We start from the raw sequence: 144,179 nt of genomic DNA, 5'->3' as shown, positions 1-144,179 counted from the left end.
GGAGGGTGATTGGGAGGGGAGAGAAGTTAGGAGACCAGGTGAAGAATATGTGAAGCAAGGAAGGTGTGAGCATGGGCAGGTAGCATGGGGAAGGTAAGTGCTCTAAATAACACCTGACTCTCTGCCTTTGGCAACAGGAAGAAAGGAAGAGGTGTGGGGAGAGGCTGGGCAAAGGACAGCATCATTCCTGAAAAGGACGGTGGCTGGAGAGAAAAAGCCCAGGAGAGAGCTGCCCAGGTGGCTGAGGAAAGCAGGTCAGGGATAACAATTGAGGAGTAACCCATGAGCTTAGCCATCAGGACGCCACTGGGACAAACCAGCCATGAGGGGTTGAAGAGTGGATGGTTGGTGAGGAACCAGAGACAGGAAGCAGAGACAACCGCTTCAGAAGTCAGTGGAGAAGACGAGAGGGACAGGTGTGTTGGGACTGAGGTGGTTTCCTGCCGTGGCCTGTGGAAGCCAGGAGAAGCTACCCTTGCCTACCAGAGGAACACAGTCCCATTGCCCTCTCAGAGCAGCTACAGGCAAGGAAAAGGGCAGAAGCTTCACAGGCAAGGAGGTCTGGGGCCCCTCCTCCAGGGGCTCTGCAGGGCTGAATGGGGTGAGTGAACCAGCTTTCCTCAGGGAGCCCCAGGAACGAGCCATTACCCAGCTGAGCCTGCCACACGTCTAGGCACGGGGCCGACAGAAGGTGAGCAGAGCTCCCAAGTTCTCATCTCCAGCCAGCCCAGAGACACTCCCTGTTGCAAACTAATCCAGCCCTCCTTTTCTTCAATCATTCCCAGAACCCCAAGGAAGGCAGGCAGGCATGCTGAGAATCTGGACTGGGAGAGAAGGGTTCTCAGAAGGAAGCAGTTACCTGAGCAGAGGGGCTTGACGGAGACGGAGCTGGAGCTCTGGCTGACAGGGTTCTTGACTGTACAGTGATAGCTGTCGCTGACCCCAGATCTCCAGGAGATGCTGAGAGTGGTGCCCCCGTGTGACACAACCGCCCCCTGGCCTCGGGGGTCCCAGCTGTACTGAACATCCTCTCCAGCCTGGTCCAGCAAACAGGCCAGAGTGATGAAGCAGGTCCCATCCTTCATGATCTGAGAGCTGGCTGTGATTTTGGGCTCCTGCGGTTTCTCTGTGCCAAGAAAGGAAGGTTCAAGCTATGAGAAGGCTCCAGCCTGGCCAAGCAGAGGAGAGGGAAGGTTAAGTCCAAACGTAAGCCCTCTAACCCCCTCACCATAGACATGCAGGATGAAATCCTTGGTGATGTTGATTGGGGGACTATACAGAGTTATCCAGGCTCTATAGGGGCCGGAGTCCTGCAGCCTCAGGGAGCTGATCTGAAGAGAGTAGCTGTGGCGGGGGATGCTCAGCCGCTGGCTGTAGGGTCCCTGAGTCCCAGCAACAAGGATTGGCTCCCCTGCTGGTCCTGGTTGCAAAATAGCAACAAGGCCTCAAGAGCTCCAGGTAACCTTTTCTACCTCCTGCCGCACTGGGACCTCCAGGGGCAGAGTGGCTGACTTCCCAAGGGTGCCGATCACTGTCTCCCCTACTGATTCCTCGCTGCCCAGGATTCCTGGCCCTGCAGATGGAGAGATAAAAACCACAGCTTCTGCATCAGGGCCTCCCTGCCCACTCAGCACAGCCACAGGTCTCAGCCATCCCCTCCTGCCCAGACCCCTCCAGGCTCCCCCTCAACTCCAGTGGGTCTCCCTCTCCCCGACCACTTGGACACACCCTGGCCCACCCACGCTCTCTCTAATGTTTGCCTTTCTCCTCGGGGCCTGAAGGAGACAGGACTCCTTCCTTCACCTTCCATTTCAGAGCTGTCAAGCAGGATACATGCTCGGATTCCAGGTACCTGAGCATGAAGGCGGCACCAAGATGGGAAGGGAGCTACTGTTACTGACTGGGTTCTTGACTGTGCAGGTAAAGTTCAGCGCGCTGTCCCCAGGCTGCAAGGTGACACTCAGGACAGACCCTCCATGGGACAGAGTGGTCTGGGGTCCCAGGGGTGTCCAGCTGTAGGTCACAGTGCCTCCTCTTCTTTCTGCCACGCATGTCAGGATGATGAGGCAGTGTCCATTCCCACTAATCCTGGTGCTCACTGTGACATGGGGCTGGGTCAACTGCTCTGTGTGTCAAAAAAAGAACCAGCTGAGGACTGGGAAACTACTCTGGGCCTTCCCTTCATGGGGCAAAAGTAGGAAGTGCTGCCACCAAGCCCCTGCACCACACTGAATACACATAAGAAACAACAGAGATAGAATTCTGCCCACATCTATTCTAGAGCTTTGGACTTTATAAGACATGTCACTTAATATCTCCTCTGATTCTTGGAACAATAGTTTGAAGTAGTAGCTTCATTGATGGGTTTGATCTCCTCACAGCCCAAGGGATCCTCAAGGGTCTTCAACACCACAATTCTTTGGCTCTCAGCTTTCTTTTATGGTCCAACTCTCACATCCATACATGACTACTGTTAAAACCATAGCGTTGACTAGAGGCACTTTTATCGGCAAAGTAATGTCTCTGATTTTTAATATGCTGTCTATCTCCTTAGCTTAGAAATAAAAACCCTTTTTCCTACCTGGGCTTCCCTTGTGGCTCAGCTGATAAAGAATCTGCCTGTAATGCAAGACCTGGATTCAATCCCTGGGTTGGGAGGATCCCCTGGAGAAGGGAAAGGCTACCCACTCCAGTATTCTGGCCTGGAGAATTCCATGTACTGTATAGTCCATGGAGTCATAAAGAGCTGGACACCACTGAGTGACCTGCACTTTCCTACCTGCCAGCAAAGCTGTCATGGGACAACCGTGACTTGGGAAATGCCCTGTGAAGCATGAAAATCTGGCCTTTTATCATAACTGTTGCCCCAGAAACCGTCTCTGGAAGACCCCAACTCTGATCAGTTAGCACAGCCTTATATCCTGTTCAGAATCCACACTGAGCTTGTCCTACCAGAACAGCCATCAGCACAGAGAGAGGGGCTCTCCCACCACCTCTGGGTGAACAGCCCTACCCCAGGTCCCAACAGCCCTCCACCCAGTGTTCCCTTGCTCTGTCTGAGGAATGGGCCACAGTCATTCCAAGCCAATTTATGACAGAAATGCTTTCACCCCAACCATGTGAACCTGACCAGGGCAATTCTGTCAACCCAAGTTAAAAAAAAAAAAAAAAAAAAACACCCTTCATCTATTAATAATAGGAATATTCCCTGTTCCATAACCCAGGAAATTGTATGAGAAGGTTCTCCACTTTTCTGCAATCACTCATCTTCCTGTGTTCATCCTCATGATTCATGATACCTTCCAGCCACAGCATCCTGGTGACCTTGCCATCCACGGCAACATTGCCTCTCAGGCAAAGACTGGAATCACAGCTAATCCAAGTCTTGCAAAGGCCTTGTGATCCTCCCAGAACATGAGAAGTGGGTGGCATGTGAGGCATTTCCTTGAAGCCATCTCCCACGGGCCTCCCACTGGTCCCTCCTGTCATGAGACTGTTTTTGTCTTGAGGTCCCAGACTTCCTGCTCCATCCCCACAGAACAGAGCTACTGACTATGAAACTTCTCTGCAGTCTAGAATTGGCTTCTCAGCAACTCCCATTATGGTCATCTGGCCCCTTTAGCCTCAGTGTCACCCTTTCTGGGCTGTGGGATGAGGACCCCGGGATCTGAGCCCTTCGGCCCCTCTCCCTCTCTACATAAGTAATAAACAGGCTAAATCTAAAAGTGCCTGACTGTGTCTCCACTGGCCAACATTGCTCCTGTGTGTGCCTGGCACCCCCACCCCACTGTATTCTTTATAGTTTCCCCTGCTAAAACAATCACTGACATTTCCTTGAGGAATGTGATAGTAGTGTTCTCCTACATCTGTACAGAGCTTTACAAAGCTCTTTCTCGTGAATTTTATTCTCACAAAAGGTAATGTTCTATTTTAGCAAGGAGGAGGCTTAAGACTTCACAAGTCGGTTGTGGCAGAAGCTGGTTCTCAGGGCCCAAAATCCCATTCTCTGCCCAAACGTAGGGATTCTACTGCAATTGGTCTGGGACACATCCCAGCCATCAACATTTTTTAGGATATTCTCCCAGGCAACTCTACTTTCCATGTTTTTCTCAGTTAAACACATGTTAGTCTCATAATTAGAAAGAAAACTATAATTGTTTCTAAAAGGGAAGTGGAAAAGGCTATAAAAGTAACTGAAAGACAGGCTCCACACATACCCACCTGTTGCCATACCCCAGACACTCACCGTAGACATGCAGGCTGTACTCCCTGGTGTAGGTGAGGCGGGAGCTCCGAAGATTAACATGGGCTCGGTAGGACCCCGCATCTGCCCAACTCAGGTGGCTGATCTGCAGGGAGCGGTCTGGGCCCACCACACTCAGACGACCCCAGTACCGCGAGTCTGCCTGGTGAAAGGTGTCTGGTCCTCCAGCTTCTACCAAGGTTACCGTGGCTATTGCCCCAGGGACCGAGAGACATACCCAGGAGATGCTCTCCACCTGCTGTCCATCCTGCAGCTGCAGGGGCAGAGTGACAGAGCCCCCCAGGGTCCCAGTTACCACCGTGGGGGCTCTGGAAGCCCCTGGTCCTGCAGACAGAGAACAGCCTGTTACATTGCAGGCTCACAGCAGGCCTGAGGGAGAGTCAGGGCCATGATTCAGTTCAGTTCAGTTCATTTCAGTCGCTCAGTCGTGTCCGACTCTTTGCGACCCCATGAATCGCAGCACACCAGGCCTCCCTGTCCATCACCATCTCCCGGAGTTCACTCAGATTCACATCCATCGAGTCCGTGATGCCATCCAGCCATCTCATCCTCTGTCGTCCCCTTCTCCTCCTGTCCCCAGTCCCTCCCAGCATCAGAGTCTTTTCCAACGAGTCAATTCTTCGCATGAGGTTGGAAAATAGAGACACACAGAATTTAGGTGCCTTGCTCAAGACAACATTGCTAGTAATAGACAGAACTAGAACTCAAGAGGGATTGATGCAGAAGCTGAAGCTCCAATACTTTGGCCACCTGATGCAAAGAGCCAGCTCACTGGAAAAGACCCTGATGGTGGGAAAGATTGGGGGCAAATGGTGAAGGGGATGTAAGAGGATGAGAGAGTCCATCACTGACTCAGTGGACATGAGTTTGAGCAAATTCTGGGAGGTAGTAGAAGACAGGGAAGCCTGGTGTGCTGCAGTCCTTGGGGTTGCAAAGAGTTGGACATGACAGTGACTGAAAAACGGCAACCTCCAGGCCACAATGGTTTCTTCCACATTTATATTAATTAATTAACATATAAGGAAATAATCAATGAAGGCTGTCCTAAAGGTTGCAGGTGCTAAGTGCCCTGGAGAGCAAGCAAAATCCTTGGGAGGGGCCCTGGTGTAGGGGGAAGGAGGTGGATAATCTCTAATGTTTCTGTGAGTCCATCTCTTGCCAATTCAGGGAAAAGGAACAGAAATCATCCAGCCCAGCCACATCCACACAAGAATTGCCTTGCAGCATCCCCCATGATTGCTTATTTGGCCATTTCTGAGACAAAAGCCAGCTCCTCTCGGGCACAGCCAGAATCTGGGAACATATCTTTCTAGAGTTGGGGGGCTAGTGTTGTGCTGGCCAGGCCACATTAAGCATGGTGAGAGGGACAAGCATTTGGATACCAGCCTATAATGCACTTGAAAGAAGAGTGTAACTCCAGGGCACTAGTCAGTTCAAGCCCTTGCTCTACCAAGTGCTAGCTGTGTGATCTTGGGCAAGTTACTTAACCTTTCTGAGTCCAGGTTTTCTAACCTGTGAAACAGGGTTGCCATCTTCCAGGATTTTATGTTAAATTAGACAATCACGTAAATACTTCACTATGGGTTTCCTTGGTGCTTCAGATGGTAAAGAATCTGCCTGCAATGCAGGAGACCTGAGCTCAATCTCTGGGTTGGGAAGATCCCCTGGAGAAGGGAATGGCAACCCACTCCAGTATTCTTGCCTAGAGAGTTCCCTGGGCAGAGGAACCTGGTGGTCTATAGTCCATGGGATCAAAAAGAATCAGACATGACTGAGCAACTAACACTCACTCACTCTTTCAATGTCACTGAAGTAAGTTGGTGCCTACATCTTTTTGCAGCCTCACCAAAACTAGTTAGCACTCTTAAAGAGAAATATATATATATTTAAAAAAAGAACCCACTCCAAGTAGTGCAACCCATCTCTATTTTTTATAACACCAACATGCAGTCCCAGGAGGCAGAAAGTCTGAAACTGACTCAGGTCTGCTGCATAGCTGTTTAAAAAGAAAACGATGCCTGGCCCAGTGAGGGATGCAGGTCCTGATTCAAACTGGAATCCAGAAGTACTGGCTACATCACCGATTCTGAGCCATGAGGTGAGGCTTTTCTGCTGAAAGTTTAACTGAGAAGTCCTGTGATAGTAGCTGTGGTGACGAGGAGTAGGAGAGAGCTTGCTATGTTGTGGGAGTGGGCACTGCACACTGGGGGACATGCAGTGTCCCATGTGCCCACCACAGAATCCACCCTATAACCTGGTATTCCTTCTTCCCCTGAAGCTCTTCTGGCTCCACTTGGAGGAATGTGCAAGTTGATTGGAAGCATGCCAAGGCAGTGCTGACACCAGATGGATCTTCCTGTCCCAAGGTGGCCCAGAACCTTCAGTCGAGCTTGGAAGAATTCCACCCTTGATCAAGGAGCTATGCTCACCCTTGAGTACAGTGATTCCTTAAGCTTAGTTCAAGTGCTGCTTCATTTCTGGGGCCTTAGCTGAGCTCCATACTTCTGGTCCAGCCATGCCTCCCTCCCAGTTTCCTTCAGCCTATGGAAGCATCATTAGGAATTCCAGCTGAGCTATTTCAAATCCTAAAAGATTATGCTGTTAAAGTGCTTCACTCGATATGCCAGCAAATTTGGAAAACTCAGCAGTGACCACAGGACTGGGAAAGGTCAGTTTTCATTCCAATCCCAAAGAAAGGCAATGCCTAAGAATGACACAATTGCAGTCATTTCATATGTTAGCAAAGTAATGCTCAAATTTCTCCAAGCCAGGCTTCAATAGTACATCAACCAAGAACTTCTAGATGTTCAAATTGGATTTAGAAAAGGCAGAGGAACCAGAGATCAAATTGCCAACATCCGCTGGATCATCAAAAAAGCTAGTAAGTTCCAGGAAAATATCTACTTCTGCTTTATTAACTACACCAAAGCCTTTGACTGTGTGGATCACAACAAACTGTGGAAAATTCTTCAAGTGATGGGAATACCAGACAGCCCGATTTGCCACCTGGGAAATCTGTATGCAGGTCAAGAAGCCACATTTAGAATGGGACATGGAACAACAGACTGGTTCCAAACTGGGAAAGGAGTACATCAAGGCTGTATATTGTCACCCTGCTTATTTAAGTTATATGCAGAGTACATCCAAGAAGGCAATGGCAACCCACTCCAGTACTCTTGCCTGGAAAACCCCAAGGAGAGAGGAGCCTGGTAGGCTGCAGTCCATGGGGTCGCTAAGAGTTGGACACGACTGAGCAACTTTACTCTCACTTTTCACTTTCATGCATTGGAGAAAGAAATGGCAACCCACTCCAGTGTTCTTGCCTGGAGAATCCCAGGGATGGCAGAGCCTGGTGGGCTGCTGTCTATGGGGTCGCACAGAGTCAGACACGACTGAAACGACTTAGCAGCAGCAGCAGAGTACATCATGTGAAATGCCAGGCTGCATGAAGCACATGCTGGAATCAAGATTGCCAGGAGAAATATCAATATCCCCAGATATGCAGATGACACCACCCTTATGGCAGAAAGCAAAGAAGAACTAAAGAGCCTCTTGTTGAAAGTGAAGAGGAAAGTGGAAAAACTGGTTAAAAACTCAACATTCAAAAAATTAAGATCATAGCATCCAGTACCATCGCTTCATGGCAAATAGATGGGGGAAAAATGGAAACAGTGACAGACTTTATTTTCTTGGGCTCCAAAAGCACTGCAGATGGTGACTGAAGCCATGAAATTAAAAGACACTTGCTCCTTGGAAGAAAAGCTATGACAAACCTAGACAGCATAGACATTACTTTGCTGACAGAAGTCCATCTAGTCAAAGCTATGGTTTTTTCAGTAGACGTGTATGGAAGTGAGAGTTGGACTATAAAGAAAGCTGAGCGCAGAAGAATTGATGCTTTTGAAGTGTGGTGTTGGAGAAGACTCTTGAGAGTCCTTTGGACTGCAAGGAGATCAAACCAGTCCATCCTAAAGGAGATCAGTCCTGAATATTCATTGGAAGCACTGATGCTGAAGCTGAAGCACCAATACTTAGGCCACCTGATGTGAAGAACTGACTCATTGCAAAAGACCCTGATGCTGAGAAAGATTGAAGATGGGAGGAGAAGGGGACAACAAAGAATGAGATGGTTGGATGGCATCGCGACTCGATGGACATGAGTTTGAATAGGCTCCAGGAGTTGGTGATGGACAGGGAAGCCTAGCATGCTGCCGTCCATGGGGTCGCAAAGAGTCAGACACAACTGAGCGACTGAACTGAACTAAACTGTGCTTTTTGTTGGCTTGTTTGTTGGCTTACTTCATTCTGCTTCATGCAAATAGCTATGTTGTTTGTCCTTCCCCATAGCTCAGGAGTTCCCCAAGGAGAGGAGAAGATAGAAGAGAATTAGTTAAGCAATAAAGTAGAGTAAGGCTGATGGTTTAGCCGAGTGGCTAGGTGCAGTGGGATGTGTGCAGAGCTTCCTTTTCTGAATCCTGTTTCTGGATTTAAGTGGGGGAAAGAGACAGAAAGGGATCAGCTCAGGACATGAATCCTTGGTGCCAGACACTGGGCCAAGTGCATTACGCACATTATTTTATTTAACCTTCACAGCAATCTAGTAATGTCCATATTCTTATTCCCACTTCACAGATGAAGACCATGACACTCAAAGAACTTAAAAAGCCTACTTGCCCAGAGTCACTGGCTATTGGAAGCAGCAGAGTCCACATGAAACCCAAGCTTGCCTGCCCCCAAAGCTGATGTTCTGTCGACTACCCTGTGCTGCCAACAGCAGGACTGTACCCCACCTCATTCCTCCCTGTGTACCACTCACCTCTACCCCATCACACACAGCACAGCACCAGAGGCCTCAATAGATATTTCTGGAACTGAACCCAAGAAATATGAACATTTTTTTAAGGCAAGATCTGTCTCACCCATTTCTTCATGTGCCCAAAAGATGGCCCCATGGACAATGATCTCCAAGGGCATGACCTGAACACCACGGAAGAAGGAAAGCTGACTGATTCATTTACTCTGTGGGAGGACAGGAACGTGTTGGCAAGGGGAACCTGAGAGGAATCCGTTCTCTGAGTTTCAATTCTGTGAATTTGGTTGGAGACAGTATGTTTCTGAGTTTCCTTGTTGCTTCTGCATTCCCACAGCTGCGCTGACTTCCATTCTCACAGGTCACCAGCTGTGTGCCAGAAGGTGTCACCTTATGTCTTAGTTCATCTTCTTTAAAGTGGGCTTAATACTCTCTGCCTTATCTATACCACAAGATTGTTGGGGGAATCAGACTATTTTAAATTTGAGTAAAATTTCTTTATAAACTGCCAAGTTTTAAACACCTCTAGGGGATTCTATGGCAGGCTTAGGGCACACCCTAAAAGCTAGAGTGGGGGCCACCAGGAAGTCAGGTAACCCTGATAACTAATGCAAGCTGCATTTTTCCCGAAGGAGGAGGAAAGCAAAAGAGTGAAACCTGACCCCTCACTGTGGGTTTCTCAGGAGCTCTGTTCCCCTGGCCTCCAGTTCCCCAGCCTGTCTTCTGCCACCCACCACTGAGGTCCTTGGGGCCAGGACCCTCACAAGGTGTTAGGTTCGAGATCACCTACATATGTCATTTGTGGGACAGGAAAGCCCAATTCACAATAAAGGTGACTCAGGGATGGAAGGGAAGAGATTATGCTTGAGATGGCAAGATGCAGAGGAGGTCCAGGATGACTGTGGCAGACCCTCTATCTCAAGTCCCCAGCTTCAGTCTGTCTGGGGATGTCCAGGCTCCTTGTGACTCACTAGCAGTGTGAGAGTGACAAGACACAATCAGGGTTTGCATGATCTGAGATGACAGTACACACACCTCACACACACTACTTCCCTCCCTGCCTCAAACACATATTCAAGCACTTACACACAGTCTGGCTCCCAGTGAAGCACCACCTCCAGTGAAAATGACCACCCAACGTGTAAGGAGGTAGAGGTGCCTGGGAGGTAGTGGCAGGGACAGACTCACCAGGGAGAAGAGCAAGGAGGAGCAAGGACCACAGGAGAGAAAAGGCCATTCTATACAGCAGACTGGCCCGCCTCAGGACGGCCGACGGACCGTGTGTGTATAAATGTCAGCCCACAGACCTTCATTTCCCACTTTCAGAGCTCAGTTTAACCACATGTAGCTTTGAGTCACAGGATGTAAAATAAAGGAACGTGAAAGAAAGAAGCATGAGAAGCAGCAGAGCGAGCTATAAGCCAAAGCTAACAATGTCTCAGCCTCACTTTAAACACTTCCAAGGTCCCCCACCGCTTATAAGCTAGTCTCACTAAGGTCACAGTCTTGGAGGACAAAATCCTTCAGGCTCTGCTGGCTTCCCGTCTTGAGCTTGGTCTCATGTTCTGTCACCACGTCTCCCATGCAGGACTCCCCACCCATGATTTCTTACTGCTGGAAATGGTTGCTGCAACCTGGTTTACCCTAGTCCCTGCCACCTAGTTCACCTTTCTCCACCACCCTCCCATTCTCCCATTAAAGTTGTGGCCACCTGGGGAAAGACTTCCTTGAAACCCCAGGCCAGAACAGGTGCCCTCTTCTGGGCCTCTCAGTTTCCTCCTATTCACCTCTATGGTTATACCCACCTTGCTTACTATAAAAGTCTGCTTACTCTCATACTCTTTCCCCAGTATACTCTCAGCTCCTTGATGGTAGGGTCTACCTTTTTCATCTTTTAGTTCCTAGTGACTAACTCAGTATCAGCATATGATATGAATTCAGTTCTTACATACTGTACTTTCTTTAGCATAGAAACAAGGCTGGAAAGACCCAGGAGAAAAGACTTTAGGGCCCACATCTACCTCCAACCACAAAGGACTACCAGATATTATTTTGCTCTCTTGGCCTGTTGGTGGTATGGTTGAGGGAGTTGTCTTAAAAGTCCTGATCCATGGGTGGATGGAGGGAAAAGGTAGAGCTGGGGCAGGTATAGAGATCCCTCCCTTCTTCTCCACACCTAAGAGTCCTGATGGCTTTGCGAGGCTATGCAAACTCCGCTGACATCTCTGTAGGATGTGATTTGACTAGTGTCCCCCGTTGGCTCCCTTACTTCTCAAATTTTGACAAGCATCTCCCTAGTCATTAGTGTATGGTGGCTATACATCCTGACAAAACTTGAAGAGAATCCATGCTGCTTTTAAGAAGGTCACAAGTGGCCTCCCATTGGTCACATGCTATAGACCCTTTGGCCCTTATCTTATGTGGCTGCTTGGTGGAATTTGATATTGCAACCCTCCCTGCTTGAAACCTTCTCTTGGGGGTGCTCCAGGATGCTATTCTCACTGGGTTCTCCTTACTCATTTATTCAAGGCATTGCGCTGAGACTGCTGATTCAAAGATGAAAAGAAGTCTCTGCAAGCATGTTGCTCATAGGCCAGTGGGGAAGAAACTCACATAAATAGAAAAATACAGTGATGTGGATGACTTAGCCTGGGGATTGGATGCAGTGGGATAGGTGGGAAACTTTTTGATCTGAATCCTGCCTCTGCTGCTTCCTAGCCTTGTGATCTTAGCAAACTACTTTCCAATCAATAAAACTCCCCCATTACCATTTATTTACCTAAAGATGGTTTTAGTGCATAGAAAATCATTCATAGGCTATATTTTTAAGAATTCATATTCAGTTTATTAAAAAATAAATTAAAAACCTTGGTCAGCCTTAAGGCCAGTTCAGCTTACAAATCATGTTGGTCTATTTACTAATCAAGAAACTTTAAACAAACCTTTTTAGGGACTTTTGATAATATTTGACTGATTTTACAAATGTATAAATTGATTCTCTTAAGGACTTCAACCTATTCACAGATCGCTGCCTTGTCATGGCAAAGGGGCTTGCATAACTCAATGAAGCTATGAGCCATGCCATGCAGGGCCACCCTAGATGGACGGGTCATAGTGGAGACTTCTGACAAAACATGATCCACTGGAGGAGGGAATGGCCAACCACTCCAGTATACTTGCCATGAGAACTTCATGGACTATATAAAAAGACAAAAGGATATTGAAAGGTTGTTGTTGAATTACGACACCAGGATTCTTGGCCCCCAGAGGAGAAGAATTCAATCTGGGGCCAGAGATGAGGCTTGATTGCTCAGAGCTCTTGTGTAACAAAGTTTTATTAAAGTATTAAGGAGATAGAGAAAGCTTCTGACATAGGCATCAGAAGGGGGCAGAAAGAGTACCCCCTTGCTAGTCTTTAGCTGGATATTATATAGTCACCAGCAGTCTGTTAATGAAAGAAAGGAATGTCTCAAAACTTAGAAAGGCACCAGGTCCCTCACCCATAGGATGTATTTTGGGATAATCTTGGCTCCAAATGGTTCATCTTGGGCCATAAAAGGATTAACTTGAATCTTGAAGAAGGGCAGAGCACCATACAAATAGTGTCGTTTACATAGATTAGAGGAACGATATCGGAGTATAGCATACTGGTTTATCAAGTAGGTTCTGAGCCCAAAAGGCAGAACCGACTTGAAGACAGAGTTTGGGGTAAATGCATAGTACATTAGCATAGCTTAAGATAAACATTTCCATAAGAAAAAGGCAATGGTTAACTTCAAGTGAAACCAGGTGTCATTATGGCAACACAGAATTTTAAGAGAAACCTCCTTTTAAATTTGTATAGAGAAGAAAAAAAAATATCGCTAGTTTGTTTCTTCCTGACGCTTAAGGGAGATAAAAATGTCTGACACTTGCAGGCTATTTTCTCCATTCGGAGACCCCTGGCCTTCCTGCCTGTTAGCCTCTCAATATGACACCAAAAGATGAGTCTCCCAGGTCTGAAGGTGTCCGAAATGCTAAAGGGGAAGAGCAGAGGACAGCTACTAAGCCCCAGAAAGAGTGAGGCAGCTGGGGCAAAGCAGAAATAATGCTCAATTGCGGATGTATCTGATGATGAAAGTAAAATCCAATGTTGCAAGGAACAGTATTGCATAGGAACCTGGAATGCTAGGTTCATGAATCAAGGTAAATTGGATGTGGTCAAACAGGAGATGATAAGAATAAACATCAACATCTTAGGAATCAGTGATCTAAAATGGACAGGAATGGGCAAATTTAATTCAGATGATCATTATATCTACTACTGGGGCAAGAAGCACAAGAAAAAATGGAGTAGCCCTCATAATAAACAAATGAATCTGAAATGCAGTACTAGGGTGCAGCCTCAAAAAAAAAAAGAATGATCTTGGTTTCTTTCCAATGCAAGCCATTCAACATCACAGTAATTCAAGTCTATGGCCCTAACACCAATGCTGAAGAAGCTAAAGTTGATCAGATCTATGAAGACCTAGAAGACCATCTAGAACTAACATCAAATGAAGATGTTCTATTCATAATTGGGGATTGGAATGCAAAAGTAGGAAGTCAAGAGATACCTGGAGTAACAGGCAAGTTTGACATTGGAGTACAAAAGGAAGCAGAGCAAAAGCTAACAAAATTGTGTCAAGAGAATTCACTGGTCATAGCAAACACCTTTTTTCAACAACACAAGAGACGACTTTATGTATGGACATCACCAAATGGTCAATACTGAAATCAAATTGATTACACTTTTTGTAGCCAAAGATGGAGAAGCTGTATATAGTCAACAAATACGAGACCTGGAACTGACTGTGGCTCAGACCATCAGCTTCTCATAGGAAAATTTCAGGTTTAAACAAAGTGGGGAAAACCGCTAGGCTAGCCAGGTAAAACCTAAATCAAATCCCCTATGAATATGCAGTGGAGGTGTAGGATAGATTCAAGGAATTAGACCTAGTAACCAATGTGCCTGAAGAACTATGGGTGGAGATCTATAATATTGTACAGAAGACAGTGACCAATCCATCCCAAAGAAAAAGAAATACAAGAAGGCAAAGTGGTTATCTGAGGAGGCTTTACAAATAGCTGAGGAAAGAAGAGAAACAAAAAGCAAGGGAGAAACGGAAAGGTACATCCAACTAAACACAGGCTTCCACAGAATGGCAAAGAGAGACAAGAAGGGCTTCTTCAATAAACAATGCAAAGAAACGGAGGAAAACAACAGAAGGGGAAAGACTAGAGTTCTCCTCAATAAAACTATATATATCAAGGGAACATTTCACCCAAAGATGGGATGAATAAAGGACAGCAATGATAGAGACCCAGAAGAAGCAGAGAGATCAAGAAGAGACAGAAAGAATACACAAAAGAACTGTACAAAAATATATCTCAATGACTCCAGTAACCATGACAGTGTGGTCAGTCACCCAGAGACAGTCATTCTAGTGCATGAAGTAAATTAGGCCTTAGGAAGCACTGCTGTCAATAAAGCTAGTGGAATTGCTTTAAAGTTATTTAAAACCCTAAAAGACAATACTATCAAAATGCTTCACTTAATATGTCAGCAAATCTGGAAGACCCAGCAGTGGCCACAGGACTGGAAAAAGTCAGTCCTCATTCCAGTTCCCAAGAAGGGCAGCACTAAATAAGGTTCAAATCGTGGGACAATTGCACTCATTTTCCATGCTAGTAAGCTCATGCTCAAAATCTTACAAGCTAGGCTTCAGGATTACATGAACCAAGAACTTCCAGATGTCTAAGCTGGGTTTAAAAAAGAAAGAAGAATTAGAGAAAAAATTACCAACATTTGCTAGATCATAGAGAAAGCAAGGGAATTCCAGAAAAACATCTACCTCTGTTTCATCGACTATGCTAAAGCCTTTGACTGTGTGGCTCATAACAAACTGTGGAACCCTCTTAAAGAGATGGGAATACCAGACCATCTTACCTGTATCCTGAGAAACCTGTATGCAGGTCAAGAAGTAAGTTAGAACCCTGTGGAATAACTGACTGGGTCAGGATTGAGAAAGGAGTACAAGGCTTTTTTTGGTCACACTGTTTATTAAACTTACACGCTGAGCACAGCATGAGAAATGCTGGGCTGGATGAGTTACAAGCTGGAATCAAGATAGATGGGAGAAACATCAGCAACCTTGTATATGCAAATGATACTCCTCTAATGATTGAGGGCTGGAGGAGAAGGGGTCAACAGAGGAAGAAATGATTGGGGTCCAATAAAATTCCAAGACAAGGAATTTGCACCATCTACGTTGGGCCACCGGCGCCACTTGAATATCGAAAGGTGCCCCTCCTTTGGCTCCTTCTCATGTGGAACTTAAAAGCCGGGGCAAGTGGGTAGATGTGGTGCACACCCACGCTCCAGATGGGAATTCAGCCAGAAAACCAGAGAGCAACAAAGAAACGACATGGGAGAATCAGTCTTTCCAGAAACTGATCCCATTTCTTTATTTTTTAGGTTTGCTTATATACCTTTTGTTACACATAGAGACAAATGGAAATTTTAAAGTCACGTGGGGGTCAGCAGTCCTGACCTTTATCAAAATCAGGTGCTTCCTGTTTATAATAGCCAGGACATGGAAACAACCTAGATGTCCATCAGCAGATGAATGGATAAGAAAGCTGCGGTACATATACACAATGGAGTATTACTCAGCCGTTAAAAAGAATTCATTTGAATCAGTTCTGATGAGATGGATGAAACTGGAGCCGATTATACAGAGTGAAGTAAGCCAGAAAGAAAAACACCAATACAGTATACTAACACATATATATGGAATTTAGAAAGATGGCAATGACGACCCTGTATGCAGGACAGCAAAGGAGACACAGATGTGTATAACGGACTTTTGGACTCTGAGGGAGAGGGAGAGGGTGGGATGATTTGGGAGAATGGCATTGTAACAGGTATACTATCATGTAAGAATCGAATCGCCAGTCTATGTCCGACGCAGGATACAGCATGCTTGGGGCTGGTGCACGGTGATGACCCAGAGAGATGTTATGGGGAGGGAGGTGGGAGGGGGGTTCCTGTTTGGGAACGCATGTACACCCGTGGTGGATTCATGCCTATGTATGGCAAAACCAATACAGTATTGTAAAGTAAAATAAAGTAAAAATAAAAATTAAAAATTAAAAAAAAAATCAGGTGCTTCACATAAATGTATTTTAAAAAGGTCTTTAGGGGTTTTACATCATCTTCTGGCCATGAGGCCTGCTGACATTTTATGATCCTTTCTTTCTAATAACCAAGAAACTTATTTCTTCCAAGGGTGTTTTTTCTTAAACCAGGCACCACCCTCTGAAGGTACCAGATAAAGTTGCATTCCTATAGGGTGAGGGTGTAGTGGGTTACAACTAAGAGAGGAATTTATTTAACCTAAGGTTAACATGATTATTCTTAAAGGTTAATACTTATTTCTCCTATATGCTAGTTATATTCATTATAAGGGCAGGGAATATGGAGATTTAGCAGCAAACATCAGCCCAACAAATGAAAACCCTTCACCAATGTTCCCCTTAAGATCTGTTTAGTCTTAAGATAGTGATAAAGTTACATTTTTACATAGCAAGGACACAATGATTTATAACAAAGTACAGTGATCTATAACAAAAGAGAAAATTCATTAACTCAAAAAGTCTAGTATTGCTAACATCAAAAACTACTATATTTCCTTTTCTTTATTCCAAATACATTAATATATTCCCAGGTGCCTAAGGATATGGAGGCCTGGCAGCAATCATTGACTCAACAATGAGAAAAGCCCCTATTCAAAATACTCCAAACTCTCTGTGCTGTTTATGGTTGAGAGGCAGTAAACAATCATGTGCATAGTGGCAGGAGTATGGATAATCCTGTCACACAAACTAGTCTGCCAGCAGAGAGGTTTGACCTGAGACACCCTTGTCATACCCAGGGCAGGAAATATGGAGACTTAGCAATATTGGCACCACAAATGAAAAACCCTTTACCAATATAATTCCTAACCAACCCACTATACTAATAATTTCTAACTTCCCAAAAGAATCTGCCTTTAGTAAGTCTAAAACATCTCATGCCTCTCACAGTTGGGAGGTTGTAAACAATCACATGTGGCCGGACAAACCTGTACAGGCAGGCTAGAGGACCTTCAGAGGAGTTCTTAAGTTGAAACACTCTTGTCATGCCCAGGAATTTTTATTGACTTGGAGCTGTAAGGTAACTCCTTCTCTGAGAGAGGTAATGGGGGTCAGCCCCCATAAAGTCAGAGGTGTAGGTGAGAGCATGAAACAGTAAAGTAGGTAGACTCTGGTTTGGGGGGTAGATGCTCAGGAACAGGGGGTTTCCTGAGGCTCAATCCCGCCTTTGCATAATGCCAAGCCTCCTTCCTCATGACCTTTGCCATGGGCGGAGTTCCTCACGCTGGCTCCCGGCGTGGCATTGCCGACTCAATGGTTATGAGTTTGAGTAAGCTCTGGGAGTTGGTAATGGACAGGGAGGCCTGGTGTGCTGCAGTCCTTGGGGTTGCAAAAAGTCAGACACTATTGAGCAACTGAACTGAACTGAACGGAAGAAAGCAAAGAGGAACTAAATCTCTTGATGAGGGTGAAGGAGAGTGAAAAACCCAGCTTAAAATTAAATATTAAAAAAAACTAAGATCATGGCATCCAGCTCCATCATATCATGGCAAATAGAAGGGGAAAAGGTGGAAGCAGTGACAGATTTCCTCTTCTTGGGCTCTAAAATCACTTTGGATAGTGACTGCAGCCATGAAATCAGAAGATGGTTGTTTCTTGGCAGGAAAGCTATGACAAACCTAGACAGTATATTGAAAAGCAAAGACATCACTTTGCCAACAAAGGTCTGTATAGTCAAGGCTATCGTCTCTTCAGTGGTCACATATAGTTATGAGAGCTGGACTATAAAGAAGGCAAAGCACCAAAGAATTGATGCCTTTGAAGTGTGGTGCTGGAGAAGATTCTTGAGAGTTCCTTGGAGAACAAAGAGATCAAATCAGTCAATCTTAAAGGAAATCAACCCTGAATTCTCATTGGAAGGACTGATGCTGAGGCTGAAGTTCTAATATTTTTGTCGCATGATGTGAACAGCTGACTCAATGGAAACGCTTGAGGGCAGAAGGAGAAGAGGGAGTCAGAGGATGAGATGGCTGGATGACATTGCTGATGCAATAGACATGAAGTTGGGCAAACTCCAGGAGAAGATGAAGGACAGGGAGGCCTGGTGTGCTACAATCCATGGGGTAGCAAAGAGTTGGACAAGACCGGGCAATTGAACAACAAGAACTTCAAATCTCACTATCAAGTGTTATATATTTAATTTCCTTTTAAAGATTTGATCAACAAATAAGCCCTCCCAAATACTTATAGAAGGCTTGTAAATCTAACCCATTAAAGTTTTAATTATGGTAATTCTTAATTTGTTTTAAAATATTCAATACCTCATATATACTTGGTAAGATTTCCAACTAAAATCCTAAATGTAAATCAATTACTCAACTACATAGTTCAAATCAGAACCACAAAGTTAACTATAACTTTAATAAGCTAAATTTCTCAAACAATACATATACTTAAACAAATGTATTAATTAACATCTTGAACATGTCTATTCTGAATTCTTTGTCTTTCCAGGACTGAAAGATTCATAACTACAAAGGAAATAATAGTCTCAAGACCAGTTATTCCTTGGGGAACCTTCTCAGCCAAGAAGTTTAGTCACTCAATCACATCCCACTCTTTGGAGTGGGACTGTGGCCTACTAGACTTGTCTGTCCTTGGGATTCTCCAGGCAAGAATACTGGAGTAGGTTGCCATTTCATCCTCCAGGGAATCTTCTTGACCCAGGGATCACAGCCGCATCTCCTGCATTGCAGGCAAATTCTTTTACCACTGAGCTATCAAGGAAGTCCTCTCAGCCAAAAGTAGTTGCTTAATGACCAAGCATCACTGAGACGTTAGCTGAGGTTCTATTTACTTGCTTTGTTGATGCCCTCTAAAACGCTGGTCTCATAGCTTGTGTCCTCTAGACTCAACTTGCTCACTGTGGTGTTATCTAATTCTTCCCCTCCCTGCAATTACAGAACTTGATTTTTCTTTTGCATTTCTTTTGTTCTTAAGATATTTAACTCTCTTTCCATTTAGGTGTAAAGGGTTTTGAACTTGTCAAAATTCTATACTCTTTTCATATTCTTCCAATCTTTAGAAGTTTATACATATTAAAACCCCACACATTAAAAGTAAAGTCCAAAAAAGTGCAGTTTTGTAAAATGCAGGGTCAGCTTAATTGCAGAATTCATGAAGAACTTACTAAGGGCTTATGGTGAGTCTATGCAACTAAATTTAGGACTGTGGCTTCAGGATCCAAATCATAGCCCAGGCTGGAGTTTGATGCTCTCTGAGGGCAATGCGCAGTAGATAAAAGCCTATGACTGGCTGGATTCCAGGACAGCAGCAGGGATTCAAGACATTTTCCAGGCATTTTTACCCTTTGCTGGTTTGGTTCAAGGACACTGAGAGACTGGAGATGCTGGGACCAACCTCCCTCCTCTCTGCCTCCCAGCATTAGGTGCCTTTGCATTAACAGCCAAATGAGAACATTAGCCTTCCCTGTATGTGCGCAGGGGCTAGGATAATACAAGACCCCATTTGCTGACTACATTATATCAAAATTCACATTACTTTAGATTTTTACTGTACTTATTTACTATACTTAAATGATACTTCATTTGGAGTCTGTGTATCACGAGACTCATCTATGTTCATAACTTCAAAGAAGGTCCTCCCAATGACATTTCCCTCAATAAGCCTCAGGTGGCTTCCCTGGTGGCTCAGATGGTAAAGCGTCTGCCTGCAATGCAGGAGACCTAGGTTTGATCCCTGGGTCAGGAAGATCCCCTGGAGAAGGAAATGGCGACCCACTCCAGTATTCTTCCCTGGGAAATTCCATGGATGGAGAAGCCCTGTAGGCTATAACCCATGGGATCGCAGAGTCGGACATGACTGAGCGACCTCACTTTCACTTTTCCTCATCTCTAAAATGGGGATAACAGGAGCATCAATGAAGTAGGGTTGATTTGAGAATTGGAAGAGAAAACATATTAAAATTTTGAGAGAAATTAAAGATAAAAAGAGAATTTAAAGAGAAAAGGAGAAAAAGCTCCAAGCACAAAGCCTTACCTATAGTATTTACTCAACAGATATTAGTGATTATTTTTATTATTATCAATACCTTTGTTCTCTCCTCCCACACAGGCTGTCATGCTCTTACCTGGGCTCCCTAAAAGCCCCTTACCTGTCTTCTCATACTGCAGTCTCATTCCTTCCATACACCTTTCACTACTGCTGTTGGAGTAAGCTTTCTACAAGTCCTTGAATCATGCCATTCTTCTGCTTAAAAACACGTGCTAGGGCATTCTCTTCTGACTCAGTGGTAAGGAATCCATCTGCCAATGCAGGAGACATGGGTTTGATTTCTGATCCAGGAAGATGCCACATGCTGTGGAGCAATGAAGCCCACGCACCATAACTACTGAACCCACATGCCACAACTACTAAAGACCAAGCACTGTAGAGCCTGTGCTCCACAACAAGAGAACCCAATGCAATAAGAAGTTTGTGCACCACAACTAGAGTAGCCTCCACTTGCCGCACTGAGACAAAAAGTCCAAGGAACAATGAAGACCCAGCAGAGCCAAAAATAAATAAAGTTGTCTTTTTTTTAAAAAAAGAAAAAACACCTGCTGGATCACCACTGCCTTTAACCTGTTGTCTTAGTCCATTTGGGCCTCTAAAACAAAAATACCATAGACTGGGTTCCTTATAAACAAGAAATTTACTTCTCACAGTTCTGGAAGCTAGGAAGTCAAGGTTTAAGTCACCAGCAGATGTGGTGTCTGGTGAGAGTCTACTTCCTGATTCATAGACAATCATCTTCTCATTGTGTCCTCACATGGCACAAACTCTGGGATCTCCTGTATAAGGATGCTAATTCCATTCTTGAGGGCTCCACTCTCTTGACCTCATCATCTCCCACTTCCTAATACCATCATATTTGGAGTTAGATTTCAACACGTAAATGTTAAGGAGACAAACATTCAGTCCCTAGCTCCTAGGTTGTAAGACCCTTTATATGGGCTTGGCAACCATTCTTGGCCCCACATCCTGCAGCTCCTCTCTAGACAGCTATGTTCTAGCCACAGGGCCAGTACTAGAGTGAAGTGATAGAGGCACCTAGAGCACGGGTTCCCCACCCCTGGGCCATGGACCAGTACCAGTCCATGGCCTGTTAGGAACTGGGCCATACAGCAGGAGGTGAGCAGTGGGCAAGTAAGCAAAGCTTCATCCGAATTTGCAGCAGCTCCCCATCGCTCTCATTAACACCTGAGCTCCACCCCCTGTCAGGTCAGCAGTGGCATTAGATTCTCAAAGGAGTGCAAACCCTACTGCACTTGAATCACCCCAAAACCATCCCCCAACCCCCACTTTGCAGAAAAATTGTCTTTCACAAAAAAGATTGGGGACAACTGATCCTCAAATTTAAGGAGACACAAATTTAAGGAGACATTTTCTCTCTCTGGATTGCACATCATCAGCATGACCAGCCTCTGGAGAAGCTCTCCATGGGCAGAGGCTGCTATTCTAATTGTCCTCCCCTTCCTCTCCTTCCTCTTAGACTTCCTAGGTTCAAATTCTCATTGACTACAAAACTCAGAGCGAGCTACTTAATCTGTTTGTACTTCAGTTTCCTGTTCTATTCAAGCTAAGTCACTTCAGTTGTGTGACTCTTTGCTACCCTATGGACTGTAGCCCACCAGGCTTCTCTGTCCATGGGACTCAGAGTGTTGACTCTGTCTATAGAGTAGAAATTATTTTTTAAAATATCCACCTAATAAAGCTGTTGTGAGGACTAATGAATTAATACATGTCAAATATTAGAAGAGAATTAGCACCCAAAAAGCACTCACTGAATGTTAACTAAAACTACACACTCCACCATCCTGAAGTTTTCAAGTCCTCTAATGTTACAGCCTAAGTAAATATATGAATCTCAAGGTACAAGAAGTTACAGCTATTACACTGTCAGTTAAAAAGAAGCCAGCATCCCAAGGTAAGATAAAAGGAATTATGTCACCCCCAACCACCAGGACCCAGTGACTCCACAGAGACTGAGCCAGATCTGACTTTGAGTGTTTGAGTGTTTCCTGTGGAGGCACAGGTCAGCAGTGGCCTGCCACAGGGACAGGGGCTCTGGCTGCAGCAGACCTGGGACATGAAGCATGTGGCATAAGCCCTCTTGGAAGAGGTCACCATTAGCCCCACCATAAAGCCGCCAAGCAGACGATGCACAAACTGCAGAACAATTATACCAAAGAAATTCTCGCACTGTTAAGAAAGTTCTTAAGGACTCACAACAGATTTCCCATCCTGGGAATCTGGCAAAGGGACTGAGAAATCCCAGGGAATTTGACCTTGGAGGCCAGTGAGATTTGATTACAGAACTCCCACAGGAATGGAGATACAGACTCTTGGAGAGCACAAGCAAAACCTTGTGTGTACCAGGAGCCAGGAGAAAGAAGCAGTGTCCCTATAAGAGACTGAGCCAGACTTGCCTGTGAGTGTCCGGTAGTCTCTAGCGAAGGCATGGGTTGACACTGGCCTGCTGTGGGGTCAGGGGCACTGAATACAACAGTGCAGGAGTAAGTCCTTTTGAAAGAGGTCGCCATTACCTCCACCATAGTTTGGTCTCAGGCTAAACAACAGGGAGGGAACACAGACCAACCCATCAACAGAAAATTGGATTAAAGGTTTACTGAACCCAGCCCATTAGAATAAGACACAGATTCTCCCACAGTCAGTCTCTCCAATCAGGAAGCTTCCATAAGCCTCTTATCCTTATCCATCAGAGGGCAGACAGAATGAAAACCACAATCACAGAAAACTAACCAAACTGATCACATGGATCACAGCCTTGTCTAACTCAATGAAACTATGAGCCATGCTGTGCAGGATCACTCAAGATGAACAGGTCATGGCAGAGACTTCTGACAAAACGTGATCCAGTGGAGAAGGGAATAGCAAGCCATTTCAATATTCTTGCCTTGAGAACCCCATGAACAGTATGAAAAGGCAAAAAGATGTGACACTGAAAGATGAACTCCCCAGGTTGGTAGGTGCCCAATATGCTACTGGAGAGCAGTGGAAAAATAACTCCAGAAAGAATGAAGAGATGGAGCCAAAGTGAAAACAACACCCAGTTGTGGATGTGACTGGCAATGAAAATAAAGTCTGATGCTGTAAAGGAAAATGATGCAGAGGCATCTGGAATGTCAGGTCCATGAATCAAGGCAAATTGGAAGTGGTCAAATAGGAGATGGCAAGAGTGAACATCGACATTTTAGGAATCAGTGAACTAAAATGGACTGGAGCGGGCAAATTTAATTCAGATGACCATTATGTATACTACTGTGGGAAAGAATCCCTCAGAAGAAATGGAGTAGCTCCTCATAGTCAGCAAGAGTCTGAAATGCAGTACTTGGGTGCAGTCTCAAAAATGGCAAAATGACCTCTGTTCATTTCCATTGTAAACCATTCAATATCACAGTAATCCAACTCTATGCCCCAACCACTAATGCTGAAGAAGCTGAAGCTGAACGGTCCTATGAAGACCTACAAGACCTTCTAGAACTAACACCAAAAAAAGATGTCCTTTTCATCATAGGGGCCTGGAATGCAAAAGTAGTAAGTCAAGAGATACCTGGAGTTACAGGCACGTTTGGCCTTGGAGTACAAAGTGAAGCAGCACAAAGGCTAACAGAGTTTTGCCAAGAGAATGCACTGGTCATAGCAAACACCCTCTTCCAAATACACAAGAAATGACTCTACACATGGACATCACAAGATGATCAACACTGAAATCAGATTGATTATATTCTTTGCAACCGAAAATGGAGAAGCTTTATATAGTCAGCAAAAAGAAGACCAGGAGCTGACTGTGGCTCAGATCATGAACTCCTTACTGCAAAATTCAGACTTAAATTGAAGAAAGTAAGGATAACCTCTAGATCATTTGGGTATGACCTAAATCAAATCCCTTTACGATTATACAATGGAAGTGATGAATTCAAGGATTAGATCTGACAAACAGAGTACCTGAAGAACTGTGGATAGAGATTTGTGACATTGTACAGGAGGCAACTGTACATAGTCAACAAAGTGATCAAAACCATCCATCCCCAAGAAAAAGAAACGCAAAAGGCAAAATGATTGCCTGAGGAGGCCTTACAAATAGTTGAGAAAAGAAGAGAAGCTAAAAGCAAAGGCAAAAAGAAAAGATATACCCATCTGAATATAAAGTTCCAAAGAATAGCAAGGAGAGATAAGAAAGCCTCCTAATGTGATCAATGCAAAGAAATAGAAGAAAATAATGGAATGGAAGACTAGAGATCTCTTCAAGAAAGTTAGAGATACCAAGGGAATATTTCATGCAAAGATGGGCACAATAAAGGACAAAAATGGTATGGACCTAATAGAAGCAGAAAATATTAAGAAGAGGTGGCAAGAATACACAGAAGAACTATACAAAAAAAAATCCTAATGACTCAAATAACCATGATGGTGTGATCACTCACCTATAGCCAGACATCCTGGAACTCAAAGTCAACTGGGCCTTAGAAAGCATCACTACGAACAAAGATAGTGGAGGTGATGGAATTCCAGGTGAGCTATTTCAAATCCTGAAAGATTATGCTATAAAGTGCTGTTGTAGCCACGCTTTCCGGGAAACAAACTCACTCAGAAGGACGATGCAGATAGTGAAGAGCAGTTTATTACACCAGCGGGCCCAAGACAGAGTCTCCTCTTAGCCAAGGACCCTGACCAGCTTCTGTGAAAATCTTTTATACCCTTTGTGTAGGTGTCCAAACCCATCTCCCCAAATTCCTTGAAACCTGCATAAACAAAGAGAGGTAGATCCAATCACAATAGCCCCATCACTCATGTGTCATGTGCTTAAACAGTTAAACAACTGGTCATTAATCGATAAGCCCAAGGTTGCTGCTAAGTCACTTCAGTCGTGTCCAACTCTGTGCGACCTAATGGACGGCAGCCCACCAGGCTCCCCTGTCCCTGGAATTCTCCAGGCAAGAACACTGGAGTGGGCTGCCATTTTCCTTCTCCAATGCATGAAAGTGAAACGTGAAAGTGAAGTCGCTCAGTTGTGTCCGACTCCATGCGACCCCATGGACTGCAGCCTACCAGGCTCCTCCATCCATGGGTTTTTCCAGGGAAGAGTACTGGAGTGGGGTGCCATTGCCTTTTCCAGGGAGAACATTATTCGGAGCCATCAAGTCCCTCAAATACTTTTAAAATCCCCTGTTAGTAGTTTAGTCAAATCTACTAAAATCACACAGCAATGAGCCCTTTACTTTTTCCTAATAGTAGGATCACAAAGCACTGAAGAAAAAGTTACTGTGATCAACACAAAGCAATGCAAAATGACTGAAGACAAATGTGTTCAGTTACTCTTTTAAAATCTAACAGTTGTTAATATTGTTTTAAAAACATCAGGTTTTAGATTTAAATCTCTTACACAAAATTGATGATTCTATTATGTCAGAGATGGATTAGAAAAATGCAAGAATTTAGTGCCTACATCCACTCTCATAGTCCTGTCTGGGAAACGATTCCCCTCCACCTTTTTTTTTTTTTTTTTTGGCCCTGCAGTAAGTTGTCCTGAGATTAATGATGAAACATTAGGTAAAATTAGCAAGCCTTTTTCTTCAATTATATAAAATCACCATTTAAAATATTCTTTAAAAATATTAACAGCTGTTTTCTATCTTGTGCTTGATTCAGAAACAGGTATAAATTTGCTCCTTATAGATCAGAAAAACCCAATGTTACACTCTGATAAGTACAGAAAAAAATTTATGACCTGTCTGGAGACAGGGATGATTAGTAGATGTTTTCTCTTAGGTGACGAGTAATCTAGGTATGACTCTCAGGGTTCCTTTGTCCGGAGTGGGTCTTATCCTTCTGCTGGTGTGTCATTTCCATAGGCACTAAGCACAGAGTTCAGAGTCCATGGAAAAGGCAGCTGCACATGGCCAGCACTGAACAGGCCTAGGACAGAATCCAGGCCCTATGGTCTCCTCCTTCAGCGCTGCACTCAATATGCCAGCAAATCTGAAAAACTCAGCAGTGGCCACAGGATTGGAAAAGGTCAGTTTTCATTCCAATCCCAAAGAAGGTTAATGCCAAAGAATGTTCAAACTACCACACAACTGCACTCATCTCACACGCTAGCAAAGTAATGCTCAAAATTCTCCAAGCCAGGCTTCAACAGTACATGAACTGAGAACTTCCAGATGTTCAAGTTGGATTTAGAAAATGCAGAGGAACCAGAGATCGTATTGTCAACATCCATTGAATCTTAAAAAAAAAAAAAAAAAAAAAAAGGCTGAGAGCTCCAGAAAAAATCTACTTCTGCTTTATTGACTATGTCAAAGCCTTTGACTGTGTGGATCACAACAAACTATGGAAAATTCTTCAACAGATGGGAATACCAGACCACCTGACCTGCCTCCTGAGAAATCTGTATGCAGGTCAAGAAGCAACAGTTAGCACTGGACATGGAACAACAGACTGGTTCCAAATTGGGAAAGGAGTATGTCAAGGCTGTATATTGTCACCCTGCTTATTTAACTTATATAAGTCCATCTTGCAGAGTCCATCATGAGAAATGCTGGACTGGATGAAGCACAAGCTGAAATCAAGATTGCCAGAAGAAATATCAATAATCTCAGATATGCAAATGACACCACTCTTATGGCAGAAATCAAAGAGGAACTAAAAAGCCTCCTGATGAAAGTGAAAGAGGAGAATGAAAAAGTTGGCTTAAAACTCAACATTCAAAAAACTAAGATCATGGCATCTGATCCCATGATTTCATGGCAAATAGATGGGGAAATAATGGAAACAGTGACAGACTTTATTTTCTTGGGCTCCAAAAGCACTGCAGATGGTGACTGCAGCCATGAAATTAAAAGAAGCTAGCACCTTGGAAGTAAAGCTATGACCAACCTAAACAGCATATTAAAAAGCAGAGAGACATCACTTTTCTGACAGAGGTCTGTCTAGTCAAAGCTATGGCTTTTCCAGTAGTCATGTTTGGATGGATGTGAGAGTTGGACCATAAAGAAAGCTGAGCACTGAAGACTTGATGCTTTTGAACTGTGCTGTTGGAGAAGACTCTTGAGAGTCCTTTGGACCACAAGGAGATTAAACCAGTCAATCCTAAAGGAAATCAGTCCTGAATGTTCAATGGAGGGACTGATGCTGAAGCTGAAACTCCAATCCTCTGGCCACCTGATGTGAAGAACTGACATCACTGACAGTATTGGAACAGACCCTGATGCTGGGAAAGATTGAAGGCAGGAGAAGGGAACAACAGAGGATGAGATAGTTGGATGGCATCACAGACTCGATGGACATTAGTTTGAGCAAGCTCTGGGAGTTGGTGATGGACGTGTCCATGGCGGTCACAAAACGTTGAACACGACTGAGTGATTGAACTTACAACCTACCTTCTCAACTCAATTATACAACTGTCACTTACAATATCCATCCTCAGTGCAGTTTCCCTGGTGCTTTTTCCAGATTAGTTAAGTCTTTCAGTTGCATTGCCAGAAATTCAACACAAACTGGCTTAAGTAAAGTAGGGAATTTGTTGGGTCATAGTATTATTTATCCATTGCTAGGTAACCAGTTATTACCAGGGACCAGCCCCAGTTGGATCCAGGGTATCAGAAGCGTGGACGACGTTGGCAATGAGAGAATTATTTATTTAGAGATATAGAAGGAGATAAGGAAAGAATGTTGCAGTTAAGAAAACAGAGGAGAGAAAGAGGCTGATATTCCTTGGTTTACACAGAAAGCCAATAAAGTCCCAAGACAAGGGACTTACACGGTTCACGTAGGCTACAGGGGCCCGCTTGAATAGCGGAGGGTGCCCCGCCTTGGGCTCCCTCTCGCATGGGTCTTAGAAGCCCGGGCAGAGAAGTGAACACAGCGAGCCCCTGCACTCCAAGGGATCAGCCTGAAAAAGAGAGTAAAAGAGAGAAAGAAAGAAAAAGAGAATTGACACGGGGAGCCAAGCAATGATGAGGCGAGGCCCAAAATTTTATTTTTTCCAGGGAGCTTATATACCTTAAGCTGTACATAGAGAATAATGGAAAATATAAAGTCATGCAGGGTCAGCAGTCCTGACCCTTATTGAGACCAGGCTTTCTCTCTGCATACCTATCTGTATACACAGGTCTTAGGTGATTTACATCATCTTCTGGCCAGGAGGCCTATTAGCATTTTATGACCCTTTTCTGATAAGGGTCCGTCAACCAGAAAACTTATTTGCCCTAAAAGTGTTGTTCTTTCCAAAGTCTGGTGCCACTCTCAGAACACTAAATAAAATTACATTCTTACATAGCAAGGATACAACAATTTATAACAAAGAAAGAGGAGTACAGTGATTTATAACAAAGAGAAAATCCATTAACTCAAAAGTCTAGTATTGCCAACATCAAAACTACTATATTCCTATTTCTGCATCCCAATTACATTGATTAATATCCTCCCAGGTGCCTAAAAGATAAAGGATATGGAGGTCAGGCAGCAATCATTAACTCAACAATGAAACCCTTCACCAATATAATTCTTAGCTCTTTAAAAGACTCTATATCTTTAAGACGTTTTAAGCTTCTGTGCCTCTCACGGTTGGGAGGCTGTAAACAATCACAGGCATAGTTGTAAAAGTCCGGGGAAATCTGTCAGGCAAGTTAGAGAGCTATCAAAGGGGTTTGAGCTGAGACATCCTTTAATTTGTAAGGCTCCCCCAGACAGCCATTTTGCTTTTTTGCATTTCTTTTCCATGGGGATGGTCTTGATCCCTGTCTCCTGTACAATGTCACGAACCTCAGTCCATAGTTCATCAGGCACTCTATCTATCAGATCTAGGCCCTTAAATCTATTTCTCACTTCCACTGTATAATCATAAGGGATTTGATTTAGGTCATACCTGAATGGTCTAGCGGTTTTCCCTACGTTCTTCAATTTAAGTCTGAATTTGGTAATAAGGAGTTCATGATCTGAGCCACAGTCAGCTCCTGGTCTTGTTTCTGTTGACTGTATAGAGCTTCTCCATCTTTGGCTGCAAAGAATATAATCAATCTGATTTCGGTGTTGACCATCTGGTGATGTCCATGTGTAGAGTCTTCTCTTGTGTTGTTGGAAGAGGGTGTTTGCTATGACCAGTGCATTTTCTTGGCAAAACTCTACTAGTCTTTGCCCTGCTTCATTCCACATTCCAAGGCCAAATTTGCCTGTTACTCCAGGTGTTTCTTGACTTCCTACTTTTGCATAAGAAGAGAAGCAAAAAGCCAAGGAGAAAAGGAAAGATACAAGCATCTGAATGCAGAATTCCAAAGAATAGCAAGAAGAGATAAGAAAGCCTGCCTCAGTGATCTATGCAAAGAAATAGAGGAAAACAACAGATTGGGAAAGACTAGAGATCTCTTCAAGAAAAAGAGAGATACCAAGGGAACATTTCATGCAAAGATGGGCTCGATAAAGGACAGAAATGGTATGGACCTAAGAGAAGCAGAAGATATTAAGAAGAGATGGCAAGAATACACAGAAGAACTGTACAAAAAAATTCTTCACAAAGCAGATAATCACGATGGTGTGATCACTCACCTAGAGCCAGACATCTTGGAATGTGAAGTCAAGTGGGCCTTAGAAAGCATCACTACGAACAAAGCTAGCGGAGGTAATGGAATTCCAGTTGAGCTATTTCAAATCCTGAAAGATGATGCTGTGAAAGTGCTGCATTCAATATGCCAACAAATTTGGAAAACTCAGCAGTGGCCACAGGACTGGAAAAGGTCAGTTTTCATTCCAATCCCAAAGAAAGGCAATGCCAAAGAATGCTCAAACTACTGCACAATTGCACTCATCTCACATGCTAGTACAGTAATGCTCAAAATTCTCCAAGCCAGGCTTCAGCAATACATGAACCGTGAACTCCCTGATGTTCAAGCTGGTTTTAGAAAAGGCAGAGGAACCAGAGATCAAATTGCTAACATCTGCTGGATCATGGAAAAAGCAAGAGTGCTCCAAAAAAATATCTATTTCTGCTTTCTTGACTATGCCAAAGCCTTTGACTGTGTGGATCACAATAAACTGTGGAAAATTCTGAAAGAGATGGGAATACCAGGCCACCTGACCTGCCTCTTGAGAAATCTGTATGCAGTCCAGGAAACAACAATTAGAACAGGACATGGAACAACAGACTGGTTCCAAATAGGAAAAGGAGTACGTCCAGGCTGTATATTGTCACCCTGCTTATTTAACTTCTGTGCAGAGTACATCATGAGAAACGCTGGACTGGAAGAAACACAAGCTGGAATCAAGATTGCCAGGAGAAATATCAATAACCTCAGATATGCAGATGACACCACCCTTCTGGCAGAAAGTGAAGAAGAACTAAAAAGCCTCTGATGAAAGTGAAAGAGGAGAGTGAAAAAGTTGGCTTAAAGTTCAACATTCAGAAAACAAAGATCATGGCATCTGGTCCCATCACTTCATGGGAAATAGATGCGGAAACAGAGGAAACAGTGTCAGACTTTATTTTTTTGGGCTCCAAAATCACTGCAGACGGTGATTGCAGCCATGAAATTAAAAGACGCTTACTCCTTGGAAGAAAAGTTATAATCAATCTAGATAGTATATTCAAAAGCAGAGACATTACCTTGCCGACTAAGGTCCGTCTAGTCAAGGCTATGGTTTTTCCAGTAGTCATGTATGGATGTGAGAGCTGGACTGTAAAGAAGGCTGAGCGCCGAAGAATTGATGCTTTTGAACTGTGGTGTTGGAGAAGACTCTTGAGAGTCCCTTGGACTGCAAGGAGATCCACGCAGTCCATTCTGAAGGAGATCAGCTCTGGGATTTCTTTAGAAGGAATGATGCTAAAGCTGAAGCTCCAGTACTTTGGCCACCTCATGCGAAGAGTTGACTCATTGGAAAAGACTGATGATGGGAGCGATTGTGGGTAGGAGAAGAAGGGGACGACAGAGGATGAGATGGCTGGATAACATCACTGACTCGATGGTCATGAGTCTGAGTGAACTCCGGGAGTTGGTGATGGACAGGGAGGCCTGGCGTGCTGCGATTCATGGGGTCACAAAGAGTCGGACACGACTGAGCGACTGAACTCAACTGAACTCCTTTTATACGCAGGAGACTATTAACTGGAGTGCTAAGTTAATTTTTTCCAGGGAAAGGTGGTCAGGGATAACCCCCTGTTAATGTCAGAAGAGTGTAGTATAGCAGACAGTAAACAGACAGATTTTGGTTTCAGGGTAGTTGCTCGAGCAGAGGACCCCTTGAGACCTGACTCGTCTTTGCCTTTCAGGCCTCTTCCTCATGACCTTTGTCATGGGTGGGATCTCCCGTGCTGGCTCCCGGCAAATTATGAAACTTGGCAGCTTAAAACTGTAAACATTTATTATCTCACAGTTTCTATGGATCAAGAATTTAGGCACAGCTTAGCTGGGCACCTCTGGCTCACAGTCCCTCGCTAAGCTACAGTCAAGGTGTCAGCCAGGACTACAGTCATTTCAAGGCCCTCCCAGGGGAGGATTCACTTCCAGTTTCATCTCCATGGCTCTTGGAAGGCCTCAAGTTCTCATCAACTATTGACATTAGTTCCTTGCTGGCTGGAGGCCATCCTTACAACGTAATAACCTATTTCCTTGCATGAGGTCAGGGAAGGATGGAGGTGTGAAGGGAGGGTAGAGAGGGTCAGCCCAAAATAGAAGCCACATCCCATCCCTTCTGACACATTCTACTCACTAGAACCAAGTCACTAAATCCATCTCATACTCAAGAATAGTTCATTACACCAGGGCATGTATTAGTTATCTCTATCAGGAGGTAGAGATTTTTAAGGGGCATCTTCAGAGCCAAGTTTAGAACCTAATCCTCCTGAGACTAAAGCAAGTTATGCCCGTTATAGGTTTGCAAGTACCGTGAAGGTTAGTAATAGATTTGGGAGCTCTGCCCCAGCCTGAGCATATGGGAGGAGTCTGTGGTGCTTGGTATAAGCAGCCCTCACTGGGACACACGCACACACACAGTTGCAGAAGCTGTGGTAAATGCTTCTTCCTTCAGCCCATGATCTGAAAGTAGATCATCATGGCGAGCCCAAGGAGACACACAGATGACTGGGCTCTGCAACCTTTCTCCAAAAAGCCACCGAAGAGTCAACCACACATATTCTCTCCCTATCTATGGACCCCTCTCCTCTTCTTGCTCATGGGTAAGTCCACACTGGGGCCACTGGTATTCCCGTGAGGCTGGTCACATTTTTGCTGGGGATTCTAGTTATTTAAGGACTTCCCAGGTGGCACAGTGGTAAAGAATCTGCCTGCCAATGCAGGAGCCACAGGAGCTGCGGGTTCCATCCCAGGGCTGGGAAGAGCTCCTAGAGGAGGAAATGGCATCCCACTCCAGCATTCTTGCCTGAAAAACTCTGTGGACAGAGGAACCTGGTGGGCTACTGTCCTTGGGGTCTCAAAGATTCAGACATGACTGAGCAACTGAGCATGGCACACAGCACTAGTTGTTAAAAGCAGGAAACTGTCTTCTTTTGGTAATTTTTCTGTGGGTTCCACCTTACTGTGAGCTCTCTGTGTGTGTGTGAGAGAGAGAGAGAGAGAGAGAGAGTATGCATAGTTACACACCATGAGTAGGTAAATTTCTAGCCCCAGACTCAAATAACCCCAGGTTCAGAGTCTATTCCTCTTGCTCTCACATTTTCAAGATAAGAAATGCTGCACGATGAGTTTGTTCCCTATGCAATGTGGGTAAGACCTGCAGAGGGATACAGGAAAGTTGTCCTGATAACAAATCACCTACCAGTTTCCAAGGGAGGGATAGGACTGCTGCTGCTGCTGCGGCTGCTGCGGCTGCTGTTGCTGTTGCTAAGTCACTTCAGTCGTGTCCAATTCTGTGTGACCCCATAGATGGCAGCCCACTAGGCTCCTCTGTCCCTGGGATTCTTCAGGCAAGAACACTGGAGTGGGTTGCCATTTCCTTCTCCAATGCATGAAAGTGAAAAGTGAAAGTGAAGTCTCTCAGTCGTGCCCAACTCAGCAACTCCATGGACTGCAGCCTACAGGCTCCGCCGTCCATGGGATTTTCCAGGCAAGAGTACTGGTGTGAGGTGCCATTGCCTTCTCTGGATAGGACTGCTGGAGCTTCTTTTTATATCCTGCCTTGTTTATCACATGTTTGGAGGCTTCACTGGGGATCTGGAGATGGTCTGGTGGCCCTCAGCTAATTGGCTTCTATCTGAATATCCTTTCTTCCCAACATTCTAGCTCCCCCTAAAGGCCCAATTTCTGCTAGTTTCTGGGAACTTTTCTCAGGAACATGGCCTGAGCCACCTCTCTCCAGTGGGCAGAACTGACCCAGTACCTAGAAAGGGTCTCAACCACTGACACAGTGGCAGCTACTGTCCCTCTGGGATTCTGCTTCCTCATCAGGGATTTAGGGAGGATAATGCAGGACAAGGACCTGACAGCAGTAAGGATGAAGTTAGTGGCCGAGCAGTGAGGAGAACTCTAGAAAACTCTCAGATGCATATATAGGGTAGAGGGACCCTAGACCTCAGGCTGCATTTCAGTCTAACCTCTCTTCACTTTCTAGTTCATCTTTGTTCACCATAAGAACACAGGTAGCAGCAAGGCTATTTATATTCACACTCAACTCTTGGGGTGCTTCCTGGTTGTGTTGGATAAACCTGGAATTAACCACATTCAACGGCATCCAGATGGTCAACACAGTGAATTTCAAACAGTTTGGGGCAGAGAGACATCTCCCTCTGTCTGACATCACCAATTAGGGTGACCTCAAGCCTCACTGTTTTGGTCTAGAAGGCAGTTTTCTTGATGCTTCTGTGTTTCCAAGGAGTGATTTCAGGAACTTAGGAGGCAGTAGGGTGAACAAGTCCAACCCCCTGCCCCCAGCTTTAATATAAGGAATATTCAAAATTAAGTCCTTGTTTCATCATTTATCAGGTGTGTGAGACTCTATTTCTTAAGTGTAGAATACAAACAATAAAATGTACTATGCAAGACTGTTTTATAGATTAAGGATGTATGTGTAAATGCTTGGCATACAGTTGGTGGAAGCTATGTTTATTATTATAATAATCACTGTTATAAGTACATTATTCAGAAAATATTAAAGGATGGGCAAGTCAAATTTAGTTATCACAATCTTTAAACCCTCCCTTTAATAATTTGTCAAATGATGTAGTTTAAGATAAGATGGATGATACCTGCAGCTCCTGTATGGGACCTATGTAGCACTGCTTGCTGCTATAGGATCTGACCTGTGGGAACCACATCCTGCTCCTCCCACTGACATGTGTGTTTTTGTTTACCATTGTTGTGAGGAGAGACAAGGTCAAGACACATTCATATGCTCCCAGCCAAGACCTACCACCTTCTGGGCTGCCAGGATGGGGTGTCAGTGCTCTCAGCCTCTATACCCCAGGGTATCATCTACCCAGAATGTGGGTTCTGCCACTGATCAACCCTGTAATCTCAGGCAAGTGGCTTAAACTCTCTAAATTTCAGCTCCTTGTCAGAAAAAAAGGGCTGCTTATGAGATTAATTTTGAGAATTCAAATGAATGATTTCTACAAAGTGCCTAACACGCATAGCAATCATAAGCAGGGTCTTCCAGATGACAAGAGCTCTTTTCAGTTCAGTTCAGTTCAGTTCAGTCGCTCAGTCGTGTCCGACTCTTTGCAACCCCATGAATCACAGCACTCCAGGCCTCCCTGTTCATCACCATCTCCCAGAGTTCACTCAGACTCACGTCCATCGAGTCCGTGATGCCATCTAGCCATCTCATCCTTGGTCATCCCCTTCTCCTCCTGCCCCCAATCCCTCCCAGCATCCGAGTCTTTTCCAATGAGTCAACTCTTCGCATGAGGTGGCCAAAATACTGGAGCTTCAGCTTTAGCATCATTCCTTCCAAAGAAATCCCAGGGCTGATCTCCTTCAGAATGCACTGGTTGGATCTCCTTGCAGTTCAAGGGACTCTCAAGAGTCTTCTCCAACACCACAGTTCAAAAGCATCAATTCTTCAGCGCTCAGCCTTCTTCACAGTCCAACTCTCACATCCATACATGACCACAGGAAAAACCATAGCCTTGACTAGACGGACCTTAGTTGGCAAAGTAATGTCTCTGCTTTTGAATATACTATGTAGGTTGGTCATAACTTTTCTTCCAAGGAGTAAGCGTCTTTTAATTTCATGGCTGCAATCACCGTCTGCAGTGATTTTGGAGCCCAAAAAAATAAAGTCTGACACTGTTTCTACTGTTTCCCCATCTATTTCCATGAAGTGATGGGACCAGATGCCATGATCTTTGTTTTCTGAATGTTGAGCTTTAAGCCAACTTTTTCACTCTCCTCTTTCACTTTCATCAGAGGCTTTTTAGTTCTTCTTCACTTTCTGCCAGAAGGGTGGTGTCATCTGCATATCTGAGGTTATTGATATTTCTCCTGGCAATCTTGATTCCAGCTTGTGTTTCTTCCAGTCCAGCGTTTCTCATGATGTACTCTGCACAGAAGTTAAATAAGCAGGGTGACAATATACAGCCTTGATGTACTCCTTTTCCTATTTGGAACCAGTCTGTTGTTCCATGTCCAGTTCTAACTGTTGCTTCCTGACCTGCATACAGATTTCTCAAGAGGCAGGTTAGGTGGTCTGGTATTCCCATCTCTTTCAGAATTTTCCACAGTTTATTTTGATCCACACAGTCAAAGGCTTTGGCATAGTCAAGAAAGCAGAAATAGATGTTTTTCTGGAACTCTCTTGCTTTTTCCATGATCCAGTGGATATTGGCAATTTGATCTCTGGTTCCTCTGCCTTTTCTAAAACCAGCTTGAACATCAGGGAGTTCACAGTTCACATATTGCTGAAGCCTGGCTTGGAGAATTTTGAGCATTACTTTACTAGCATGTGAGATGAGAGCACTTGTGCGGTAGTTTGAGCATCCTTTTGCATTTCCTTTCTTTGGAATTGGAATGAAAACTGACCTTTTCCAGTCCTGTGGCCACTGCTGAGTTTTCCAAATTTGCTGGCATATTGAGTGCAGCACTTTCACAGCATCATCTTTCAGGATTTGAAACAGCTCAACTGGAATTCCATCACCTCCACTAGCTTTGTTCATAGTGATGCTTTCTAATACCCACTTAACTTCATATTCCAAGATGTCTGGCTCTAGATTAGTGATCACATCATCATGATTATCTCTTTTAGGCAACTTCAAATAACCATCACATCAGCTGAGCTTCTGTCTTCTGAATCTGCCCCAGAGTCTACCTGAACAGACCCTCTCACGTCTAGGGTGTCTAGTCCTGTGTCCTCCGTGGCAGCCTCTCCAGAAGGTCCAAGTGCTCAGCTGATGGGGTTCTAGGCAGAGACCACTCCCCTGGCCTGCACCAGGCTCTACTCTGCATCTGTGTTTTCTGTGACCTTTAGGCTTTAAGAACACACTTCAAATTTTTCCCATTCTTCCCAGCTATTTTTTGGCCTCTCCACTCTCTCCAACATTCTCTACATGTTTTTCTTCTTTTCTTTCTAATATAAATTTTATTTATTTTAATTGGAGGCCAATTACTTTACAATATTGTATTGGTTTGCCATACATCAACATGAATCCGCCACAGTGTACATGTGTTCCCCATCCTGAACCCACCTCCCACCTCCCTCCCCATACCATCCCTCAGGGTCATCCCAGTGCACCAGCCCTGAGCATCCTGTATCATGCATCAAATCTGGACTGGCGATGTGTTTCACATATGATATACATTTTTCAATGCCAGTCTCCCAAATCATCCCACCCTTGCCCTCTCCCACAGAGTTCAAAAGACTGTTCTATACATCTGAGTCTTTTTTGCTGTCTCGCACACAGGGTTATTGTTACCGTCTTTCAAAATTTCATATATATGCATTAGTATACTGTGTTGGTGTTTTTCTTTCTGGCTTACTTCACTCCTTATAATAGCCTCCAGTTTCATCCACCTCATTAGAACTGACTCAAATGCATTCTTTTTAATGGCTGAGTAATATTCCGTTATGTATATGTACCACAGCTTTCTTATCCATTCGTCTGCTGATGGACATCTAGGCTGCTTCCATGTCTTGGCTATTATAAACGTGCTGCAATGAACACTGGGGTATATGAGTCTCTTTCAATTCTGGTTTCCTCAGTGTGGATGCCCAGCAGTGGGATTGCTGGGTCATATGGCAGTTATATTTCCAGTTTTCTAAAGAATCTCCGCACTGTTCTCCATAGTGGCTGTACTAGTTTGCCTTCCCACCAACAGTGTAAGAGGGTTCCCTTTTCTCCACACCCTCTCCAGCATTTATTGCTTGTAGACTTTTGGATCGCAGCCATTCTGACTGGTGTGAAATGGTACCTCATTGTGGTTTAGATTTGCATTTCTCTGATAACGAGTGATGTTGAGCATCTTTTCATGTGTTTATTAGCCATCTGTATGTCTTCTTTGGAGAAATGTCTGTTTAAGTCTTTGGCCCATTTTTTGATTGGGTCATTTATTTTTCTGGAGTTGAGCTGCAGAAGTTTTTTGTATATTTTTGAGATTAATTCTTTGTCAGTTGCTTCATTTGCTATTATTTTCTCCCATTCTGAAGGCTGTCTTTTCACCTTGCTTACAGTTTCCTTTGTTGTGCAGAAGCTTTTAATTTTAATTAGGTCCCATTTGTTTATTTTTGCTTTGAGTTCCAATGTTCTGGGAGGTGGGTCATAGAGGATCCTTCTGTGATTTATGTCAGAAAGTGTTTTGCCTATGTTCTCCTCTAAGAGTTTTACTGGTTTTGGTCAGATCCTTAATCCATTTTGAGTTTATTTTTGTGTATGGTGTTAGAAAGTGTTCTAGTGTCATTCTTTTACAAGTGGTTGACCTGTTTTTCCAGCACCACTTGTTAAAGAGATTGTCTTTTCTCCATTGTATATTCTTGCCTCCTTTGTCAAAGATAAGGTGTCCATAGGTGCGTGGATGCCAGGGTCCTTCCCCAGTGGATTCAGGGTAATTCGAAGGTGGGGATGGAATCGGCGTCCTAGGAAAAAACTTATTTAATTACAGATAGAGAAAGATTAGAAAATTAGCGGAGAAAAAGAGGCTGAATAACTTGGTTTACATGGAATACCAATCACCACCTACATACGCCACAGGCATCTTTCTGTTCTCCCAAAGGAGAGGAGGCACTGAGGCCTCCCCAGTCCGATCTTAGAAGCCCAGGCAAAATTAGTAGGCTTGGTGAGTACCCATGTACCAGATGGGAAATTGGCCAGAAAATAGTAGGAGAGAAAAAGAGGCTGAATAACTTGGTTTATGTGGGATACCAATAAAATTCCAAGACAAGGAATTTGCACTGTCTACGTTGGGCCACCAGTGCCACTTGAATATCGGAAGGTGCCCCTCCTTGGGCTCCTTCTCATATGGAACTTAAAATCCGGGGCAAGTAAGTAGACGTGGTGGGCACCCACGCTCCAGATGGGAATTCAGTCAGAAAAAGAAAGAAGCGACATGGGGGAATCAGTCTTTCCAGAAACTGATCCCATTTCTTTATTTTTTAGGTTTGCTTATATACCTTTTGTAACACATAGGGATGAATACAGAGTCACGCAGGGGTCAGCAGTCCTGACCTTTATTAAAATCAGGTGCTTCACATAAATGTATAAAAAAAAAGGTCTTAGGGGTTTTACATCATCTTCTAGCCATGAGGCCTGCTGACATTTTATGATCCTTTCTTTCTGATAACAAAAAAACTTATTTTTTCCAAGGGTGTTTTTTCTTAAACCAGGCACCACCCTCCAAATAAAGTTGCATTCCTATAGGGTGAGGCTATAGTGAGTTACAATCAAGAAAGGAATTTATTTAACCCAAGGTAAACATGATTAATCTTAAAGGTTAATACTTATTTCTCCTATATGCTTAAAGGTTAATACTTATTTCTCCTATATGCTAGTTATATTCATTATAAGGGCAGGGAATATGGAGATTTAGCAGCAAACATCAGCCCAACAAATGAAAACCCTTCACCAATGTTCCCCTTAAGATCTATTTAGTCTTAAGATAGTGATAAAGTTAGATTTTTGCATAGCAAGGACACAGTGGTTTATAACAAAGTACAATGATCTATAACAAAAGAGAAAATTCATTAACTCAAAAAGTCTAGTATTGCTAACATCAAAAACTACTATATTTCCTTTTCTGTATTCCAAATACATTGATTAATATATTCCCAGGTGCCTAAGGATATGGAGGCCTGGCGGCAATCATTGACTCAACAATGAGAAAAGCCCTATGCTAATTAAGACTTTCAAAATACTCCAAACTCTCTGTACTGTTTATGGTTGAGAGGTAATAAACAATCATGTGCTCGGCAGGAGTATGGATAATCTTGTCACACAAACTAGTCTGCCAGCAGAGAGGTTTGACCTGAGACACCCTTGTCACACCCAGGGCAGGGAATTAGCAGCAATTATTGGCACCACAAATGAAAAACCCTTCACCAATATAATTCCTAACCAACCCACTATACTAATAATTTCTAACTTCCCAAAAGAATCTGCCTTTAGTAAGTCTAAAACATCTCATGCCTCTCACGGTTGGGAGGCTTTAAACAATCACATGTGGCCGGACAAACCTGTACATGCAGGCTAGATAACCTTCAGAGGAGTTTGTAAGTTGAAACACTCTTGTCATGGAATTTTTATTTACTTAGAGCTGTAAGCTAACTCCTTCTCTGAGAGAGGTAACGGGAGTCAGCCCCTGTAAAGTCAGCGGTGTAGATGAGAGCATGAAACAGTAAAATAGGTAGATTCTGGTTTGGGGGGTAGATGCTCAGGAACAGGGGGTTTCCTGAGGCTTGATCATGCCTTTGCGTAAGCCTCCTTCCTCATGACCTTTGCCATGGTCGGAGTTCCTCACGCTGGGTCCCGGCACATGGATTTATATCTGGGCTTTCTGTTTGGTTCCATTGATCTATATTTCTATCTTTGTGCCGATACCATACTGTCTTGATGACTGTGGCTATGTAGTAGAGCCTGAAGTCAGGCAGGTTGATTCCTCCAGTTCCATTCTTCTTTCTCAAGATAGCTTTGGCTATTCGAGGTTTTTTGTATTTCCATACAAATTGTGAAATTACTTGTTCTACCTCTGTGAAAAATACAGTTGGTAGCTTGATACGGAATGCATTAAATCTATAGATTGCTTTGGGTAGCATACACAGTTTCACTATATTGATTCTTCCAATCCATGAACTAGGTATATTTCTCCATCTATTAGTGTCCTCTTTGATTTTTTTCTATATATAGGTCTTTTGTTTCTTTAGGTAGATATATTTCTAAGTATTTTATTCTTTTCTTTGCAATGGTGAATAGAACTGTTTCCTTAATTTCTCTTTCTATTTTTCATTACCAGTATATAGGAATGCAAGAGATTTCTGTGTGTTGATTTTATATCCTGCAACTTTACTATATTCATTGATTAGCTCTAGTAATTTTCTGGTGGAATCTTTAGGGTTTTCTATGTAGAGGATCATGTCATCTGCAAACAGTGAGAGATTAACTTCTTCTTTTCCAATTTGGATTACTTTTATTTCTTTTTCTGCTCTGATTGCTGTGGCCAAAACTTCCAAAACTATGTTGAATAGTAGTGGTGAAAATGGGCACCCTTGTCTTGTTCCTGACTTTAGGGGAAATGCTTTCAATTTTTCACCATTGAGGATAATGTTTACTGTGGGTTTGTCATACATAGCTTCGAGAAGGGAATGGCAAGCCACATCAGTATTCTTGCCTTGAGAACCCCATGAACAGCATGAAAAGGCAAAATGATAGGATACCAAAAGAGGAACTCCCCAGGTCATTAGGTGCCAAATATGCTACTGGAGATCAGTGGAGAAATAATTCCAAAAGAATGAAGGGATGGAGCCAAGCAAAAACAATACCCAGTTGTGGATGTGATTGGCAATAGAAGCAAGATCCGATGCTGTAAAGAGCAATATTGCATGGGAACCTGGAATGTCAGGTCCATGAATCAAGGCAAATTGGAAGGGTCAAACAAGAGATGGCAAGGGTGAACGTCGACATTCTAGGAATCAGCAAACTAAAATGGACTGGAATGGGTGAATTTACCACAGATGTCCACTGTATCTACTACTGTGGGCAGGAATCCCTCAGAAGAAATGGAGTAGCCATCATGGTCAACAAAAGAGTCCGAAATGCAGTACTTGGATGCAATCTCAAAAATGACAAAATGATCTCTGTTCGTCTCCAAGGCAAACCACTCAATATCACAGTTATCCAAGTCTATGCCCCAACCAGTAATGCTGAAGAAACTGAAGTTGAATGGCTTTATGAAGACCTACAAGACCTTTTAGAACTAACACCCAAAAAAGATGTCCTTTTCATTATAGGGGACTGGAATGCAAAAGTAGGAAGTCAAGAAACACCTGGAGTAACAGGCAAATTTGGCCTTGGAATGTGGAGTGAAGCAGGGCAAAGACTAGTAGAGTTTTGCCAAGAAAATGCACTGGTCATAGCAAACACCCTCTTCCAACAACACAAGAGAAGACTCTACACATGGACATCACCAGATGGTCAACACCGAAATCAGATTGATTATATTCTATGCAGCCAAAGATGGAGAAGCTCTATACAGTCAACATAAACAAGACCAGGAGCTGACTGTGGCTCAGATCATGAACTCCTTATTGCCAAATTCAGACTTAAATTGAAGAAAGTAGGGAAAACCGCTAGACCATTCAGGTATGACCTAAATCAAATCCCTTATGATTATACAGTGGAAGTGAGAAATAGATTTAAGGGCCTAGATCTGATAGATAGAGTACCTGATGAACTATGGAATGAAGTTCATGACATTGTACAGGAGACAGGGATCAAGACCATCCCCATGGAAAAGAAATGCAAAAAAGCAAAATGGCTGTCTGAGGAGGCCTTACAAACAGCTGTGAAAAGAAGAGAGGTGAAAAGCAAAGGAGAAAAGGAAAGATAGAAGCATCTGAATGCAGAGTTCCAAAGAAGAGCAAGAAGAGATAAGAAAGCCTTCTTCAGTGATCACTGCAAAGAAACAGTGGGAAAGAACAGAATGGGAAAGACTAGAGATCTCTTCAAGAAAATTAGAGCTACCAAGGGAATATTTCATGCAAAGATGGGCTCGATAAAGGATGGAAATGGTATGGACCTAACAGAAGCAGAAGATATTAAGAAGAGGTGGCAAGAATACATGGAAGAACTGTACAAAAAGATCTTCACGACCCAGATAATCATGACGATGTGATCACTAATCAAGAGCCAGACATCTTGGAAAATGAAGTCAAGTGGGCCTTAGAAAGCATCACTACGAACAAAGCTAGTGGAGGTGATGGAATTCCAGTTGAGCTGTTTCAAATCCTGAAAGATGATGTTGTGAAAGTGCTGCACTCAATATGCTAGCAAGTTTGGAAAACTCAGCAGTGGCCACAGAACTGGAAAAGGTCAGTTTTCATTCCAATTCCAAAGAAAGGAAATGCAAAAGAATGCTCAAACTACTGCACAATTCCACTCATCTCACATGCTAGTAAAGTAATGCTCAAAATTCTCCAAGCCAGGCTTCAGCAGTACATGAACCATGAACTCCCTGATGTTCAAGCTGGTTTTAGAAAAGGCAGAGGAACAAGAGATCAAATTGCCAACATCCACTGGATCATGGAAAAAGCAAGAGCGTTCCAGAAAAACATCTATTTCTGCTTTCTTGACTATGCTTAAGTCTTTGACTGTGTGGATCAAAATAAACTGTGGAAAATTCTGAAAGAGATGGGAATACCAGACCACCTGACCTGCCTCTTGAGAAATCTGTATGCAGGTCAGGAAGCAGCAGTTAGAACTGGACATGGAACAACAGACTGGTTCCAAATAGGAAAAGGAGTACATCAAGGCTGTATATTGTCACCCTGCTTATTTAACTTCTGTGCAGAGTACATCATGAGAAACACTGGACTGGAAGAAACACAAGCTGGAATCAAGATTGCCAGGAGAAATATCAATAACCTCAGATATGCAGATGACACCACCCTTATGGCAGAAAGTGAAGAGGAGCTAAAAAGCCTCTTGATGAAAGTGAAAGAGGAGAGCGAAAAAGTTGGCTTAAAGTTCAACATTCAGAAAACGAAGATCATGGCATCCGGTCCCATCACTTCATGGGAAATAGATGGGGAAACAGTGGAAACAGTGTCAAACTTTATTTTTGGGGGCTCCAAAATCACTGCAGATGGTGATTACAGCCATGAAATTAAAAGACACTTACTCCTTGGAAGAAAAGTTATGACCAACCTACATAGTATATTCAAAAGCAGAGACATTACTTTGCCAACTAAGGTCCGTCTAGTCAAGGCTATGGTTTTTCCTGTGGTCATGTATGGATGTGAGAGTTGGACTGTGAAGAAGGCTGAGTGCCGAAGAATTGATGCTTTTGAACTGTGGTGTTGGAGAAGACTCTTGAGAGTCCCTTGGACTGCAAGGAGATCCAACCAGTCCATTCTGAAGGAGATCAGCCCTGGGATTTCTTTGGAAGGAATGATGCTAAACCTGAAACTCCAGTACTTTGGCTACCTCATGCGAAGAGTTGACTCATTGGAAAAGACTCTGATGCTGGGACGGATCAGGGGCAGGAGGAGAAGGGGACGACCAAGGATGAGATGGCTGGATGGCATCACTGACTCGATGGACGTGAGTCTGAGTGAACTCTGGAAGATGGTGATGAACAGGGAGGCCTGGAGTGCTGTGATTCATGGGGTCGCAAAGAGTCGGACATGACTGAGCGACTGAACAGAACTGATGTTGAGGTATGTTCCTTCTATTTCTGCTTTCTGGAGAGTTTTTATCATAATGGATGTTGAATTTTGTCAAAAGCTTTCTGTGCATGTATTGAGATAACCATATGGATTTTGTTTTTTAATTTGTTAATGTGGTGTATTACATTGATTGATTTGTGGATATTGAAGAATCCTTGCATCTCTGGGATAAAGCCCACTTGGTCATGATGTATGATCTTTTTTTTAATTTTTTTTATTTTTTTTTAATTTCAAGCATCTCCCCACATTTTATTTATTTATTTATTTATTTATTTTATTCTACTTTACAATACTGTATTGGTTTTGCCATATATTGACATGAATCGACCACGGATGTATACAAGCTCCCAATCCTGAATCCCCCTCCCACCTCCCACCCCATATCATCACTCTGGATCATCCCCATGCACAAGCCTCAAGCATCCTGTATCCTGTATCGAACATAGACTGGCACTTCGTTTCTAACATGATAGTATACATGTTTCCATGACATTCTCCCAAATCATCCCACCCTCTCGCTCTTCCTCACAGTCCAAAAGTCCGTTCTATACATCTGTGTCTCTTTTGCTGTCTCGCATACAGGGTCATCATTACCATCTTTCTAAATTCCGTATATATGTGTCAGTATACTGTATTGGTGTTTTTCTTTCTGGCTTACTTCACTTTGTATAATCGGCTCCAGTTTCATCCATCTCATTAGAACTGATTCAAATGTATTCTTTTTAATGGCTGAGTAATACTCCATTGTGTATATGTACCACAGCTTATCCATTCGTCTGCTGATGGACATCTAGGTTGTTTCCATGTCCTGGCTATTATAAACAGTGCTGCCATGAACATTGGGGTATATGGGTCTCTTTCAATTCTGGTTTCCTCAGTGTGGATGCCCAGCAGTGGGATTGCTGGGTCATAAGGCAGCTCTATTTGCAATTTTTTAAGGAATCTCCGCACTGTTTTCCATAGTGGGTGTATTAGTTTGCATTCCCACCAACAGTGTAAGAAGGTTCCCTTTTCTCCACATCCTCTCCAGCATTTATTGCTTGTAGACTTTTGGATCGCAGCCATTCTGACTGGTGTGAAATGGTACCTCATTGTGGTCTTGATTTGCATTTCTCTGATAATGAGTTATGTTGAGCATCTTTTCATGTGTTTGTTAGCCATCCATATGTCTTCTTTGGAGAAATGCCTATTTAGTCTTTGGCCCATTTTTTGATTGGGTCGTTTATTTTTCTGGAGTTGAGCTGCATAAGTTGCTTGTATATTTTTGAGATTAGTTGTTTGTCAGTTGCTTCATTTGCTATTATTTTCTCCCATTCAGAAGGCTGTCTTTTCACCTTACTTATAGTTTCCTTTGTTGTGCAAAAGCTTTTAATTTTAATTAGATCCCATTTGTTTATTTTTGCTTTTATTTCCAGAATTCTGGGAGGTGGATCATAGAGAATCCTGCTGTGATTTATGTCGGAGAGTGTTTTGCCTATGTTCTCCTCTAGGAGTTTTATAGTTTCTGGTCTTTCATTTATATCTTTAACCAATTTTGAGTTTATTTTTGTGTGTGGTGTTAGAAAGTGATCTAGTTTCATTCTTTTACAAGTGGTTGACCAGTTTTCCCAGCACCACTTGTTAAAGAGATTGACTTTACTCGATTGTATATTCTTGCCTCCTTTGTCGAAGATAAGGTGTCCATATGTGTGTGGATTTATCTCTGGGCTTTCTATTTTGTTCCATTGATCTATAGTTCTGTCTTTGTGCCAGTACCATACTGTCTTGATGACTGTGGCTTTGTAGTAGAGCCTGAAGTCAGGCAGGTTGATTCCTCCAGTTCCATTCTTCTTTCTCAAGATTGCTTTGGCTATTCGAGGTTTTTTGTATTTCCATACAAATTGTGAAATTATTTGTTCTACCTCTGTGAAAAATACCGCTGGTAGCTTGATAGGGATTGCATTGAATCTGTAGATTGCTTTCGGTAGTATACTCATTTTCACTATATTGATTCTTCCAATCCATGAACATGGTATATTTCTCCATCTCTTTGTGTCCTCTTTGATTTCTTTCATCAGTGTTTTATAGTTTTTGATATATAGGTCTTTAGTTTCTTTAGTAGGTATATTCCTAAGTATTTTATTCTTTTCATTGCAATGGTGAATGGAATTGTTTCCTTAATTTCTTTTTCTACTTTCTCATTATTAGTATATAGGAATGCAAGGGATTTCTGTGTGTTGATTTTATATCCTGCAACTTTACTATATTATTGATTAGGTCTAGTAATTTTCTGGTGGAGTCTTTAGGGTTTTCTATGTAGAGGATCATGTCATCTGCAAACAGTGAGAGTTTTACTTCTTCTTTTCCAATTTGGATTCCGTTTCTTTCTTCTTCTGCTCTGATTGCTGTGGCCAAAACTTCCAGAACTATGTTGAATAGTAGCGGGGAAAGTGGGCACCCTTGTCTTGTTCCTGACTTTAGGGGAAATGCTTTCAATTTTTCACCTTTGAGGATAATGTTTGCTGTGAGTTTGTCATATATAGCTTTTATTATGTTGAGGTATGTTCCTTCTATTCTTGCTTTCTGAAGCGTTTTTATCATAAATGGATGTTGAATTTTCTCAACGGCCTTCTCAGCATCTATTGAGATAATCATATGGCTTTTATTTTTCAATTTGTTAATGTGGTGAATTACATTGATTGATTTGCGGATATTGAAGAATCCTTTCATCCCTGGGATAAAGCCCACTTGGTCATGGTGTATGATCTTTTTAATGTGTTGTTGGATTCTGATTGCTAGAATTTTGTTGAGGACTTTTGCATCTATGTTCATCAGTGATATTGGCTTGTAGTTTTCTTTTTTTGTGGCGTCTTTGTCAGGTTTTGGTATTAGGGTGATGGTGGCCTCATAGAATGAGTTTGGAAGTTTACCTTCCTCTGCAATTTTCTGGAAGAGTTTGAGTAGGATAGGTGTTAGCTCTTCTTGAAATTTTTGGTAGAATTCAGCTGTGATGCCATCTGGACCTGGGCTTTTGTTTGCTGGAAGATTTCTGATTACAGTTTTTATTTCCATGCTTGTGACTGGTCTCTTAAGATTTTCTATTTCTTCCTGGTTCAGTTTTGGAAAGCTGTACTTTTCTAAGAATTTGTCCATTTCTCCATGTTCTCCATTTTATTGGCATATAATTGCTGATTGTCGTCTCTTATGATTCTTTGTATTTCTGTGTTGTCTGTTGTGATCTCTCCATTTTCATTCCTAATTTTACTGATTTGACTTTTCTCTCTTTGTTTCTTGATGAGTCTGGCTAATGTTTTGTCAATTTTATTTATCTCCTCAAAGAACCAGCTTTTAGCTTTGTTGATTTTTGTTATAGTCTCTTTTGTTTCTTTTGCATTTATTTCTGCCCTAATTTTAAAGATTTCTTTCCTTCTACCAACCCTGGGATTTTTTATTTCTTCCTTTTCTAGTTGCTTTAGGTGTAGAGTTAGGTTATTTATTTGACTTTTTTCTTGTTTCTTGAGGTATGCCTGTATTGCTATGAACCTTCCCCTTAGCACTGCTTTTACAGTGTCCCACAGGTTTTGGGTCATTTTGCTTTCATTTTCATTCATTTCTATGCATATTTTGACTTCTTTTTTAATTTCTTCTGTGATTTGTTGGTCATTCAGCAGCGTGTTTTTCATCCTCCATATGTTGGAATTTTTAATAGTTTTTCTCCTGTAACTGACATCTAATCTTACTGCATTGTGGTCAGAAAAGATGCTTGGAATGATTTCCATTTTTTAAAGTTTACCAAGGCTTGATTTATGGCCCAGGATGTGATCTATCCTGGAGAAGGTTCCGTGTGCGCTTGAGAAAAAGGTGAAATTCATTGTTTTGGGGTGAAATGTCCTATAGATATCAATTAGGTCTAACTGGTCTATTGTATTGTTTAAAGTTTGTGTTTCCTTGTTGATTTTCTGTTTAGTTGATCTATTCATAGGTGTGAGTGGGGTATTAAAGTCTCCCACTATTATTGTGTTGTTGTTAATTTCCACTTTCATACTTGTTAGCATTTGTCTTACATATTGTGGTGCTCCTATGTTGGGTGCATATATATTTATAATTGTTATATCTTCTTGGATTGATCCTTTGATCATTATGTAGTGTCCTACTTTGTCTCTTTTCACAGCCTTCGTTTTAAAGTCTGTTTTATCTGATATGAGTATTGCTACTGCTGCTTTCTTTTGGTCTCTGTTTGCATGGAATACCTTTTTCCAGCCCCTCACTTTCAGTCTGTATGTGTCCCTTGTTTCGAGGTGGTTCTCTTGTAGACAACATATATAGGGGTCTTGTTTTTGTATCCATTCAGCCAGTCTTTGTCTTTTGGTTGGGGCATTCAACCCATTTACGTTTATGGTAATTATTGATAAGTATGATCCCGTTGCCATTTACTTTATTGTTTTGTAGTTTATTCGAGTTTATACATCCTTTTTGTGTTTCCTGTCTAGAGAAGATCCTTTAGCATTTGTTGGAGAGCTGGTTTCGTGGTGTTGAATTCTCTCAGCTTTTGCTTGTTTGTAAAGCTTTTTATTTCTCCTTCATATTTGAATGAGATCCTTGCTGGGTACAGTAATCTGGGCTGTAGGTTATTTTCTTTCATTACTCGAAGTATGTCTTGCCATTCCCTCTGGCCTGAAGAGTTTCTATTGAAAGATCAGCTGTTATCCTTATGGGAATCCCCTTGTGTGTTATTTGTTGTGTTTCCCTTGCTGCTTTTAACATTTGTTCTTTGTGTTTGATCTTTGTTAATTTGATTAATTTGTGTCTTGAGGTGTTTCGCCTTGGGTAAATCCTGTTTGGGACTCTCTGGGTTTCTTGGACTTGGGTGATTATTTCCTTCCCCATTTTAGGGAATTTTTCAACTATTATCTCCTCAAGGATTTTCTCATGGTCTTTCTTTTTGTCTTCTTCTGGGACTCCTATGATTCAAATGTTGGGGTGTTTAATATTGTCCCAGAGGTCTCTGAGATTGTCCTCATTTCTTTTATTTTTTTTTTGTTTATGTTTTTATTTTTTTATTCTTTTTATTTTTTTTTAAATTTTTATTTTTACTTTATTTTACTTTACAATACTGTATTGGTTTTGCCATACATTGACATGAATCCACCACAGGTGTACATGCATTCCCAAACATGAACCCCCCTCCCACCTCCCTCCCCATAACATCTCTCTGGGTCATCCCCATGCACCAGCCCCAAGCATGCTGTATCCTGCATCGGACATAGATTCGTTTTTCTTTTTTCCTGTCTGCTTCATTTATTTCTACCATTTTATCTTCTACCTAACTAATCCTATCTTCTGCCTCTGTTATTCTACTATTTGTTCCCTCCAGGGTGTTTTTGATCTCATTTATTGCATTATTCATTATATATTGACTCTTTTTTATTTCTTCTAGGTCCTTGTTAAACATTTCTTGCATCTTCTCAATCCTTGTCTCCAGGCTATTTATCTGTGATTCCGTTTTGTGTTCAATATTTTGATTCGTTTTCACTATCATTATTTGGAATTCTTTATCAGGTAGACTCCCTATCTCTTCCTCTTTTGTTTGGTTTGGTGGGCATTTCTCCTGTTCCTTTACCTGCTGGGTATTCCTCTGTCTCTTCATCTTGTTTATATTGCTGTGTTTGGGGTGTCCTTTCTGTATTCTGGCAGTTTGTGGAGTTCTCTTTATTGTGGAGTTTTCTCACTGTGGGTGGGGTTGTACGGGTGGCTTGTGAAGGTTTCCTGGCTAGGGAAGCTTGTGTTGGTGTTCTGGTGGGTGGAGCTGGATTTCTTCTCTCTGGAGTGCAATGAAGTAATGAGTTATGAGATGTCAGTGGGTTTAGAGTGACTTTGGGCCATGTTTATATTGAAGCTCAGGTCTATGTTCCTGAGTTGCTGGAGAATTTGCGTGGTATGTCTTGCTCTGGAACTTGTTGGCCCTTGGGTGGTGCTTGGTTTCAGTGTAGGTATGGAGGCGTTTGATGAGCTCCTGTTGATTAGTGTTCCCTGGAGTTAGGAGTTCTCTGGTGTTCTCAGGATTTGGACTTAAGCTTCCTGCTTCTGGTTTTCAGTCTTATTTTTACTATAGCCTCAAGACTGCTCCATCTATACAGCACTGCTGATAAAACATCTAGGTTGAAGATGAAAAGTTTCTCCACAGTGAGGGACATTCAGAGAGGTTCACAGAGTTACGTGGAGAAGAGAAGAGGGAGGAGGGAGATAGAGGTGACCAGGATGAGATGAGGTGGAATCAAAAGAGGAGAGAGCAATCTAGCCAGTAATCACTTCCTTATGTGCACCCCACAGTCTGGACTGCTCAGAGATGTTCACGGAGTTACACAGAGAAGAGAAGAGGGAGGAAGGAGACAGAGGAGGCCAGGAGGATAAAGAGGGGAATCAAAAGGAGAGAGACAGATCCAGCTAGTAACCAGTTCCCTAAGTGTTCTCCACACCCCAGAACACACAAAGAGATTCACAGATTTGGGTAGAGAAGAGAAGGGGGAGGGCGGAGATAGAGGCGACCTGGTGGAGAAAAAGAAGAGTCCAAAGGAGGAGAGAGCAGTCAAGCCAGTAATCTCGCTCCCAAGTAAAAACGGGTACTGAAGATTGGGTTCTTAAAGGTACAAAATTGATAACAAATACCAAAAAGCAAAGATTAAAAATCTAGAGAAGAGGTTGGATTTTCAAATACAATATTAGAGAAAAAAAGTCACAAAAATTATAAAATATATATATATGAAGTTTACTTTTAAAAATAGGGTCTCTCTCTTTTTTTTGCAAAGTAATAGTAGGTTATAAAAATGAAAATTAAAGCAATAATAAAGTGAAAGAAAGTGAAGTCGCTCAGTCGTGTCTGATTCTTTGCAACCCCATGGACTGCAGCCAGCAGGTTCCTCCCTCCATGGGATTCTCCAGGCAAGAGTATTGGAGTGGGTTGCCATTATAGGGGACTTAAAATTTAAAAATAAAAAAATTAAAGAATGATAGTAAAAATATATCTAGGACTTTGTCTGACGTTGTTGTGGGCAGTGTGGGGTCAGTTTATTTTTGGATAGTTCCTTGAACCGGCTTATATTTCTCAAGATCTATAGGGCCCTTCCTATGTAGTTGGTACTAACTACAGGGTGGTTTTTTTTTGTTTGCTTGTTTGTTTTAACTACAGAGTTTTAATCTATTGCATCTGTCACTTCCAAGGTGGTTCCCTCTGTTTTAGCTTCTTCTGTTTGCTGGTCTCTTCAGTGTCTAATTTCCACCCTGACACAAGAGGGCAGTGGTGGACACTTTTTTTAGGCTCACTTGTTCAGTCTTGCTGTCGGAAGGGAGGGACACTTCAAACAAATAACACTGGCGTGTGCTTGCAGTGTCTCAGCCACACTGGGTTTGCCCCCGCTCACAGCTTAGGCTTAGGCTCTAGGTTGCTCTGCTGGGAACTGTCTAAGGCCAGCCCTGGGCTGCATGCACCTCCCAGGTCTAAGCTGCTCAGTTTCAGGTACTGGGGTACTCCTCAGAGGCGCAGACTCGGTTGGGCCTGCATTTTGTGCCCTTTCCAAGTCCAAGCAGCTCAGGTGACCAGGTGTTTGGCGAGCGCGGTTGCTGCAACTTATCACCTCCTCCGTCCCTGCCACTCGGTTTTCTGGGTGTACATCCGGCGCACCTTCTCAGGAGGATGTTGACCACCCAAAATCCCAAGAAGTCTTGGTGAGCAACGAAGCCTGCTTGCAGTTTGGTAGATAATGCCTCTCTGGGGCCGCGATTGCCCCCTTCTGGCTCTGGCTGCCTGTCACCGGATGGGGATGGTCTGCAGCCGGCTAGCTCTGTTCAGTCCTTTGTTCTGTGAGTGGGCCTGGCAGTGTCTTAGGTTAGGGCTTTTCCCGTGGTAGCTATCCCACAGTCTGGTTTGCTAGCCCAAGTTAGTTCGCTCTGATTACCCTCCGGGCATTCAGGCTCGATCCTTACTCTAAGCAATGCAGCCCACGCCTCCCTGCCCAGCCCCCGCTTGCTAATGGCGGGTGCAGGAGTCTGCACTGCTTCTCTGCTGGGGGAGTTACAGCTGGGCATGTAATCTGTGGGTTTTAATTTTTTATTTATTTTTCCTCCCGGTTATGTTGCCCTCTGTGGTTCCAAGGCTCGTCACAGGCTTGGCAGTGAGAGTGTTTCCTGGTGTTTGGAAACGTCTCTCTTTTTTAAGACTCCCTTCCCGGGATAGAGCTCCATCCCTACCTCTTTTGTTTCTCTTTTTATCTTTTATATTTTTTCCTGCATCCTTACAAAGACAACGGGCTTCTTTTCCAGGTCCCTGATGTCTTCTTCCCGCATTCAGAAGTTGTTTTGTGGAATTTACTCAGCGTTCAAATGTTCTTTTGGTGAATTTGTGGGGGAGAAAGTGGTCTCCCCATCCTATTCCTCCACCATCTAAGTACTGCCTCCTCTCTACATATTTTTCTACGCAAAATTCCTGGTGGGAACAGCCTGAGTCCTGAACCCATCTGGTTTAGTCTAGGGTTTGGAGAGCACTCTTGAGAGCCGTAGAAGCCTGGAATCTGAGAATCCAAGCTGGAGTCATCCAGCAGAATGCACAAGGCCTCTCCAAGGAAATAAGCTGCTATAGCCAAACGTCAGGGCTCTGGAAGCCTTGGAAACAATGGTTATTCATGACCTGAGTCTTTCCTGAGAAGAGGAAATCAGGTGCTTAATCAATGCTACCTACTATTCCCAACCCCAAGTCTTTTTCCTAAGGATAGACCAGATTTTCCTGGCCTTGCCAAAGTTAAGTAGAGATTCCCTGGACATTGAGGAAAAGGTAAGGTGAAAGGTGAAAAGATGTTGTTTTGTTCCCAATATTTTATTATGAAAACTCTCAAACATATAGAAAACTGGAAGGAATTTTGCAGTGAACACTCAGATACCTCCCATCTCAGTTCTCCCATTGAGGTTTTACTTTTCTTGCTATATCACACACCTATTCATCTATCCACTGGTTTAATCATCCATCAATACATCTTGTTTTTTTAAAGGTGCTGCTTTTTTACTTCATTAGTCCTTTATGATTTACAGCAACTTGGTTTTATTTCATCTCTAACGCATTTCTGGAAGAAGATGGTACAGGTGGGACATTTCTAGCTTATAGATGAGTAAACTCATTCTCAGGGAAATTCAGAAATTCATCCAAAGTCACTATTCTCATTTCCTTGTGGAATGGAAGACTATAAAGTCTTTTGTACTGATTATTGTAGGTACATTCATGAGAGAAAATGTCAGGTGAGTGAATGAATAACTTTGCTAAGCAATGGACCTAGAAGGAGGATGGCCAAAATATCATCTCATTTCTCAACATCTAGCATTTATTATCAACATGTGTTTTTACAATGAATGAATGACTGAATGCATGAATAAACAAACAAATGAATGAATGCTGGCTAGAGGATCCCAGCTGCTTCTCCAAGTCCCTCTTTTGTCTCTGCAGGGCAAGGAGCCTCTGAAAAGGACTCAGCCTCAACAGTGGTGAAAGGCATTGTAGGGGGTTCAGTGATTCTCTCCCTGAACATTTCAGTGGATGCAGAAATTGAGCACATCACCTGGAGTGGTCCCAAAGAAGCTTTTGCTTTAGCACTCTCAAGTGGAAAGATTTTTTGGTTAGACAAAAGCTACCAAGGGCAAATAAACATCCCAGAAAGCAACTATTTGTCTATTAACAATCTGACTCTGAAAGATGCTGGTTCATACAAAGCCCGGATAAACCAAAAGGGATCTAAAGACATCGATGAGAAATTCATCTTATATATCTATGGTGAGTTCTAAAGAGCATGTGTGAGCTTTGACCTTTTATTTTTAAAAGCAGTCTTTTTTCCTCACCAGGAATTTATCTAAGATGAAGAGAGCAATGATATTGGCCGTTTTCACCCAGTTCCATAAATACAGATGTCAAGAGTGAAAAACAACCAAAATATTGTTAAGAGCCATTTAGAGTCTCTCTCTGTTAATATACTTTATCCATCTTGTTAGAGTTTCCATAACAAAATATCACATACTGGATCACTTAAACAACTGGAATTCATTTTCTCACAGTTCTGGAGGGTTGAAGCCCGAGACCAAGGTGTCAGCAAGCTTGATTTCTTCTGAGCCACACTACTTGGCCTGCAGATGGCCAGCACTTCAGCATGTCCTCACATGATGGTCCCTCTGTCTGCACTGTCTTAGTCTCCTCTCTTTACAAGGACACCAGTCATACTGGATTAAGGCCCACATTACAACCCCACTTTAACTTAATTATCTCTTTAAAGGCTCTGTCTCCAAATACAGCCACATTCTGAGGCACTAGGGATTATGACTTCAACATAGGAATTTTTATTCAGCCCACTGAATAAAAATAAAGATAGCACTGTGGTCTCTGGTCCCCCAAAACCCTTGTCTTTGTCACAAAATACATTCACCTCATATCCACAGCCCCCAAAGTCTTAACTCATTCCATCATCAAATTCAAAATCTTATCTAGGTATCATCTAAATCATATGTATGTGAGATGTAAGGCAAAATTCCCCTCCAGTTATGGACCTGTGAAACCAGACAAGTTACATGCTTTCATATTGGCACAGGGACACGATAGACATTTACATTCCAAAAGGGAGAAATTGGAAAGAAGAAAGGGGTCATAGGTCCCAAGGAAGTCTAACCCTATTAAAGCAAATTCCATTAGGTTTTTTAAAATTTTTTATTGGGGTATAGTTGATTGACAATGTAGTGTTAGTTTCAGATGTACTGCATAGTAAATCTGTTACACATGTATGTATATCCACTCTTTCTTAGATTCTTTTCCCATGTAAGCCATTACAGAATATTGAGTAGAGTCCCTGTGCTATGCGCAGGGAACTATACAGTAGTTCCCTGTGCTATACAGTAGGTCCCTATTAGTTAATCTGTTTTACATGTAGTACTGTGTATATGTCAATACCGATCTCCTAATTTCTCCTCCTTCTCTGGTAGCCAGTTTATTTTTTACATCTATAACTCTATTTCTGTTTTACAGATAAGTTTATTTTTAAGATTCCATGTATAAGCAATATCATATGATGTCTTTCTCTGTTTGACTTACTTCACTCAGTTCGACAATCTCTAGGCCCATTCATGTTGCTATAAATGGAATTCTTTCTTTTTTTATGACTGAGTACTACATCTTTTTAAGGTTCAAGAACCACCCCCACCAACATGCCCTGGGCCTACATCCCTTAGGCCCATGATGCCAGTGGCAGACCCATTAACCTCTGAACTTCCCATGGGGTCATTCTTCCCTTTTCCTGAAGGATAAGGGATGATCTCAGCTGGATATCTCTACTGGCTCATTCTTGAAAATCTCCCAAATCTGATAGCCTTCCTTCATTTAGTGCCATCTGTGTCTGTTTAGTCCAAGCTGGCAGAATTTCTACTTAGATAGTTGATTGGATCCATGAATCACACCATTATCTATCCATACTCTCAGTGTTTTCTCCAGACACAAATTCTCATTTTTTTTGCCATATAGATAGACTGAGACTTTTCCAAATCTTAAAATTCTGGTTTCTTCTTGCTTAACAATTCCTTCCTCAATGTATCTCTCCTTTCTGACATTTTACTACTAGCAAAAGGAGAAAACAGGATTCCGGGGTAGTTCAGTTGGTAAAGAATCCATCTGCAATGCAGGAGACCTGGGTTCAATCCCTGGGTTGGGAACATCCCCTGGAGGAGGGCACAGCAACCCACTCCAGTATTCTTGCCTGAAGAATTCCACAGAGGAGCCTGGAAGCCTATGGTCCATGGGGTCGCAAAGAATTGGGCTCAACTGAGCGACTAAGGAGAGCACAAAAAGAGAAAACAAGTAGTGCCCTCACCGCTTTACTTGGAGATCTCCTTAACTGAAAGATAAGTTCATCACTTAAACGTTCAAAAGTAGAACACAATTTGTCTAAGTTCTTTGCTGCTTTATAGTAAGTATCACTTTTCCTCCAATAACATGTTCTTCATTTTCAACTAATACCTTACCAGGAACACTGTTAATGTTTATATTTCTACCAATGTTATGTTGATGATAATATGTCGATCTCTGAGATAATAGAGGCTTTCTCTACAGCTGTCTTCTTTCCTTTTAAGCTCTTACCAGAATCACCTTTAACATCCCTATTTTTATGAACAGTCTCTTGAAGACAATCTAGGCTTTTTCTCACATGCGTCTTAAAACTCTGCCAGCTTCTATCCATTAACCAGTTCCAAAGTCACTTCAACATTTTTGGGAATTTGTCACAGTAGCACCCCACATCTGGTGCAAAAGTGTATTGGTTGGCTAGGGCTGTCATAACAAAACAGCACAGACTGAGTGACTTAAACAAGAAAGATTAATTTTTTTCACAAGTCAGAAGGCTAGTTAAGATGTCAGCAGGTTTGGTTTCTTCTGAGGCCTCTTTCCTTGGCTTGCATATGGCCACGTTCTTTCCCTGTGTCCTCAAATGGTTGTCTCTGTCTGTGCTGTCTCTATCTCAGTCTTCTTTTTTGTTTTTTTAATTTTAATTTATTTATTTATTTTAATTGGAGGCTAATAACTTTACAATATTGTAGTGGTTTTTGCCAAACATCGACATGAGTCAGCCACAGGCCCACATGTGCTCCCCATCCAGAACCCTCCTCCCACCTCCCTCCCCATCCCATCCCTCTGAGTCATCCCAGTGCACTGGCCCTGAGCACCCTGTCTCATGCATCGAACCTGGACCAGTGGTCTACTTCACATATGATAATATACACATTTCAATGCTACCCTCTTAAATCATCCCATCCTCACCTTCTCCCACAGAGTCCAAAAGACTGTTCTTTACATCTGTGTCTCTTTTGCTGTCTTGCTTATAGGGTCATCATTACCATCTTTCTAAATTCCATATATATGTGTTAGTATACTGTATTGGTGTTTTTCTTTCTGACTTACTTCACTCTGTATAATAGGCTCCAGTTTCATCCACCTCATTAGAACTGATTCAAACGCATTCTTTTTAATACCTTGGTAATATTCCATTGTGTATATGTACCACAGCTTTCTTATCCATTCGTCTGCTGATGGACATCTAGGTTGCTTCCATGTCCTGGCTATTGTAAACAGTGCTGCGACGAACACTGGGGTACATGGGTCTCTTCCAATTATGGTTTCCTTGGTGTGTATGCCCAGTAGTCGGATCAATGGGTCATATGGCAGTTCTATTTCCAATTTTTTTAAGGAATCTCCACACTGTTCTCCATAGTGGCTATATTAGTTTGCATTCCCACCAACAGTGTAAGAGGGTTCCCTTTTCTCCACACCCTCTCCAGCATTTATTGTTTTGTAGACTTTTTGATAGCAGCCATTCTGACAGGTGTGAGATGGTACCTCATTGTGGTTTAGATTTGCATTTCTCTGATAATGAGTGATGTTGAGCATCTTTTCATGTGTTTGTTAGCCATCTGTATGTCTTCTTTGGAGAAATCTCTGTTTAAGTCTTTGGCCCATTTTTTGATTGGGTCATTTATTTTTCTGGAGTTGAGCTGCAGGAGTTGTTTGTATATTTTTGAGATTAATTCTTTGTCAGTTACTTTGTTTGCTATTATTTTCTCCCATTCTGAAGGCTGTCTTTAGACCTTGCTTATAGTTTCCTTCGTTTTACAAAAGCTTTTAATTTTAATTAGGTCCCATTTGTTTATTTTTGCTTTTACTTCCATTATTCTGGGAGGTGGGTCATAGAGGATCCTGCTGTGATTTATGTCAGAGAATGTTTTGCCTATGTTTTCCTCTAGGGGTTTTATAGTTTCTGGTCTTACATTTAGATCTTTAATCCATTTTGAGTTTATTTTTGTGTATGGTGTTAGAAAGTGATCTAGTTTCATTCTTTTACAAGTGGTTGATCAGTTTTCCCAGCACCACTTCTTAAAGAGTTTGTCTTCTCCCCATTGTATATTCTTGCCTCTTTTGTCGAAGATAAGGTGTCCATAGGTGTGTGGATTTATCTCTGGGCTTTCTATTTTGTTCCATTGATCTATATTTCTGTCTTTGTGCCAGTACCATACTGTCTTGATGACTGTGGCTTTGTAGTAGAGCCTGAAGTCATGCAGGTTGTTTCCTCCAGTTCCATTCTTCTTTCTCAAGATTGCTTTAGCTATTTGAGGTTTTTTGTATTTCCACACAAATTGTGAAATTATTTGTTCTAGTTCTCTGAAAAATACCATTGGTAGCTTGATAGGGACTGCATTAAACCTATAGATTGCTTTGGGTAGTATACTCATTTTCACTATATTGATTTTTGTGATCCATGAACATGGTATATTTCTCCATCTCTTTGTGTCCTCTTTGACTTCTTTCATCAGTGTTTTATAGTTTTCTATATATAGGTCTTTTGTTTCTTTAGGTAGATATATTCCTAAGTATTCTATTCGTTTCATTGCAATAGTGAATGGAATTGTTTCCTTAGTTTCTCTTTTTGTTTTCTCATTGTTAGTGTATAGGAATGCAAGGGATTTCTGTGTGTTAATTTTATATCCTGCAACTTTTTTTTTAGGACATCAGTCATGTTGGACTAGGGACCATCCTAATGACCTGATTTTAAATTAATTACCTTTGTTTCCAAATACAGTACTATATTCAATCACACTCTGAGGTACTGGGGGTTTAAGACTTCAACATATGCATTTGAGGGGAGGACAAAATTAAGCCTATCACTTAATTTTTCTATCATATTGTTTGACCTTCTTTACTGATTTGTAGGGAGCTCTGTGTATATTAAGGAAATGGAATTCCATGCAGTTAAGAGAAACAGAAATAACCAACTTAATATTTACTAATATACAACAATTTCTAAAATATATTATTAAAAATTTTTAAAGCTTCAGGACTATGTATAATATGCTATCATACATGTGTCTATAACTAGAATATCTCTGAAAAGATCAACAAGAAATTCATAACACTAATTCCCTCCAGGAACAATAATTCTTAAGGGGAAAAATTAGGTGGCTAGGGGCGAAAGAGCTTGTTTCTTTGTGTGTGTATGTATACCTTTTGTATCTTTGCAATTTCAATTTTATATATTGCCTATTCCAAAAAAAAAGAAAGTGAACTTATGCACACACACCCTGTGAACAGAGGAGGTGAACAAAACGGAAGGAGAGGACCAGGAAGAAAGTCTGAAAGCAAAATGGATTCCAAATTTAGACCAAAAGGCAAGGGCAACTCAAATTATATAGGTAGAGCTTCCAACTCCCTAGAGTCTGAGGCTAGCTCAATACATTCATTTATTAATAATTACCAAAGATTCATGAGTGCCTTTTATGGGTCAAGCAGATGCCGGATGTTCAGGTATGGATACTGGCTCTGTCTTTAAGGAATTCACAGACTGGTTGGGGGGAGAGAGTATTCAGACTATTGTCATGTAGAGTCACAGTGATAACACCTGTAGAGGGTACTAGGAAAGCACAGAGGAAAGGCACTCAACCTTTGTGGGAAACTAAGTAAAAAAGAAAGAAAAACTTCCCACAGGAATAGACAATGCTGGCCTCTCCCTTCCGCCCTCTGCTCTTCTACCATCCCCTTCTTTTTTCCTTAGCCCTTTCCTACTGGGGAAGCAGTCAGAGTATTTTCATTGCCATTGTCCTTGCAGAACAGCTGCAGGAGCCCCAAGTCACCATACAGTCTGTGAACGTGTCTGAGAATGCCTCCTGTACCATCACCCTGGTATGCTCTGTGGAGAGGGCAGGTGGAGATATTCAGTACAAATGGACTTCGAGGGACCCTCATGCTTCTGAATCCTGGGGGCACCCTACTCTCACCATTTCCTGGTTGCCCTGTGATGCAGACCTACCATACACCTGCACAGCCAAGAACCCGGTCAGCCAGAGCAGCTCCCACCCTGTCCATGTCTCTCAGTTCTGTATAGGTAACTGGCTCCACTAAGGCACAGAAATAGTCTAAGCAGCTATAGAGTCTAAACCCCAGGATTCTGGCAGGACACAGATGAAGTAGTGTGGTAAGAGAATAGACTTGCAGATTCCTTTTTTTTTACCCTCAAGAGGCTAAGAGAGACTGACAGGGGACTTAGGCACTCCCAGCGCACTGCAAAACCCTAAGAGTCTGCAGAGAGAGGGAAAGAAAGTATGGATGCAGAAATCTAGATTGCTCTTTGCTCGGATAGGGGTGTCTCCTAGGGTGTCCTCAAAAGGGCAGAGAGGCAGGAGAGGCCTAGGTATGCACTAGGCAGAGCCAGGTGCTTACTTGGCATGACATGTGAAAGCAGCAGGTATGCTTCATCAGAAAAGCAGGGAAGGGATCCTGGGCAGGAGGGTCTCTGGGACTTCAGTCCCTTCAGGCAGGCTGAGGGTCAAAGGGTCAGGACCAGTGGCTGAAATTGCAATATCTCATCTCTGACTACAGATCTAGGAGCCTCCCAAGCAGGACCAATGGGGGAGATGGTGCTGGGGGTCCTGGGGGAGCCAATCACCCTATCCCTGGCACTCCTGGACAGTCAGCACATAGACAATGTTGTCTGGATGTTTAACACATCTATTATCAGCAAAGAGTGGAGAGAAGAAGCAACAGCCAATCAGCTCATTGAGTTCAAGGATCCGGATCAGAACACAGTGTGGGTCTCAAGCCAAGACTAATCTCTAAAGATTGTCCAGCTGAAGATGGAGCACACTGGCGTCTACCATGCCTGTGTGTGCTCAAATGCCACAGTTGCCAGTGTGAAGCACATCAATCTGCACATTTACCGTGAGTTTCTGAGTTGAGCACCCATCATTAGATTCCTTTCCTGAAAGATCTCTCTCTTTGCTTCCTATCCCACCTCCCTCCTCCTACAAAATGCCTCAGACCACTAGGACAACTACTCAGTTCACACCAGTCAGTTCACAGGAGGACAATACAACCAGCAGATGGGCAAAATCTCCCTGCTCAGAACCCCCTTCTTCTAGGTTTCCAGTTAAGCCTCAACCAAGCAACTTTCGGTACTTGCCCTGTCCTCCTGCATTGATCATTGGGTAGGACCAGGAACTCTCCAACATGCATTTTTATAGAACATTGCAATTTTGTATAAAGGCAAAGCTGGCTGGGATAAAATCATAGAAGACTGTGGACAAAGTCTTTAATATCCTGTGAGCTTCAAGAGCTTGGAAGGGTACTCACCTTCCCTAAGTGTGAGGTACAGAACTCACAGTATCCCTCCTCCACCTTGGGCTTCACTGGAGCTTGCTGGACACTCTGTATAATTTATATTTGCCAGCTCCTTCATCTGTGCCATTCAGACATGGTCGACCTATTTTCTGCCTGGCCGTGTTGGTGTCTCAGTACTTGGGAAAGGAGTCACAATCCATGATCCTGTTAAAATATGTAAGTCAGCTAGTTCACATCTATTGTTGCATACTGTGACTCAAATATCAAAGAACCAGGAAGAAAACCAAGTAAATGGAACAAGAAACTGGGAACAAAGGGTGCCAGCCATATGTTGCTTTTAAAATTGCTAGTATTTATTAAGTACTTACTCTGCGACAGTGCTCTGCTCTCCTTTCCGTGTTCCTTTTCTTGTGTAAGGAAACAAATTAGATGATGGGACCTCAGAATGTAAGCCTTGGAGGGTCTCAGGGCAGGTGGAAGCATTGTGCTTATCTGCACTGATTGCTTTGCTTGTTCTTCACGATATACAATATAGAATGATGCAGTATGTTTTTTCACCTTTCATTAACTCCTCTATTTCACATATCTGAGCATCAGGTGGTAAGCTGAGATTTCATAGCAACCAAAGGAAAGGCCAGATGAACCTTCCCAGCCCTAAGGCAGTGTCAACACACGACTTCATGAATATGTTTTGAATGGTCCCTGCCCAGTGGGCGGGCCTCACTCCACTTCTGGTCTGCCTTTCTCCTCACACAGAGAGGCTGAAGAAGCCAAAAGTCACAAGGAGCCTCGGGCTCACAAAGGATGGCATCTGCAAAGTCAGCCTGACATGCTCAGTGGAGGACAGCGGACACAATGTAACATATGGATGGACCCCTCTGCCTAAAGGAGCTGTCATTTCCCAAGGGGGAGCTCACCTCAGCATCTCCTGGAGAAGTGGAGAAAAACACCCCAACTTCACCTGCACAGCCAGCAACCCTGTCAGCAACAGCTCCCAGCAGTTTCTTTCTAGGGACCTCTGTCCAGGTTGCTCCCCATCTCTGTTCAGCCAGACCTCAGAGCCTTGGGCCCTTGGACCCAAGAGTTTTCCTTCCGAGTGGTTCTGTATGAAGTGCAGCAAGCAGAGTGAGAGTCTTTAGAGCAGCACATGCCAATAGAAATATAACAGAAGTCATATGGGTAATTCAAACTTCTAAGTCATATGGAAAAGGTAAAATTAATTTTAATCATATATTTTATTTTACCCAACATATCCAAAATATCATCCTTCAACATGTAATCAATACAAAGAATTAATTCATGACATAATTTGCATTTCAGTTTGTATGAAGCTTTTGAAATCCAGGATGTACTTTACCCTTATGGCACATCTCAATGAAGATGCTAAATTCTCATGGGAAGTACTTGATCTGTATTCAAATTTAATAAAATTTGACATTGAAAAAATATATTTATATCCAACTTGTTCCAAATATACTTAACAGTTTTTCAATTAGGAATTGAGTAACTATTTTTAAATTTAAATTTTAATTAATTGAAATTAAATAGTTTAATTCCTCAGTCATACTAACCAAGATCACGCAGCAAAAGCAGAATTGAGATTCAACCTTCTGTGCTCTGCTCTTCCCTAGGGAGAGGTAGAGGGGAAAAAAAAAGGAAGGTCACCCAGGGTGTGAAAATGCTGAGTCAGGGTGTGAAAATGCTGAGTCAGGCTGTGACTGGCAAATGGGTTTAGAGCCCTGATCAATAGTAATCTGGACCTAGAACTACCTACCTAGAACTCTCCTTATGCCATTTTTAGAGAAGGGCAGTGGTGTGATGGATAAGGGTGTTTTAGAGTCTGGCAGCCTGCATTCAAGTCCCAGCTCCGGTTCTCTGTGACGCTGGCCAAATAAACCTCTCCATCAGGGATGGCACCTGCCTTACTGCTATAATTTCTTTCTTAGAGGATGACTGCTCAATACACAGCTGTAGAATGAATGAATGAAAAGGAATATCTTCTGCAACAGTGTGGGATTGTAAGAGGCAGGTAGGATGCCCATTCTGTTCTGTCCGCAGTTTGCCCTAACTCTCTTGTTATTACTTATTCTAATACCCCCCGTTTCCTCTTCACAGGACCTGAGAGAAGCACAGTTTGGGATCGGGCTCTCCCTGGTGCTCTTTTCATCCTTTTGGGCTTTGGGATCTCTGGCTGGTGCTTTTGGAAGCAACAAAGACGATGTAAGTTTCTGAGATCAGGGACATCTGCCAGCACCAGGCCATTTCCTTGGAACCTTTGGAGATGTTCTTGTCCTCTTATAATCCCCTCCTACCCCTTCTCTCTCAAGACCTCATTTCTTCTCAGAGTGATCAGGGAGGGATGTCAGTGGGGACTCTTTAGTTGCAAATAATTGGAACCCAACTCAAACTAGCTTAGACAAAAAGGGGTGAGGAGAAGTGTAAGGGGAGTGAGTTGTTATCTGTGGGCTCATATGGTCAATCTTTGGGGAAGGAAAGGAAGAGCTGGCCTAGAGACAAACATCACCAGAAACTCAAAAGTCACTAGAGCACTCCATCTTTCATCCCTATCTTTCCCTTTGAGCCAGCTTAGCTCTCTTTCCTCAGCGAACTGAAGGGCAGGGTGGGTAAAATATACCAAAACAGAGCAGCTAGCAGCTCCAGACACACATGTACTAGTAGTTCAGACACCAGGAGGGGGAGAAAGATGTTTCCCCACCAACTCCAGTTTGCAGAACCTTAGAAACCTGATTGGCTCCACTTAAGTCATGTGACTATTGCTTGGACTAATCACTGTGGGCAATAGGAGGAACTTTTGTGATTGGCAGCTCTTTCTGGAATATTGAAGAGAGATGGAGTAGTTTCCAGGAAGAACAGATTGGTTAGAACACAGGGTCCCTGGAAGAATTACTGTGAGTCAGCAAACCAAACTGATAAGTGGCTACCACAGAAGGATTATAGCTCTCCCTTCCAGAGAGATGGCAGGAGGCTGCAGAGCATTCTCCTCAGCTGAAAATGACCCTAGACTCTGGCCATCCCTTCCTGTGGGCTTGTACTCACATCAGGGTTCACCCTCCTCCCAAAAGCTTTTCCCCTGTCTACATTTTCAGAAGTCTCTCTCCCTCTCCTCTGACTCTCACAAAATCAGAGACTCTCTCCTCTCACAGCCCTATTGACACTTCTTCTGTAACTTGGTTTCCCAGGTTCAGCCCCAGCTTTCAGTTCCAGTCAAGCTGAGACATCAGTTGACACACCAAGTAATGTGTCACCAATGACACAGGCTGTGGGGTCCCAGGCCACACAGAAGCTCCAGAGCATGGCTACTCAGAGTGTGATCTGCATGTGTGACCAGCAACGTGAGTATCCCCAGGAGCTTGTTAGAAATGCAAATCTTGTGCACCACCCCATAATACTGAACATGAATCTGTATTTTAACAAGATCTGTAGGTGAGTCACAAGACTGTTAAAATTTGAGAAGCAACGTGTTAAAGGAAGGTGATTTGGGGAACAAAAGACACAAGGAGGCTGGACTCCTGAAAGATGGTAACCAGAGCTAGGAGAAGTAGTCTGTCCTCTGTGATCTCTAGGATTCCTCAGGCATTGACTGTCATTACTGCAGTGTGCCCCATGATGAGGATGAAGTTATTGGCTCCACTCCAAGAATGGAGATACAAAGACCAGATGCAATAGTAAATCTGTGACAGAAGCAAAATTCACACTTCATTGAAATTAAAATTCATAAGACTTTCTAGTTACCTATTACCCAAGAGTATTACTGAAGCAGTGGTTTTTGGATTTTTGAAAAAGCTAAGGAATGCTTTCTTCAAACAAAATATTATGCAACACCCCAAAAGTACAATGCATGTAAAAGTGGAGCTGTTCTGCTGAGCTTTGGGATGGAGAGCTGAGATGCCTGCACCCTACCCTCCCACTCTGGAATCTCAGTGCTCTAAATTGCCACCTTGAACTCTGGAGGTCTGGAGTTCTAAGGAATCCCCAAACCCTGACCACTCAGTCAAACCCTTCTTTTAAAAAAATCCTGCGTCACCTCTCATGGAGGGGATGCCCCAAGGAGGTAGAATAGGAAGAGGGCCTGCTGCGGGGAGCTAGGGACTCAGTGTCTATTCGTAGCCTTTTCTGATAGGAAAGTGTAACCAAGAAAAAAGGGACAAGAAATGGAAATAAACCTGGACTTTTGGAGATTCCCCAGCTTCCTCCTTAGAGATGGCAGGACAGACCCTGGTCTCCGCTAGCCTGAAGTCCCCTTCCTTGGCATTCTGGGCACAAGAGGAAGAGTGAAAAAGTACTGGGGATGCCACTGTCATCCGTGGCCCTCCTGCCTCCCTCAGCACCTCTCCCCAGTGCCTAAGTCCTGCTTCTTTCATTTCTCCACTATCTCTTCAGCTTCCTTTTCTCTAAAGACTGCCACTGCCTGAGTTCATGTTGTCACCAATTTTTTGTTTTATTGAATAGGTTCTTTTTTTTTTTTTTTCATTGAAAGGTCAAATATTCACATAGTATAAATTAAAAATAATCCCCTCCTTCCAAATCCCAATGCCCAGGTATTTCCCTGAAGAGACCTCCATTGTTAAGATATGTGTATGTTTACATCCTTTGAGAGCATTTTCATGCATTTACAAGCTATACATTTTTCCTTTGATCACATATGCGAGAGTAATCTATTACATTTTTCTGAGTCTGCTTTTTTAAATTAGTTGTAGATTAAGACTGACTCTCATTTATTCCATTCTACGGATATACCTTAATAAGTCTTTATTAACAGACATTCCCGTTCCTTGTAACTTCCTCTCTAAAATACTGTAATAGTTTCCTAACTAGCCATTCCCTCTCCAGATTTTCTCCTTTTTAGTCCTTCTGATCCCACTTTGCAAAGCCCAATTATGACTATTCTATAAACATCAACGGCTCCTTGTGGTCTTTGTCTGTTACTCAAAAGGCAAGATAACATAGTGGTCATGTGTGTAAATTCTTTAATATTTATTTATGTATTTACTTTTGGCTGCGTTCAGTCTTAGTTGCAGATGCTGGATCTTCGCTGTGGCACACAGGCTGCTCTCTAGCTGTGGCGCAGGCTCCAGAACATGTGGGCTCTGTGGTTTGTGGTATGCAGGCTCTCTAGTTGAGGAGCATGGGCTCAGGAGTTGCAGTGCACAGGCTTAGTTGCCCTGCGGCCTGTGGGATCTTAGTTTCCCAACCAGGGATCCAACCTGCATCCCCCAGTTGGAGGACAGATTCTTAACCACTGGACCACTAGGGAACTCCCAGGTGTATAAGATCTGAGGTCAGATAATGCTGTGTTTCAATCTTAGCTCTCCTCCTTTGTAGTGATCTTGGGCATTTCAGTCTCTAAACCTTAGTTTCCTTACTTTGCAAAATGAGGGCACCAACCTCTCAGCATTGCTGTGAGGACTGCAAGGGACAACAGGGAGTCCACAGTATACACTCAATAGGAGATAACTCCGTGTGTCGCAGCAGGGAGGCTCAGACATGTCTGACTCTTTGTGATCCCATGGAAACAGAAGCCCACCAGGCTTCCTCTGTCCATGGGATTCTCCAGGCAAGAATACTGGACTGGCTTGACATTTCCTTCTCCAGGGGATCTTCCTGACCCAGGGATCGAACCTGCATGTCTTGTGTCTCCTGCATTGGCAGACACGTTCTTTACCACTAGCACTACCTGGCTTCCCAGGTAGATAAGTACCATTATCACTTAATACTGGGCCAGGTCACCTTTAGTCTACTTTTTTCCTACGTAAAAGTCATAGGGGGCAGTACTGAGTATCAGGTAAGAACATCAGGGAGCAGACTACTTGCATTCAAATCCTGGCTCTCCCACTTAAACTTGGGCAAATATTCAACCTTAATGTGCTCCATTTCTTAACCTGTGAAACATAAATAAGGACAGTTATTATCTATGCTTAATGGGGTTTTATGCAAGTTGAATGAATTTATTCATGACAAGCATTGTTTTTAGAACAGTGCCTGACACCACATTTGGCACCTAAAAAAGCGTAAGCCATTATTATTCTACATGTAGATCAAATGGGCTGATTGATATGCCCCAAAGGCAGTAGAGGTCCACCCAGTTGTTTAAAGCAGCCACCCATTCTGATTGTCCTATGCCCAAACCAGGTGGTTGCTAAATATTTTAAATATCAACCTTTCCCAAAAGAGAGGGTGCCTCAAGTTTCATACCTGCCTTTAATCATGCTGTTCTCTCAGCCAAGAATCCACTTTCACTCATCGAAGTCCCAGTGTGAAGGCCCACCTTAATTCCATCCTTTCATAAGCTCTTCTCTGCTTCTGAACTGGAGGCTATGTCCTCTCACTCATGCACTTTCCTCCTAGATTTCCTGTGACATTGTCAGAGCTGGCCTGACATAATTTGATTTATGTATGTATCTGACTCCCAGCTAGACAGTATACTCCTTCAACACCAGGTCTAATTCACATTTCTGTTTCCCCAGAATACCTAGTTTACTTTATTCAACAAGGCCAGTTTTGCTCACTGAGAGATGCTAAGCCCATCACATGTCACACTCGATGAATGTTTATCAAATGAATGAATAAGTGAGTGCTTGAAAGAGAGGAGGAAGGGGGAGGGGAAGGGGAATGGAGCCCCATGAGGGAAGACAGGAAAACACCTTCCTTCTCCTCCAGCTTTCTAGGCCTCATCTGGGGTAGGAGTCAAAGCAGCCTGAATCCTTACACAAAGCAAGAGAGAGGGGGCTGCTGGTACATCCTTTACCAACCCTGAACAATGTGTTCCAGAGCCCACTGCTGGTCACACACCGTACTCCATTTTTTCCCAAGGGTATGAGAAGCTGGACACTCTCCCTAGGACTGCCAGGCATGCCTCTGACAGCAGCTCTGACAGCAATGGGACGACTGAGGAGGATGAGGAGAGGACAGGGATGCACCAGCCCGTCAATGGAAGAGACCGGATGTGTGACTCGGTCACTAAGGAAGAAGCTGGACTTGACTTGGACTCTGAGGGCCAAGCAGAGTATGATCTCGTCACTCCAGATGACATGGCACCAGCGCTTGTCGTTGAAGGGGAAACAGTGTACACGCACGTATTCCTTAATTTGCAGGTGAGCTCTTTTGATCAGTACACGTTTCCTCACCCTTCCCTTCGAGGACCATCCGATATTCTGGAAGGCTAATCCCTCCAAACTGGGGGACAGGCACAGTCATGCATGGGTAGAGAATTGTGATTCTATCCATGTTTACCAACCTCAGGGACCCTCAAAGCAAAGGAACCCATCCCTCAGCTCCCAATCTTCTGCCATAAATAAGGGAGGTGCTGGGAAAACAGAGGTGCTGTCTCCACTGCACTAAGGCAGTGCCACTCTCTGTGTGAAATCAGAATCTGGTGAGATGTTCCTTCACCTCAAGGACTGAGGGCGAACCTCTGGAAAACTCTTTTTGGGTGATTATGGACAGTCTGGCATTGATCTGTTACAGGGAAAGACTCCAGTTCCTCAGAAGAAAGAGGATTCAGCCACACTCTACTGCTCTATACAGAAACCTCAGATGGTGAGAACAATTTCCTCTGTATTCTGAGGTCCATAAAGTGAGACCCAGACCATTTTAACTGAAAGAGAGGAACTTAAGCTCCACCCACTGTGCACCCCCTAACACACTCCTTGGTCCTTAGAAACAATTATTCCTGATTTACATCTGTGCAGCCAAAAGCTGAACATTTCTAATTAATTTAATAATATCTTATATTGCTTGGTCTTAACACTGACGAAAATGAGTCTGTAAACACAAACATTATATGGTCCATATATGTTTCTAAATCTATCTCTCATCCATCAAAATAGAAACTTTCCAAAACAATTGGAATATAACCAACAGTATAATGTCAAGATTTTTTGGAAAATGTGCTATTAATTAGAGCACATTGGTCTCATTATAGTGTTAAAAGATCCCTTAAGCATAGAAATGGAGAAGGAAATGGCAACCCACTCCAGCATTCTTGTCTGGAGAATCCCATGGACAGAGAAGCCTGGGGGGGGGGGGGGGGGGGGAGGGGGGAGGGGGAGTACTGTCCTTGGGGTCGCACAGAGTCAGACACGACTGAGTGACTGAGCACTAAACATAGAAATTCCCATTAATCATAAGTTTATATGAACTTTTATAGTTTATAAAACATTGACAAACATAGTCTCATCTGATCCTTGTAAAACCTCTGTAAGTGTGCTATTGTGCAAGTTTTATAGCCAGGGAAGCTGAGATTGAGGAAACTAAGTTTGCTTAAATACACAGAGCTAGTGGTTAGGAAACCAGAGTTTTTAATTAATCCAGAAAACTCTTAAACGATTAACTTTGATCTGAATCTGGCTGGCTGTTCCACTTTCATTTTCCTGAAAATATTGGGCCCATTCATACTTTCACTTTAAAGTCTCCCCCAGAATTCCCTCCCTGTAAAATGTTCAAATAAGATTTTATTTTTTAGCTCTCAAAGTTTTTCAGTTATGCTCCTTTTCCATAGTTGATGAATCAAACAGTAGATATTTATTGAATACCTTTTGTTTGCCCAGAACTGGGCTGAGTGCTCTGGGGATTCCGATATGTTTAAGGCACTAGCCTTGACTTTTAAGACTTGTTATATTATCTATCTTTAATATAGGAGAGTTGGAGTGATTTAGTAACTTGGATGGGGAGAAAAAATACTCCACATGACTACATATTATGTATGCAGTTTCCAAGGGTTTTTCATACATTGGAAATGGTAGATAGCACTACACAGAGGTAGACAGGAACGACTTCATGGAAAAAATAATTTGGACTAGACCTTAAAAGACTGATAGAATTTGCTTGGTAAACACTTGTGCAACTATATAGTTTGATTCAACCATCTTCTGCCTCAAGTCCTGATTTCTAGAGCATGGCCTTATGCTTAACCAGCTAAGAACTTTATCTTTGGCCTTGAAACCAAATCTGTATTATTCACCATTCCCAAACCTGCTTGGGCCTGGCCCTTTGTGTTTACATCAATACTAGTCAATCTTAAAGTCATGAACATCAGTCCCTGCTCCGAGTTTCAGACAGGTCATGAGACCCCCTTTGTCTGGTCAGTCCTGAATGACTCCTACACCACTCTAGGAACTTAAGGTCCCTAAAAGCACCCTCACCCACAATATAAGTGAAAAATCAATGCATTTCCTGAGCCAACCTCCAGATCAAATTTATTCTTTACCTTCAGAATTTTAAGGAATCCTAGTTCTGGGTTTCCTAAAGCCACTATTTCCCACTTGATCAGGAAATCCTCAAGCCTTCTTTAGTTATTATTTTCTAACACTTGTACCTACATGATATCTCAAAGAAGGCTGTGCTATTCCCAAGCTGTTGCTGGTACCTGACCTCCTCTCTGGGCTTCCCAGGTGGCTCAGTGATAAAGAATTCACCTACAATACAGGAGACTCAGGTATGATCCCTTGATCAGGAAGATTCCCTGGAGGAGAAAATGGCAACCCACCCCAATATTCTTGCCTGGAAAATCCCATGAACAGAGGAGCCAGGCGGGCTACAGCCCATGGGGTGGCAAAAGAATGGACACGACTTAGTGACTAAAGAACAACAGACCTTCCCTCTGCCTCAGCTTATGTCTCATCCGCTCTTTTGAGCCTTTCCTGAACACTCATAAACAAGGGATTCCTAGAACCCTTGGAACATGAAGATCTAATGGTTTGGACTATTACTATGGAACTCAACCTCTAAAACTTGAATTATCTTTATAAATGTTTCTCTCGCTAGGGTGAAGATTGGGATCCTAAACGGAAGCTTCTTGAGAGCAAGGCCTTTTATTGTCATTTATGAACCCCCTCAACTTGTTGCACAAAACTGTCCTAAATCTCCCTTCCAGAGAGCTTGGCACATAGCGCTTACCATTAGGAGATTTTCCATAAATGATTATCATCAGCTTGAATGATTGCTCCATCCCTAGGCCAATCCATATGACCTTATTTCTATAGGATGGACCAATCATAGCCTTGCCTCACCTTCCTCTTTCCTCCCAGCACAAGGCTGAGAAAATTGGTACCTTCCAGGCTTTATTAACCAAATCCTTATGTGTCTTTTGGCTCACAGGTTGTGCCACCACTGCAACAGAATGACCTTAAGTCTCCTGAAATACCTACCTATGAAAATGTCCCCTGAAAAGAAAAGCAGCTACCTCCCTCAGTGAGGTTGGAGAGGCTGCTAGACCTAATAAGACCTGGGCCCCTGCAGACAGAAGAACTTCAGAATTTCCTTCATTGTCTCAGAATTGCCTGGATTTGTGCCTCCTCTTTTTCTCACACCTCGTGAATTCCCACATCCATTAACAAATCAGACAGCCTCTGGGCTCCATTTGTCTCCTTCTGTGCTCATACTGTACAACCTCTCAGCTCAGATGCATGCCTCAAAATTCTGCCAAGGCTTGACACGTCGTCGAAGGGGACCAGGATCTTCACATGGTCCTATAAACAGCTGCTAAAATAAATCCAACAGGTAGTCTCACTTATGAACACAAAGATCTAAGTGAAATCATGACCACTGTAGTATTTTTCAAATAAAAGATTAGAAATAACCTAAGTGTCCATTTAGTAGGAATCTGATTAGACGCATGAAAGTCTACCCATGCAATGGCAAAGCCTGCCACCTTTTTAAAGAAGGAAAGTAGAGACTAATATGTCCTGCTATAGAAGGAGCTCTAAGATACGTCATTTGATGGACAGAACAAAGTCCTGGACAGTGTGTATCATATGTCACCAGTTGAACAAAAAAGAAATAGATAGCTGTATGTTCACATAAAGAAAAATTCTGAAAGGAAATGCAAAAAAATTATCAGTGGCTGCCTCTGGGAGGAAGCTGGGTTGGTTTGGGGATTTTTTTTTACTGCATATATTTTGTACAGCTGGATTTTTTAAACCGTTTGTGTGTATTACTCTATTTAACCAGTATGCTTGGGCTTCCTTTGTGGCTCAGCTGGTAAAGAATCTACCTGCAAAGCAGGAGACCTGGGTTCGATCCCTGGGTTGGGGAGATTCCCTGGAGAAGGGAAAGGCTACCCACTCCTGTATTCTGGTCTGGAGAAGTCCACGGGGTCACAAAGAGTCGGACACGACTGAGTGACTTTCACTTTCACATTACTCTATTTATATGTTTTTAAGCACTTAAAAGTGATGGAATTCCAGTTGAGCTATTTCAAATCCTAAAAGATGAGCTGTGAAACTGCTGCACTCAATATGCCAGCAAATTTGGAAAACTCAGCTGTGGCCACAAGGCTGGAAATGATCAGTTTTCATTCCAATCTCAAAGAAAGGCAATGCCAAAGAATGCTCAAACTACTGCAAAATTGCACTCATCTCATACGCTAGTTAAGTAATGCTCAAAATTCTCCAAGCCAGGCTTCAGCAATATGTGAACTGTGAACTTCCAGATGTTCAAGCTGGTTTTAGAAAAGGCAGAGGAAACAGAGATCAAATTACCAACATCTGCTGGATCATGGAAAAAGCAAGAGAGTTCCAGAAAAACATCTATTTCTGCTTTCTTGACTATGCCAAAGCCTTTGACTATGTGGATCACAATAAACTATAGAAAATTCTGAAAGAGATGGGAATACCAGACCACCTGACCTGCCTCTTGAGAAACCTGTATACAGGTCAGGAAGCAACAGTTAGAATTGAACATGGAACAACAGACTGGTTCCAAATAGGAACATGGAACAACAGACTGGTTCCAAATAGGAAAAGGAGTATGTCAAGGCTGTATATTGTCACCCCTGCTTATTTAACTTCTATGCAGTGTACATCATGAGAAACGCTGGGCTGGAGGAAGCACAAGCTGGAATCAAGGTTGCTGGGAGAAATATCAATAACCTTAGATATGCAGATGACACCACCCTTATGGCAGAAAGTGAAGAAGAACTAAACAGCCTCTTGATGAAAGTGAAAGAGGAGAGTGAAAAAGTTGGCTTAAAGCTCAACATTCAGAAAACTAAGATCATGGCATCTGGTCCCATCACTTCATGAGAAATAGACGGGGAAACAGTGGAAACAGTGGCCGATTTTACTTTTCTGGGCTCCAAAATGACTACAGATGGTGATTGCAGCCATGAAATTAAAAGACGCTTGCTCCTTGGAAGGAAAGTTATGACCAACCTAGACAGCATATTAAAAAGCAGTGACATTACTTTGCCAACAAAGGTCCGTCTAGTCAAGGCTATGGTTTTTCCAGTGGTCATATATGGATGTGAGAGTCGGACTGTAAAGAAAGCTGAGCGCAGAAGAATTGATGCTTTTGAACTGTGGTGTTGGAGAAGACTCTTACGAGTCCCTTGGACTGCAAGGAGGTCCAACCAGTCCATCCTAAAGGAGATCAGTCCTGGGTGTTCATTGGAAGGACTGATGTTGGAGCTGAAACTCCAATACTTTGGCCACCTGATGCGGAGAGATGACTCATTGGAAAAGATCCTGATGCTGGGAAAGATTGAGGCCAAGAGGAGAAAGGGACAACAGAGGATGAGATGGCTGGATGGCATCACTGACACAATGGACATGGGTTTGTGTGGACTCTGGGAGTTGGTGTTGGACAGGGAGGCCTGGCATGCTGCTATTCATGGGGTCGCAAAGAGTCGGACACGACTGAGCGGCTGAACTGAACTGAAGCGCTTAAAACGCCCCTTCTGTATAAGATTCCCATATTTACCCCAAAGGGATTTTCCTCCTTTTTGTCATGTCCAGATGCATAAGAGCCATATCTCTCTTCTGCCCCATCTTGTCTCCCTGCCTAAGGCTGTATTTGTCACCCTGCTTATTTAACTTATATGCAGAGTACATCATGAGAAACGCTGGACTGGAAGAAAAACAAGCTGGAATCAAAATTGCCAGGAGAAATATCAACAACCTCATGTATGCAGATGACACCACCCTTATGGAAGAAAGTGAAGAGGAACTAAAGAGCCTCTTGATGAAAGTGAAAGAGGAGAGCAAAAAAGTTGGCTTAAAGCTCAACTTTCAGAAAACGAAGATCATGACATCTGGTCCCATCACTTCATGGGAAATAGATGGGGAAACAGTGGAAACAGTGTCAGACTTTATTTTTTGGGGCTCCAAAATCACTGCAGATGGTGACTGCAGCCATGAAATTAAAAGAAGCTTACTCCTTGGAAGAAAAGTTATGACCAACCTAGATAGTATATTCAAAAGCAAAGACATTACTTTGCCGACTAAGGTCCGTCTAGTCAAGGCTATGGTTTTTCCTGTGGTCATGTATGGATGTGAGAGTTGAACTGTGAAGAAGGCTGAGCACCGAAGAGTTGATGCTTTTGAACTGTGGTGTTGAAGAAGAGTCTTGAGAGTCCCTTGGACTGCAAGGAGATCCAACCAGTCCATTCTGAAGGAGATCAGCCCTGGGATTTCTTTGGAAGGAATGATGCTAAAGCTGAAACTCCAGTACTTTGGCCACCTCATGTGAAGAGTTGACTCACTGGAAAAGACTCTGATGCTGGGAGGGATTGGGGGCAGGAGGAGAAGGGGACGACCGAGGATGAGATGGCTGGATGGCATCACTGACTCGATGGACATGAGTCTGAGTGAACTCCGGGAGTTGGTGATGGACAGGGAGGCCTGGCGTGCGGCGATTCATGAGGTTGCAAAGAGTCGGACACGACTGAGCAACTGAACTGAACTGAACTGAACTGAACTGACTTACATTCATGAAACTCTTGTGTGCACTTGTGTTACTTATGTTTGTGGCCCATTTGTGTTTTTTAATACTGTGCTTCCGCTGTCATTTGCCCCAGCACATGGTCTGTGGAATCAGAATGTCCTCTGTGGCCTGCAGTGGGTACTCCCAGGGAGCCAGGCAGTGCTTCATACACAGCAGGAGCTTAACTACTGCTTTGTTCATTGGCTGGACATTGTATGGATAATTTTTTTATTTTATTTTATTTATTTGGTTGCTGCTGGGAGCCAGCACAGGAGATCCCACCCATGACAAGGTCATGTGGAAGAGCCTGACAAGGCAAGGCGGATCAGGTCTCAAGGGGTCCCCTGGATCTGCTTGAGCATCTACCCCGAAACCAAAATTTGTTTACTGTCTGCTATACTATACTCTTCTGACATTAACAGGGGGCTATCCCCAACCATCTTTCTTTGGAAAATTAGCTTAGAGCTCCAGTTAATAGTCTCCTGCATATAAAAGGAGTGTCTCAGCTCAAACCCCTCTAATGGCTCTCTAACTTGCCTGACAGGTTTACCCGGACTTTTACAACTACGTATGTGATTGTTCACAGCCTCCCAACCATGAGAGGCACGGGAAGCTTAAAACATCTTAAAGATATAGAGCCTTGTAAAGAGCTAAGAATTATATTGGTGAAGGGTTTCATTGTTGAGTTAATGATTGCTGCCAGGCCTCCATATCCTTTATCTTTTAGACACCTGGGAGGATATTAATCAATGTAATTGGGATGCAGAAATAAGAATATAGTAATTGTGATGTTAGCAATTCTAGATTTTTGAGTTAATGAATTTTCTCTTTGTTATAAATCACTGTACTCCTCTTTCTTTGTTGTAAATCGTTGTATCCTTGCTATGTAAGAATGTAACTTTATTTAGTGCTTTCTGAGAGTGGCACCAGACTTTGGAAAGAACAACACTTTTAGGGCAAACAAGTTTTCTGGTTGACGGACCCTTATCAGAAAAGGGTCATAAAATGCTAATAGGCCTCCTGGCCAGAAGATGATGTAAATCACCGAAGACCTGTGTATACAGATAGGTATGCAGAGAGAAAGCCTGGTGTCCATAAGAGTCAGAGCTGCTGACCCTGCATGACTCTGTCTCTTACATTTATCTCTATATACAACCCAAAGTTTAAAAGCTTCCCTGAAAAATAAAGTGACGGACCAGTTCCATGAAAGCCTGGTTCCCCCAATTCTTTCTTTCCCTCAATTCTTTCTTTCTTTCTCTCTTTCTTTTTCAGGCTGATCCCTTGGCGCACAGGGGCCCTCCATCTTCACTTATCTGGCTGGACCTCTAAGACCTGAACGGGAAGGTGCTCCGCATCTTCACTCCCTCGGGAGACTGGGAAGGTGCCTGCGGCCTACGTGAACGGTACAAGTCCCTTGTCTTGGGGCTTTATCGGCTTTCTGTGTAAACCAAAGAATGTCAGCCTCTTTCTCGCCTCTATTTTCTTAACTATAACATTCTTTTCTTATCTCTCTATATCTCTAAATAAATCTCAGTCGCCAACGCCGTCATGCTTCAGATACCCTGGATCCAACCAGGGCTGGACCCCGGTAGGCTGCGTTGAGTCTTAGTTGTGGCATGTGGGATCTTTTGTTGTGGTGCATGGGCTTCATTTCCAGCGGCATGTGGGATCTTAGTTGCTGGACCAGGGATTGAATTCAGGTATTCTGCATTGCAAGATGGATTCTTAACCACTAGACAGTCAGGGAACTCCTGAATTCCAGTATTTTAAATGGAAATTTTGACTATACTTCACTTTTGCTTTCTGCATGCATTTTGCAACTGCATTCCCTGACTATGAGTTGACTCCATTATAGAAGACTATGGCCATGTGGCCCCTTTCATAAAATAAAGAACAAAACCTGGCAACTGAAAGGTCTGTAAAGCCTCTGAAGACCATTGGTAAGTAAATGCTGGTGTCAAGTGCCTCAGACATCAAACATACTGAAAAGTGTCCCAGGTTCATTTTCAATTTGAATAATTCAATATGTTTCCATTTGTTTCAATAAGTTGAAATAAGTTTCCATTTAAACAATTCAACATGAAGCTTTCTTGCTTCCAACTCAAAACCCATGTCAGCCCAGCACCATACACAGAAAAGAACATAAATCCAACTCCATAAAGCGCTGAGGAGTAATAACTAATGTTTTCATTCTGTCTTTTTTTTTTTAATGAGGCTACAGAAGAGGTGGAGGGTGCACAGTCACAAACACATTCAGATTTCCTACCACTCTCTGTAGCTATCGTTCATCTTGAAGGTTCTGTAGTCACTCCAAACTCCTTCCCTTTCTGCTCAGACTTTTCCCTCTTCCTCCTCAGTCACCCATCCTGCCCCCAGTCTTCTTTCTTCCATGCATCTCATGACATTTGTAGATCAGTGATGACTAAGGTAGATCAATGAAGCTTTTCTAGTTGGTGGTGTTTTTTGTTTTTTTTTGTTTTGATTTGTTTTGTTTTTGACAACAACCCTGCTTCCACACTGGGCACGATAAAGGGGAAGAAGAGGGAAGGAGAATTTTCCTCTCCCTCAGGCACAGGCCAGGCTCCTCCATTGCTGGTTGTTGTTTAGTCACTCAGTCATGTCTTTTTGCAACCCCATGGACTATAGCCCACCAGGCTCCTCTGTCCATGGGTTTCCCAGGCAAGAATATGGAGTGGGTTGCCATTTCCTTCTCCGATAATTATCTTTTTAAGACATTATCACAGAGTTCAACAAAGACATACAAGATGATAATGATAATCATTATTATACTCCAGAATATAGCATCCTAGAAGTCCCTGGACCCATAGGATCTCTTCTGCTCCTTAAATAAATCCGCCCAATTCAAGATCTATGCAATTCAGGACATGTAAAAGGCCAGCAGTAGGCAATGGTTAGTATCTCTGCTGTTCATCTCAATTGCTGTGACCCCTATAATTTGATACTGCTTCTTCTCACGAAACTCCTGACTCAGCTGCTCAGCTGCCCACAATTGCCTTGGATCTTCTTCCCATCCTTTTGCATATATCCTCCGATTTGTACCCCAACACTTTCTCCCAGATGTGGTCTATGGACTATTCTCCAGGAAGAAGCTAGCTTGACCAATCACACACCCACAGGAGAGAAGGATCTGAGGGGCATGAGCAAGTGGCTATCCCCCAAGCTTAAGTGACCCCTGGGATCTGGGGACCCTAGAATCTGCTGTTCCAGTGTGAACAGGGCTAGGAGACAACTGACAGCTCACCAGGAGTCCAGACTCCTCTCCAGCAGGAGTTAAACAGCGTGTGTTTATTGATGGCCTACAAGTGCCCTTTGGCTGGGAGAGGAAAAGTACAGAGTAGGGAAGAGACCCTTTTACATTTTCTTTCCTAACTTTCAGAAAAGAAATTTAGACTGCCTTTAAGTAATAGCACAGTAATAGTTCTATATTAAATTTATACTTTAAGCACAGAGTGGGGCAATTGAAAAATCAGACTCCATGCAATGTTACCTTTTGGGGTCTCTGACCAGGCCCTCTTCCAGTTCCCCCTTTCCTGGGCTCAGCTAGACTTTCAGCTTGCTCCCCACAGTCTTGTGGAAGAGTCTGGCTTGAAGGCTCAAGGGAGCCCAGCAAGGTGCCTGGTTCCTAAGTGCTCAGCTGCCTGAGCCCTCCCTCCAGTCTTTGCCATAGGGAGCATCAGGACTCAGAACTTAAATGATACTGTTTCTAAAAGTGAGGAATGTGTAAATAAGCTAAAATAGATGTCTAATAATGTGTTTTTGTAAATCAAACATCATTCTGCAGGCAAAGCTGCTTCCACTGCCTGATTGTTAGGATGGCATGGACTCTGGGTGATTTTCCCACTCAGCAATGGGCTTGGTTTGCATCATCTACTCTTGCTCCTGCCCACACCCCTTTGTGACCAGATGGCTAGAGGTAAAGTTTAACATGTAGTGGGAAAGTTTTTCCTCTGTATTTGAATGTAGCCCAGGCCTGGCCTCCTTGGAGAACTTGCCAGTGGCTTAGGGCTGTTCAGTATACCTTCACAGAGAGGCCTCTTTCTTCTCCTCTGAGCCCCTGCTATCTTTCCTTCCTTTTTGGAAGATGGGTCTGGGCCAAGGAAGGGTCTAGAAATGTGGTCATCACTGATTATGGGAGAGTGAAGATGAGTCACCGGGGGAAAACCAGGAAAACCGAATCTTAATGTGACAGTAACACCACCACACATCTACATAGCACTTGAAGGTGACCAGCACTGGGACATGCCGTGTCGTCTTTTGGAAACTACCCAACATCTCTATCTGTTCTTGTCTGGTCTGTGAGCTGAGATATTATTTAACAGCCTTGCTCTTAAAGCAGCTGTTAGAAATCATTTTCAAATAAATAAAGTTATATTTTTTAAAAATACAAGTAATGTTAAAAAAAAAAAAAGAAATCATTTTCAAAACAAATATAGACCATGCACAAACTCTTATATCATCTCCAGACTAGGAACCACTCTGCAGAGAATCATGTGGCATCACCCATTGTGCTAATTCCCAAAGCAGAAGTTGGGCTGTAAGAGGGGTGAGAACAGCCGTGGCAACTAGGAATATATCCAGAAGTTCTCCAGCTCCCTACGACTCAGTCGAGCAGGGTTCTCAGCTTTGGAAGTTCTTTTTCCAACCTGCAGAAGAAAAGAAGAATTTCAGACTCTCCCACTAAGAGATCCTTGTAACAGCCCTGTGGGCTATGGATGATTATCCCCATTCATCATTCATAGCAAAAGGAAGCTCAGCCAGGTAAGGGAAATAACTCAAGGTCAACAACCAGTAAGAAGTAAGAGGCTTGAATCCAATTCTTCTGGCTCCATTCCTAGCGCTTTTTAACGACACCATGCTTCTTCATGACCCACTTTGCCTTGGCCCACACAGTGTCCTCTACAAACCTTGACTGTCCAGCTGGCTTTAATGTGAGGCCGCAGCTCAAGTGCCAGAAATTCCAGCAGGCACCCATCCACACTCTCCCTTGTGACCCGTGGCAACATCTTTATCAGGCCACAGGTAAAAGCTCAGGTGTTACATGAGGCTGATGAGCGGGGTGCTTTTCATGCCTTAAATTCTCTGGGTATAAATAGGGAGTGTAATTATACTACCTCGTAGCTTTCTGTGAAGATTAGATGAGATAGTGTACATGAAGCCGCTGGCAGGCTACCACTGATATAGTGCCTACTTTCCATTCCCTAAAAGGCTTGATGAGAATCAATCCAGCCACCAGGCTCAATGGTCACCATTGTGCAGTGTCCATCCCAGCAGCAGCTGACGATTATATGTGTCCTGGAGTGATGCCCTATTACTTGCTAACTTGGGGAAATCATTATGATTCATTTATCCTCCCTTCTCTGCTCCCCAATTCCCAACACACACATATCCATGGAAGAGAGAGAGGTCCAATGTGTGGCCCACAGCCGGGAAACCAGTCTGGGGACATCCCTAGTTTAAAACTCAGTCTTGGGGACTTCCCTGGTGGTCCAGTGGCTAAGACTCCACATTCCCAATGCAGCAGGCTGGAGTTTGAATCTTGGTCAGGGAACTAGATCCCACATGCCACAACTAAGAGTTCATATGCTGCAACTAAAGATATCACATGCAGCAGCGAAGATTGAAGATCCCACATGCCGTAAATCAGACCTGGAGCAGCCAAACAAATAAACAAATAGTGGGGAAAGATCTCCCCAAAAGGAGTCAAATCCACAAAATATGATAAGATCTTGAGTTAGACCATAGTTCTTCTTGAACCTCCACCTCCTCATTTCTAACATGAAGATTCACATTAGAAGATCCCCAATGCTGCTGCTGCTGCTGCTGCTAAGTCACTTCAGTCGTGTCCGACTCTGTGTGACCTCATAGACAGCAGCCCACCAGGCTCCCCCATCCCTGGGATTCTCCAGGCAAGAACACTGGAGTGGGTTGCCATTTCCTTCTCCAGTGCATGAAAGTGAAAAGTGAAAAGTGAAAGTGAAGTAGCTCAGTCATGTCCAACCCACAGCGACCCCATGGACTGCAGCCTTCCAGGCTCCTCCGTCCATGGGATTTTCCAGCAAGAGTACTGGAGTGGGATGCTATTGCCTTCTCTGAGAAGATCCCTGAAATCCCTCCAACTCTGAGATACTATGGATGACTTTTCTCACGTGTGATTTCAGGGCTCTGCTGTGAGCACTAAACCCATTCAGAAAGAATTCCAGAATCTTACCTCTTCATAGATAGTTTTACTGAAGGACGGGCTTCGTTTTGTCTTCTTGGATCCAGTCTGAAATTTCAGAGGGGAAAGAGTGCTTAACTTCAAGTTAAGAAATGTCTTACTTTTAACTGATGTGAGAAGTCCCAAAGGAGACCCAGAACCCAGAAAGTCCCTGAAGTTTTCTCACCCAGAATTGTCTAGAATTTTCTACCCTGGGAGTAAACAATGGTGCTCATGGTTTCCAAAGAAGGCACAAGACACACTTGCCTATGATATGATATTTCTGAACCAAAGTCAATCACCCTCACATACCCCTGAAATCCACACATACTCATATTCCCAGCACCCACACAGACACACACCCTTCAGACCAGTCTAATTCAAATACTGACTCAAACTTTGTATCTTTTCAACACATAACATACATACACACGGTTCATGTAAACAATTCTGCCACACACTTAAGTACCAGTCTTAGCGCATACTCTGAACACAGAGAAACACTGGAGACATGGGAACTCAGCAGCTTTCTTGGCAGTATACGGAGCTTTCAAAACCTAATACCAAAGCATATGATCATGATGTCTGTGACTGTATGTTCATAAACTACAGTGTATAATTTAAATATGGGCTTCCCTCATGGCTCAGCAGTGAAGAACCCACTTGCCAATGCAGGAGATGACGATTTGATCCCTGGAATGGGAAGATCCCCTGGAGAAGGAAATGGCAACCCACTCCAGTATTCTTGCCTGAAAAGTCCCACGGACAGATGAGCCTGGTGGGCTACAGTTCTTGGGGTCACAAAAGAGTCAGGCATGATTTAACAAGAAAACAACAACAACATAATTTAAATATAAATATCTCTCATGAAATCTGGGCTTCCCAGGTGCCACTGGTGGTAGAGAACCTGCCAATACAGGAGACGTTAGAGATGCAGGTTCAATCCCTGGGTCGAGAAGATCCCTTGAAGGAGGGCATGGCAACCCACTCCAGTATTCTTGCCTGGAGAATCCCATGGTCAGAGGACCCTGTAGTCCATAGGGTCACAGAGTCAGACAGGCCTGAAACAACTTAGTACACATGCATGGTAGAATCCAAGTTGTCTTAAAGACTTATTAGAACGGGAGTGAATGAAAAATCTAAAGAACTTCCAAAACCCTCTCTTCCATTTGACACAAACATAGGAGCCTTGGCCCATATAAGTGCAACACTCCCACAGTTTGGCAGATTCCCAACTTCCACATTATAGTGGCAAGGTTTTGGCTTCATACTGTGGCTCCAGCCTTGGACTTAACATTCTTCCCATCCCCTTTCTTCCAAGGTAGAAATATGACCAGGGGCATTAAGATGCCCTACTTTATGGTTCCACGCACAGTAACAGCCATGAGCTCAGCTTGGAGCGGGTTTCAGGGGGACTGTGATGGGTTACCTCAGTCTAGAGACCACCAGCAGCAGGTGACTGGCCAGAACCTTCGTCTGAAAGTCAACACTGTGTCTCTCTTGGCCCAGTCTACTCCTCGAGCTGTAGATTATATGCCCCTGCCTTGAAAACCTCTCCAGGATCTCTCAGCATAGCCTCAGCTGGCCTAATGAGGACTCCTTGGTCCTTCTGAACAAAGCACCTCCTCTCTGTCTTTGATGATCTGCTGCCTCTCACAGAAACTCACAGAGAATCCAACTCTCCTCCTAATCTCAGAGCTGTTCTTTTTCTCCAAACAGAACCAGAAAGGCATTTCTAGTTGATCCATTAACATTTAAACAGTCATTTCACACAAGCTGCTCAGATACACACAGTGGAAAACAACTCACTTAGAAGTACACCCACACAGACACACAACACACCGTCTGCAAACACACACCTGCATATGCATGCAGCCCATGGAGAAGACTTACCTTGCAGGGAGTCTGTACCAATGAATACAGTGTATTTGCATTATCTTGTGACGTGGAAGCAGAAGCCTAAAGAGAACAGAAACAAAGCCATTTCAGAAGCAACAGCCAGCACAATCCTAGGGAGGCAGGCATCTATCTCCTCCATTCCTCGCCCTCAATCTTCCCCAGATGGAAGCTCGAGATGTTAGTGAAAAGAACCCCAGACTATTTGGGAGGTCAGACAACCTGAATGCTAGTCCTGCTTTGCCATTAAAGATAGCTGCTAGTTGCTGAGTGCTTATTCTGTCTGCGCATCCTCCCCTAACCCTTATAACAAGCCTACAAAATAAGAATGCTCAAAATTCACCCCATTCTACAGATGATACTCCAAAAGGGTAAATAACCCAATCAGACAGTGTGCTCACTGTAGAAGCAGAATTTAAACCTCAAACTCTCCAAGCTTCTCTCTTCCACACCTCAGTAGCTCCCTTTGACATCACACCTTCCCTCTCTGGACCTGACCCAGGTGTTCTCAAAGGCAGGTAACCACCCTCTTTTTGCTCAGAGGAGAAAGCTCATTCTCACCAGCATCTCAGTCTGAGAGGAGCTCTTCTCTTGCATTTATTTAAATTCCTCTTGTTATAATTCAGAGTGGCTGAAGCCAGAAGTTGTCCTTACATCTCTCTTTGACACACTCTGACCCAGCAAATCACATCATCTTAAGGGGAACAAGAGAAAGCAACACCCAGCTTGGGAATTCCAGAATGGCTCTGAGTGGTTGGGTGCCTCCCTCCCTCCTTTCCTCTTTCTTTTCCATTTCTATCTTTCTCCCCTTGGATTGCCTCTCCTTGTCCTCTTCCCCTTCCCTTTCTTCTCTTCCTTCTTTTCTTAATCTTCCTCGGAAGCTTATCACCATTCCCTAAGAGTTTTCTTTGCCCTGCAGCCTAGCCACAAAGCTAAAGAGTTTGCTGCTTGAAGTCTTAGTGTAAAAAAAAAAGTCATTTTTATCAGAAATTTTCATCACTGGCCACCAGGAGGCAGCATTTCTTTTGAAAAAGATGCCCCAATCTGGGTTATCAATAGTCACTCTAGCAGTCAATTTTAGAAGTTGCTTCTCTAGTCTGTGAACGAAGTCCTACAATCCCAAAATGTTGAAGATGAAGTAGGTAGAGGTAGAGAGAAGACTCGAAAGTCATTTGGCTCAGCTTTGTCACAGCAGAGCTATGTGGCCTTGAGCACATTTAGTTAGACTTTGAGTCTGTTTCCTCATCTACGAAATGAGGTTCCTATTAGAGCTATTTCATGAGGTTGTTTTGTGAGATTCAGTAAGAAAATGGCATGTTACGTGCTTAGTAACTGTTATTATTAAGTCGTAATTAGATAAAAGAACAACACAGATGCATTCTCTCCTAAAAACAGGTATAGTTAAGGGCAAGAATGAAAAGTACAAAGTCCCCAAGTACGGGGAGCATCAGGAAGAGAAAACAGAAGTTGAGCCCCTTGAGAAGTTTCCTCCTCCCACTGGACCAGCCTTGCTACCAAGCATGGAAGAGAAAAGAATGTCTGTGTCCGACTTTCCAGTCCTGTTCAGCTGTCAAGACATTCCAGAACCGCACTCATCTATACAAACAATGAAACACAACTGAGGCCAAACTGTCTTCCAGACTCCAGGAGCACCAAGGTCTTACTCTGCCATTCAAGGGTGTGAGTTTCTAGGGTGGCATTAGGAAACCCTAATGGCATGGAATGGATTCTAAAAACCAGAGTGGTACCTGGGACTGGATCGTGGAGTAGATGGTATTCCCTTCTCCAGGGGGTTTCTGCTCCTGCACAAAAGATGGTAAAGAGACATATGGTGACGTGAGCAGACAGCTGTGTCTGTCTGGACTTGAATTGACTAGGGAGAAACAGGATAAGAAATGGGGCTCCGGGGAGCATGGGAAGGAAGTGGTCCTTGCACATCTCAGGATGGGGACAGATACTCACCATGCAGCAGTTAGTGTCAGGAGTGAGAAACCACCCAGATGTGAAAGAATCACACCAAATGACCCTGCCCAAGGGAGTCTCCTGTAACTTGCTTTACTTTGGTAACTTAGAAACTTGCCTTTGCTGACATTCTGATTATATTTGCAGTGTAATTATTGACAATGGGCTGAGCTTTGGGTGGGGCTCTAATCTGAGCCTTACCTATTAAGAAGGGGCTTCCCTGGTGGCTCAGACGATAAATAATCTGCCTACAATGCAGGAGACCCGGGTTCGAACCCTGGGTCAGGAAGATCCCCAATAGAAGAAAATGGCAACCCACTCCAAAGGACACAAATTTGGGGACCCTAATTGTTCCAAATCCCCCTCTCTAGACCCAGCTTTGGTGGCCGGCTTGCCCTTGGCCTCAGTCCAGCCCCATGCAGCTGTGGTGCTGAGTGGAGCCCTGGCGAAGACCCAGGGCAGGGAGCACACTGCCTCCCGGCTCCCATCTTCAGCCCTGCCCCACAGGAGACTGGGGCTTGTGGCATTTCATGATCCCTGAGTACACACTGCCAGTTCTGGCCCGGGGAGAGCCCATGGAGCCTGTTACAGTCGACTAGACAAGGAACAAGCTGAGCTCCCCAGAAGCAGGACAGCACTGAGAGAAGCAGGAAACAGCCATCCTCGGAGGCTAGACTCAAGGCATCTGGCAAGAAACAGAAGTTTATGCTTTTCTCTTCTGCCCAGACCTGACTGAAGTATCTCCAGAAAGGTCAAAGCCAGGACCACGTGAAGCTTGAGATATAAGCCTTCAAGCAGAACCCTGGGGACTCTAGGGACAGGCTGTGGAGAGATGGGGCCACAGAAGGAGGAAGACCTGAGTCAGAAGCAGAGTAACAGACTTCAATCCCCAACAGGTCTCTTTGACTCTAAATAGTTACTTTCCCCTGTGTTCTCCTTTTACCTAATTTAAAGTCATCTTTATTCTGCTGGGGAGGAAAGGCTATTTTTACTGAGTATTTGGGCATCAGTGACTGTTGGAAGATGCACTTGCTCCCAGGAACTGTACCAGCATCCAGTAGTGATGGGAGAGATAAAGTCTCCTGCAGTTTTCCATGCCCCATTATTCCAAGGAAAGAGGCCAGGGGAGCTTCTCTAATTTCAAATTCCCTCATTCCAAAGCCTAGACCTTTAGGAAGCTGCTTCTCTGTTCTGTGAGGCCTCACAGGGCCTCACACTTGTCACCAAGAGGAGCCCCACTGCAGTGACTTCCTCCTGAAGTGAAGCATCAGGAATGGGAGTGGGAAGAGGGCCCTTCCTCCCTACACCCATCACCCTTCCCTCCTGGCATTTCAGCTGGGTACTGCCTTTCCCCAGGGCCTGTCCCCACAACCTGCCCTGCTCAGGGGCAGTGCAGCCCCCTGCGGTTTCCTCCTTGACAGCCCTGGACAACAGGTGGAGTTGGCCACAGCCTGCAGATACTGACTGGCCAGAGAGGTTCCCAGGGGAACTAACCTTTGCTCCAACCTGGTTGCTTTTTAGCACCTCAGCCAGACTCAGGCATCTTCTTCCAAAAATACCATGAGCATAGGTCATGGAGCCAGCTATGAAACTGCTGTGCTTTGTCTAGTCAGGCTGGCATCCTTCCCAGCCTGGGCAATGATTAAGGGACCCACAAAAATAAACTCGGATTTGCAAGGACCTATCATGAGTTTGAGTGAACTCTGGGAGTTGGTGATGGACAGGGAGGCCTGGCGTGCTGCGATTCATGGGGTCTCAAAGAGTCAGATACAACTGAGTGACTGAACTGAACTGAACTGGAGAATTTGTGGTCAGACACAAAAAGAAAGCAGGCTGGACTATTCCTGGAGCTTATCTTGGCTGGTGAGACCAGGCAGAAATGAGGATACCAGGGCACCATCCCTTCCCAGGAGGTAAAATTCTGCACCAAGATCCCCTTCTGCTTCTTTTGTCTTCTCTGCCCCCTGATTTTCCTCTTCTCCTCCATGGCCAGAGCTAAGAGGCTAATGGAGAGAGAAGATGCATGGAAAGAACTGAGGACAATTGTCTGGTCCTCACTCTCCCCCTGCCCAGAATGGCCGTCCCCCAAAAAATATCTTTCAGATTTGCTGAGAGAAATCCCAGCCCCTAGCATGTCATACTTGATTCCTCCTGGTTCGCATGGTGTTGACATCTTCATAAACTGTCAGAACTTCTGGGATTGTCCCTGTTAGAGGAGGGAAGCAAAGAAAAGAGCTGCAGAGATCTCCAGAAGATGTTCCACCCAGGCTCCCACTTCCGGCAGCCCCATCTCCATCCCATATGACTTAGACCCTGAGGAAAGTTCTAGAAAGGAGGCAAGTTACTGTTTTTCCCAGGATACCTGAAGAGCACAGTGGCAGCAACCTCGCCTGACATACCCATTCTATCAGGCCAGGCAGACTGCAGGCACATTTGCACGTTGAGGAATGGGCTGTAGGCATCCAGCAGCTACCCCAGAGGGGAAGAACAGAAAGAGGGCCCAGCGGCCACTGCCACCCCTCCACCAACCATACACACACACACACACACACACTGCTCGATTTACTGGGGGCCCAGGCACATGCCACCAGGGATGTCAAATCAGGCGACACATCTAGGGATTCTGCACTTACGTGACTGTTTCCTCTTCCTCCTCCAGACACAGAAGCAGGTGAGGGTGCCCAGGAACAGTGCCACAAGGAGAATCACGATGCTCACCAAAATGAACAGAAAGGTGAAACCTGAGGGAGATGGAAGACATGAGCCTTGAGTGCTAAGCCCTCTCTCTTCTCCCTTCCCATCCGTCTGCTGTGGAATCTGTTTCAGAACCACACTCCCCTCTCAGGTGGCTGGTCTCCTCCCTCCCTGTGAATTCACCATCAAAGTCACCTCCCTGCTCATTTGGGCGACCTCCCTTGAGTGATGCTAAGATCATGAGTATTAGTATCTCACGGACCTAGCTCCATTCTAATTCTATAGACTCCGTGCTCCTGGATAATGTCCTTAACCTCTCTGAGCCTGTTTTCTCACTTAGAGAAAAGAGATAGTGTTATCTACACATGGGGGTTAATTATGACTTTAATATATGTAAAACATCTGGCACGGCAAATGTTACATCCATTCTTTTGTTTTTAACTCAACAAACATTTGTTGGACACCTACTATGTGCCAGGCAAGTCTTCCACTTCACCTTCTGTTATTCCTGCCTTCACTGCTCTTCTTCATTCAAACGTTAACATTTGTGTCACAAATGAAGCCTGATACATAACCCAACCAACATGGGGAGAAGGGAAATGAATTAATGTTCCAGGTGCCAGCTGACTAGGCTCTTTACAAACATAATCTTAATCTTAGCAGCACTCCTGTGAGATACTTATTATTATCATCCCTAGTTTAGTCAAAAGAAAAGCTGAGGTTCAGAGAGGTAAGGAATCAGCTTGGGATCTGAGAGCTGGTGAATGATGAAGCCACGGCTGGCATGAACAAAACTCCAGGGTCCTTGTCACCCCATATTCCTTCAGCTTGTTTCTTTTTTGCGCACGAGTGTTTAGTTTGTTGCTGTGTTTGGTTAGAAGTTCCTTGAGAATGGGGACAGCAGGTTTTTTCCTGTGTCCCCTATGCTGATCCCTATGCTGATGGCACATTAAGTTTTTGTTTATATAATGAAAAATGGTATAAACTTAACTCAGAAAAAAAAAGGAAAAATAAAACTTAACTCAGGATAACTCTTAGAATGAGCATAAGCAAAAAGAGAAAAGAACCAAGAACTCTTCTAAGTACCCCCAAGATGATGCTGATGACCACGTGAGCCAGAGCAGAGTGTACAGCATAGGTTCCTCTCGGGAAACTATATGGCCTGGGCACGTTATCACTCAGAAGGAGGAAGGACGTCTCCATCAGTGTCTCAGAGAAAGAATGCAATGATCAGCACCCACGTCAGGGCAGTGACTCATCAAACAACTAAGCATTCCCGATACGAAGGAGAAACTCACATCTCCCGAAAGGAAGTTCTTTATGGGGATAAAATTCTTCCCTGACCAAGACAGCCGTGGTTGTACAGGGACTGTATGCCTAGAGGCCAAGGCTTACCTGGGGAAGGGCTGCAAAGCTCTGTGGGAGTCAGTCAGGGGATCTCTTATCAAGTCTCCTTTGCAATGAGCCTGGCTGTGGGGCTCCACACCTTCAGCCCCTCTTATACCCCAAAGTGCTCCACTTACCTTGGTGGTCTCTCTGACAGCCCTGCGTTAGCTGGAGGCTGTGGTTTGCCCAACTGACTAGATTGCTGACATTGCAGGTATAGAAGTGCGAACCATTGACATCAACGTTCTCCACCAGTTCTGTGATGTTCTCAGGTATCTGGATCAGATTACTCCCTTTATACCAAGCATAGCTCACATCACCACCTCTGGTGACTAAGCAGGACAGAGTCACTTGACAAACGCCCCCATCCAGGACCTTCCACTTCTCCACCAGGTGGGGCTTCTCAACACGATCTAGAAGCAGAGATTCTGATCAGAAAGATGCTGGAAATACAAGCCCTGCAAGAGTTACAGGGGCAAGATGAGCTGTCCTGAGGACTCACCAAATATAGAAACCTGGAACTTGTGTTCCCAAAATTTCCCAGAGTGATCGGTGACCTCCAGGACGTAGAGGCCACTGTCCTGTGGCTGAGCTGCCTTGATGAGAAGAGTGAAGTCCTTGCTTGTAACATTGAATCTTTGGTTGAAATGATTTAAAATCTGATTCAAAGTTCCCCTTTCTTCAGTCCAACCAGAACCATTCTTCCAAGACAGCATAAAATTATTACTTGAATTTGAGTATGAGGGCATCTTCCATTTAACAGAGTATATATTTGTTTGTAAGCTGGGGGCGTGTAACCACACAGGCTCTCCTGAGATTCCAACCACATCAGCAGCAGAACCTAGGAATTACAGGAAAGAGAACCCATGCTGGAGCTGGAAGGAAGGGTATCAAGCCTCAGCAATGTGGGTTGTTGAATGTGAGCTCCCTTAAACCAAGAGGATGGAAATGCATATGAAGAGCCCGGAGTCTAAGAAAACCTGAAAGTCTATCTCCCTTATCTGCCTCCCCTATCCCATGCTCTGTGCCCTCATCTGAAGAGCCCACAAACCAGTAACAACAATGAAAATCTCTTGAGTGCCTATTATGGGACAGGAAGATTTTAAACACTTGACATATTTTTTACTTTTTCACTTTACAATGACTCAAAAAATGGTCTTAGCCCCATTTTAGAAATGAGGAAACTGAGTTAGAAAGAACTTAAAAGTAATTAGACCAAGTTACACAGAGAAAGATGAATCTAAAATCCAGTCAGTTTGGCTTTAGAGGACAAATCTTTAACCAATATGTTGTAAATATCGTATATGAAGTCTCTCTTTCCCTGTAGTGCTGAGGTAAGCAACAGTGGCCAGCAGTGACTACTGGAAATTCTTTTTATTTTTTCATTTTTAGTTTTAATTGGAGGATAATTGCTTTACAACACTGTGTTGGTTTCTGCCATGTATCAACATGTATCAGTCATAGGTATACTTACATGTCCACTTCCTCTTGAACCTCCCTCCCATCTCCCACCCCATCTCACCTCTCTAAGTTGTTACAGAGCACCGGGGTTGAGCTCTTTGCCTCATACAGCAAATTCCCATAATCTATTTTACATATGGTAACGTACATGTTTTAATGTTACTCTTTTTCAATTCATCTCCCGCTCCGTCCCCCACCGTGTCCATAAGTCTGTTCTCTATGTCTGCATCTCCATTAACACTCTGCAAATAGGTTCATCGGTTTCATGCTTCTAGATTTCATATACATATGTTAATATGTGTTTTTCTCTTTCTGACCTACTTAACTCTGTATAAATAGGCTCTAGGTTCATTAACATTGACTCAGATGTGTTCTTTTTTATGGCTGAGTACAAGCTGGAGTCAAGATTGCCAGGAGAAATATTAATAACCTCAGATATGCAGATGACACCACCCTTATGGCAGAAAGTGAAGAGGAACTAAAGAGCCTCTTGATGAAAGTGAAAGAGAAGAGTGAAAATGTTGGCTTAAAGCTCGACATTCAGAAAACAAAAATCATGGCATCTGGTCCCATCACTTCATGGGAAATAGATGGGGAAACAGTGGAAACAGTGTCAGACTTTATATTCTGGGGCTCCAAAATCACTGCAGATGGTGACTGCAGCCATGAAATTAAAAGACGCTTACTCTTTGGAAGAAAAGTCATGACCAACCTAGATAGTATATTCAAAAGCAGAGATATTACTTATGCCAACTAAGGTCCATCTAGTCAAGGCTATGGTTTTTCCTGTGCTCATGTATGGATGTGAGAGTTGGACTGTGAAGAAGGCTGAGCACCAAAGAATTGATGCTTTTGAACTGCGGTGTTGGAGAAGACTCTTGAGAGTCCCTTGGACTGCAAGGAGATCCAACCAGTCCATTCTGAAGGAGATCAACCCTGGGATTTCTTTGGAAGGAATGATGCTGAAGCTGAAGCTCCAGTACTTTGGCCACCTCATGCGAAGAGTTGACTCATTGGAAAAGACTCTGCTGCTGGGAGATATTGGGGGCAGGAGGAGAAGGGGACGACAGAGGATGAGATGGCTGGATAACATCATTGACTCGATGGACACAAGTCTGAGTGAACTCCGGGAGTTGGTGATAGACAGGGAGGCCTGGCGTGCTGCGATTCACGGGGTCGCAAACAGTCAGACACGACTGAGTGACTGAACTGAACTGAACTGAATATTCCATTGTATATATGCACCACAACTTCTTTACCCATTTATCTGTTGATGGACATCTAGGTTGCTCCCATGTCCTAGTTATTGTAAACAGTGCTGCAGCGAATATGTGTACATGTGTCTTTTTCAATTATGGTTTCATATGACCAGACCCAGTAAGGTTAACTCCTCAAGCTGAACTCATGGCTCCCTCATCTGTCCTCCCATAGAACTAGAACTAGATTCATAATCCTTTCTTTTAGCACTTAAAGTGTTCATTTTAGGACTGTGATCATTATTCATTAAGGTTTGCCAATTTTTTAGTTACCAGAAATTATCCACAGGATTGTTCCATAGAAAACAAATCAAGAGAGAAAAATAAAACTATACTTCCAAAGCGTATCCCAGTACATCCCTCCCAAAGGACAAAGAAGGGGACTAATGAACATAGAAGTGTGACCTAGAGCTGCTTGTCATTGCCTATGCTAGAGCACCCCACTGCAATCAATGTAAACAAGTGGAAATTCCCGTCGCCATTTTTGTCAGGGAAGCTATGTGGCATGGCCCAGTGAATGCAGAGACAGGTGGATGCCTGTTTGAGTGGGCTGAAAAGGGTCAGGGAGAATCTGGAGGAGAGAACAGAAGATGGAGGTAGTTATACAAACGTATTTTTTCAAATGGAGAACATTGAGAATAGAGCAATGGACAGAGATTTCTAGATGTCCACATGCATTAGAAACATTCATTCCTAACCATACATTCACACTGGCATTTTCTCAAGAGACTAAGTAAATAATTAAAGGACTTGTAATTGCTATTTGGTGGAGATAATATGTTTCTCTGATTTGACACTCCTAAAAGTAAAACACATGGAGTTCCTATTCATATTCTTATGACTTGAACTGGCTCTACTCATTACCAGACCAAAAGCAGAGACTGTGCTATACGCCTCTGTGACTGTCTCTTGAGATCCTGCCCCTATCTCAAGATCTTGAGAACAAGGGTGAACAATAAAATAATAACTAAACCTATGAAAAGGACGTGCACTGTGCTCACCAATTATGCAGCCTTTACCCAGGGACCTAAAAAGGCAGAGCCTCTTCATGAATAAGATATGATTCTTGATGCTAGAGAATTTGTGATCTGGAAATAGAACATGTTTTCATTCTGCAGCACACACTTCAACATTGAGATAAATAATCATCTAAGCAATTCTAATTCCAATAATGGAAGACTAGACTAAGACATACAGCCAATACTTCCACTGAAAATAACTAGAAAAATGAGCAAAATATAAAAATATGTTGTTAACAGCATCAGAGAGCTAATAAAGTCATATAAAGTTATATGTCCAAGATCTGTAAGAAGGAAATTCAGAGAAGTGAGACCAGCATTTTTGACTCCTGCTCCTTAGAAGCATCTTCTGAGTCCATAAAAAGCAGCTGAAAGGCTGAGAATTTGAGCAGCGTTTACAGTAAACTCAAGGACCTAAAAGAACATGGAGTTCAGGAATATCTTGCTAAGAAGTGGGTGCGCCTAAAATTCATCATATTTGGGGCTGGTACCACAAAGAGGTACACAGTAAAAGTAAGGATGAATAAGGAATAGGCCAGCTCTTGTAGAGATTAAAGCCCAATTTTGAATAATCTCAACCCTGGATTGGATTAACATTATAAAAAATCTCCAGTATTTCTAACCTAGCTGCCTATTAGAGACAAATATAAATTATTCTTGTAGGAAAATAACAAAAGCCAGCACATTAAATATTTCTAAAATTTTTCATACAACAATGTCCTAAATGAAATAAAAAATAAACAGACATAGGAAGAAGAAACATGTCCATAAACCAAGAGAACTAGGCCCAAGGGACATTTAAATAATAATGTTATCAATCATAAGCTTTAAAGTAATTTTGTTTAACATGTTTCAGGAAATAAAATATGCTTGAGAATTATAGCAACAAACAAGTGCGATAGAAAGCAAAAGCGGCCATGCTCTCTGCAGTGTGACTTTGTAGCTCCTTCCATCATCAAGAGATAGAGTTCCCTTTCCCATCTCTGTAACCAGGCTGGCCTTCTGAAGAGAATGCAGCAAAAATTAGGTTCTATTAGTTCTAAGCCTAAATCTACAGAGGCATTGCACATGCCTCTTGGAATGTGCCTTTACACGTTCTCTTGAAACCTGTCTAGATGGCATACAAACAAGACTCAGATAGCCTTCTGGAAGATGAGAGCTCACATGGGGCAAGCTAAGGCCATCTTAGATCTGCCATGCCCAGCCAGTCTGGCAGCTGACCATATTTGCATAAATGGTGCAAGCTGAAATGAAAAGAATAACTCAGTTGACCTCTGCCCAAATTGCCAACTAGTGGATTCATTGACTAAATAAGTGGTGGTTGTTTTAAACTACTAAGATTGGAGGTGCTTCATTGTACAGCAATAATTACCTGAAAAATGAAATTTTTTAGGTTCTGTTAGTTCTAAGCCTAAGATCTTAGAGCCAAATGAAAATGAGCCAACTCGTTAGAAAAGACCCTGATGCTGGGAAGTATTGAAGACAGGAGGAGAAGGGGACGACAGAGGACAAGATGGTTGGATGGCATCATTAACTCAATGGACAGGAGTCTGAGCAGCTCTGGGAGATGGTGAAGGACGGGGAAGCCTGGCGTGCTGCAGTCCATGGGGTTACAAAGAGCTGGACATGACTGAGTGATTGAACAACAGCAAAAATGAAAATTATAGAAATAAAACATAAAATAACTGAAAAATTAACTCAACTGAGAACTTTTCTGATTACAACAGTATGAAACTGTTTGAAACTGTAACAGTATGAAAACTGTTTCTTTTTTCACAGAAAGAAAAATGAGAAAAGAACAAACATATGGAGACTAAACATTGTGCTCCTAAAAAGCCAATGGGTCAGCAATGAAATCAAAAAAAGAAATCAGAAAAATCCTGTAGATAAATGAAAATGAAAATATAGTCTTAGACTACGTTTTATAACAAAGATTATAACCTCATGAGATAACCTTATGAGTTATCAAAGATAATGATATCAGAAACTTATGAGTTAACAAACTTATGCAGCAAAAGCAGTTCTAAGAGGGAAGTTCATAGCAATATAGGCCTACCTCAAAAAATAAGAAAAATCTCAAACAAGCTACCTATAGCCTAAAAGAATTAGAAAAAGAACAAACAAAACACAAAGTCAGCATAAGGAAGAAAATAATGAAGATGAGAGAGAAAATAGAGATCAAAAAACAATAGAAAAGACCCATAAGTCCTAGAATTAATTTTTTGAAAAGGTGAACAAAATCAACAAATCTCTAGCCAGGCTCACCAAGAAGAAAAGAGAGAGGACCCAAATAAACAAAATAAGAAATGTAAGACAAGACATTTTAACCACTGAAACCACACACAAAAAAACATTTTTTAAAAACTGAGAACACAGTGAATAGTTATATGCAAGCAAATTGGACAACCTGGAAGAAATTAACAAGTTTCTAGAAACATATAGCCAGCTAAAACTGAGTCAGGAAGAAACAGACCATTTAAACAGACTGAACACTACAAGTGAAATAGAATCTGTAATTTAACAAAACTCCCTGCAAACAAAAATCCAAGACTGGACAGCTTTACTAAGGAATTCTACCGAACATACCATAAAGAACTTCTACCTATCCTTCTCAAACTATTCCAAAATATTTAAGAGGAGGAAACACTCCCAAATTTATTCTACAAAGCCACCATAATCCTGATACCAAAACCAGCTAACAACAAAACCAAGACACAACAAAAGAAAATTACAAGCCAATATCTTTAATGAATGTAGATGCAAAAATCCTTAATAAAATATTAGCAAACTGAGTCCAACATTACATAAAAAGGGATCATACACTATGACCAAGTTGCTTTCATTCCAGGGTCACGAGGATGGTTCAACATACATAAATCAATCAATGTGATACACCACATTCACACAAGGAAAGATAAAACATGATTATCTCAATAGACACAGGAAATGCATTTGACAAAATTCAATATCCACTCATGATATTTAAACAAACAAACAAACAAAAAAAAAACCCTTACCAAACTGGTTATAGAGGGAACGTATCTCAACATAATAAAAGTCATTTATGACAATGCCATAGTCAACATAATACTCAATGGTGAAAAGCTGAAAGTCTTCCCACTAAAATTTGGGATAAGAAAAAATTCTGATTTTCTGCACTTCTATTCAATATAGTATTGGAAGTCCTAGACACAGCAATCCAACAAGAAAAAGAAATAAAAGGTATCCAAATTGGAAAGAAAGATGTAAAACTGTTAGCAGATTACAAAATACAGAAATATAGAAAACCCTGAAGACTCCACACAAAAACAATTAGAACTAACAGATGAGTTCAGCAAGGTAACAGAATATAAGATTAATACACAGAAATCAGTTACATTTCTTTACACTAACAATGAAATACCAGAAAGGGAATGTAAAAAAGAAAAAACAATGCCTTTTAAAATCACCCCCTCACACACACACACACACACACACACACACACACACACACACAAATACTTAGGAATAAACCTGACCAACAAGGTAAAAGACTTATATGCTGAGAACTATAAAACATTAACAAAGGAAATTAAAGATAATTCAAAGAAATGGAAAGATATCTCATACTCTTAGATTAATTAATTAAAAATATTAATTATTGTTAAACTGGCCATATTACCCAAAGCGATCTACAGATTTAATACAATCACTACCAAATTACTCATGACACCTTTCCCCAAACTAGAACAAATAATCTTAAAATTTATATGGGATCATAAAAGACCCAGAAAGGCCAAAGCAATACTCAGGAAAAAGAACAAAGCAAGAGGCATAACTCTCCCATGCTTCAGATAAACACTACAAAGCTACAGTAATCAGAACAGTGTGGTATTGTCACCAAAACAGACATATGGATCAACGGAACAAACTAGAAAGCCCAGAAATAAACCTGCATATCTTCAGTCAATTAATCTTCAACAAAGAAGGCAAGAATATAGAATGGGAAAAAGACAGCTTCTTCAGTAAGTGGTACAGGGAAATTTTTACAGTTGAATACAAATCAATGAAGTTAGAACACACCTTCACACTGCCACACACATCAGAGTAGTCTCCACTCAGATGGGGGTTAGTGGGTTAGAGAATGGGAGTCAGGCTCTGCCACATGGATTGACTCTTCCTTTAACAAATGATTTTTCTGTAGCAGGCAAGGCTGTTCGATAGCATTTTAACCACAGTAGAACTTCTTCCAAAATTGAAGTCAGTCCATTCAAACCCTGCTGCTTCTTCATCAACTAAATTTATGTAATATTCTGAATCCTTTGCTGTCATTTTAACAATTGATTGCATTCATCATCTCTTATGAGTGCAGTTTGTGGCAACCCAAAAGAATTGCAATAATGACATCAAAGATCACTGATCACAGATCATCATTACAAATATAATAATAATGAAAACATCTGAAATATTGAGGGAATTACCCAAATGTGACAAGGAGACACAAAGTGAGCAAATGCTGCTGTTGGGAAAATGGAGCCAATAGACTTCTGTGACACAGAGTTGATGTAAACCTTCAATTTATAAAAAACTCAATGACTGCAAAGTGCAATAACATGAAGTTCAATAAAACAAGGTATGCCTGTTTATAACTGACAACCCAACAAAAAAATGGCAGAAGACTGGCAGGCAGGCACTTGACAAAAACCTGATACTCAATTGACAAACAAGCAGCAAAAAGGTTCCCAACATTGTTGGGAATCAGAAAATGATGAGACTACTATATCTGCACCAAAATGGCTAAAAGACTGAAAATTCCAAGTGTTGATAGGGATGAGATGCAATTGAGGCTCTCATTCATTGCTAGGGAGAGTCCAAATTGGCACAATCACTTTGGAAAACTAACAATATCTTTTAAAACTAAGGTTACATATGCCCTATGGCCCACAAGAGTATTTCTTGTGAATACTCAAGAAAATGTATACAATAAAGCTCATAATGGCTTTATTCATAATAATTCAAGAAGGGGGAAAATCCCAAATACCAGTCATCATTAGCTTAGTAAATAAATCATGTTATATTCATATGATGAAAAATTACACAGCAATGAAAAAGAATAAACTACTCTACAAGCAAAAATGTGGATGCATCTTATCAACACTGTTAAAACAACACTGTTATTAATAAAGAAATGTTTTACTTCTTGAGATGGGTGGTGGTTACATGTACATATATATGTAAAAGTTCATCTACATGTAAAAGAATGAAATTAGAATACTCCCTAACACCATACATAAGAAGAAACTCAAAATGGATTGAAGACCTAAATGTAAGGCCAGACACTATGAAACTCAGAGTTTAACATAGGCAGAACACTCTGACACAAATCACAGCAAGATCTTTTTTCACCCACCACCTAAAGTAATGAATATATTAAATAAAAATAAACAAATGAGAGCCAACCAAACTTAAAAGTTTTTTCACAACAAAGAAAATCATAAACAAGACAAATGAAAATCATCAGGATGGGAGAAAATATGTTCATATGAAGCAACTGACAAGGGATTAATTTCCAAGACATAAAAACATTGTTTAATATAAAAGAATCCAATCAATAGTCAATAATGGGTGGAAGACCTAAATAGACATTTCTCCAAAGAAAACATACAGATGGACAATAAACACATGAAAAGATGCTCAACATCATTAATTATTCAGTTCAGTTCAGTTCAGTTCAGTCGCTCAGTCGTGTCCGACTCTTTGTGACCCCATGAATCGCAGCACACCAGGCCTCCCTGTCCATCACCAACTCCCGGAGTTCACTCAAACTCGTGTCCATCGAGTCAGTGATGCCATCCAGCCATCTCATCCTGGGTCGTCCCCTTCTCCTCCTGCCCCCAATATCTCCCAGCATCAAAGTCTTTTCCAGTGAGTCAACTCTTTGCACGAGGTGGCCAAAGTACTGGAGTTTCAGCTTCAGCATCATTCCTTCCAAAGAAATCCCAGGGCTGATCTCCTTCAGAATGGACTGGTTGGATCTCCTTGCAGTCCAAGGGACTCTCAAGAGTCTTCTCCAACACCACAGTTCAAAAGCATCAATTCTTCGGCACTCAGCTTTCTTCATAGTCCAACTCTCACATCCATACATGACCACAGGAAAAACCATAGCCTTGACTAGACGGACCTTTGTTGGCAATGTCTCTGCTTTTCAATATGCTATCTAGGTTGGTCATAACTTTTCTTCCATTAATTATCAGAGAAACACAAATCGAAACTATAGTGAGTTACCACCTCACACTGATCAGAATGGCCATCATCAAAATATGTACAAACAATAAATGATGGAGAGGATGTGGAGAAGAGGGAATCCTCTTACACTGTTGGTGGGAAGGTGGTGTAGCCACTTTGAAGAATGATATGGAAGTTCTTAATAGAGCTGCCACGTGACCCAGCAATCCCACTTCTGTGCATATACCTGAGTAAACCATAATTCCAAAAGACACATGCACCCAATGTTTATTGAAGCACTGTTTACAATAGTCAGGATATGGAAGCAAACTATATGTCCATCAACAGAGGAATGGATAAAGAGGACGAGGCATGTATATACAATGCCGTATTACTCAGCCATAAAAAGGAATGAAATTGTGCCATTTGGACAGACAGCACAGATGTGGATGGACCTAGAGACTGTCATACAGAGTGAAGTGAGTCAGAAAGAAAAAAAACAAATATCATATACTAACACACATACTAACACGTTTCACAGATATTTGAAATCTAGAAAAATTACACAGATGAAACTATTTTCAAAGCAGAAAGAGACACAGATGTAGAGAACAAATGTATGGACACTAAGCAGGGAAAGGGAGAGAGGAATGAATTGGGAGATTAGGATTGACATACAGACACTACTGATGTTATGTATAAAACAGATAACTAATGAGAGCCCACTGTATAGCACAGGGAACCCTTCTCAGTGTCTGTGGTGACCAAATGGGAAGGAAATTAAATAAAGGAAGGGAATAAATATATCCTTATGGCTGATTCACTTTGCTGCACAGCGGAAAATAATATAACATTGGAATATAAAATTTGTTAAGTTCATCAAGCTGTTTGCTTAAACTTTTTGTATATTACTATATCTTATATTTTGATAAAATATTAAAAAGGAGTAATTACTACTCTTCAGAGAGCTCTTTTGATCATTTAACTTGTACATTTAATATGTGCAAGTTAGGTACAAGTTCTTAACAAAGTACATTTGTAATATGTACAAGCTCTTGTAATATGTACAAGCCCTTAACAAAGTACATTTAATATGTACCCAAATAAACAAAGTACATTTCATATGTACTTTGATAAGAGCAAAGTGTGATATTGCCACTTGTGGAAACATTACCAGAGCAAGAGTGGAAAAATAGATTTCTAAATCTCCTTTTAGCTAATTATTAGAAAAGTCTTCCTGATACTTAACTCAAATGACAACCAGAAATCAGTGGATCGGAAACTTTCACAGGTAAAACAGACTAGAAAGTAGGCTAGGTAAATTTACAGATTGATGAAGATTTCCTAAACCCATGGTACCTCTATAAAAATCAGTGAGCTCCTTTGAGGCAATGAGAAGACTATTCACTCCTGTACTCAACAAGTATTTACTGAATATTCTCTATGAGTCAGACATTGTTCTAGGAAAGATATGTTAATCTCAACAGTTGATCTTTAAGGCCTGTTAATTCCCTGTTGCAGGGGACAGGGGAGACGGCCTGTGAATCGTAAGGATATGTAATATCATCCCTGGCATCTGCCCACTAGATGCCAGCACCCCTACCCCAGTCATGACAACAACGACAAAAAAATTTTTTTTGACATTTCCAATTGTTCTTTGGGGGGCAAAATTGAGACCTACTGTACAGGGGCATTGAACTAAAAAAGTGAGCAAGAGAGACAAGATCCCTGCACTTGTGAAGCTTACACTTCAGTTACACACCATAAATAAGAGAAAAATGAAACAAGATCTTTTCAGAGAAGCATAAGTGCCATGAAAGTAGTTTTAAAAGATAATGTAACGGAGTGATTGGTAGATTCATGGCCAGAGAAAGTGGCATTTGAGCTAAGAAATGAAAGATGTGAAGAATTCAGTCAGGAGGAGAACTATAGAAAAAGCATTCCAAGTAGGGGGAACCACAGCTTCAAGGGCCCTCTGGAGACAGGGAATCAAGCAGAAGGTCCAGCCCTTAGGCAGAATATTAGAGATAGAATTAAGAGAGATGGAAATACATATATATCATAAGTCTTAATTTTCTAGAAACAGGACATCACCTTCACAGACTATGGAAACAGGAGACAATTTTTTTATAAAATTACATCCAAGAGATTAGCCCAGGCAAGTAGAGTTGGGGAGAACTGTGAATAGAATGGTACAGGGAAAGATGGAAATGCCCCAGTACATCACAAGCAAGTGCTAAAGGAAGGGCTGCCCGGGTGGCTCAGTGGTAAAGAATCCTCCTGCCAATGCAGGAGATGTGAGTTCAGTCCCTGGATAAGGAAGATCTTCTGGAGGAGGAAATGACAACCCACTCCAGTATTCTTGCCTAAAAAAATCCCATGGACAGAGGAGCCTGGCAGGCCATAGTCCACGAGGTTGCAAAGAAGCAGACATGACTGAGTACACACACAGACATGCACAAAGGAAGATATGGAACTCCCCAGACTGGTTAACTGACAGCAGTAGTATCCATCAAATGAAGGGTAAAGGGTAAGACCCAGTGGAGAGGGAACCACATCAATAGATACACATTTTACTGGCCAGGCACTGGGCTAAGTAATGGGTATCCAAATTTCCACCCCACCTAAGGTGGTAAAGGGCTTCCCAGCTGGCGCTAGCGGTAAAGAACCCATCTGCCAGTGCAGGAGACAGAAAAGTCCCGGGTTTGACCCCTGAGTGGGGAAGATCCCCCGGAGGAGGGCATAGCAACCCACTCCAGTATTCTTGTCTGAAAAGTCCCATGGACAGAGGAAACTGGCAGGCTCCAGTCCAGAGAGTCGCAGAGAGTCAGACGTGACTGAAGCAACTGGGCACACACTCAAGACAGTAAAGAGCTCAGGCTGCAGATGGCTCCTGAGTATTCCATGGGTGGTAACTCCAAGAGCAATAATAAAAGCTGAGTTTGGGACTTTCCTGGTGGTCCAGTGGTTAAGAGTTAGCTGTCCAGTGCAGGGAATGTGGGTTTGATCCCTGGTGAGGGAACTAAGATCACACACACCATGGGGCAACTAAGCCCATGGGCCACTAGAGAAGCCCGGGAGCCACAAGGAAGGGTCTCACATGCCTCAACTGAGACCCGATGCAGCCAAAAAAGAAAAAAACAGGTTCAAGGGCTCTCAAGGAGGGGTGCCAGAAGTCCTTGATACAAAACCAAAATTTATGGGGCAGGGCATGATTTTAAATAAGGAATGAAAGCCAAATAGTAAGAAGAAAACAGGACCAAAACAGAAGCATGTACAGATAATATGGAAGCTGTGAAGACCCACAGTTGCTAGTGCATGCATGGAGGCATCTTACTGGCCCAAAGGCAGGGAAGAAGTTCAGCCAATACACCAAAGAAAGCTCTCTAGGTTTTGCTCAGAGCTGGCATCTGTTATGATTACTGTTGCTCATATCATATCTGCGAGTAGATATTTGCAATATCACTCCTATTTTAGAGAATAGGATTGTTAAGGGCACTGGGCAAAGATATAAAAGAAAAGTTACAATCTCTGTTTTCCTATGCATACAGTCTAGAGGAATATAGACCTAAAAGAGCCAAAGACTTGATGTGAGCTGTGCTATGAGGGTATGCCCAAGGCGTGACACAAGCATAAGGAAAGCGTGCATTATTTTTCCCCGGGGCATTAAGAATGGCTTCCCAGAGGAGGTGACCTAGCTGTTGCCTAGGGCATCCACACCTGCCAGGGATATAGCGAAAGGTATATGGAATAGGGCATCAGAGACAGAGCAGCCGCATATGTGTGGACACCCATGTCTCTGACTTACAGGTCTGCTAAGGATGGGCCAAAAGCTCTCTCCAACAGGTTTGGATAGTGGAGTGATAAAACATAAGTTTAATTTTAGAGGGTTGTGATGGTTTTATTTTACTTTTACCTTTTTTAAAATTGAGAGGTAGCACAAACATCAAAGTGCGCCTAAGATATAAACATAACATAATGAATAATTATAAATTCCTGTATAATCACCACCAGATCAAAACATAGAGTCTTCAGGACTTCCCTGGTTGCACAATGGGATGAGTTCACCTGCCAATGCAGGGGTCACAGGTCTGATCCCAGATCCTGGAAGATCCCGCATGATGAGGAGCAACCGAGCCGGTGCACCACAGCTACTGAAGCTTGCAAGCTCTAGGGCCCGTGAGCCACAGCTGAGACCCTGTGCCACAACTCCTGAAGCCCACGTGCCCTAGAACCAGCAAGTCGCAGATGCTGAGCCGGCGTTCTGCAACTGCTGAAGCCTGTGCTCCTACAGCCCATGCTCTGCAACAAGAGAAGCCACCACAATGGGAAGCCTACATACCGAAACTAGAGAATAGCCCCCACCCTGCACAGTTAGAGAAAGCCCACAAGCTCAAAGAAAAGCCAGCACAGCCAAAAATGAAAAAATAAAATAAATGTAAAATAAATAAATACATAAATAACTGTGTTTGACAGTGTGTGCAAGTCAAAAATAAAATAAATTAAGGAAATAGAGCCTTCATTCTAGTTCTTCTTCATTGTGACAAAATTGAATAGAAAGTACACAAGGAGTGATTAAGCTATAGACTAGACTGTTAAATACTTAAGGAATCGAATGTGTGATGTACACTTCTGATGCTATGCTGCCTTTGTGGTCATTTTTAAATTACACTATTCTATTTTCTTTTACTTTCATGTGAATTGCACCAGTTTGTACACTTATAAAGAGTCTGTCTCCAAATAAAAAGGGATTAGGAAAGAAACTACCAGAGGAAGAACATCAGGTGTCATTTTGCTTTGTTGGTTTGGTTTTTCTGAGGTAATGGAAATATACACATATGGACAGTATGTATATTTATATACACATATATGTGTCATTTTTATATACATAAAAGTCTCTCTCCACTCCCCATTCCTGGCACAGAGTTTCTGGTCCTTATAATTTCCCAGTGATAAAGGCATCTTTTGCTTTAGCATTTAGTCTTTGATCCCATCCCTGACACAGGGCTCCTAAAACCTTTGTAAATTCCTTAGTAAGAAGAGCACCAGGAACATCCTTTGTTTTATTAAAATGACTCTGGGGACTTCCCTGGTGGTCCAGTGGTTAAGAATCCACCTGCCAATGCAGTGGGCACAGACCAACCCCTACTCAGGTAAGATCTCACATGCTGCAGGACGACTAAGGCCATGCGCAAAACCTACCGAGGCCCACACACTCTAGACCCCATGCTCTGCAACAAGAGAAGGCACTGCAGTGAGAAGCCTCACACTGCAACTAGAGAGCATCCTCCACTCTCCACAACTAGAGAAAAGCCTGCAGGTAGCAATGAAGACCCAGTGCAGCCAGAAAGTAAGTTAAATAAATAATTTTTAAAAAATATATTTTAAAGGTGACTCAGGGTGGACTCAGGTGGGAGGGACTGGGCAAAAAAAAAAAAAGGCCAAGCCATGATTAAAAGCTTGAAATTTTCAGCCACATTCCCCATTCTTCAGAGGAGGGACAGAGAATGGAAATGGGAGTTAATAGGAGCTAATAGTTAAAAACTGACCACATCTAAGTGAAGAAGCCCTCACAAAATCCCAATAGAATGAGTTTAGTGGAGCTTCCCGCTTGGTGAACGTCAACTCCAAGGGAACAGAAGCTCCCTTTCAGACCTTGCCCTGTGTATCTCTTCATCTGGCTGTTCATCTGTACCTTTTTTCATATTATTTAATAAACTGGGAAATATGTTTCCTTGAGTTCTATGAACTGCTCTAGCAAATTAATTGAACCAGAGGACGAGGTCACTGGAACCTCTGATCTACAACCTGGGCTTGAGACTGGTGTCTGTAATATCAGGGGGAGGCAATCTTGTGGAAACACAGCCCTTAACCTCTGAGCTCTAACTCTGTCTCTGGGCAGATGGTGTCAGAACTGAGTCAAATTGTAGGACACACAGCTGGTGTCACAGAAGATTCCTTGATGTGGGGAAAAAATCACAAACACATTCAGTGACCAGAGGTACCAGAAAGAAAGTGTCCTGTATGAGTAGTAAAAGAGACACTTGGCAAAGAAAAACACAGGAGAGGAAAGCTGGGTGGTATTCCAACACAGATTTTCAAATGGCAGGATAATGAACTAAGAGCGGAGAACCAATAGAAAAGGAACAGTTGAAGAAAGATCAGAGATATCATGGACTGGGCAGGTCCCGGATGGCCTCCCAGAAGAAGGCATGATGACCTTGGACAGGGACTGACCAAGGACAGGAGGAGAGCTCCCTAACACGGAGCAGAGGCGAGTGTGGTCACCTAAAGGGGATAAGGTGAGGTCAGCTAACGTTAAGGGATTGTTGATGGAGTTGGCAGAATCCCTAACTGGGATCTCCATTTCCTTGGAGAAGGAGAGTGTAGGCCAATAGAAGCTGTGATGATGGAATAGGATCTTGAAGAGACAGTGAAGGTTCGGAATCACCCCTCTGGAGAATGGGGAAAGCTGTAGATCAAAAACAAAGATTCCCAGGGCACCTGTGGACCCAGCTGAAATTGAAGACTCTCAGTCTGTAGCTGCTCTTTGTTGTTGAATATTCTTCTGCAGCCCTCAACAGCCCAGTGTGGGGGAAAGGAAGATATTTCAGGGTGAGGCAGGGCTGGACAGGGAGGCAGATAGGGTGAGGTTGCCGTGGGAGGGATACAGCAATAAGGTGAGTCGGAGTGTAATTGATGCAGAAAGACCTGGTCCCTGTCCCTGAGGGCCGTGCGTGCCAAAGAGAGAGACAATAAATGCCAGTGCGGAAAGGTAACTCAACAGAAGTTCTCACTTGCTTAGTGAGAGGTAGAGGTGGCCGCGACAAGTGGCGGGGTGTTCAGAGGGGAGAGGCCGCAGCAGGTTCCGGTGGCCAGAGGAGGCCCCGGGGCTGCAGCCGCCCACGCTGTTAGCGCTCAGCAACTTTGAGGCCCCTTTTCCGGTGGTTAAGAAAGAACGGGGTAAAACAACTTTGCAAAGGGAGGGCAGAGCTGCTGCCTCCAGAGCCACGCAGTGTCCACAATAAGCCCAGCTTCCTCTGATGTGGACGTGCTGATCTGAGGAAGGGGAGGTGGGAGGAAGGGTGTGGCCTGAGCCCCGGGAAAGGGGGAAGGAGAGAGAAAATATAACTTTCAGAAAAGTATAACTTCCCCTACCCAGCAAAGGATGTTGAGGTTTTCTCAGTTCTGAGTTATGACACCAGGCTTGGGGTGAGGCAACAGAAGGGGTTCCTGATGTGGACTGAGTGGATAAAGCTCAGTGACTTCCCCAAAGTGCTGGGGCAGGTCTGGCTCTAGTTAAGGCAAAAGTACATAAAATATCCTCCAGGTCCACAACGCATTTTATCACCTCTCTTCTTCTCAGCCTAGCCCCACCCTTGGGAGCTTCCTACTGACTGCTCCTCTCAGATAAAGCAACTTCTCCTCCCCACCCCACCCCACCCCCACCCCACGTCAAATTTATCTAGCCTAGGTCCCACTCTTTGTATCAGTTAACTGAATCATGCCATTTGTAATACTGTCTTTCTCCAAGATAAATGTGTGTTTGTTTCTCATGTTTCCTTGTTCAAATCTGTGTTTTCCCTCCTGTTTTGGCTCTTCCCTCTGCCTATCTTGTCCTTCTACCTTACTCCTCTCTCCTGAACTCTTATTATTATTTTTTTTTTTTTTTTAATTTTCGGCTGTGCTGGGTCTTTGTTCCTATGCTCAGGCTTTCTCTAGCTGTGTTGAGGGTGGGCCACTCTCTATTGTAGAATGCAGGCTTCTCACTGCAGCGGCGTCTCCTATTACAGATCATGAGCTCTAGGTGCTCGGGCTTCAGTAGTTATGGCACAGGACCTTGGTTGCTCTCTGTCATGTGGGATCTTCCCAGACCAGGAATCGAACTTGTGTCTTTTGCATTGCAAAGCAAACTCTTAACCACAGGACCACCAGAGAAGTCTCATCCTGAACTCCTGCTTATCCTTCAAGGCCACTTCCCCAGTGTCCCAACCTAGAAGGAATTTCCATCTTCTTTGCACCCTTTGTGCTTGGCATTAATCTGCCTGTCAGTGACACGTAGTATTTTCTATCTTCCCTTAGAGTTGATATTATACAGGCCTATTTCCCCCTGTCTGAAAGATTCATAAGGATGGAACCAAATTGTGTTTCATCTTTGTTTCCTCTACAAAATCTTACATAGTTCTTGGAACATAGGAAAGGTTTAATGAAATGTTCAGTTGATTAAATAATTAATTAAATTCAGTTCCCAGAAATGACTCTTTGTAGGAATCTTGTGCAGAATACCAGAAACGCCACAGATGTGTGGTTCCCCTGGCTTTGACTTTCACCTTTCAGGCGTCACAGCCCTGCGCTTTCATTTCCCATTTGCAGGTCTAGAGAACACAAAGGCAGTGACCCTGAAGCTACTTGGAACTCTCACACACTGCTTGGTTCAGCCACTTTGGAAAAGAGTTTGGCAGCATCTGCTAGATGTATATATACATACCCAGGGATTCTACCCCCAGAGATACACCCAACAGACATGCGTGCACGAAAAGGCCCATAGGGGACTTCCCTGGCTGTCCAGCGGTTTAGATTTTGTACTTCCACTGCAGAAGGTGCAAATTTGATCCCTGGTCAAGAACTAAGATCCTGAGTTCCACACAGCACAGCCAAAGACAGAAGAAAGAAAAATGGCTCATAGCAGTGTGATTATAATAGGGAAAATACTTTGGGAACAAGCCAAAGGTTCATCAATAGTAGAATACATGAATAAACTATTGTACAGCCATGAAAACAACCAGCTACAAGTGAAAACAGAGATAAATCTCATCAGATGTTGAGCAAAAGAAGCCAAATGCAAGAGTACATAATTATGATTCCATTTATATACAGGCAAAACTAACCTATGATGTTAGAAGTCAAAAGAATAGTTATATTTGTGGAAGACAGAGGAGATAACAAAGGGAGAGAGCATGTGGTAGATACATGGGTGTATTCACTTAACAATAACTCATTACCGTGTATGTTTATAGTTTTGTGCACTTCTCTGCACACATATCATGAAGACAATGGTCCAGCTACCTCTGGAGATATTTCTACAGAACTGGTTCCCTCTGGTAGTGCTGCAGCCCTGAGTTTCCTGAGTCCTCATCTCTCTCCTATACACAGGAACTTCATTGTTCATGCTTTGTTTGAGGGGAAGTACAAAGAGGAAAAGATGGACAAAAATGAATCCAGTCTTCTTAGAACTTACCTGGATCCCAGCCAAAGCATTTGCAATCAGTGACTCCCACCTGAGAAGTGAAAGTTTCAACACAACCTACAGGAATAGTCTGCAGCCTTCAGAGCTGTCTGTAAGATGCTGTCCCTGCCCTTATTTATTTATTTTTTAATTAATAAATGTCCAGCACATCTCACCCCAAACCTTGCAGCTCCTGGGCATTGAGTCTCTGGTGTGTCCTTTAGAGTTTCCTCAGAATGCATAGCCAAAATCTGAATTTAGGTTTCAAAGTGAACTTTAGGGCTCAGGTCCACTCTTATGAGCGGTGATTTGAAGTTCCTTGCTCCCCAACACATCTGACCCAAAAATCATCCCAGTTGTCCTCTAAGATGTCTGAAAATAATTCATTTATTTTCTCAACTAACATGTTTTGACCACTTGCTGTGTTAGGCACTTTGTTGTGCGCTAACCACAGCTGTAATTGTAGGTTAACTGATGTAAATGGTGTAGGCTCTGTGAATGAAGGAGTTGTGTGCTGATTCACATCTGAATCCTCAGTTTCTAGCCCAGCACCTGGTGCAGAGCTGTTCAAAGCATACCCAGGGAAGGAATGCGAATAGAGAGGGAAGATGCTATTGTGAAAACAGACTGTTTTACAATACAGTATAATCAAGTGCTTCAATGTCTTGAATACATGTTGCCTTAAGATAAAACTATTGACATCTATATATGCATACCTATAACTGATTCAAGTTGTACAGCAGAAACTAACACACTGTAAAGAAATTATCCTCCAATTTAAAAAAAGTCAAAGAGAGAAGCACGTGATACAAACTGCTAAAACATTTTCCAAAAATATTCAACATGGTAGCTATCTAGAAGGCATATAAAATTGATAAATTGTCAGAAACTTTAAGAGAATAAAAACACAAATTTACAGAGCATACCTACATATGAAATTACATACACAGGACTCTATGAGAAATAAATGCATTAGTCATTTTTTGAATAACAAATGCCTGTGCACTGCTTATCTGTGTGTGTTTTTTGATGAAAACTCAAGCTTTAATAAATACTCGTTTTAATAAAATAAAACACAAAACTTCTTTTAAGACTGTGCAATATCAATCTATCCATCTAATTCAAAGATCTTTATGTCAAAAATATTTTCATATACCAATAGTAAAAGAAAAATTCTTGAAGTCTCCCTAAGATCTTGGTTATGACAAGAAACCCTCAGAAAAGGGTCACACTTAAAACTTGATCATCTTATCTCAACATGCTCTAACTCACTTTCTATTCAATTAATTAGAGTTCAACAAAGGATTACCAAATAATCTCTCTCTTCTTAACTCTGACTATAAAACTAAGAGAAATATATGCCTTGCTTCCAAAGAGCTGAATAACATGAACTTTCAGTTTGGAGTTCTTGTAATAACTCACCATTTCTCTAAGCACTTTATATACTATATCTCATCTAATCCTCACACATCCCCTTGGAAGCAGACACCACTGTTAATTTCATGATTTGAATGAAAAATTGAGAAACAAGAGGTTGGTTAACTTCCTCAAGGCCACAGAGATAGTACATGCTTTAAAATTTAAACAGTTTTCCCAATGAAACTTTCTGGTAGGCCAATAAACTCACTTTATTCTATGGATTATTTAAAGTGTTCATTCATTCAATAAATATTTATTGAGGATATACTTGTGCCAGATACTGCTCAAGATGCTGGAGATACAGGAGTGAACAAAACAAAAGCCCTGCCTTCATGGATCTTACATTCTAATAAGGTGAAGTGGAAACTGGGAGACAGAAAATGAAACAAAAATAAACATGTAGTATGTAAAATGGAGACGAGCATACAGAGAGAAATAAGCCAAGAGGGAGACAAGGAGGTGCAAGATGGAGGGGCTATTTTTAGTGGGAAAGATATCATTGCAGAGGTAGTACCTGAGCAGAATAAGGAAGCAAACCTCACAGAAAATGAGGAGGAAGCAGCATTCCATGTAGAAAACAGTGCAAAAGCCCAGTGAGACCAGTGTGAGGGCCATAGGTCAGCAAGACTGAAACACAGTCAGAGGAGCAGAGGAGAGGCAATGGCCGGGGAGGCTGGATCACATGCACCACGGTGAAATGTATGGCTTTTCCTCTGTGAGAAGTGAGAGAGCTTTGGAAGACTTGTGCAAAGCATAACATGAACTTCTTACACATATGTGATGCATACTGAATTCTTCCGTAAACGAAGTTTTAGAAAAAAATGTTTCACTCTCATTGTGTCTCCAGATTGGATGCACTGAAAAAGACATGATGTCACTTTTGTGGTATTCCTGCCAAAAATGCTTGACCTGAATCTTATGACCAAATGTCAGACAAACTCAGATTGTAGAACTCTCTGGAAAACAACTGACTTGTACTCCAAAAATGTTGATGTTATAAAATATGCAGAAAGTTTAGGGAATGACTGTAGATTAAAGATGACCAAAAAGACACAGCAACTGGAACTTCCCTGGTCCAGTGGTTAAGAATCTGCCTTGCAATGCAGGTGATACAGGTGTGATCCTTGGTTGAGGAACTAAGATACCACGTACCTTGGAGCAACTAAGCCTGCGTGTCTCAGATACTGAAGCCCGAGAGACCCAACTGCTAGTAGAGAGTTTAGTTCATGCACTGCAATGAAAGAGCCACATGAAGCGAAGAAGATACTTTGCACCACAAGTGAGACCCAATACAGCCAAATAAACAAATAATTTAAAAAACAGACATAATAACAATGCAATACGTGATCCTGGTTGGATTCTGGATGGGAAAAAAAGATGTTATATCGCACATCTGGGGCTTCCCAGGTGGTTCTAATAGTAAAGAACCCGCCTGCCAATACAGGAGACTAGGAGACGTGGGTTCAACCCCTAGGTTGGGAAGATCCCCTGAAGGAGGGCATGGCAACCCACTCCAGTATTCTTGCCTTGAGAATCTCATGGACAGACAAACCCAATGGGCTATGTCTATAGGGTCACACAGAGTAGGACACGACTTAAGTGACTTAGCAAGCATGCACACAGCACTGGGGGGACATTTGGTAATATTTAAATATGTATTATATATTTGATTGCATTGATGTTAAATTTACTAAATTTTATAACTGTGCTGATATCATGATATGGGGACATTCTTGTTTTTTGAAGATGTGTGCTGAAATAGTTAAGAGTAAAAGGGGGTGATGTCTGCAATTTACCCTTGAATATTCCACAAAAAATAATTATTATTATACAGCTATTCACACATGCATATATTTGGAGAGAAAGAGAAATACAGCAAATGTGATAAAATGTTAACAACTGGTTAATCTAGATGAAGGAAATACAAGAATTCTTTGTACTATTCTTGCAGCATCCCTGAAATGTCAAAATTATTTTAAACTAAGAAGTTTAAAACTTTAAACAAATAACTATAGCAGTTTCAGTCAACTTACACAAGGCCAGCCCTACAGACACAGTGTATAGTAAGAAGAGAGAAAACTTCCGTAAGGCCCAAGTCCATCCTTTCCAGTGCTCAAAGAATCACCACCTGGCTTCCCCCTGCAGTGGATTTGGCGTGGCCGTGCCCAGAGACAGTGCCACAAGGATGGAGGGAGCATCATGTAGGCTCATGATCTCAGAGTCAGCCCGGACCTTCTGTTCCTGCACTCCCAAAGCCAGGCATCAAACCCTGTGGGTCCTACCTTGGCTTTCAAGGTTCTAATCTAGCTTTCTTGCCTGGGATCCTGTATCTTTGGATCCCCCCCTAGCCCACATACATGATCCCCAGGCTCCAGACTTCTCTCTCTGCTCCCTGTTCCTCATCACACCATGCCCTACTCCACCTGTACTCATACAAATGCCGGAGCCTAGAAGGTATCTTCTTGAAGGATATCTGAGTGCCAGGGGCTCAGTGATTGAACTGGGTACCCAGGGACAGCTTGTAACAGGCCCTAAACAAACACTCCCCTGTGCCGCAGTTTCCTCCCTTTGCAACCAAGGGTCCCTTCCTCTCATTCCACCTCCATTCACCATGCCCTGCAAAGAGTTACTGATTTAAAATGCAGGCTCCAAGTTTCAGAGCATCCTAGACAAGGTTGGAGAGAAAGGAGGAGCACCCCTCACTGAGATTCCCTGCCCCCTCATTTGTTGGCTCAGGGCCCACCTGAGAGTTTTCAGTTTGCGATGGAACTTCCTAATAGTGTCTCCTTCTCTTCCCTTCCCCGCCCCCTGCCCCCAGCCAAAGTGAAATTGTTAGTCACTCAGTCATGTTCAACTCTTGGTGATCCCATGGACTTCTGCCTGCCAGGCTCCTCTGTGCACAAAACGCTGCAGGCAAGAATACTGGAGTAGGTAGCCATTCCCTTCTCTTGAGGATCTTCCCAACCCAGGAATCGAACCCCAGTCTCCCTCATTGCGGGCAGATTCTTTACCATCTGAGCCACTAGGAAAGCCCCCAGTCAACATTTCCCTAATAATTCTCAGGCTCACTTGGCCTCTGGGCTGCTGACAGAGTTGATGGAGAGGGACCAGCCCTTGCAAGTAAAGCCTCTGTTCGGGCCTTCATCTCACGCCTCCTATCCCCCTCCCCCACTCCACACCGCCTATCGCTTGCCAGGGCTCAACTTTCCTGCCTCAGAGAATAATCTGTCAGTCTCTGAGCTTCAGAACCACTCAACTTCCTTTGAGAAACCCAAGTTCATGGCCGCTTCTTCTCTCTTTTGGCAACTGCACCAAATGAGAGGGTATTTCATTCTTACAGCCAGCAGAGAGGACACTTTCTCCCCCCTAGACAGAAAGGAAAACTGAAGCTGGTGCAAAGGACTCACCTTGCCAAGGTGGCCTGGATTGCTGATGGCATGGCCAGATGCACGCTTCTCAAAGACCTCCCAACCCACTGCCAGCCTTTGCTGTCTGACCCAGCCTGCCCAGAGCTGCAGGGAGCTGCTCCGAGTCACAGGTCCAGGTGACCAGGTAAGCAGCACAATCCGGAGGCTCACATCCCGATTTCCCTGAAGGCCACAGCTCCTGGTCCATGCCACCCCACCCCTACCAGGCTGGGCCTCCTTACCTTGGCCCTGATGTCCCTTGATGAACAGGAGGAGTGTGAGGACAAGCACTTGCCCCAGCATGCCCACAGAACAGATGTAAGAAGCTGACACAGGGGTCAAGCCAGCTCCCCTCCCACCAGATACTCTGCCCTGCACAAGCTCAGCAGCCGCCCATCAGCAGAAGGGTGACAGGGAGCAGAACTCTGTCGGGCTTCAGCCACAATTTCCTCAGCTTGAGGATGTTCTCATCAGCTGAACGCTAGCAGGGTTGTTGAGGAAGCCCCAGTCCCTGGACCTGGTCTGATAGTTCCCACAAGCTAAACTTGCGAAGTTCACCTCAAGTGGGCGGATGCTCAGAATACACAGTGACTCACAAAACCAACTTAGAAATCTTGTCCTGAGCTCTGCCCCAGCCCAGCTGCTTTGTTTAAAGGACAGATGCCCAAGAAAGTTCCCAATTCTCTGCATCCTACTGGCAATATAGAGAAAACTATATGGGGACCAAACAGCCACTGTGTAGGCCTGTCCAATCCCAACAGACATTGTGAAGAGGAAGGACAGAGGGTTTGGGAAGGATGTAGATTGAAAAGTGGATCACTAGACAAATAGATGAAATGCCAAAGGAGACAAGTAAAGGCACTGGAAAAATCTAGCAGGCCTGGGGATTTTCTGAAGGTTGATACCGAAGTTTCAACCTTAAGCACATCCAAATTAAAATGTTTCCATAATAATATCCTTTTGCCTAGCTTCCGATGTACTTTTAAATTCCTTCCCATCCTCTTTTTCTACTTTCCCGTAATAGTTCTTTCTTCTCAGCTTCTCTCACCCAGACTGCATGCAGACCAATTTTTGCTGCCCCCCAACACACACTTTGATCCCACCCTCCAGAAAGGCCAGGCAGCCTTTGACTCTTCACACCACCATGGAGGGGTGCAGGCATCCCACTTTCCCCAGAACTCAATAGCTTTGAGGCCACACCCAGAGTTCTTTGCCCTTCTTTTTCTTCTGCTTTCCCCTTAGCAGAAAATATTTTCAGTTCCCTTCAGTTCAGCCTTTCTTCTCCTTTTCCATCTGTTGATCCATTTCCAGTCACTGTGTCTGAAGTCAGGCTGAGGGGAGGCAGAATGCAAGACTTGCCTGCCAAAAAAAAAAAGGCAGCAATGATTTTCTGGGTCGAACACTGGATTTGCAGTCAAGAATGTAGGATTCCCAGGTGGCACTAGTGGTAAAGATTCCACCTGCCAATGCAGGAGACCTAAGAGACACAAATTTGATCCATGGGTAGGGAAGATCCCCTGGAGGAGGTCAACATTCTTGCCTGGAGAATCCCATGCACAGAGGAGCCTGGCAGGCTACAGTCCATAGGGTCGCACAGAGTTGGACACGACTGAAGCGACTTGGCACACACACGCATGTAGACTTGAGTTCCAGTTCAGCAACTCACAGCCTGTGCGATCCTGACCAAATTATTTTCTGAGCCTGTGGGGCCAACAGTTGGCTCCCAACAGCACTTGGCTCCCATCCCTCACAAGGTAGTTTTCAGAATCAAATTAGATGTATAATCTCCATTAATTGAAGTAAAGAAAAACAAGCAGGTTAACAAGTTATTTTGATATGTATATGCATATTACACAAACAAATGTATTTTTTAAAAAGAATCAAATTAAAAACTGTACCTGAGAGTATGCATATTAAAAACTCTGAACAGTAAAGTTTTATTTTTTTTTTTAAATGCAGACCTACATAGATTTTTCCTGTTGATCTAATGGTTATCATCTCTTCTTTTTTTTTCCCCTCCCAAGAGGCAGCCCTTTAGCCCTGGGAAGTTTCCTCAGAGTTGATCTGGCAGTGCCCCTGACCTTGAGATGGTGCTCAAGACATGATACAGTAGGGAGGACAAATTTCCTCCCATGAAAGATGGAATAGTTCCAGTTCTGAGACTAATTGTAAATTTGGGATCCCTAAGACTACCTTCAATTTTGATAATTTACTAGAAGGCAATTTAACAGAAATCATTACTGTGTTAAATATATATGCTCTGGGACTTCCCTGGTGGTTCAGTAGTTGGGAGTCTGCCTGCCAATGCAGCGGACACAGATTCAGTCTCTAAGATCTCACATGCCATGGGGCAATTAAGCCAGTGCACCACAAGTATTGAGCCCATATTCTAGAGCCTGCAAGCTACAAATGCTGAAGCCCTAGAGCCTGTGTTCCATGAGAAGAAAACCAAACTCAGTGAGAGGCCCATGCACCTCAACTAGAGAGTAGCCCCTGCTCACCAAGACAAGAGAAAATCTGTGCACAGCAGTGAAGAGCCTGTGCACTGCAACAGACACAGCCAAAAAAGAAAAAGCGGCCCTTTCAACTAGCAATACCCACTCTTTGAGTTTATCCACAGATATACTGTCATTAATGCATGAAAATATTTTCATAAATGCTCAAAGGTTCTTCCTTATAGCATTGATAAGTAAAAAATCAGAAATAATCTATATGTTAATCATAGGGAACAATTTTATAAATATGGTATATTCATTCTATATAATAGTATATTTAAAAGCCTTCTAAAAGAGTAAACTCTGTAACAACCTCAAGAGGTAGGGTGTGGAAGGAGGTGGCAGGGAGGTTCAAGGGGGAGGGAACATATATATGCTTATGGCTGATTCATGTTGATGTTTGGCAGAAACGAACACAACACTGTAAAGTAATTATCCTTCAATTAAAAACAAAAAAAAATGAAAGAGTAAAATAAATGTCTACATATTCATATGAAAAGAGCTCTAAGACATTCACAAAACCATCTGCATAATACAATTCTGTTTAGGCGGACAAAACGAATGTATGTATATTTATGTTCTCTGAATGGTTGTAAATGTAGGGAAACATGCCTGGGGAAAAAAATATTCATGATGATAACCTTTAGATAAAGATACAGAATTTTGAGTAGAGGTAAGTGAGAGAGTGAGTTTTACTTTTTATTCCACATATGCTTCCTGTTCAGAACTTTTTTTTTTCATTTTTTCACTTGTATTTATTTTCTAAGAGAAGAATATGAACTTATGAGGGTGCTCTGATAACTGAAAATTACACCATGGGACACTATCTGTTTAGCAAAAAGAGACTAATTGACATTTGAACAATAATAATATATAGCTTACAGTCTGATTTTTTGAAAGTTAATAGGCAAAAATATATTGATTTGTATCAAACTTTCTTGGGTAAAGCCCACACAAACTAACAGATAAAGTACACTAATTTTACAAGCAAAAAGTAGGAAGAGCAGCAGATGAAAATTATGACCAACTCACAGCACTGCTGACGTATTGTTTCAGACAGCAGTCCATTTGAAAATTGTAGGAATTCTAACTATCTGCCTCTGCTCATTAATTGTGGGAGCTCAACAACCTGCCAAGCCCTATGCAGCTGCCAGTCTTCCTGTGGAATTCTAATTTGGAATCTTCATATACCAAGGTCAATTCATGTATTAGGCACAGTAGACACAATGCCTAGGGTACAGGATGCTTTCAGGAGCCCACAAATGCCTTGATTTCTTTTAAAATAAGAAAATAAATAAAACAAGAATGGATATACAATAATGAATCTTCCTGGATTATATTTGTCTTTATATTAGTGCAGTCATAGAATAGAATTACAAATTTTTTTCTTATTTTTTTAATGGAGGAAGAGGTCTACAAAGGCAGGAGTGCCTAGGGCTCTCTGAAATCACGGTAAAACTTTTATTGTAAGCTCTAATACTCTGCTAATGTTGCTCATGGATACAATATTTTCATGGATCTTAATAATTCACAATAGCAATTAATGCTATATGAAATTCTATGGAGCTGTTTGTCATGTGGTAAGAACTAAGGAAAGAATGTGTGTTTCAGCATCTGAGTTGGAGGATCCTCATAGTCCACCCATGAACAGAGGGCCGTAATTCAGTGACTGCAGCTCTCCCTGACGTAGGCTAGCAACAGAAAGGAATGTGTTAGAGATTCTGAACCCGAGGCCCTAGTCAGCCTTGCTAATCAGAATGTGCTTTTTTTTTTACTGCAAATATTTATCTATTTTTCGTTTTTCTTTTTTAATTTTTTTTACATTTTTTTAATTTTATTTTTACTTTATTTTACTTTACAATACTGTATTCGTTTTGCCATATATTGACATGAATCCACCACGGGTGTATACGAGCTCCCAATCCTGAATCCCCCTCCCACCTCCCACCACATATCATCTCTCTGGATCATCCCCATGCACCAGCCCCAAGCATCCTGTATCCTGTATCGAACATAGACTGGCACTTCGTTTCTTACATGATAGTATACATGTTTCAATGCCGTTCTCCCAAATCATCCCACCCTCTCCCTCTCCCTCACAGTCCAAAAGTCCGTTCTACACATCTGTGCCTCTTTTGCTGTCTCACAAACAGGGTCATCATTACCATCTTTCTAAATTCCATATATATGTGTCAGTATACTGTATTGGTGTTTTTCTTTCTGGCTTACTTCACTCTGTATAATCGGCTCGAGTTTCATCCATCTCATTAGAACTGATTCAAATGTATTCTTTTTAATGGCTGAGTAATACTCCATTGTGTATATGTACCACAGCTTTCTTATCCATTCATCTGCTGATGGACATCTACGTTGTTTCTATGTCCTGGCTATTATAAACAGTGCTTCCATGAACATTGGGGTACATGTGTCTCTTTCAATTCTGGTTTCCTCGGTGTGGATGCCCAGCAGTGGGATTGCTGGGTCATAAGGCAGTGTTCAGAACTTTTTACAATGACTATATTATATGTGCAATGATTTAAAATATCAGCTCTCAGGCTGCCCTGGGTGTTCCAGTGGTTAAGACTCCACAAGGGCTCCATGGCTGGTGGGGGAACTAAGATACCACATGCCTTGAGGTGTGGTCAAAACAAAAAAGAATGTAAAAAATATGTGTATAATATATCAGTTCCCCAGGTTTCTAGATATTCACATACATAACATAAGATCAATGTATTCATGGAACTTTCTAGACAAGCAGAACCAATACAAGATATATAGACATAGGGAGATGGAGATGGAAATAGAGATAAAGAGAACAGATTCAACAAGGTACAGAGACTGACAAATCCAAAATTTGCTGAGCTAATGACTCAGTTTGAAGGTCCTTAGGCAGAATTTTCTTTTACTTGGGGGAGAGTAAACCTTCCCCCAACCCCTGCCCCATTACAAAGGTGCTACAGTACATGATCTGTGACTGGTTGAATCTATGAATGTAGAACCGCCTGAATGGAGGGGCAGCTATAAAGTTACACTCAGATTTTAGACTGGTGGGGACAGAATTAGCACCATTCACCCCGACATTGTTCATTTTTCAAGGGTCATCTGTATAGAAAGCAAAATCTGATTTAGCATAAATTATATACTTAAATTGTTACATTTGACAAAAATGGAGAGAAAATATGACTCTAGGTGCCCTGCCACCAGTTTGTGAACTACATCTATTTTGTGAATTATAAATTTAGGAGATCAAAACTGAATGATAAGGCAATTTGTGCAAGACAATGTTCCCTTTTCTTATTAAAACTGTGCTCACTTGTTGCTGTTCAGTCGCTCAGGCATGTCTGACTCTTTGTGACCCCATGGATTGCAGCACACCAGGCCTCCCGTCCTTCACTACCTCCATTAGGTGGCCAAATTATTGGTGCTTCAACTTCAGCATTAGTCCTTCCAATGAATATCCAGGGTTGATCTCGTTTAGGATTGACTGATTTGAGCTTCTTGCTGTCTAGAGACTCAAGAGTCATTCCCAGCACCACAGTTTGAAAGCATGAATTCCTCAGTTCTCAACCTTTTTTATGGTCCCACTCTCAGATTCATACAACAACTATTCATTCATAGCTTTCACTACACAGACCTTTGTCAGCAAAGTGATGGCTCTGCTTTTTAACACTCTGTCTAGGTTTGTCATAGCTTTTCTTTCAAGGAGCAAGCATCTTCTAATTTCATGGCTGCAGTTACAATCTGCAGTGATTCTGGAGCCCAAGAAAATAAAGTCCGTCACTGTTTCCATTGTTTCCCCATCTATTTGCCATAAAGTGATGGGACTGCATGCTATGATCTTAGTTTTTTATGTTGAGTTTTAAGTCAGCTTTTTCACTCTCCCCTTTCACCTTCATCAAGAGACTCTTTAGTTGCTCTTCGCTTTCTGTGAAGCAGTGTCATCTTTCTGTGAAACAGTGTCGTCTGCATATCTGAAGTTGTTGATATTTCACCTGGAAATCTTGATTCCAGCCTGTGATTTCTACAGCCCAACAATTTGCGTGATGTACTCTGCATAGAAGTTAAATAAGTAGTGTGACATTATACAGCATTGATCTACTCCTTTCTCAATTTGAACCAGTCCATTCTTCTGTAAGAAACACCACGGGAAGAAAGAGCCACCTCTATGGACCGTTGATCAGAGCCTTTATTGGGCGGTCGCTCTCGGGCAGAACTCCCGGGGGCGGGTGAGCAAGGAAGCAAAGGGAGTCTGCGAGGTATGAGGGGTGGGGAAGGGTTTTATAGCCAGGGCCGGGCTCCCATATAAGGTAGAAAGCACGGGCTACAGCGGTGATTGGTGTCCAAGGGCTCCGTGTCGGCACCTGATTGGACTGCTTGCTTGTCGGCCCGCCTCGGGAATTGTCTGCGGCACTTTTCTGGGGCATGCCTCAACATGTCCGGGCATGCCTCAACATGCCCGACCTTGCCCGACCTTTCATCCCGGCCTTTTTGATATAGGACAAGGGGTGCCAATTCTCTCTGGCTACTTCCTGCTGAACGGGGGCGACGATGGGTAGGGTGTGGCTGGGATGACAGGGGGCGTCTGCTGTTAATTTTGTCACGGAGTGTTTGTTGGAAGCCCTTGGTACTGCTGTCGCAGCACCATCAGCTGGACCGTGTTGAGCCGTTGTTTGATAAAGGCCAAAAGCTTATTTAGGATACAGGGCCCGAAAGTCAGGAGCAGCAGGAGAATGATGAGTGGCCCCATTAGGGAGGATAGCAAAGTTGTCAGCCAAGGGGAGCTCTGGAACCAGGACTCAAACCAGCCCTGCTGGGCCTCCCTTCGGTTTCCATTGGGCTCCCCTCGACGAAAAAAGTTAGCTCTGGATTTGGTAGAGGTTTGGAGAACAGGTTGTGGGGTGGTTGCATAAGGGACTCAAGGACCTCCGAGCATGAGTGGGCTGGGGGTTCTGAGGAGAGAGGGAGTGAGGTGGGTGTAGGGGTTAGGGACAAGTGGATGGGCAGGGATCACTGCCGCGTTGATCAGGCGGAGATCCTGCACTAGCTGGTAGTCTCCTGAAGCCTTTCGAACAGGGAGGATGGGCGTGTTACAGGGGGAGGTCGTGGGGATCAGGAGACCCTGTCCCATGAGATGGTCGATGATGGGCTTTAGCCCCCTGAGGTTGCGAGTAGACAAAGGAAACTGGGACCAGGCTGGGAAACAGGTGGGGTCCCTTAGCCAGATGAGGACTGGAGGGTGGTGCCAAGCCACCAACAGGACTCGGGTGTCCCAGACCTCAGGATTAACAGAAGAGGTTGGAGGGTCAACAAGTAGCATTAGGAAGGCCCCTGACGTGGGAGATGATCCTGGAGCTAGCTGAAGAGTGGCCTTCAGCTTAGCAAGTAGAGGAGTAGGGCAGGAGGGGATGACCAAAAAGGAGTGGGTAAATAGACAGGAATCTAATTGACAAGATAGTGGTTGGGTTTGGAGCGGACACGAGGGTTGGCCGTCAATGCCCATAACCGAAATGTGGGAAGGACGTAGAGTGCCTCCGAAAGAGGGAAGGACCGAATAGGTAGCTCCCGTATCAACCAAAAAATTGATGGACTTACCCACTACCTGGAGTGTTACCCTGGGCTCGGCTTGGGTTATTGGGGTCCCCGAGTCTGGGCGGCGTCAGTCACCGTCGAAGCTCAGCAGCTCCAAAGCTGGAGGAGGGCAGGAGGTCTCCCTGGGGCGGTCTGGTCCCCGGCCCCTAGAGGTCAAGGCCCGAGAGGCCTGGGGACAGTCACTAGCCCAGTGTCCTCGTCGTTTGCACAACGGGCATGGCTTGGAAGGAGGCCGAGGATTGGGGCACATCTTGGCCCAGTGCCCTTCTTGGCCACACTTAAAGAGGCCCCCGGAGGGGGGTTTTGGGGCCCCGAGCCCGCCGTCAGCCGCAGGGCCACTACCAAGCCCTGGGTTTGCTGGTTTAGGAGGCTTGCCTGAAATTTGGCCTTTTGCTTGAGCCTTGCCTTTCAGCTGGCCTCAGCAGTTTCTTCACGGGCATTGTAGACCTTAAAAGCCATTTTTACCAGGTCTTGGATAGGGGTCTGAGGGCCGTCCTCGGCCTTGGACAACTTTTTTCGGATATCGGGGGCAGACTGGGAGATAAAACAATTGGCCAAGGTGGCCGCCCCGATGGGGGACTCAGGGGACAGCCTGGTGTATTGGACGAGGGCCTCGGTCAGCTGATTAAGGAATATGGCTAGGTTTTTGTCGGGCCCCTGGGTCACCTCATCTAGTTTGAGGAAGTTTACAACCTTATGAGAGGACGTTTCCGTCCCATCGAGGATACACTCTATCATATAGTGTACTCGCAGCTGGCCGCCACCCCCTTCCTGGTAGTTCCAATCAGGGTCAGTGTCAGGAACCGCCTGGGCCCCTGGGGGGCGCTCGGGGGAGGGGTTGGCATAGTGCCGCTGGTCGGCCTGAGCCTTGGCTGCCATCCAGATGGCCTGCCTCTCTTCAGGGGTGGTGGTAGACCCCAGGATGACATATATGTCCTGCCATGTCAAGGCATATGCGCGGGTCAGACCAGTAAACTGCTTAATGTACTGAGTGGGGTTGGAGGAGAAGGAACCCAGTTTGGCCTCAATCTGTGCTAAGTCTTGGAGGGAGAAGGGGACATGGACTTGGGCTAGACCCTCAGCTCTGGCTACTTGTCAAAGAGGGAGTAGCGGGGCTGGGGGAGGGGGAGGGGAGGCTCCCGGAGGGTTGCTGCGGGAGCGAGTGTGGGAGCTAACCGGAGAAGGGGAGGGAGTGACGGGGGGAAGAGGAGGATACAAGATAGGGTTAAGGGCCGGAGGATCCGGGGCCGGTGGTGGAGTCTCGGGGGCGGGAGCGGAGGTAGGAGGGGCCGGAGTGGAGGGGGAGGGGGCAGGAACCGGAGTGGAAGGGGTGGGGGCCATGGGAGAGGTATAGGGAGGAGGGGCCGCCAGATCTTCTGGGGGAACAGAGAAAGCAGAGGACTCAGAGACGGGAGGAGCTGGTTTGGCCCGGGAGGGTGGAATCAGGGGAGCCATGATAAGTAGGATTTGGCTGGGAGCGCACGTGGTGCACAGGGTGGGGCGAGAGCGCAACGCCCAAAAGGCCTGAACATAGGGGACCTCAGACCATTTTCCCGTTCTCCAGCAGTAATTATCTAAATCACGGAGGATGTCAAAGTCTAATGTCCCTGTGGTTGGCCACTGTGAGCCATTATCTAGGGGATAGTGAGGCCAGGCTTGTGAACACAGAAAAGTGAGCTGCTTGGGGCGGATATATCCCTTTAGTCTTAGGGTCCGCAGGTTAGCCAGCAGGCACTCTAAGGGGGTGGAGTATTGGGGATCGGGTTTGGAGGCCGTCGATCCCATGGCGACCACAGAGCATGGAGGCAACCCCCGCTGCCCGAACGTCTTCGGACACGTCAGGGGAAGCCAGGGGTCCGTGCAGCCGTTCGGAACGTCTTCCTCACGAGCTGGGGACTGGGAAGGGCCGAAGCCGGAGGTCTACTCAGCCGCTGGGGACGTCTCCCCCACAAGCTGGTGACTGGGAGGGCCCAGTAAGTGTGCACCCGTTACCGGGCCCTAGGAGGTGGTCGCCAGGGAGGGCGGGCCCCAAAGCCAAAGGGATTTACCCTGTATCCTGCCGTCCGGGGGGTTGGTCAGCCGCCTGGGTCCGGGGCTACCGCAGCGGTGGAGCTCGAGGGGGCCTCAACAGCGAGTGCCGGGGGCCCTCACCTCGAGCCCCATGTTGGGCGCCAGATGTAAGAAACGCTGCGGGAAGAAAGAGCCACCTCTATGGACCGTTGATCAGAGCCTTTATTGGGCGGTCGCTCTCAGGCAGAACTCCCGGGGGCGGGTGAGCAAGGAAGCAAAGGGAGCCTGCGAGATATGAGGGGTGGGGAAAGGTTTTATAGCCAGGGCCGGGCTCCCATATAAGGTAGAAAGCACGGGCTACAGCGGTGATTGGTGTCCAAGGGCTCCGTGTCGGCACCTGATTGGACTGCTTGGTTGTCGGCCTGCCTCCGGGACTTGTCTGCGGCACTTTTCCGGGACATGCCTTAACACGCCCGGGCATGCCTCAACATGCCCGGGCATGCCTCAACATGTCCGGGCATGCCTCAACATGCCCGACCTTGCCCGACCTTTCATCTTCCAGGTCCAGTTCTAACTGTTGCTTCTTAACCTGCATACAAGTTTCTCAGGAGGCAGGTAAGGTGGTCTGTATTCCTATCTCTTGAAGAATTTTTCGCAGTTTGTTGTGATCCACACAGTCAAAGGCTTTCATGTAGTCAGTGAAGCAGAAGTAGATGTTTTTCTGGAACTCTCTTGCATTTTTGATGATCCAGCGAACATTGGCAACTTGAACTCTGGTTCCTCTGCCTTTTCTAAATCCAGCTTGTACGTCTTGAAGTTCTCTGTTTGTGTACTGTTGAAGTCCAGCTTGAAGGATTTTGAGCATTCAGTTCAGTTCAGTCGCTCAGTCATGTCCGACTCTTTATGACCCCATGAATCGCAGCATGCCAGGCCTCCCTGTCCATCATCAACTCCCGGAGTTCACTTAGATTCACATCCATTGAGTCAGTGATGCCATCCAGCCATCTCATCCTCTGTCATCCCCTTCTCCTCCTGCCCTCAATCCCTCCCAGCATCAGAGTCTTTTCCAATGAGGCAACTCTTTGCATGAGGTGGCCAAAGTACTGGAGTTTCAGCTTTTGAGCATTGCCTTACTAGCAAGTGAATTAAGCCCAATTGTGCAGTAGTTTGAACTACAATCTTTTGGCATTGCCTTTCTTTGAGACTGGAATGAAAACATCTTTTTCAGTCCTGCGGCCACTGCTGAGTTGTCCAAAATTGTTGGCATATTGAGTGCAGCACTTTCACACCATCATCTCTTAGGATTTGAAATAGTTCAAATGGAATCCCAATACATCCACTAGCTTTGTTTGTAGTGATGCTTCCTAAGGCCCACTTGACTTCATACTCCAGGATGTCTGGCTCCAAGTGAATGATCACACCATTGTGATTATCTGAGTTATTAAGATCTTTTTGTATAATTCTTCTTTGTTTTCTTGCCACTTCTTCTTAGTATCTTCTGCTTCTGTTAGGTCTATACCATTTCTGTCCTTTATTGTGCCCATCTTTGCATGAAATATTCCCATGGTATCTCTAATTTTCTTGAAGAGATCTCTAGTCTTTCCCATCCTATTGTTTTCCTCTATTTCTTTGCATTGTTCACTTAAGAAGGCTTTGTTATGTCTCCTTGATATTCTTTGTAACTGCATTCAGATGGCTATATCTCTCCTTTTCTCCTTTTCTTTTCACTTCTTTTCTTTTCTCAGCTATTTGAAAGCCTCTTCAGACAACCATTTTGCACTGTTGCATTTCTTTTGGGGGTGGGGGATGGTGTTGGTCACCACATTCTATACAACGTTATAAACCTCCATCTATAGTTCTTCAGGAACTCTGTCTATCAGATCTAACTTTTGAATCTATTTGTCACTTCCACCATATAATTATAAAAGATTTGATTTAGGTCATATCTGAATGGTCTAGTGTTTTTCCCCTACTTTCTTCATTTTAAGCCTGAATTTTGAAATATGGAGCTCATGATCTGAGTCACAGTCAGCTTCCAGTCTTGTTTTTGCTGACTGTATAGAGCTTCTCCATCTTCGGCTGCAAAGAATATAATCAATCTGATTTCAGTGTTGAGCATCTGATGTCCATGTGTAGTGTCATCTCTTGTGTTGTTGGAAGAGAGTGTTTGCTATGGCCAGTGTGTTCTCTTGGCAAAACTCTGCTAGCCTTTGAGTGGCTTCATTTTGTACTCCAAGGTCAAATCTGTCTATTACTCCAGTATCTCTTGACTCCTACTTTTGCTTTCCAGTCCCCTAGGATGAAAAAGACATCTTTTTTTGGTGTTAGTGCTAGAAGGTTTTGTATGTCTTTTAGAAGATCTTCATCTCCTTCTGCACTAGTGGTTGGGGTACAGACTTGGACTGCTGTGACACTGAACGGATCGCCACACTGTCACTTTTGAAAACAAATGCATGTGATCAAAGTTTCAACTTGCAGTTCAAAGCTTACAGCCAAGTTATCTTATCATTTTAATGACATGAGCATTCATTAACCAATTAACCATAAATGAAATTTTCTTGATTTGATAAACTCTGTTCTGGAATATTTTCTTTTCTTCACATTGTTGTTTGTCTGTCATGTAAAATCCATATCGGTGTTGACAGATTCCCTGATTCTTTGTGCAGTTGTATCGACCACATGGGTTTCACATGCCCACATACCCACTCACTAGACCACAAAAAATGAAGAGCCTAGATCGGATATCCCAATCCCCAGGAGTTCCCCTTTTCTCTACCTTCCCCCCCAATACCACCTCCCTACATAACTCTCACGAGTTCTCTCAGTCTTTCTGGCAGACTGTTCTAGCTGTCTCTGCTGGTATTTCTTAGCAGGTCTATGTGCTTTCTTCTTGTGAGGACGGAGTCTTGGGGATTACGTGCTGGGGCCTCCCCTTGCCCCAATCTCTTATCTGATACTTTGTTTCCATCTCCTATCCCAGTCAGGGCAGTCCCACACAAGCTCAGGCAGCTAGGCACATCATTAAGAGTCTAAAAGTACACCAGTCTCATTCCAACTGATGGTTTTAAAGTATCGTTTCAGATTTATAAATCTTAAGTGGAGACTTTTGCTGTCTTGTGTCTTAATATTAACAGTTCTTACCAGCCTATATCAAAGGATAACTTTTGGATCTTGGACCCCATAGATTTTACTCCTATTCACTTCCTCAAGTCTGAAAAAATACCATTTTATTTTTCACATCTAGCCCCTTTTGATTAATTAAAACTTCCACCCCACTAGTGGGAAAAACAAGTTGGAATTCCACCAGTCTGAATCTTTAGATATTATCAATGAAATAACAGTATCTACAGGTAATGCTTAAAGAAAGACAATAAAATTTCCTCTTTTTCTACCATTTCAACCATTAGTAGCTTTCCAATTTAGTTGTATATTTACCTCATGAAGAATGAAAGCTGCGGGGTTCTGCCCGGAGGGAGTAGTTTAGAGAAGTCATGTAAGAGAATCATGGAAGTACAATCTTGATAAGTTGTTTTTTTCCCATTGTCTATGGAATTTGCTATAGGATCCTATGGTTAATCACTTCCTTGAAATTTCAAAACAATGTAAATGAGACACTCTCATCCTTTCATTTTCTTTCTCACCTTCCCTATGATCCCAAGAAGATTTCAAGCTTTCTTTAAGTGAAGTTGGTATATCAATCACCAACAGATTTACCTAACCTCTTTTCCTCTGAATCATCAAAATCTTGAGAAATATGGAATGAACTATTCTGACAATCAGAATTTTTCATATAAAAAATCATAGTAAATTCTTCAAGGGACCAGCAAAAGATCTTGAGCACAGGAAATAATAGCAATTAATACAGACTATAACACCTTTCTTATTTCCTAATTCTATGCTCATCATAAAAGGATGGATTGAAAATCTTTGACACTGAAAACTTCCTTAAAACATACTATTACTAAAGTAAAAATACATGATACACATTAAAAGAACATATTTGTAACATGTATAACCAACAAAAGGTTAGTATTAACCACCCTTATGGCAGAAAATGAAGAGGAACTAAAAAGCCTCTTGATGAAAGTGAAAGAGAAGAATGAAAAAGTTGGCTTAAAGCTCAACATTCAGAAAACTAAGATCATGGCATTTGGTCCCACCACTTTGTGGGAAATAAATGGGGAAACAGTGGAAACAGTGTCAGACTTTATTTTGAGGGGGCTCCAAAATCACTGCAGATAGTGATTGCAGCCATGAAATTAAAAGACTCTTACTCCTTGGAAGGAAAGTTATGACCAACCTAGATAGCATATTCAAAAGCAGAGACATTACTTTGCCAACAAAGGTCCGTCTAGTCAAGGCTATGGTTTTTCCAGTAGTCATGTATGGATGTGAGAGTTGGACTGTGAAGAAAGCTGAGCGCCGAAGAATTGGTCCTTTTGAACTGTGGTGTTGGAGAAGACTCTTTAGAGTCCCTTGGACTGCAAGGAGATTCAACCAGTCCATTTTAAAGGAGATCAGTCCTGGGTGTTCTTTGGAAGGAATGATGCTAAGCTGAAACGCCAGTACTTTGGCCACTTCATGTGAAGAGTTGACTCATTGGAAAAGTCTCTGATGCTGGGAGGGATTGCGGACAGGAGGAAAACAGGACGACAGAGGATGAGATGGCTGGATGGCATCACCGACTCGATGGCGGTGAGTCTGAGTGAACTCCGAGAATTGGTGATGCACTGGGAGGACTGGCGTGCTGCGATTCATGGGGTCGGAAAGAGTCGGACACGACTGAATGACTGAACTGAACTGATTATATAAAGAAATGTTATTAATCAATCAATTAATAAAAGGATAAACAATCTAATAGGAAAATTTGCAAAATATATGAACAAGGATTTCACAGAAAAAGAGATACATATAGCCAATAAACACATGAAGATTTATTCAACCTCACTAGGAATGAGAAAATTCAAATTATGAATATTTAATTCATAAAAAATAAAGTCTGATAATACCAAGTATTCAAGAAGATAGGTACTGATTGAAATTGTTATATATGCAGATGGAAATATAAATTGGTACACTTGGGAGGGTGAAGACTATTATCTTGAAAAGTTGAATATTCACAAACTCTGATGACACAGAAATTTGAATTCTAGTCATATCCTCAAGAGAACTTTAGCACATATGTACCCAGAGACACATACAACAATGTTCTTGGCCGCATTGTTCTTAATTGGAAAAACGAAACAAATGCTCAATAATGAGACAGTAGAAATATAAATTGTGGCATATGCATACAAGGGCTTCCCTGGCAGCTCAGATGGTAAAGAATTCACCTCCAGTGCAGAAGACCCAAGTTTAATCCCTGAGTTGGGAACATCCCCTGGAGAAGGGAATGGCAACCCACACCAGTATTCTCACCTGGAGAATCCCAGGGACAGAGGATCCTGGTGGGCTACTGTCCTTGGGGTCACAAAGAGTCAGACACAACTGAGTGACTAAGCACGTACACATATCCATACAATGGAACATCAATAACATTACAAATAAGTGAACTGTACAACAACATAGAAGAATCATAGAAATATAACAGGAAAAAAGTATGCTCCCAAAAGACAACATATGATATGATTTTATACAGTCTGAAAACAGAAATTAAACAGTGATTTGCTAAAGAATCCACCTGCATTGCAGGAGACCCCAGTTTGATTCCTGGGTCGGGAAGATCTGCTGCAGAAGGGATAGGCTACTCACTCCAGTATTCTTGGGCTTCCCTTGCAGCTCAGCTGGTAGAGAATCTGCTTGCAATGTGGAGACCAGGGCTTGATCCCTGGTTAGGAAGATCCCTGGGGAAGGGAAAGGCTACCCACCTCAGTAGCCTGGCCTGGAGAATCCCATGAGGTCTCAGAAAGATGACTGAGAGGTTTTCACTTTCATGATTGCCAGCATGTGAGTGTGAGTGTTAAGAGTAATTTAATCAACAAAATGAGACTGTCTGTTTCTCCCTTTATCTGTTAATATCTGTTTTATGTATTTTGGTGCTCCTATGTTGGATGCATATATATTTACAGCTGTTACATCTTCTTGGATTGGTCCTTTGATCATTAGGTAATGGTTTGTCTCGGGTTATAGTCTTTGTTTGAAAATATACTTAGACATAAGTATTGCTACCCCAGTTTTCTTTTGATTTCCATGTGCATGGAATACATTTCCCCATCCACTCACTTTCAGTCTGGGTGTGCCTTTAGATCAGAAGTGATTCTTTTGTAGGCAGCATACACATGAGCCTTGTTTTGGTATCCATTCAGCCATTCTATGTCTTTTAATTGGACCATTTAGACCATTTAAACATTTAAAGTAATTATTGATAGGTATGTAGGGCCACCCAAGATGGGCAGGTCATGGTGGAAAGTTCTGACAAAACATGGTCCACTGGAGAAGGGAATGGCAAACCACTTCAGTATTCTTGCCTTGAGAACCCCATGAACAGTATGAAAAGGCAAAAATATAGGACACTGAAAGATTAACTCCCCAGGTCGATAGGTGCCCAATATGCTGCTGGAGATCAGTGGAGAACTAACTCCAGAAAGAGTGAAGAGATGGAGCCAAAGCAAAAACAACACCCAGTTATGGACATGACTGGTGATGGAAGTAAAGTCTGATGCTGTAAAGAGCAATATCACATAGGAACCTGAAATGTTAGGTCCATAAATCAAGGCAAATTGGAAGTGGTCGAACAAGAGATGGCAAGAGTGAACATCAACATTTTAGGAATCAGTGAACTAAAATGGACTGGAATGGGTGAATTTCACTCAGATGACCACTACATCTACTACTGTGGGCAAGAATCCCTTATAAATGGAGTAGCCATCATAGTCAACAAGAGATTCTGAAATGCAGTACTTGGATGCAATTTCAAAAACGACAGAATGATCTCTGTTCCTTTCCAAGGCAAAGTATTCAATATTACAGAAATCCAAGTCTATGACCCAACTAGTAATGCTGAAGAAGCTGAAGTTGAATGGGTCTATGAAGACTTACAAGGCCTTCTAGAACTAACAAATGAAAGAAATGTCCTTTTCATTATAGGGGACTGGAATGCAAAAGTAGGAAGTCAAGAAATACTTGGAGTAATGGACAGATTTGGCCTTGGAATACAGAATGAAGCAGGGCAAAGGCTAACAGAGTTTTGCCAAAAGAACACACCAGTCATAGCAAACACCCTCTTCCAATAAAACAACAGAGAACTCTACACATGGACATCACCAGATGGTCAATACTGAAATCAGATTGATTACATTCTTTGAAGCCAAAAATGGAGAACCTCTATACAGTCAGCAAAAACAAGACCAGGAGCTGACTGTGGCTCACATCATGAACTCCTTATTGCCAAATTCAGACTTAAATTGAAGAAAGTAGGGAAAACCACTAGACCATTCAGGTATGACCTAAATCAAACTGCTTATGATTATACAGTGGAAGTGACAAATAGATTCAAGGGTTAGATCTGAGTGCCTGAAGAACTATGGACAAAAGTTCATGACATTATATAGGAGGCAGAAATCAAGACCATCCCCAAGAAAAAGAAATGCAAAAAGGCAAAATGGTTGTCTGAGGAGGCTTCACAAACAGCAATGAAAATAAGAGAAGCAAAAGGCAAAGGAGAGGAAGAAAGATATACCCATTTGAATGCAGAGTTCCAAAGAATAGCAAAGAGCGATAAGAAAGCTTTCTTAAGTGAACAATGCAAAGAAATAGAGGAAAACAATAGAATGGGAAAGGCAAGCTATCTCTTCAAGAAAACTAGAGGTACCAAGGGAACATTTCATGGAAGATGGGCACTATAAAGGACAGAAATGGTATGGACCTAACAGAAGCAGAAGATATTAAGAAGAGGTGGCAAGAATACACAGAAGAACTATGCAAAAAAGATCTTCATGACCCAGATAATCACTATGGTGTGATCACTCACCTAGAGCCAGACATCCTGGAATGTGAAGTCCAGTGGGCCTTAGGAAGCATCACTACAAACAAAGCTAGTGGAGGTATTGGAATTGCAGTTGAGTTATTTCAAATCCTAAAAGATGATGCTGTAAAAGTGCTGCACTCAATATGCCAGCAAATTTGGAAAACTCAGCAGTGGCCACAGAACTGGAAAAGATCAGTTTTCATTCCAATCCCAAAGAAAGGAAATGCCAAAGAATGCTCAAACTACTGCACAATTGTACTCATCTCACATGCTAGCAAAGTAATGCTCAAAATTCTCTCAGCCAGGCTTTAAAAGTACATGAACCGTGGACTTCCAGATGTTCAAGCTGGATTTAGAAAAGGTAGAAGAACCAGAGATCAAATTGTCAACATCTGTTGGATCATTGATAAAGCAAGAGAGTTCCAGAAAAACATCTACTTCTGCTTTATTAACTGCACCAAAGTCTTTGACTGTGTGGATCACAACAAACTGAAAAATTCTGAAAGAGTTGAGAATACCAGACCACCTGACCTGCCTCTTGAGAAATCTGTATGCAGGTCAAGAAGCAACAGTTAGAACTGGACATGGAACAACAGATTGGTTCCAAATAGGAAAAGGAGTACGTCAAGGCTGTATATTGTCACCCTGCTTATTTAACTTCTATGCAGAGTACATCATGAGAGACGCTGGGCTGGAAGAAGCACAAGCTGGAATCAAGGTTGCTGGGAGAAATATAAATAACCTCAGATATGCAGATGACACCACCCTTATGGCAGAAAGTGAAGAGGAACTAAAGAGCCTCTTGATGAAAGTTAAAAAGGAGAGTGAAAAAGTCGGCTTAAAACTCAACGTTCAGAAAACTAAGATCATGGCATCCAGTCCCATCACTTCATGGCAAATAGATGGGGGAAAGTGTGGAAACAGTGGCAGACTTTATTGGGGGGTGGGGGTGCTCCTAAATCACTGCAGATGGTGATTGCAGCCATGAAATCAAAAGATGCTTGCTCCTTGGAGGAAAAGTTATGACCAACCTAGACAGCTTATTAAAAAGCAGGGACATTACTTTGCCAAGAAAGGTCCATATAGTCAAAGCTATGATTTTCCCAGGAGTCATGTATGGATGTGAGAGTTGGACTATAAAGAAAGCTGAGCGCTGAAGAATTGATGCTTTTCAACTGTGGTGTTGGAGAAGACTCTTGAGAGTCCCTTGGACTGCAAGGAGATCCAACCAGTCCATCCTAAACAAAATCAGTTCTGAATGTTCATTGGAAGGACTGATGCTGAAGCTGAAACTCCAATACTTTGGCCACCTGATACGAAGAACTGATCTTGGAAAAGACCCTGATGCTGGGAAAGATTGAAGGTGGGAGGAGAAGGGGACAGCAGAGGATGAGATGGTTGGATGGCATCATCGACTCAATGAAGATGACTTTGAGTAAATTCTGGGAGCTCATGATGGACAGGGAGGCCTGGCGTGCTGCAGTCCATGGGGTCGCAAAGAGTCAGCACAATTGAGCAACTGAACTGAATTGAACTGATGTACTTATTGTCATTTTGTTCATTGTTTTGGGGTTGTTTTTGTTGTTCTTTTTTGTTCCTTACTTCTTTTGTTCTCTGGGTTATCAATAGAAACAATTTCAGAAGGCTTGGCTCTTTTAACTGTGGAGACTGTCACAACAGGCTGGCTCCATATGACATCTGTCTGTATGCTTTGTTGCTATTTTCACCCTAGTTATTCTAAGACTGAACCACTTTTCTCCTTAAAATATCTCAATGTTCATAGTTTTGTCATCTAGATCTCACATATTACTAGTTAAATTTATCCCCAAATATCTTTTTTTTATTGTTATCATGAATGGAATATTTTCATCCATTATGTTTTTTAACTTGTTATTTAAATAAAAGGGAGAGTTACTGATTTCCATACATACAGTTTTGTCTCATGTCCACTGTGATGGGTTGCAGTTTTTTCTTGATTCTAAAGGAATAGAAATAATATACAAAGAAGAGAGTATTCCTTCTCTAAGATTCCAAGAGAGCGGAACCAGAAACCCAACTCTGTTGCAAGCCTAACATATGAAGGAAGACAAAGGCATCTTACAGTTAAAAAATGGCTGAGTCCAGAACAGGATTGGGGAAAAGGAAAGAACAAAATTGCCTGTGAAAAGGCTTAATGTGTTGCTAAGTGAATTGCTCACCCATGTGGAGACTAATGTATATGAGACCTATTATGGGTTGAATTGTGTCCCCCCAAAAGATGCTGAAGTACCAATCCCTAGTACCTCAGGATAGGACCTTATTCAGAAACAGAGTCTTTGGAGAAAATCACATTAAGATATGTCTTTAGGGTAAGCCCAAATCCAATATGACTGATGTCCTTATGAAAACGGAAAATTTGGACACAGAGACAGGTACATCTTGTGAAGTGGGAGGTGAAATCTCAGTGATGCATCTACAAGTTAAGGGATGCCGAAGTTTGGCGGCAAACAACCAAAAGTTAGGGGAGAGGCATAGGATAGATTTTCCCTCACACCCTTCAGAAGGAACTGCTGCTGCTGCTGCTGCTGCTGCTAAGTCACTTCAGTCATGTCCGACTCTGTGCGACCCCATAGACGGCAGCCCACCAGGCTCCCCCATCCCTGGGATTCTCCAGGCAAGAACATTGGAGTGGGTTGCCATTTCCTTCTCCAATGCATGAAAGTGAAAAGTGAAAGTGAATTCACTCAGTCGTGTCCGACTCTTTGCGACCCCATGGACTGAAGCCTATCAGGCTCCTCCGTCCATGGACTTTTCCAGGCAAGAGTACCGGAGTGGGCTGCCTTTGCCTTCTCCGTCAGAGGGAACTAGCCCTTCTGAAATCTTCATCTTAGACTTTCAGATTCCAGAACTATGAAACAACACATACACACTAGTCACTCAGTCGTGTTCAACTCTTTGAAACCTCATGAACTGTAGCACACCAGGCTCCCATCCATGGAATTTTCCAGGCAAGAATACTGGTGTGGGCTGCCATTTCCTTTTCCAAGGGATCTTCCTGACCCAGGGATCGAACCCAGGTCTCCTGCATTGCAGGCAAATTCTTCACCATCTCAGCCACTGTCTGCTGTCTGAGCCCCCAGTTTGTGGTGTTTTTCTACAGCAGCTCCAACAATCTGATACAAGATCCTCACTATAGAAAAGAAATTGTTCTCAAAGTGTAAGTGCTTCCAAGACCAGCAGCGTCAGAATCACCTGGAACTTGCTACAAAAGCAAACTCCTGGGTCCTCCTCTATATCTGCTGAATCAGCAACCTTGGGATGTTCTAAAGCACCTTCTACATTATTCTGATGCACTACAGTTTGAGAACCACAGCTCTGGAAAAATTCCACATTCCTGGGCAGTGGAAGGACTCTGAAAAATGGGAATCTGAAGCTGTTGGAATACACATAACAAAATTTACCATCTTTGGCCACCTCATGTGAAGAGTTGACTCATTGGAAAAGACTTTGATGCTGGGAGGGATTGGGGGCAGGAGGAGAAGGGGACGACAGAGGATGACATGGCTGGATGGCATCACTGACTTGATGGACATGAATCTGAGTGAACTCCAGGAGCTGGTGTTGGACAGGGAGGCCTGGCGTGCCACGATTCATGGGGTCGCAAAGAGTCGGACACGACTGAGTGACTGAACTGAACTGAACTGGAACATTTTAAGAGTGTATTTCAGTGGTATTAATTACATTCTTACAGCTGTACAACAGTCAGCACTGTTTGTCTTGCAGCACTGAAATTCTATACGTATTAAATAATAACTCTCCATTTCATCCTCCTTCCAGTCCCCAGGAACTGCCATTCTACTTTCTGTCTCTATGATTTAAATACATTTAAGTACCTAAGCAAAACAGTACAGAATTTTTTCTTTTCTTCACTGGCTTACATTACTTCACACGATGTCCCCAAGGTTCATCTATGTTGTAGCATTTCAGAATTTCCTTCCGTTTAAAGGTTGAGTAATATTCCGTTATCTGTATTTACCACATTCTTGCTTATTCATTTATCTATCAGTGGACATTTGGTTGTGTTCCTGTTTTGGCTACTATGCAGAATGCTTCTATGGACAAGATGTACATATGTCTTCAAGACCCTGCTTTCAATTCCTTGGGGTATATACCTAAAAGTAGAATTGCTATATCATATGGTAATTCTACCAATATTCTTTTGAGGAACTGCCATATTTTGTTCCATAGGGGCCATACCATTTTTTTTAATTTTATTTTTACTTTATTTTACTTTACAATACTGTATTGGTTTTGCCATACATTAACATGAATCTGCCACGGGTGTATATGAGCTCCCGATCCCCCTCCCACCTCCCACCCCATATCATCTCTCTGGATCATCCCCGTGCACCAGCCCCAAGCATCCTGCATCCTGCATCGAACATAGACTGGAGCCTAGTTTCCTACATGATAGTATACATCTTTCAATGCCATTCTCCCAAATCATCCCACCCTCTCCCTCTCCCTCAGAGTCCAAAAGTCCATTCTATACATCTGTGTCTCTTTTGCTGTCTCGCATACAAGGTCATCATTACCATCTTTCTAAATTCCGTATATATGTGTCAGTATACTGTATTGGTGTTTTTCTTTCTGGCTTACTTCACTCTGTATAATAGGCTCCAGTTTCATCCATCTCATTAGAACTGATTCAAATGTATTCTTTTTAATGGCTGAGTAATACTCCATTGTGTATATGTACCACAGCTTTCTTATCCATTCGTCTGCTGATGGACATCTAGGTTGTTTCCATGTCCTGGCTATTATAAACAGTGCTGCAATGAACATTGGGGTACATGGGTCTCTTTCAATTCTGGTTTCCTCGGTGTGGATGCCCAGCAGTGGGATTGCTGGGTCATAAGACAGTTATATTTGCAGTTTTTTAAGGAATCTCCACACTGTTTTCCATAGTGGGTGTACTAGTTTGCATTCCCACCAACAGTGTAAGAGGGTTCCCTTTTCTCCACACCCTCTCCAGCATTTATTGCTTGTAGACTTTTGGATTGCTGCCATTCTGATTAGTGTGAAGTGGTACCTCATTGTGGTCTTGATTTGCATTTCTCTGATAATGAGTGATGTTGAGCATCTTTTCATGTCTTTGTTAGCCATCCGTATGTCTTCTTTGGAGAAATGCCTATTTAGTTCTTTGGCCCTTTTTTTTTTTTAGATCGTTTATTTTTCTGCAGTTGAGCTGCATAAGTTGCTTGTATATTTTTGAGAGTAGTTGTTTGTCAGTTGCTTCATTTGCTATTGTTTTCTCCCATTCTGAAGGCTGTCTTTTCACCTTACTTATAGTTTCCTTTGTTGTGCAGAAGCTTTTAATTTTAATTAGATTCCATTTGTTTATTTTTGCTTTTATTTCCAGTATTCTGGGAGGTGGGTCATAGAGGATCCTGCTGTGATTTATGTCGGAGAGTGTTTTGCCTATGTTCTCCTCTAGGAGTGTTATAGTTTCTGGTCTTTCATTTAGATCTTTAACCAATTTTGAGTTTATTTTTGTGTGTGGTCTTAGAAAGTGATCTCGTTTCATTCTTTTACAAGTGGTTGACCAGTTTTCCCAGCACCACTTGTTAAAGAGATTGTCTTTACTCCATTGTATATTCTTGCCTCCTTTGTCGAAGATAAGGTGTCCATAGGTGTGTGGATTTCTCTCTGGGCTTTCTATTTGGTTCCATTGATCTCTATTTGTGTCTTTGTGCCAGTACCATACTGTCTTGATGACTGTGGCTTTGTAGTAGAGCCTGAAGTCAGGCAGGTTGATTCCCCCAGTTCCATTCCTCTTTCTCAAGATTGCTTTGGCTATTCGAGGCTTTTTGGATTTCCATACAAATTATGAAATTATTTGTTCTAGCTCTGTGAAAAATACCATTGCTAGCTTGATAGGGATTGCATTGAATCTGTAGATTGCTTTGGGTAGTATACTCATTTTCACTATATTGATTCTTCCGATCCATGAACATGGTATATTTCTCCACCTATTAGTGTCCTCTTTGATTTCTTTCATCAGTGTTTTATAGTTTTTGATATATAGGTCTTTAGTTTCTTTAGGTAGGTATATTCCTAAGTATTTTATTCTTTTCATTGCAATGGTGAATGGAATTGTTTCCTTAATTTCTTTTTCTACTTTCTCATTATTAGTGTATAGGAATGCAAGGGATTTCTGTGTGTTGATTTTATATCCTGCAACCTTACTATATTCATTGATTAGCTCTAGTAATTTTCTGGTGCAGTCTTTAGGATTTTCTATGTAGAGGTTCATGTCATCTGCAAACGGTGAGAGTTTTACTTCTTATTTTCCAATTTAGATTCCGTTTCTCTCTTTTTCTGCTCTGATTGCTGTGGCCAAAACTTCCAGAACTATGTTGAATAGTAGCGGGGAAAGTGGGGACCCTTGTCTTGTTCCTGACTTTAGGGGAAATGCTTTCAATTTTTCCCCATTGAGGATAATGTTTGCTGTGGGTTTGTCATATATAGCTTTTATTATGTTGAGGTATGTTCCTTCTATTCCTGCTTTCTGGAGAGTTTTTATCATAAACGGATGTTGAATTTTGTCAAAGGCCTTCTCTGCATCTATTGAGATAATCATATGGCTTTTATTTTTCAATTTGTTAATGTGGTGAATTACATTGATTGATTTGCGGATATTGAAGAATCCTTGCATCCCTGGGATAAAGCCCACTTGGTCATGGTGTATGATCTTTTTAATGTGTTGTTGAATTCTGATTGCTAGAATTTTGTTAAGGATTTTTGCATCTATGTTCATCAGTGATATTGGCCTATAGTTTTCTTTATTTGTGGCATCTTTGTCAGGTTTTGGTATTAGGGTGATGATGGCCTCATAGAATGAGTTTGGAAATTTACCTTCCTCTGCAATTTTCTGGAAGAGTTTGAGTAGGATAGGTGTTAGCTCTTCTCTAAATTTTTGGTAGAATTCAGCTGTGAAGCCGTCTGGACCTGGGCTTTTGTTTGCTGGAAGATTTCTGATTACAGTTTCAATTTCCGTGCTTGTGATGGGTATGTTAAGATTTTCTATTTCTTCCTGGTTCAGTTTTGGAAAGTTGTACTTTTCTAAGAATTTGTCCATTTCTTCCACATTGTCCATTTTATTGGCATATAATTGCTGATAGTAGTCTCTTATGATCCTTTGTATTTCTGTGTTGTCTGTTGTGATCTCTCCATTTTCATTTCTAATTTTATTGATTTGATTTTTCTCTCTTTGTTTCTTGATGAGTCTGGCTAATAGTTTGTCAATTTTATTTACCCTTTCAAAGAACCAGCTTTTGGTTTTGTTGATTTTTGCTATGGTCTCTTTTGTTTCTTTTGCATTTTTTCTGCCCTAATTGTTAAGATTTCTTTCCTTCTACTAACTCTGGGGTTCTCCAATTCTTCCCTTTCTAGTTGCTTTAGGTGTAGAGTTAGCTTATTTATTTGACTTTTTTCTTGTTTCTTGAAGTATGCCTGTATTGCTATGAACCTTCCTCTTAGCACTGCTTTTATAGTGTCCCACAGGTTTTGGGTTGTTGTGTTTTCATTTCCATTCGTTTCTATGCATAATTTGATTTCTTTTTTGATTTCTTCTGTGATTTGTTGGTTATTCAGCAGCATGTTGTTCAGCCTCCATATGTTGGAATTTTTAATAGTTTTTCTCCTGTAATTGAGATCTAATCTTAATGCATTATGGTCAGAAAAGATGCTTGGAATGATTTCGATTTTTTTTAATTTATCAAGGTTAGATTAATGGCCCAGATGTGATCTATCCTGGAAAAGGTTCCGTGAGCACTTGAGAAAAAGGTGAACTTCATTGTTTTGGGGTGAAATGTCCTATAGATATCAATTAGGTCTAACGGGTCTATTGTATCATTTAAAGTTTGCATTTCTTTGTTAATTTTCTGTTTAGTTGATCTGTCCATAGGTGTGAGTGGGGTATTAAAGTCTCCCACTATTATTGTGTTATTGTTAATTTCCCCTTTCATACTTGTTAGCATTTGTCTTACATATTGCGGTGCTCCTATATTGGGTGCATATATATTTATAATTGTTATATCTTCTTCTTGGGTTGATCCTTTGATCATTATGTAGTGACCTTCTTTGTCTCTTTTCACAGCCTTTGTTTTAAAGTCTATTTTATCGGAGATGAGTATTGCTACTCCTGCTTTCTTTTGGTCTCTATTTGCGTGGAATATCTTTTTCCAGCCTTTCACTTTCAGTCTGTATGTGTCCCTTGTTTTGAGGTGGGTCTCTTGTAGGCAGCATATAGAGGGGTCTTGTTTTTGTATCCATTCAGCCAGTCTTTGTCTTTTGGTTGGGGGCATTCAACCTATTTACATTTAAGGTAATTATTGATAAGTATGATCCCATTGCCATTTACTTTATTGTTTTGGATTCGGGTTTATATGCCCTTTTTGTGTTTCCTGTCTAAAGAATATCCTTTAGCATTTGCTGGAGAGCTGGTTTGGTGGTGCTGAATTCTCTCAGCTTTTGCTTGTCTGTAAAGCTTTTGATTTCTCCTCCATATTTGAATGAGATCCTTGCTGGGTACAGTAATCTGGGCTGTAGGTTATTTTCTTTCATCACTTTAAGTATGTCTTGCCATTCCTTCCTGGCCTGAAGAGTCTCTATAGAAAGATCTGCAGTTATCCTTATGGGAATCACCTTGTGTGTTATTTGTTGTTTTTCCCTTGCTGCTTTTACTATTTGTTCTTTGTGTTTGGTCTTTGTTAATTTGATTAATATATGTCTTGGGGTGTTTCGCCTTGGGTTTATCCTGTTTGGAACTCTCTGTGTTTCTTGGACTTGGGTGATTATTTCCTTCCCCATTTTAGGGAAGTTTTCAACTATTAACTCCTCAAGTATTTTCTCATGGTCTTTCTTTTTGTCTTCTTCTTCTGGGACTCCTATAATTCAAATGTTGGAGCGTTTCATATTGTCCTGGAGGTCTCTTGAGGTTGTCCTCATTTCTTTTAATTCGTTTTTCTTTTTTCCTCTCTGATTCATTTATTTCTACCACTCTATTTTCTATTTCACTAATCCTATCTTCTGCTTCCATTATTCTATTTGTTCCCTCCAGAGTGTTTCTGATCACATTTATTGCATTATTCATTATATATTGACTCTTTTTTATTTCTTCTAGGTCCTTGTTAAACCTTTCTTGCATCTTCTCAATCCTTGTCTCCAGGCTATTTATCTGTGATTCCATTCTGATTTCAAGATTTTGGATCATTTTCACTATCAATATTCGGAAGTCTTCCTCAGGTAGATTCCCTATCTCTTCCTCTTTTGTTTGGTTTGGTGGGCATTTCTCCTGTTCCTTTACCTGCTGGGTATTCCTCTGTCTCTTCATCTTGGTTATATTGCTGCGTTTGGGGTGGCCTTTCTATATTCTGGGAATTTGTGACTGTTCCTTTACCTGCTGGATATTCCTCTGTCTATTCATCTTGGTTATATTGCTGCGTTTGGGGTGGCCTTTCTATATTCTGGGAATTTGTGGAGTTCTCTTTATTATGGAGTTTCCTCACTGTGGGTGGGTTTGTATCAGTGGCTTGTCAAGGTTTCTTGGTTAGGGAGGCTTGTGTTGGAGTTCTGGTGGGTGGAGCTGGATTTCTTCTCTCTGGAGTGCTATGAAGTGTCCAGTAATGGGTTATGAGACGTCAATGGTTTTGGAGTAGTTTTGAGCTGCCTGTATATTGAAGCTCAGGGCTATGTTCCTGTGTTGCTGGAGAATTTGCGTGGTATGTCTTGCTCTGGAACTTGTTGGCCCTTGGGTGGTGCTTGGTTTCAGTGTAGGTATGGAGGCATTTGATGAGTTTCTATCAAATAATGTTCCCTGGATTCAGGAGTTCTCTGGTGTCCTGAGGATTTGGACTAAAGCTTCCTGTTTCTGGTTTTCAGTTTTATTTTTACAATAGCCTCAAGACTTCTCCATCTATACAGCACAAAACATCTAGGTTAAAGATGAAATGTTTCTCCACATTGAGGGACACCCAGAGAGGTTCACTGAGTTACATGGAGAAGAGAAGAGGGAGGGGGTAGTTAGAGGTGACTGGAATGAGATGAGGTGGTATCAAAAGAGGAGAGAGCAAGCTAGCCAGTAATCACTTCCTTATGTGCACTCCACAGTCTAGACCGCTCAGAGGTGTTCACGGAGTTATACAGGGAAGAGGAGAGGGAGGAAGTAGACAGAGGTGGCCAGGAGGATAAAAGAGGGAAATGAAAAGCAGAGAGACAGATCCTGCCAGTAACCAGTTCCCTGAGTGTTCTCCACTGTCTGGAACACACAGAGATTCACAGAGTTGGATAGAGAAGAGAAGGGGGAGGGAAGAGACAGAGGCCACCTGGTGGAGAAAAAGGAGAGTCCAAAGGAGGAGAGAGTGGTCAAGGTAGTAATCTCACTCTCAGGTAAAATTGGGTACTGAAGATGGGGTTTTTAAATGTACAAAATTGACAACAAATACCAAAAAGCAAGGATTAAAAATCTGGAGTAGAGATTGGATTTTCAAAAATACAATATTAAAGAAAAGAAGAAGAAGAAAAATAAAAACAAACAAACAAAAAGCCACAAGAATTATTAAACAACAACAACAACCACAAAAAGACTATATACAGCATTTGCTTTAAAAATAGGGTCTTTTTTTTGAGTAATAATAGGTTATAAAAATAATAATTAGAGAAATAGAGAACTTAAAAATTTAAGAAAGTTAAAAGAAGAAGAAGAAACAATCACACAACCACATCAACTCAAAAAAAAAAAAAAGTGATCGTAAAAGTAGTAAAAGTATATCTGGCCCTTTCTCTGGTGTTGTGGGCTGTGTGGGGTCACTTCCAAGGCGGTTCCCTCTGTTTAACTTCCTCTGTTTGCTGGTCTCTTCAGTGTCTGATTTCCATCTTGACACAGGGAGGGTGGTGGTGGACACTTTTTTTTTTTTAGGCTCACTGTTCAGTCACGCTTTAGGGAGGGAGGGATGCTGCAAACAAATACTACTGGCGTGTGCTTGCAGTATCTCATCCAGGCTGGGCTTGCCCCTGCTCGCGGCACACACTGCTCAGGCTCTACATTGCTCCGCCAGGGAACCGTCTGAGGCTGGCCCTAGGCTTCATGCACCTCCCCGGTCTAAGCCGCTCAGGCTCGGCGCTCAGGAAGACCTCAGAGGCGCAGATTTGTTGGGCCTGCATTTTGTGTCCTTCCCAGGTCCGAGTAGCTCAAGAGTTTGGCGAGCACAATCGCTGCGACTTATGGCCATAGGGGCCATACCATTTAACATCCTCACCAACAGCGCATAAGGGTTCAATTTCTCCACGTTTTTTTCATCATTTATTATTTTCTTCTTTTTTAATAAAGATCATCCTAAAGATATGAGGTGATATCTCATTATAGTTTTGATTAGCATTTTCCTAGTGATTAGTTGTATAGGACATTTTTTTCTTGTGCTTAATCAGATTTTTATATCTTCTTTAGAGAAATGTCTGTTCAAGTCTTATGCCCATCTTTGAATTGAGTTTGTTATTGTTGTTGCTGTTATTTAGGAGTTCTCTGTATATTGGACATTAATCTCATGTCAAATATAAGATTTGCAAATATTTTTCCCATTCTGACTTTTTTTGCTCTGTTAACAGTCTTATATATTTTTTTTTTAATTTTCATGAAGTGCAATTTGTCTACTTCTTTTTTTTTTTTTTTTGCCTGTTCCTTTAGTATTATATCCAAGAAATCATTGCCAAATTCAGCATTGTGAAGCTTTTGCCCTACAAACTCATATACATCTCTCAGCACTCAGCTCAGAAGTGCTGTGGTCACCAGCCCTTATACTCCAGCAGAATTAGGTGTCATGTAGCCCCTCAGTAATATTTCGGTTATACCTAAGATCCTTCATATTATCCTTCTGTTTTTGTGTGAAAGTCTGTCCTGCCAGACACTGAACAAAGCACGTGCAATCTTTGCGTCTCCCATACCAGCAGAGTGTAGCTGCTCCTTGCATGCTTGTTACAGCGCATGGAGGTACATGTGCAAACAATTTTACATCTGCTTTGGACCATGGTTGGAAGGAGCTATGGGGACCAGGCTGTCACAGGGAGGAGGAATGCACACGAATTTGGCTCCAGACTCTTTATTCCCCAACTTCAGCCCCTTAGTGACTTGTTAAGACCAGCCTGGAGTCATGTGCACAGAGCAGAATAACCAGCCCAATGGAGAGACCGGTTTATTTCTATTTTAATGGGTAATAGTTTATTTCAGTGAACCAGAAGTTGGCAGCATAATATCCTTCATGGGGGATGCCACACGTGCATCACTGCCCCATCAGACCTGAGTTTCTCCCTGACAGGTGAGCTGCCTCATCTTGCCTGGGAGAGAGACAAGCTGAGGAGGAAGAAGAAACAGGATCTCAGCATCACATGCCAGCAGCTAAGGACCCTTGTCTCAGACTGTACACTTGTGGAGGGATGGGTCCTAAGTAAACTCGCTTACTCTTGACAACTCAGACCCTGAGCAGCCCAAGGGCTCCCTGCTCATCCTGCCTCTGGCCATGAGACACCCCACAGCGACTAGGAAAAACAGGAGTTGAGTGATGTCTGGCCTGCGCAGACGCGAAGGCTGCCACAGGTGAGAGCTGAGTCCACCTGCTCTTGGCATCAGGGCACATTGTGACTGACAACCAGAGAGAGAGCACACGGTCTGGAGGAGGGTGGCCTGAGTGAGGCCAAGGCTGTCCAGGATTCTCCCAATAAGCCCCTGACCCAGTGAGAATCTGTGCAGACACTGGTCAGGAACGAAGAGGTCAAGTTTTGCTCTGAAAAGCTAAACCTCGGATCAAATATGACAACATCTTGTGTTTCTCAAGCAATCTCAGCTCCAAAAGTTTTCCACAGGATGCTCCTGCACACAAGCCTCACCCAGCTCACGCAACTGAGCAGCTTATCCCAAGGTTGAGCAAAAACTGTCGTGCTTCT

At 42.9% G+C, this 144,179-nt stretch overlaps 3 protein-coding genes across 3 annotated transcripts in view; 1 reads left to right on the top strand and 2 right to left on the bottom strand.

The window, feature by feature from the left end:
* Positions 1-10,676, bottom strand: part of LOC128044838 (SLAM family member 9-like) — an 11,172-nt gene extending 496 nt beyond the window's left edge. Inside the window, exons 1-5 of the mRNA XM_052637267.1 lie at positions 10,568-10,676; positions 10,263-10,364; positions 4,247-4,588; positions 1,853-2,125; positions 860-1,126 (exon numbers count right to left, since the gene is read on the bottom strand). Coding sequence (XP_052493227.1) covers positions 860-1,126; positions 1,853-2,125; positions 4,247-4,588; positions 10,263-10,364; positions 10,568-10,676 — 1,093 coding nt within the window. The remainder of the gene's footprint in view (positions 1-859; positions 1,127-1,852; positions 2,126-4,246; positions 4,589-10,262; positions 10,365-10,567) is intronic.
* Positions 10,677-32,357: 21,681 nt separating this feature from the next.
* On the top strand, positions 32,358-71,460 carry LY9 (lymphocyte antigen 9). Its single transcript, XM_052637915.1, is given in 9 exon segments — positions 32,358-32,481; positions 53,593-53,916; positions 59,768-60,043; positions 60,538-60,876; positions 63,391-63,495; positions 64,476-64,529; positions 68,107-68,387; positions 68,761-68,832; positions 71,392-71,460. Coding segments are annotated over 9 exon segments (1,644 nt in total).
* An 8,117-nt stretch (positions 71,461-79,577) lies between these two features.
* CD244 (CD244 molecule) lies at positions 79,578-89,898 on the bottom strand. Its single transcript, XM_052637967.1, has 8 exons — positions 89,652-89,898; positions 89,287-89,562; positions 87,703-87,810; positions 87,211-87,275; positions 84,856-84,909; positions 83,105-83,170; positions 81,224-81,280; positions 79,578-79,658 (listed from the first exon to the last, which is right to left on the bottom strand). Exons 1-8 carry the CDS (start codon positions 89,896-89,898, stop codon positions 79,578-79,580), a joined length of 954 nt encoding a protein of 317 aa, XP_052493927.1.
* Between the last annotated feature and the right edge of the window lie 54,281 nt (positions 89,899-144,179).

The sequence above is a fragment of the Budorcas taxicolor genome, chromosome 3 (genome assembly GCF_023091745.1).
Source record: "Budorcas taxicolor isolate Tak-1 chromosome 3, Takin1.1, whole genome shotgun sequence".
Taxonomy (NCBI): Eukaryota; Metazoa; Chordata; class Mammalia; order Artiodactyla; family Bovidae; genus Budorcas; species Budorcas taxicolor.
This window is presented reverse-complemented; position numbering and strand designations above follow the sequence as displayed.

What these genes read in the sequence shown, in the direction of transcription:
- CD244 (XM_052637967.1), bottom strand. Translation starts at nt 89,898, where the DNA reads ATGCCCTCATACTCAAATTCAAGTAATAATTTTATGCTGTCTTGGAAG. An exon ending in GAGGAAGAGGAAACAGTCAC is followed by an intron (nt 87,276 to 87,702) that starts GTAAGTGCAGAA and finishes CTCCTCTAACAG; the next exon opens with GGACAATCCCAGAAGTTCTG. An exon ending in ACTCCACGATCCAGTCCCAG is followed by an intron (nt 83,171 to 84,855) that starts GTACCACTCTGG and finishes TGTTCTCTTTAG; the next exon opens with GCTTCTGCTTCCACGTCACA.